At 44.0% G+C, this 144179-nt stretch overlaps 1 protein-coding gene and 1 long non-coding RNA gene across 4 annotated transcripts; one reads left to right on the top strand and one right to left on the bottom strand.

Annotated features, from left to right (window-relative positions):
• Positions 1 to 35595: 35595 nt before the first annotated feature.
• Positions 35596 to 134495, top strand: LOC117508230 (centrosomal protein of 164 kDa-like). Of its 3 annotated transcripts, XM_034167898.1 has the most exons (32): positions 35596 to 35737; positions 45891 to 45974; positions 50451 to 50562; positions 54225 to 54453; positions 54943 to 55107; positions 55444 to 55566; positions 55674 to 55745; positions 70364 to 70477; positions 71592 to 71684; positions 72670 to 72783; positions 72901 to 72981; positions 82950 to 83042; positions 96619 to 97701; positions 98288 to 98341; positions 98521 to 98648; positions 101316 to 101762; positions 103273 to 103404; positions 106634 to 106829; positions 117313 to 117381; positions 117558 to 117680; positions 120506 to 120649; positions 121428 to 121511; positions 121602 to 121670; positions 121748 to 122007; positions 123842 to 124003; positions 124146 to 124284; positions 124392 to 124499; positions 129323 to 129425; positions 131427 to 131804; positions 131921 to 131990; positions 132097 to 132201; positions 134206 to 134495. In XM_034167898.1, exons 2-32 carry the CDS (start codon positions 45896 to 45898, stop codon positions 134300 to 134302), a joined length of 5226 nt encoding a protein of 1741 aa, XP_034023789.1. In that variant the 5' UTR covers positions 35596 to 35737; positions 45891 to 45895; the 3' UTR covers positions 134303 to 134495. The 3 variants fall into 3 exon arrangements, with proteins under 3 accessions (XP_034023789.1, XP_034023790.1, XP_034023791.1); XM_034167899.1 differs by lacking the exon at positions 71592 to 71684; XM_034167900.1 differs by lacking the exons at positions 71592 to 71684; positions 72670 to 72783.
• On the bottom strand, positions 49697 to 57017 carry LOC117508231. Its single transcript, XR_004560020.1, has 3 exons — positions 56925 to 57017; positions 56562 to 56564; positions 49697 to 49707 (listed from the first exon to the last, which is right to left on the bottom strand). It is a non-coding gene; the product is annotated as an uncharacterized LOC117508231 (long non-coding RNA).
• Positions 134496 to 144179: the final 9684 nt, after the last annotated feature.

The following is a 144179-nucleotide window of genomic DNA, read 5'->3' as shown; positions in this document are numbered from 1 at the left end:
GCTAAGGCTAAGCGTAAATTTGGTAAGATTGTAATTCACGTCGGCAGTAATGACACCCGGTTACGCCAATCGGAGGTCACTAAAATTAACATTGAATCGGTGTGTAACTTTGCAAAAACAATGTCGGACTCTGTAGTTTTCTCTGGGCCCCTCCACAATCGGACCGGGAGTGACATGTTTAGCCGCATGTTCTCCTTGAATTGCTGGCTGTCTGAGTGGTGTCCAAAAAATGAGGTGGGCTTCATAGATAATTGGCAAAGCTTCTGGGGAAAACCTGGTCTTGTTAGGAGAGACGGCATCCATCCCACTTTGGATGGAGCAGCTCTCATTTCTAGAAATCTGGCCAATTTTCATAAATCCTCCAAACCGTGACTATCCAGGGTTGGGACCAGGAAGCAGAGTTGTAGTCTTAGACACCTCTCTGCAGCTTCTCTCCCCCTGCCATCCCCTCATTACCCCATCCCCATAGAGACGGTGCCTGCTCCCAGACCACCAATAACCAGTAAAAATCTATTTAAGCATAAAAATTCAAAAAGAAAAAAAATAGCACCTTCAACTGCACCACAGACTAAAACAGTTAAATGTGGTCTATTAAACATTAGGTCTCTCTCTTCTAAGTCCCTGTTAGTAAATGATATAATAATTGATCAACATACTGATTTATTCTGCCTTACAGAAACCTGGTTACAGCAGGATGAATATGTTAGTTTAAATGAGTCAACACCCCAGAGTCACACTAACTGCCAGAATGCTCGTAGCACGGGCCGAGGCGGAGGATTAGCAGCAATCTTCCATTCCAGCTTATTAATTAATCAAAAACCCAGACAGAGCTTTAATTCATTTGAAAGCTTGACTCTTAGTCTTGTCCATCCAAATTGGAAGTCCCAAAAACCAGTTTTATTTGTTGTTATCTATCATCCTCCTGGTCGTTACTGTGAGTTTCTCTGTGAATTTTCAGAACTTTTGTCTGACTTAGTGCTTAGCTCAGATAAGATAATTATAGTGGGCGATTTTAACATCCACACAGATGCTGAGAATGACAGCCTCAACACTGCATTTAATCTGTTATTAGACTCAATTGGCTTTGCTCAAAATGTAAATGAGTCCACCTACCACTTTAATCATATCTTAGATCTTGTTCTGACTTATGGTATGGAAATTGAAGACTTAACTGTCTGATCATTTCTTAATAACATTTACATTTACTCTGATGGACTACCCAGCAGTGGGGAATAAGTTTCATTACACTAGAAGTCTTTCAGAAAGCGCTGTAACTAGGTTTAAGGATATGATTCCTTCTTTATGTTCTCTAATGCCATATACCAACACAGTGCAGAGTAGCTACCTAAACTCTGTAAGTGAGATAGAGTATCTCGTCAATAGTTTTACATCCTCATTGAAGACAACTTTGGATGCTGTAGCTCCTCTGAAAAAGAGAGCTTTAAATCAGAAGTGCCTGAGTCCGTGGTATAACTCACAAACTCGCAGCTTAAAGCAGATAACCCGTAAGTTGGAGAGGAAATGGCGTCTCACTAATTTAGAAGATCTTTACTTAGCCTGGAAAAAGAGTCTATTGCTCTATAAAAAAAGCCCTCCGTAAAGCTAGGATATCTTACTACTCATCACTAATTGAAGAAAATAAGAACAACCCCAGGTTTCTTTCCAGCACTGTAGCCAGGCTGACAAAGAGTCAGAGCTCTGTTCAATCAATCAATCAATCAATTTTTTTATTTAGCGCCAAATCACAACAAACAGTTGCCCCAAGGCGCTTTATATTGTAAGGCAAGGCCATACAATAATTATGTAAAACCCCAACGGTCAAAACGACCCCCTGTGAGCAAGCACTTGGCTACAGTGGGAAGGAAAAACTCCCTTTTAACAGGAAGAAACCTCCAGCAGAACCAGGCTCAGGGAGGGGCAGTCTTCTGCTGGGACTGGTTGGGGCTGAGGGAGAGAACCAGGAAAAAGACATGCTGTGGAGGGGAGCAGAGATCGATCACTAATGATTAAATGCAGAGTGGTGCATACAGAGCAAAAAGAGAAAGAAACAGTGCATCATGGGAACCCCCCAGCAGTCTACGTCTATAGCAGCATAACTAAGGGATGGTTCAGGGTCACCTGATCCAGCCCTAACTATAAGCTTTAGCAAAAAGGAAAGTTTTAAGCCTAATCTTAAAAGTAGAGAGGGTGTCTGTCTCCCTGATCTGAATTGGGAGCTGGTTCCACAGGAGAGGAGCCTGAAAGCTGAAGGCTCTGCCTCCCATTCTACTCTTACAAACCCTAGGAACTACAAGTAAGCCTGCAGTCTGAGAGCGAAGCGCTCTATTGGGGTGATATGGTACTACGAGGTCCCTAAGATAAGATGGGACCTGATTATTCAAAACCTTATAAGTAAGAAGAAGAATTTTAAATTCTATTCTAGAATTAACAGGAAGCCAATGAAGAGAGGCCAATATGCTCTGTTGAGCCGAGTATTCCTTTAACTTTAACTAGTAATGACTTCATGACTTTCTTTGCTAATAAAATTTTAATTATTAGAGAAAAAATTACTCATAACCATCCCAAAGACGTATCGTTATCTTTGGCTGCTTTCAGTGATGCCGGTATTTGGTTAGACTCTTTCTCTCAGATTGTTCTGTCTGAGTTACTTTCATTAGTTCATTAGTTACTTCATCCAAACCATCAACATGTCTATTAGACCCCATTCCTACCAGGCTGCTCAAGGAAGCCCTACCATTATTTAATGCTTCAATCTTAAATATGATCAATCTATCTTTATTAGTTGGCTATGTACCACAGGCTTTTAAGGTGGCAGTAATTAAACCATTACTTAAAAAGCCATCACTTGACCCAGCTATCTTAACTAATTATAGGCCAATCTCCAACCTTCCTTTTCTCTCAAAAATTCTTGAAAGGGTAGTTGTAAAACAGCTAACTGATCATCTGCAGAGGAATGGTCTATTTGAAGAGTTTCAGTCAGGTTTTAGAATTCATCATAGTACAGAAACAGCATTAGTGAAGGTTACAAATGATCTTCTTATGGCCTCGGACAGTGGGCTCATCTCTGTGCTTGTTCTGTTAGACCTCAGTGCTGCTTTTGATACTGTTGACCATAAAAATTTATTACAGAGATTAGAGCATGCCATAGGTATTAAAGGCACTGCGCTGCGGTGGTTTGAATCATATTTATCTAATAGATTACAATTTGTTCATGTAAATGGGGAATCTTCTTCACAGACTAAGGTTAATTATGGAGTTCCACAAGGTTCTGTGCTAGGACCAATTTTATTCATTTTATACATGCTTCCCTTAGGCAGTATTATTAGACGGCATTGCTTAAATTTTCATTGTTAAGCAGATGATACCCAGCTTTATCTATCCATGAAGCCAGAGGACACACACCAATTAGCTAAACTGCAGGATTGCCTTACAGACATAAAGACATGGATGACCTCTAATTTCCTGCTTTTAAACTCAGATAAAACTGAAGTTATTGTACTTGGCCCCACAAATCTTAGAAACATGGTGTCTAACCAGATCCTTACTCTGGATGGCATTACCCTGACCTCTAGTAATACTGTGAGAAATCTTGGAGTCATTTTTGATCAGGATATGTCATTCAAAGCGCATATTAAACAAATATGTAGGACTGCTTTTTTGCATTTACGCAATATCTCTAAAATTAGAAAGGTCTTGTCTCAGAGTGATGCTGAAAAACTAATTCATGCATTTATTTCCTCTAGGCTGGACTATTGTAATTCATTATTATCAGGTTGTCCTAAAAGTTCCCTGAAAAGCCTTCAGTTAATTCAAAATGCTGCAGCTAGAGTACTAACGGGGACTAGAAGGAGAGAGCATATCTCACCCATATTGGCCTCTCTTCATTGGCTTCCTGTTCATTCTAGAATAGAATTTAAAATTCTTCTTCTTACTTATAAGGTTTTGAATAATCAGGTCCCATCTTATCTTAGGGACCTCATAGTACCATATCACCCCAATAGAGCGCTTCGCTCTCAGACTGCAGGCTTACTTGTAGTTCCTAGGGTTTGTAAGAGTAGAATGGGAGGCAGAGCCTTCAGCTTTCAGGCTCCTCTCCTGTGGAACCAGCTCCCAATTCGGATCAGGGAGACAGACACCCTCTCTACTTTTAAGATTAGGCTTAAAACCTTCCTTTTTGCTAAAGTTTATAGTTAGGGCTGGATCAGGTGACCCTGAACCATCCCTTAGTTATGCTGCTATAGACTTAGACTGCTGGGGGGTTCTCATGATGCACTGAGTGTTTCTTTCTCTTTTTGCTCTGTATGCACCACTCTGCATTTAATCATTAGTGATTGATCTCTGCTCCCCTCCACAGCATGTCTTTTTCTTGGTTCTCTCCCTCAGCCCCAACCAGTCCCAGCAGAAGACTGCCCCTCCCTGAGCCTGGTTCTGCTGGAGGTTTCTTCCTGTTAAAAGGGAGTTTTTCCTTCCCACTGTCGCCAAGTGCTTGCTCACAGGGGGTCGTTTTGACCATTGGGGTTTTTACATAATTATTGTATGGCCTTGCCTTACAATATAAAGCGCCTTGGGGCAACTGTTTGTTGTGATTTGGCGTTATATAAATAAAATTGATTGATTGATAGAAGTACTGTATTTTGGTGTATTACTGATATTTTCCCTTTTTATTTTTATTGCACTTGGCCAGATGAATTTTGCATATGTATCAAATGAATGTACACATTGGATATCATAAAAAAAAAAAAAATATATATATATATATATATATATATATATATATATATATATATATATATTGCATTTAATGGGGTATGATGATATGACAACTGAATCAAATGAAGTGCTTGAACAGCATTGCTTTGAAAATATAAATTGCAAGAGGGCTTCACCTGAAAATGTACAAGTGTTTAATAAATATTCTTTCTCAATATTACATCTTAATACTAGAAGCTTAGTTAAACATCACGATGACTTACTTACTTTGTTAGCCAGCCTTAATCATAAATTTAATATTATAGGATGCAGTGAAACATGGTTAAATGAAAGAACATATCTGGATACACTTAAACTTGATGGTTATGTATTATACATTAGAAACAGAATAAATAGACAGGGTGGGGGTGTCTGTGTATATGTTAATGTACATGACTCTGTAATAGTCAGAGAAGACTTAACTATAGATGATGGATTTTCGGATTCCCTGTTTATTGAGCTAGATATAAAAAATAATAAAAATGTTATTGTTGGAGTAATATATCGGCCTCCAGATTCAGATTTAAATCTATTCTTAAATAGCTTGGCAGAACTCCTCAATACATTAAATAATTGTAACAAAAATTGCTTTCTTCTAGGAGATTATAACATCAATCTTGCCATAGAAAATGTGGCAAAAATAGATTTTTTAAATTGTATCTATGCTTCATCATTTTTTCCTACTATTAATCTGTATACAAGGGAAACCGAATCCAGTAAATCAATCATTGATAATGTCATTACAAATATACAGAACAATCGCTTTGACTCGGGTGTTATACTGTCGGATATCTCTGATCATTTTCCTATTGTACTTTTTGTTGATATTACAAGACACCTAAATGAACCACTTCAAAAGACAAAAGTTAAAGTATTATCTGAAAAAAATTTAAGCTCACTCAAAGATCATCTTAAAGCAAAAGTATGGAATTCGGTTTACCATTGTAATACTCCAGATGATGCTTATAATACACTTCTACAAGAGATATCTGACAGTATAAGCAAAACTATACCTGAAAAAGTAAACAAAATACTGTCTGGTAAACAGGAAAAATGGATCACCAAGGGCATCCTGAAATCCATTAAAACAAAAAATAAGCTTTTTAAACTTTCTATTAAGAAGCCAACTGATGAAAACAAAGACAGGTATTGTAAATATAAAAATAAACTAACTTGATAAGAATAAGTCAGAGAAATTAAAATTCACAAGATTTGAAGGCTGCCCTTGGTGACCAAAAGCAATGCTGGAAAGTACTAAATAAAGTTCTCAGTCGGGGTAAAAAAAAACAACTGTTCTTCCTGACACCAAAAGCAAACAGGCAAATGAAGAACTTGCCAATAGTTTCAACAATTATTTTAACTCCATAGGAGAATCGCTATCTAAGATTTCGAGGCCACCAGGGGGTGCTACATATCACTTGTATCTAAAAGGTAACTATTCTAAATCATTTTTCCTGAAGCCAGCTGATGAAGCTGAAGTCCTTAAAATCATAATGGGACTGAAACGTTCGTGCACTGAAGGGATGGATGGTATTTGTAGTAAAATTATAAAATATGTGGCTCATGAAATTATTGAACCACTTGTCTATTGTATAAATTTGTCCTTAATACGTGGTGTTGTACCTAAAAAAATCAAAATAGCAAAAGTCATCCCAGTATATAAAATTGGGGACAAAAATAATATGCATAATTATCGTCCAATATCTGTATTGCCTACTTTCTCTAAAGTATTTGAGATAATTGTTTACAATAGATTAAGTGAATATTTGGACAAATTGCACATACTCACTACATCTCAGTATGGCTTCAGGAAAAAGAGATCAACATGTATGGCTATTCTTGATCTTATAGAGCAAATATATGATGCTATAGATAGAGGTGAATGTGGAGTGGGAATATTTCTTGATTTATCAAAAGCATTTGACACTATAGATTTTAACATCTTATTGGGGAAACTTGAGCATTATGGTGTCAGAGGTATTGCACTTAGTTGGTTCAGAAGTTATTTGTCTGAAAGGGAGCATTATGTACAGATACATACCAGTAAAGGGCCATGAAAAACTGTCAGAACCCCTTAAACATCCAAGAGACAGGTGACCATATGGCGGTGGACCCCCAGCAAAAACAAGGGAGGCCAGAGACGCAGGCCCAAACGGTCGACAAAAAGCATGAAGCCCACCAGACGGGTGACCGTACGGCAACCTCAGGGATAACGGAACCCCAGGGGGCTGGTTTGGGGTCCAAATGCGGCCCCTAGGAGAGTCAGGGGGACGACCACTAGGCCCATTGTGGTGCAACGGCCTATCCGGGGGCCTACCAGTAACATGAGCATGAACTTGGAGAGAACCAGGGTTAGATGTAGGACATGATACCGAAACACAACCAACATCCTCTGGGGAAACAGATGTATGGAATAGCAAAGAGCACAATGACCTGAGGAACCTAACAACAATCCTGAGGAAATGAAAAATCTTCTCGGGACGGGTGACTATCAAAACCTGAAGTAACACAAACTGTTGTATGGCTGGGGGGGCCTGGCTGCCGGTTTGTTTGTCATTTGGTTTCCTCCCAGGTGGCATGCATTTGGGACTGAGTGGCTGTGTTGCTGAGGCTGTTAGGACTTCACCCTGATCACCTGCGACTCGTCAGGACTCACAGCTGAGGTGCATCTGGAGGGATTGGAGTATGTTGGCATTTAAGACTGAGGTGCCCAGTGTGCATTTGCCAGAGACTCGACCTTGTGACCAGACGGGTGAGATCGTCGTCTTGGGAGCCATCTCATCAGCAGCGGACGCTGAGAATGTCCAGGTTTGATGCACGGTCTGTGAAAGAGGAGAGGGTGAGGTCTCACGCTCGTCAGCACACTTCCTGAGGTACGTTGGATTTTGTGACTAACAGTTATACAGTCAGTAAATGTGGTGTCCCTCACACCTTTATGATATTGAGCTGTATGTTAGTCATGTATCAGCTTCCACTGCAGTGGTGATTTGTGAACGAGATGTTCCATGCCTGCAGGTTGGAAGCTGATCAGTAATCAAGCCAGGAAGTGTTTGCTGTTTGTACACCTTTAAGTGTTCTGTGTGTAGAGTGTGGACTCACATAATGGTTCCTTCTTTCACAGACTCGGTTGTTGCGGCCACCTGGGGGGTGTCGGCGGGGTCCTTGGGTCCGAAACAGCTTCTGGCTCCGGACCATTAGCGCTGCTGGGAGCGCACCACGCCAGACCGCACTTTTTATTATTATTATGGTCACTGTTATGTATTAAATTCAGTTAGCCTTTGTACCGTGCTCTGCTTATTTCATACTGGGTCCTTCAAACGCTGGTCGGTTCTCCGAGCTGCGTCCGACACATAACACAAACTGAACCAAAGGAAACCAAGCCACCCACAAAAGCAACCGGGGAACGACAGACTTGATGATTCCAACAGGAAACCTGACCCAAGTACATCTCAAACAAACTAAATGCAAGAACCAAACAGAGGGCCAATTCTGAAGACAACTAACAAAGAAATAATAGACCAATGAGCAGAGAAAGAAACAAACTGTGAAATAATCATGCTTAGTCAAGGAATGGAAAAACGAAATAAACCCAACAAGTGCATGGTAAAACGAGTCAAAAAATGATTTAGTAACTTGGCCCTGAGGGGAGCACAGCTGAGTGGCAACAGACCGAATGAAACAAAAAAAAAAAAACCCAAAATGGACAGATGAAGTTGTCAAAACAGAACAAACCAACAAAAGAACCAAAATGAAAAACCATCTGTTTCACCCACAGTTGCAAACCGTGAAAAAAACAGCAGGACATATTCAGGAAATAACCAAAAGTAAAGGATTTCAAAAAGGACTTAGGCAGGAATTGAGCCAACTGAAAAAAATGGGAGGTGGATCTGTTTCAAGTCAAAATGTGAACACTGCATGGTACTGAAAAGCAAAATAAAAGAAATAACTATCAACCCATTCGTGACCACAAGCTGAGAAAACTCAAACGGACATTGACTAAATTGATTTCCAGGCAGACATGATGTGAGAAAAGCTACATACTGAATCATAATCAAGCACACAATCAACCAAACAGTCCTACCAGCGGTGTCTTCTGAGTTCCCCTTCTGGAACGATGTTGTCATTCGGGTGGTTTGAGCAAGTCCCGGTGACTCGGAAAACGAGTGCGAACTGGAGGTTTCCGGTGGCATGCGCGCTGTCAAGTGCTGGGATGTGGAGATTTTCTCCGGTTCAGGAGGTGGAAGCGAAGCCGAGGATTATTCCTGGGATATGAGTCCAGCTGTGTGTCGAGGAGCGGTGAACGTCTTTAGAGTTCCGGCTGATGGTTCGGTCGATATGGGTCCTGTTGATGAGCCGGCAGGAAGCGCTGGTGAAAACAGTTGCTCTGCGGCTTGTGGCGGATGTGCAGCGAGATGTATGGTGAAAGACTCTGGTGGCGAGAGATCCGCTACAGCATGCTGTGGTGGCGTGATGATCTCTGCAGGTGCTTCATCGTGAGTATCAGAAATGCAAGCCAGTGTCGGATGCTGTGCTTGAGGTGTGCGGATCATCCGCGGGGCAGGAACTGGGGTGCGACGAGGCATAGGCGGGGTCGGAGTTGCGTCCGGCTGACGAGCCTGTCCTTCCGACAGATGCGGCCCGACTGGCGTTCGCGGAAATATGCATTGTGGTGCCGGAATAGGTGGCTGGCCGGGCGTAGGTGGAGCTACTACAGGTGACAGCTGAGATTCAGATGCTGACAAACCAGGAAGTAAGACGGCTGCATCTGAGAGGGTGATGAAAGGAGGCTGCGTTGAGCATGCCTCACGTAAATCAGATTCAAACAAAAAATCCATTGGATCTTCAATATATGGAGGGATTTGACCTTGCAAAAACTGGGATTTAATGTTTAATAACTCTGGATAGTCAGACACAATTTCTGGCTCGGCCTGCAGAATGTGCTCTAAAGCCTCAAAAATTTGCTGTCTGTGCCCCTCATCAGAACAGTCCAAAAATTAAAAAAAAATAGGTCCTGAATACTGAAAAACACTCTGGCAGTGGACTGGAGCACCTGTGCTTCAGTTTCTGATGACGTGTCCTCGTCATCATCCTCATTAATATCTTCCCACTCAGAGTCGCTGTCTGACAGCAGGAGGCTGGATGGCAGGTGTTGGTTGGGTTCGTCGATCCAGGCTGGGAGTTTCACCGCAGAAAACCAATTATCCAAATCTTCCAGTCCAGGAAAAAATTGGTATAGCCACGAATTTTCCTCAACAAGGTTCCAGGCTTGATCCAGATAATCAAACTTCCTCTTCGGTGTGAAACAGGAGTGAAAATTGTTGTGGAGGGATTTGATATCAGAAAAAATGTCTATAATGGTGACACAATCTGCGGCTGTGACAGCAGGAAGAGAATTTGCTGTGTCCATGTATGGCCAGATTGTTCTGTCAGGCATGGTGGCGGCGTGGCTCATAACAGGTGGACACAAATGCAAATTCTCACCAGGGATGGAGAAAGTACAAGGTTTAATCATCAAAGCAAGCAGGGAGTCGGTACACAGGTGATCTGGCAGTGAGGCAACGGTAACAGACAGGCGAAAGGCTGAGGCGTGGTTCAACAGACAGGCACAGGTCAAAATACACAGCGAGGAGGCAATCAGAGACAAAGGCAAACTCAGGGTCGAGAACAAAGCAAGGTCAAAAATCCGGCAGGCAAAAAACAAGGCAAAGGAGTACTTGAAACTATGGCTGGAGAGTGACATGAAATCAACAATCTGGCAGTGAGTAGTGAGAATGTGAGGGCTTAAATAACTTGTGGTGTAATTCGAGGAGAAATGAGAAGCAGGTGTGCAGAAGGTGTTGGAAGGGGGTGTGACTGGGAAAGACAAAAGTAAGTGCAAGAGAGAGCAGTGAGGCAAAAGCAAAGTGAACTAGGGCAAGATAACTAAGTGGCTGAAAAACCAATGGTGCAAAGCAAGTAAAGTAAGTGGCAAAACACTGTGTATAACGTGACTTGTTCCAGACAAGCAATGCGTGAGCAAAACAAAAGGGGAACCAAACTAGGAAATAACGTGACTAATCCAAATAGCAGGAAACATGAAGATCTATGATTATAACAGAAACTAGAACAGTGGCAGATACAGATTATAAACTGAGCAGAAAATAACTGACATGAAACAAAACCAGTAACCACAAAATACAACACAAAATAGATGATAAACCAAGAATAAACAAACAGTGACTACAGAATGATGCAATAAATAAAAGATAACTGATAAACAGAAAATGGAATAAATAACAAATGGAACATGATATGACAAGAAACACTGAAGGTGAACAATAACCAAAACCTGTGACTAAAGCATAATACAAGAAATGTGATAACCAGAACTAGACTTATAGGACCAGGAGTGAACAACCAATAACCAACTACAGAATAAAAGAAAACCAAGGAAGAATCTGTGATGAAAGTGTAACATAAAGAAAAGCAATGAATAACTGAATGACTGCAAACAAAATAAGGTAACGAAAGAAATGAGTGACTAAATAGTAAACAAAGCAATAAACAGAATCAGACAGACTAACATGGTAAAGTATAAACTAATGAAAGGTAAAACCAGAGACTCAAAGAGGAAACAAGGCAATGAACGAAAATCTAGCCCCTGTGCCGGGACTGGGCATGACAGTATTTTTCAAATCAGATCAGAAAATTCAATATGGCTGCCAAAGCCGTTGCTTTACTATAGTAAATGGTCTCGGACTTGCTCTCAAGCTGATGTAGCAATAATTTGTGATCAAGGGGCATAGTTTGGTAAATTCATATTTTCAACTCAATTTAAGGGTTCTCATCCCGTTTCTGAGTATTAGATTGGCGGGAAAGCTTGTTATCTCTGATTTGCAAAATCGACACTCCTGGTATATGTTAGTTTTTAGTCAACTAAAATCATCGAAATATCATTTACGAATCTATTATCCAGTTCACAAAATTTTATGACTAATTTACTGGTATACAATAACCTAAAGTTTTTTTTATAAACAAAACGTATTTTGACCAAGCATTTCATGATTTTGTCTGAGGTGGCCGATTTGCAATAGTAACATTTTATAATTGTGTGTCTTTGATTGATTGATAAGATTTCTTTGCAGATTGTGTGATGCTGTGATTTTATCAGAGAATGTTGGCGTGGACAAGAAATAGACTTTTGTGGAAGTTATGGCAATGGCAGCAAAACTGTTCTTGAGCCAGGGAGACAGTGAGGGAGAACTGTGCATTCTTTGCAACAGTTGCATTAAAGCAAATGATAATTTTTCTAAGGTGGTTAAAGAGTTAGCAGACAGGTGGTCAAGAGTAGAGAGCAGTTTGTTGGTATGCTCAAAGACTCCCTATGCTGAATTTCTTCTAACTGCACCTCGCCTGTCCGCAGTAAACAGTGACATTATCATTCATAACATCTGTCGCATCAATTTTCAAACTAGACTGATACGTATTGAAGGTCAGTGCAGCAAACTTCAGCCATCTGGAGCTGTGAACAGTTCAGACTCGGAAAGTGTGGATAATGTTACTGGCACTATACCTTACAGAATGCGCAACCTGCTTTGTAGTAAAACAATGGCTTTGGCAGCCATATTGAATTTTCTGATAGACTACATGATCCAATTTGAAAAATACTGGTGGAAATGGATTCCTTGACCATAAAAAACTATGGATAGACACCAGAAGTGTGGCCGTAGTCCTTCTACAACCCCTGGCAAAAATTATGGAATCACTGGCCTCAGAGGATGTTCATTCAGTTGTTTAATTTTGTAGAAAAAAAGCAGATCACAGACATGACACAAAACTAAAGTCATTTCAAATGGCAACTTTCTGGCTTTAAGAAATACTATAAGAAATCAAGAAAAAAATTGTGGCAGTCAGTAACGGTTACTTTTTTAGACCAAGCAGAGGGAAACAAAATATGGACTCACTCAATTCTGAGGAATAAATTATGGAATCACCCTGTAAATTTTCATCCCCAAAACTAATACCTGCATCAAATCAGATCTGCTCGTTAGTCTGCATCTAAAAAGGAGTGATCACACCTTGGAGAGCTGTTGCACCAAGTGGACTGACATGAATCATGGCTCCAACACGAGAGATGTCAGTTGAAACAAAGGAGAGGATTATCAAACTCTTAAAAGAGGGTAAATCATCACGCAGTGTTGCAAAAGATGTTGGTAGTTCACAGTCAGCTGTGTCTAAACTCTGGACGAAATACAAACAACATGGGAAGGTTGTTAAAGGCAAACATACTGGTAGACCAAGGAAGACATCAAAGCGTCAAGACAGAAAACTTAAAGCAATATGTCTCAAACATCGAAGCCGAGCCCCCCCCCGGGCTCGGCAAAATGCTCAAATTCGGGCAGATGGGCTAGGAAATTTGGGCATGGGCCATGTTAAGGAAAATATGTTTATGTCTAAAAAATATTCCAAAGGCCATTAAAAAAAAAATTGATGATGAAATTTTACTTTAAAGTGTGATGACCATCATCAGTGTAGAAGTAGAACAGATGTCTTCAACTCTATAGAGTCTAGTGCCAGGGTCTAGTGTTGTGTGGGCCGCCAGAAGAGGAGGTACTGCTGGCCCACCACCAGAGGGCGCCCTGCCTGAAGTGCGGGCTTCAGGCACGAGAGGGCGCTGCCGCCTCCAGGAACAGCCGAGGTGACAGCTGTCACCCATCAACCATGACAGCTGTCACCGATCATCTGCATCACACCAGGAATAAAAGCAGGAAGACACCTCCACCACATCGCCGAGATATCAACTTCAGTGAGAGGTAATATCCTCAGCCATTTGTGGTAATCTAATAATCTGTCTGTTGTGAGTGTTTGCAGGAGTACCGGTCCTTAGTTTTGTGGAGGCTGAGTGAGTGCAGGACGGCACTCTTTTCCTCTGAGGGATCACTGCATACACATATTGAGTGAGAGGTGGAGGTGGAATTCCCACCATTATTGTTACTGGGTGTACACACACCCACACTTGACTGTCTTTGTTTTCCGCCAGCAGTACCAGATCCGACACGCCGAGACGGTGGCCACCTGGGGACTTCGGGACTTGGCGGCTTCAGTATCCCTCGGGTTCGGTGGCGGTGGAAATCGTGTGGTTCCGGTTCGTCTCCAGATGATTGACTTGTATCCATTCTGTAATCTGCTGTGTTTGGTTGTGGCATTCACAACAGTAAAGTGTTCTAATTTGACTCCTTCTATTGTCCGTTCAGTTACGCCCCCTGTTGTGGGTCCGTGTCACTACACTTTCCCAACAGGATATCTCGGCCAGCGTCATGGACTCCGAGGGGCGTCACCCGGCTGTTGAACGACCAATGGGAGAGCAGGGAGCGCAGGCGTCTGCAGGAGGCGTGATTGGTGAGCTGCAGCACATTCTCACCGCCTTTACGGCTCGGTTGGATCAAATGACCGAGCAAAACATCCTCCTGAACCGCAGGGTGGAGGCTCTCTCCGCGCAGGTGGCGGCGAGCGCTCAGGGTGCTGCTGCAGCTCCTCCTCCTGCCGACCCTGTGCAGGATATGAATGTTCCAGTGGTGGTTCAACAACCCCTCCCACCATCCCCTGAAGCATACATAAGCCCTCCTGAGCTGTACGGAGGTTGTGTGGAGACGTGCGCGGACTTTCTCATGCAGTGTTCGCTCGTCTTCGCACAACGTCCCGTCATGTACGCGTCAGACGCTAGCAAAATAGCTTATGTGATTACTCTGCTTCGGGGAGAGGCACGCGCTTGGGCTACGGCGCTTTGGGAGCAAAATTCACGGCTCCTTCACACGTACACTGGGTTTGTGAGGGAGTTCAGAACAGTGTTTGATCACCCTAACAGGGGAGAGACCGCTTCAACTGTGCTGCTGTCAATGAGACAGGGACGCCGGAGCGCAGCCGCTTATGCAGTCGACTTCCGCATCGCGGCTGCGAGGTCCGGCTGGAATAACGCTGCGCTCCGCGCCGCCTTCGTAAACGGACTGTCATCGGTCCTGAAGGAGCACCTGGTGGCCAAGGATGAACCGCGGGAATTAGATGGGCTTATCGATCTTGTTATACGGTTAGACAATCGGTTGGCAGAACGCCGTCGGGAACGAGACGAAGGGCGTGGCCGGGCACACGCCGTCCCTCTTCCTTCCGGGTCCGAAAAAGGTCCGCCCTTCCCACGCTCCCTGGCCTCTACGTCCCGTGGGGCGACAGCTCCCCCTGCTGATGAAGCTATGGACATGAGCAGGGCCACATTCAGACCACCGAATAGACAGAGGAGGCTTCCCCGCGGGGCGTGTTTTGTTTGCGGCTCAATTGAGCACCAATTGAGTAATTGCCCCGAACGGTTAAACACCAACGCCCGCCCCTAGAAACTGGGCTTAGGGTGGGCCAAGAAATTCACGTGGGACACACACACATTTCCACACGGCTCCCAGTTACAATCCTTAGCGGGGATTTAACCCTTCAGGCCCCAGCACTGGTAGACACAGGGTCAGAAGGGAATCTGCTAGACAGCAGATGGGCCAGGGAGGTAGGGCTCCCTCTGGTGGCGCTTCCTTCACCATTGCAGGTGCGAGCACTAGATGGCACCCTACTCCCTTTAATCACACACAGGACACTACCAGTAACTCTGGTAGTGTCAGGGAATCATAGGGAGGAGATTGAGTTTTTTGTGACTCCTTCTACCTCCCGTGTGATTCTGGGGTTCCCCTGGATGCTAAAACACAATCCCCGGATTGATTGGCCGTCCGGGGTGGTGGTACAGTGGAGCGAGACCTGCCATCGGGTGTGTTTGGGATCCTCAGTTCCTCCTGGTTCCCAGGCTAAGGAGCAGGTCAAAGTTCCCCCCAATCTGGTTGAGTACCACGATCTTGCGGACGTTTTTAGCAAGGATCGGGCACTCACCCTTCCCCCGCACCGTCCGTACGATTGTGCCATCGATTTGTTGCCAGGCGTGGAGTTCCCGTCCAGCAGGCTGTACAACCTCTCCCGACCTGAGCACGAATCGATGGAGACCTACATCCGGGACTCTTTAGCTGCCAGGCTGATCCGTAACTCCACCTCTCCGATGGGAGCAGGTTTCTTTTTTGTGGGCAAAAAAGATGGCGTCTTCGTCCATGCATTGATTACCGGGGGCTGAACGAGATCACGGTTCGCAACCGATACCCGTTGCCTTTGTTGGATTCGGTGTTCACCCCCCTGCATGGAGCCAAAATCTTCACAAAGTTGGATCTTAGGAACGCATACCACCTAGTTCGGGTCCGGAAGGGAGACGAATGGAAGACGGCATTCAACACCCCGTTAGGTCATTTTGAGTACCTGGTCATGCCGTTCGGCCTCACAAACGCCCCCGTGACGTTCCAAGCTTTGGTTAATGACGTCTTGCGGGACTTCCTGCACCGATTCGTCTTCGTATATCTGGACGATATACTCATCTTTTCTCCGGATCCTGAGACCCATGTACGGCATGTACGTCAGGTCCTGCAGCGGTTGTTGGAGAACCGGCTGTTTGTGAAGGGTGAGAAGTGTGAGTTTCACCGCACCTCTTTGTCCTTCCTGGGGTTTATCATCTCCTCCAACTCTGTCGCTCCGGATCCGGCCAAGGTCGCAGCGGTGAGAGACTGGCCCCAACCTAGGAGCCGTAGGAAGCTGCAACAGTTCCTCGGCTTCGCAAATTTTTACAGGAGGTTCATTAAGGGGTATAGTCAGGTAGTTAGCCCCCTGACAGCCCTGACCTCACCAAAAGTTCCCTTCACCTGGTTGGATCGGTGCGATGCCGTGTTCAGGGAGTTGAAACAGCGCTTCTCGACTGCACCTGTCTTGGTGCAGCCCGATCCTAGTCGCCAGTTTGTGGTCGAAGTGGACGCCTCTGACTCAGGGATAGGAGCCGTGCTATCCCAGAGCGGAGATACCGATAAGGTTCTTCACCCGTGTGCCTATTTTTCCCGCAGGTTGACCCCAGCAGAGCGGAACTATGATGTGGGCAATTGAGAGCTCCTTGTGGTGAAAGAGGCCCTTGAGGAGTGGAGACACCTGCTGGAGGGAGCGTCAGTGCCTTTCACGGTTTTTACTGACCACCAGAACCTGGAGTATATCAGGACCGCCAAGCGACTGAACCCCAGGCAAGCCCGCTGGTCACTGTTTTTCGGCCGTTTTGACTTCCGGATCACCTACCGCCCCGGGACCAAAAACCAGAGGTCGGATGCCCTGTCCCGGGTGCACGAACAGGAAGTCAAGACCGAGCTGTCGGATCCACCGGAACCCATCTTACCGGAGTCCACTGTCGTGGCTACCCTAACCTGGGACGTGGAGAAGACCGTCCGGGAGTCCCTGGCACGGAGCCCGGAACAGGACCGAAAAACAGACTGTACGTCCCACCAGAGGCCAGAGCTGCCGTCCTGGACTTCTGTCATGGGTCCAAACTCTCCTGGGTGCGTAGGACCGTGGCAGTGGTCCGGCAGCGCTTCTGGTGGGCGTCCCTGGAGGCTGATGTCCGGGCTTACATCCATGCCTGCACCACCTGCGCCAGGGGCAAGGCGGACCACCAGAAGGCACAGGGACTCCTGCAGCCACTTCCTGTGCCTCATCGCCCCTGGTCCGATATCGGTCTGGATTTTGTCACGGGCCTCCCGCCGTCCCGGGGGCACACCACCATCCTCACGATAGTGGACCGGTTCTCCAAGGCGGCCCACTTCGTGGCCCTCCCGAAGCTCCCATCGGCCCAGGAGATGGCGGATCTCCTGGTCCACCATGTCGTCCGGCTGCATGGGATACCTACAGACATCGTTTCGGATCGCGGTCCCCAGTTCTCCTCGCAGGTGTGGAGAAGTTTCTGCCGGGAACTGGGGGCCACCGTGAGCCTCTTGTCTGGGTATCACCCTCAGACTAACGGACAGGCCGAACGGGCCAATCAAGAGTTGGAGCAAGCCCTACGTTGTACTACCTCCGCACACCCGACGGCTTGGAGTGAACACCTGGCCTGGATCGAGTACGCGCATAACAGCCAAGTGTCCTCTGCCACTGGCCTCTCCCCGTTTGAGGTGTGTCTAGGGTACCAACCCCCTTTGTTTCCTGTGGTGGAGGGAGAGGTCGGTGTGCCCTCGGTCCAGGCCCACCTGCGGAGATGCCGTCGGGGGGCGCACCGCCCGTTCGGCCTTGTTGAGGGCCCAGACGACGGCAAAAGCCCATGCAGACCGTCGACGGTCCCTGGCCCCCACATACCAGCCCGGGCAGGAGGTATGGCTGTCAACCAAGGACATACCGCTCCAGGTCGAGTCACCGAAATTGAAAGACCGCTACATCGGACCGTTCACCATCCTCAAGGTCCTCAGTCCTTCCGCAGTGAGGCTCCGACTCCCGGCCTCACTGCGGATCCATCCGGTCTTTCACGTCTCCAGGGTAAAACCACATCACACCTCACCCCTCTGTGCACCCGGTCCGGCGCCGCCTCCTGCCCGTATTATCGACGGGGAGCCGGCTCTTGGACGTCCGTCGAATGGGCCGGGGCTTTCAATATTTGGTGGACTGGGAAGGGTATGGACCCGAAGAACGCTCCTGGGTGAAGAGGAGCTTCATCCTGGACCCGGCCCTCCTGGCCGATTTCTACCGTCGCCACCCGAACAAGCCTGGTCGGGCGCCAGGAGGCGCCCATTGAGGGGGGGGTCCTGTTGTGTGGGCCGCCAGAAGAGGAGGTACTGCTGGCCCACCACCAGAGGGCGCCCTGCCTGAAGTGCGGGCTTCAGGCACGAGAGGGCGCTGCCGCCTCCAGGAACAGCCGAGGTGACAGCTGTCACCCATCAACCATGACAGCTGTCACCGATCATCTGCATCACACCAGGAATAAAAGCAGGAAGACACCTCCACCACATCGCCAAGATATCAACTTCAGTGAGAGGTAATATCCTCAGCCATTTGTGGTAATCTAATAATCTGTCTATTGTGAGTGTTTGCAGGAGTACCGGTCCTTAGTTTTGTGGAGGCTGAGTGAGTGCAGGACGGCACTCTTTTCCTCTGAGGGATCACTGCATACACATATTGAGTGAGAGGTGGAGGTGGAATTCCCACCATTATTGTTACTGGGTGTACACACACCCACACTTGACTGTCTTTGTTTTCTGCCAGCAGTACCAGATCTGACACGCCGAGACGGTGGCCACCTGGGGACTTCGGGACTTGGCGGCTCCAGTATCCCTCGGGTTCGGTGGCGGTGTAAATCGTGTGGTTCCGGTTCGTCTCCAGACGGGCATCTCCTATCGTCGAGCCTGCCCACACGACACCTTTATTGATTGACTTGTATCCATTCTGTAATCTGCTGTGTTTGGTTGTGGCATTCACAACAGTAAAGTGTTCTAATTTAACTCCTTCTATTGTCCGTTCATTTACCTGTTGTGGGTCCGTGTCACTACACTTTCCCAACAGTCTAGGGTTGTAAATGCCAGCATGAAGCCCACTCCTTCCAGTCCAAAGCCCAAGCAGTGCTGCCTCCTGGTGTAGAGTAAGAGAACTAAAGGCCACCTGTGGACCAACCAAAGAGGTTATATACAGTGGGGAAAATAAGTATTTGACCCCCTGTCAGTTTTGCAGGTTTTCCCACCTACAAAGAATCGAGAGGTCTGTAATTTTTATTGTAGGTACACTTCAACTGTGAGAGACAGAACCTAAAAAAAAATCCAGAAAATCACATTGTATGATTTTTAAATAATTAATTTGCAATTTATTGCATAAAATAAGTATTTGACCCCCTACCAACCAGCAAGAATTCTGGCTCACACAGACCTGTTAATTTTTCTTTAAGAAGCCCTCTTATTCTGCACTCTTTACCTGTATTAATTGCACCTGTTTGAACTTGTTACCTGTATAAAAGACACCTGTTCACACACTCAATCAATCACACTCCAACCTGTCCACCATAGCCAAGACCAAAGAGCTGTCTAAGGACACCAGGGACAAAACTGTAGATCTGCACAAGGCTGGGATGGACTACAGGACAACAGGCAAGCAGCTTGGTAGAAGACAACAACTGTTATGATTATTTATTAGAAAATGGAAGAAACACAAGATGACTGTCAATCTCCCTCAGTCTGGGATTCCATGCAAGATCTCACTTTGTGGGGTAAGGATGATTCTGAGAAAGCTCGGAACTACCAGATGACCAGAAGAGAGCTGGGACCACAGTCACAAAGATTACATTAGTAACACATGATGCTGTCATGGTTTAAAATCCTGCAGGGCAGCAAGGTCCTCCTGCTCAAGCCAGCACATGTCCAGGCCCGTTTGACGTTCACCAGTGACCATCTGGATGATCCAGAGGAGGCATGGGAGACGGTCATGTGGTCAGATGAGACCAGAATAGAGCTTTTTGGAAACAGCTCCACTTACCATGTTTAGAGGATGAGAACAACCCCAAGAAAACCATCCCAACCGTGAAGCATGGGGGTGGAAACATCATACTCTGGGGGTGCTCTTCTGCAAAGGGGACAGGATGACTGCACCGTATTGAAGGGAGGATGGATGGGGTCATGTATTGAGAGATTTTGGCAAACAACCTCCTTCCCTCAGTAAGAGCATTGTAGATGGGTCATGGCTGGATCTTACAGCATGACAATGACCCCAAACACACAGCCAGGGCAACTAAGAAGGGGACTCCGTAAGAAGCATTTCAAGGTCCTGGAGTGGCCTGGCCAGTCTCCAGACCTGAACTCAATAGAAAATCTTTGGAGGGAGCTGAAACTCCAAACCTGAAAGATCTGGAGAAGATCTGAATGTGTGAAAGATCTGCAGTGTGTGAAAACTTGGTCAAGAACTACAGGAAACGTCTGACCTCTGTAATGGCAGACAAATGTTTAGTACCAATTGTTAAGCTCTGTTTTTCTAGTGGGTCAAATACTTATTTTATGCAATAAAATGCAAATTAATTATTTAAAAGTCATACAATGTGATTTTCTGGATTTTTTTTTTTTTTTTTAGATTCTGTCTCTCAGTTATGAAGCCCGTTTGCGCCACTTGGGCTTCCATACACAGTTGAAGTGTACCTACGATAAAAATTACAGACCTCTCCATTCTTTGTAGGTGGGAAAACCTACAAAACTGACAGGGGGTCAAGGAGGCGTGGTTGCTATTTTAATTCCGGGCAAGTCAGGAGGCAGCACGCATAGAAGTTCAATTAGTCTCATCAAGAAACAGGTGGAATATGCTGGAAAGCTGCGCATGTTGGCAATCCCACAAACGGAGGAACAATTGAGACAATATTTCTTTCCATAAGTGAGTGGTTTTGGTTATTCTTGTAATTTTGTCCGTGGCATTTGGTTGATAAACAGGTGTATGTTTCCTGCCTGTGCCTGTGTCGTCCAAGGACATGGACCATTAACTCTTCACTTACACACACCACTGACTTCATGAATGAAACTCATTCAATAAAGGATAATTGTGTAAAAATATAATATATAAAATGTGTTGTAATGGTTTTAGGAGCCGCGAATTTCAGAAATGCGCTGGGGGTTTCTGAAATTCAGGCAAATTTGGTGTCGCCCCCCCATATAGACCCCACCTCCTACGCCTGTGGTCTGAAGTACCAGAATCCATTGAGAAAACCTTGACAGGAAAAAATGGCAGTTTTTACCTGGCTTGATTTTATATAGTACCAAGAATTGCACGCAAAAAAAGAAACTATTGCACGGGAAATGAAACAATGGCAGATGATACGAGTAATCCATGTTGTGTGCAGTGGTGGGCACAGCTAACTGAAAAGTTAGCTTCGATAATCCGCTAACTGAAAAGTTAACTTTTATAATGCCAAACGGATAAACGTGTAAAAAATTTAGCGGACGTTACTGCTAACCATCACGGCCACATCGGATTACACTGTTGGCTACAGATAACCCAGCATGCAGGGGCTGCTGGGTAAATTCCCAGGATCACAAACACAAAACAAACACACAAAAAAATAAAAAAAATTAAAACCCCGAACAGTGTCATCAACTTTATTAAAAGCAGTAAATTGCAGCATTAGAAGTCACAGTTATCTCTATATTATATATTTATACCGTTAACGGAGCTGCGTTCACAAACACTAAACAAATGCACGAAAAGTAAATAAATAAAAAATCCCATCATCTGTAAAATTGTCTTTATAAAAAGCAGTAAATCGCAGTATTAATAGTCACAGTTTATCTCTGTATTATATTAATAAACACAGGAATGGCTCACCCATGTTTTTGTCCGTGAATACATCGCCAAGCTCAATTACAAATACATGTAATTTGGTCACTTTTCAAAGGGGCCAGACTCATCAATAAAGTCAGTTTATTTTTTTGAAATTATCTTTTTATTTGGAGATACATGTTATAAAACATCCAAATACAAATACAACCACATTTTTTTAACTGTTATGTTATAGTTGTAGTGGAATTTTTTTTTTTCCATTACCAGTAAAAGATCAAGGACCGTGACGTCGCCCGGTATGGCGGAGCCGGGGTCCCACCCTGGAGCCAGGCCTGGGGTTGGGGCTCGCGTGCGAGCGCCTGGTGGTTGGGCCTTAGCCCATGGGGCCCGGCCGGGCTCAGCCCGAAAGAGTGACGTGGGCCCCCCCTCCTGTGGGTTCACCACCTGCAGAGGGGGCCATGGGGGTCGGGTGCAGAGAGGATTGGGTGGCGGTCGAGGGCGAGTGCCCTGCGGCCCGGTCCATGCTCACAGCCCCTGGCTGTTGGGACGTGGAATTTCACCTCGCTAGGGGGGAAGGAGCCTGAGCTTGTGCGGGAGGTTGAGAGATACCGACTAGAGATAGTCGGGCTCACTTCCATGCACAGCTTGGGCTCTGGTACCCAACTCCTGGAGAGGGGCTGGACGCTTCATTTTTCTGGCGTTGCCCATGGGGAGAGGCGGAGAGCTGGGGTCGCATTGCTTATTGCTCCCCAGCTCAGTCGCCAAGTGTTGGAGTTCACTCCGGTGAATGAGAGGGTCGCGTCCCTACGCCTTCGGGTCGGGGACAGGTCTCTCACCGTTGTCTCGGCCTACGGGCCGAGCAGCAGTGCAGAGTACCCGACCTTCCTGGAATCCCTGGGTGGGGTACTAGATAGCGCTCCGACTGGGGACTCCATTGTTCTCCTGGGGGATTTCAACGCCCACGTGGGCGGCGACAGTGAGACCTGGAGGGGGGTGATCGGGAAGCATGGTCTTCCCGATCTCCCCGATCTGAACCCGAGTGGTGTTCAGTTGTTGGACTTCTGTGCTAGTCACAGTTTGTCCATCACGAACACCATGTTCGAGCATAAGGGTGTCCATAAGTGCACGTGGCACCAGGACACCCTGAGCCGGAGGTCGATGTTCGACTTTGTAGTTGTATCATCTGACCTTCGGCCACGTGTCTCGGACACTCGAGTGAAGAGAGGGGCAGAGCTGTCGACTGATCACCACCTGGTGGTTAGTTGGATCCGCTGGGAGGGGAGGAAGCCGGTAAGACCTGGCAGGCCCAAACGTATCGTGAGAGTCTGCTGGGAATGACTGGCGTAACCCTCTGTCAGCGAGGTCTTCAACTCCCACCTCCGGGAGAGCTTCTCCCAGATCCTGGGGGAGGTTGGAGACATGGAGTCCGCGTGGACCATGTTCTCCACCTCCATTGTCGATGCGGCTGCTCGTAGCTGTGGTCGCAAGGTCTCTGGTGCGTGTCGCGGCGGCAATCCCTGAACCCGGTGGTGGACACCGGAAGTAAGGGATGCCATCAAGCTGAAGAAGGAGTCCTACTTATCTTTGTTGGTAGGTGGGACCCCAGAGGCAGCTGACAGGTGCCGGCAGGCCAAGCGTGCCACAGCCCGTGCGGTCGCAGAGGCAAAAACTCGGGTCTGGGAGTAGTTCGGGGAGGCTATGGAGGAGGACTATCGGTCGGCCTCGAAGAGATTCTGGCAAACCGTCTGACGCCTCAGGAGGCGGAAGCAGCTCTCCACCAGCACTGTTTATGGTGCGGGTGGGGAGCTGTTGACCCTGACTGGGGATGTTGTCGGGCGGTGGAAGGAGTACTTCGAGGATCTCCTCAATCCCATCATCACGTCTTCCGAAGAGGAAGCAGAGACTGGGGACTCGGAGGCAGACTCATCCATTACCCAGGCCGAAGTCACCGTGATGGTTAGAAAGCTCCTCGGTGGCAAGGCTCCTGGGGTGGATGAAATCCGTCCTGAGTACCTTAAGTCTCTGGATGTTGTGGGGCTGTCTTGGCTGACACGCCTCTGCAACATCGCGTGGTGATCGGGGACAGTGCCTCTGGATTGGCAGACCGGGGTGGTGGTCCCTCTGTTTAAGAAGGGGGACCGGAGGGTGTGTTCCAACTATAGGGGGATCACACTCCTCAGCCTCCCCGGTAAGGTCTAAGGTCTATTCCAGAGTACTGGAGAGGAGAATTCGACCGATGGTCGAACCTCGGATTCAGGAGGAGCAGTGTGGTTTTCGTCCTGGTTGCGGCACACTGGACCAGCTCTACACGCTCCATCGGGTGCTCGAGGGTTCATGGGAGTTTGCCCAACCAGTCCACATGTGCTTTGTGGATCTGGAGAAGGCATTCGACTGTGTCCCTCTGGGCACCCTGTGGGGAGTGCTCCGGGAGTACGGGGTCCAGGGTCCTTTGCTAAGGCCTATCCGGTCCCTGTACGACCGCAGCAGGAGCTTGGTTCGCATTGCCGGTAGTAAGTCAAACCTGTTTCCAGTGCACGTTGGCCTCCGCCAGGGCTGCCTTTTGTCACCGGTTCTGTTCATTATTTTTATGGACAGAATTTCTAGGTGCAGCCAGGGTGTAGAGGGGGTCTGGTTTGGGAACCACAGAATCTCGTCTCTGCTGTTTGTGGACGATGTGGTTCTGTTGGCTTCGATAAATCAGGACCTTCAGCGTGCACTGGGGCGGTTTGCAGCCGAGTGTGAAGCGTCCGGGATGAAAATCAGCACCTCCAAATCCGAGGCCATGGTTCTTGACCGGAAAAAGGTGCTTTGCCCTCTTCAGGTCGGTGGAGTGTCCTTGCCTCAAGTGGAGGAGTTTAAGTATCTCGGGGTCTTGTTCACAAGTGAGGGACGGATGGAGCGTGAGATCAATAGACGGATCGGTGCAGCATCTGCAGTGATGCGGTCGCTGTATCGGACCGTCGTGGTGAAGAGAGAGCTGAGTAGGGGGGCAAAGCTCTCAATTTACCGATCGATCTACGTTCCGATCCTCACCTATGGTCTTGAGATTTGGCTCATGACCGAAAGAACGAGATCGTGAGTACAAGCGGCCGAGATGAGTTTCCTCCGCAGGGTGGCTGGGCGCTCCCTTAGAGATAGGGTGAGGAGCTCGGTCACTCGGGAGGAGCTCGGAGTCGAGCCGCTGCTCCTCCACGTCGAAAGGAGTCAGTTGAGGTGGCTCGGGCATCTTTTCCGGATGCCCCCTGGACGCTTCGCTGGAGAGGTGTTCCGGGCACGTCCCACTGGGAGGAGGCCCCGGGGAAGACCCAGGACACGCTGGAGGGACTACATCTCTCGGCTAGCTTGGGAATGCCTTGGGGTTCCCCCGGAGGAGCTGGAGGAGGTGTGTGTGGATCGGGAGGTCTGGTTGGCTTTGCTTGAGCTGCTGCCCCCGCGACCCGAAGAAAAAATGGATGGATGGAATTTTTTTTTTTTCCAAAGGTTTATAACGGCCGTATGGCTGGTCCATTTCCTTTTGTTTTAACACCGTAGAGGGTGAAAGGAAGAAAAGGGGGGGAGAAACAGGACATGTTCAGTTGAACTATTTACATCCAGAGGGGTTATAAAACAACAGTCAAAAACACATAAAATACTTTTAAAAAGAGTGTCTGCAGTATTTTAGTTTCATTCAGTTATCTTAGTTATTGAGATACTGTTGAAGACTTGAAGACAAACAAACAAACAAACAAAAAAAAAACACACCCTGTGTAATGGATGAGAGGTTGCCGTTCCCTTAGTTCACTATCGTGACGAATTCTGGTCTTTGAGGTCTAATAAAATGCACCCATCCTTTCCAGTTTTTCATAAAAATGTCCATCTTTAGATTCAAAGAAAAGGTAACCTTTTCCAAAATGTATATTTCCATTGTCACATCTATCCAATTATTAAGTGTAGGTTCGGTTTGCAGCCTCCATCTCTTAGTTAAATCCTTTTTCCCTGCTGCCAGCAACACCCCTATCAGATACTTATCTTTAGCCATCAGTCTTGGTGGGATAAGTCCTAAGTACATGGTTTTGAAGTCGAATGGTATCCATGTATTGAGGACTTCCTGTATTGCATTATGTACATCTTTCCAGTAATTTTGTATTTTTGGACAATCCCAAAAAACATGATAGTGATTCGCAGTCTGACATCCACAGCCTCGCCAGCAGAGAGCATTATTATTGTTTTGGTGCACCTTCATGACTGGGGTGATGCAGTATCGGGTTATATTTTTCCAACAGAATTCCTTCCATGCATGGGATTTTGTAATTTTCCATTGAAGTGTGCAAATATCTTCCCATTCTTTATCTGTTATTGTTATGTTTCCTTCCCTTTCCCATTTAACTTGTATATATTTTGTTGAGTTAGTTTCTAAGCTCTGTAGACTCTTATACAGTCGGGAGATAATCCCTCTCTCTATGTTCGATTTGTATGCATGAATAAATAATTGAACAAATGGTTTACTGGCCTCTCTACCATCCCTATTTTTTATTTTTTGATTATAATAATGTCGTAATTGGAGGTATCTATAGAAATCTTGTCTTTGTAATGAGAAATTATCCTTTAGACTTTGAAAACTCATAAGAGTATCCTTCTGTATAATACTGCACATTGATGTGATGCCTTTTTCAGTCCAAGCTTTGAATCTATCATCAAATTTGTTTGGTATGAAATCCGAATCAAAAGCACACCAACTTAAAATTCTAACCTCCTCATTCAGTTTATATTTTCTAATTAATGATTTCCATGTTTTGAGAGTGGAGTTCACCCATGGATTTTCGAGTCTATCTATATATTGTTGTAAGTTTTTATCCGGTAGTACGGCCTGTATATGTAGGTCAGGTATCAGACTGCACGCAATATCTTTCCATTGTGCCTTGTAGGAGGGGTTGCACCATCAGAGCAACGCTCTCATTTGTGCTGAGACATAATATTTTTCCAAGCATGGTAGGCCCCATCCCCCCTTCTGTTTAGGTAGCTGTAACGTTTTATATTGGGTTCTGGGGTTTTTTCCCTTGCCATATAAATCTTGATATTATTTTATCCCATTGTCCAGTGTTGTGTGGGCCGCCAGAAGAGGAGGTACTGCTGGCCCACCACCAGAGGGCGCCCTGCCTGGAGTGCGGGCTCCAGGCACCAGAGGGCGCAGCCGCCTCACAGGAGCAGCTAGGGTGACAGCTGTCACGCATCACCTGCAACAGCTGTTACCAATCAGCAGGGGTACATCAGCAGGACGACGTCTCCACCTCTTTGCCGAGATATCGTTCTACCTGGAAGGTAATATTCTCAGCTGACTGCTTGACAGTAACCTTTTGTGATTTTTGTGAGTGATAACAGACCTTTTTTCCAACGAGAGGTGGAGGTAGCTTTCCTGCCGTGCGGATTACTGGGTGCAAACGCGCCCACCTTTAATTGTGTTTTTGTTCCTCGCCAGCAGTACCAGGTCCGACACGCGGAGGCAGTGGCCACCTGGGAGTTCGGGACTTGGCGGCTCCAGTATTCCCGGGGTCTGGTGGCGGAGGAAATCGTGTGGTTCCGGTTCTGCTTTGGACAGGTGTCTCCTATCTTCGAGCCTGCCCACACGACACCTTTGTGAATTGATTCTGATCTATTGTTGTAATCTGTTGTATTTGTTGTGCACATTCACAACAGTAAAGTGTTGTTATTTGACCTACTCCATTTTCCGTTCCTTTGCGCCCCCTGTTGTGGGTCCGTGTACCGACACTTTCCCAACAGGATATCTCGGCCAGCGTCATGGATCCCGAGGGGCGTCAACCGGCTGTTGAACGGCCAATGGAAGAACAGGGCGCACAGGCGTCCGCAGGAGGAATGATCGGTGAGTTGCAGCGGATCCTCACCGCTTTCACGGCTCGGTTGGATTTAATGACCGAGCAGAACGTCCTTCTTAACGGCAGGGTGGAGGCTCTCGCCGCGCAGGTGGAAGCGTGCCCTCAGGGCGCTGCTGCGGCTCTCCCTCCTGTCGACCCTGTGCGTAACAGTGACGTTCCACAGGTCGTTCAACGACCCCTCCCACCTTCCCCGGAAGCATACATAAGCCCTCCAGAGCCGTACGGAGGTTGTGTGGAGACATGCGCGGACTTTCTTATGCAGTGTTCGCTCGTCTTCGCACAACGTCCTGTCATGTACGCGACTGATGCTAGTAAGATAGCTTATGTCATTAATCTGCTTCGCGGCAAGGCACGCGCTTGGGCTACAGCGCTTTGAGAGCAAAATTCACGGCTCCTTCTGATATATGATGGGTTTGTGAGGGAGTTCAGAACAGTGTTCGATCACCCAAATAGAGGAGAGACCGCTTCAGCCGTGCTGCTGTCAATGAGACAGGGGCGCCGGAGCGCAGCTGTTTATGCAGTCGACTTCCGCATCGCGGCTGCGAGGTCCGGCTGGAATAACACTGCCCTCCGCGCCGCCTTCGTAAACGGACTGTCATTGGTCCTGAAGGAGCTCCTGGTGACCAAGGACGAACCGCGGGATTTAGACGGGCTTATTGATCTCGTTATACGATTAGACAATCGGTTAGAGGAACGCCGTCGGGAGCGAGGCGAAGGACGTGACCGGATACGCGCTGCCCCTCTCCCTTCCGGGTTCGAAAAGGGGCCGCCCTCCCCACGCTCCACAGCCGCAGCGCTTTGTAGGGCAACAGCTCCCCCTGGTGACGTTGTTAGGGAAACGCACAGGGCCAAAATGGGGAGGCTGATCCGTGGAGAGTGTTTTCTCTGCAGCTCAACAGAGCACACACAGAGAGACTGCCCCAAACGGCCAAAACGTCAACACTCACCCTTAGAGACTGGGCTAAGGGGGGGTCAAGACATTCAAGTGAGACACACACAAATTGCCACACGACTCCCAGTCACAATCCTGAGCGGGGATTTAACCCTTCAAGCCCGAGCACTGGTGGACACGGGGTCAGAAGGGAATCTGCTAGACAGCAGATGGGCAAAGGAGGTAGGGCTCCCTCTGGTGGCGCTTCCTTCGCCATTGCAGGTGCGGGCACTAGATGGCACCCTCCTCCCTTTACTCACACACAAGACACAACCAGTAACTCTGGTGTGTCTGGAAACCACCGGGAGGAGATTGAGTTTTTTGTAACTTCTTCTACCTCCCGTGTGATTTTGGGCATCCCATGGATGTTAAAGCACAATCCCCGGATCGATTGGCCGTCTGGGGTGGTGGTTCAGTGGAGCGAAACCTGCCATCGGGTGTGTTTAGGATCCTCGGTTCCTCCCGGTTCCCAGGCTAAGGAGGAGGTCAAAGTCCCTCCCAATCTGACGGCAGTGCCGGTTGAGTACCACGATCTTGCTGGATGTCTTCAGCAAGGATCTGGCACTCACCCTTCCCCCGCACCGTCCGTACGATTGTGCCATTGATTTGGTTCCAGGCGCTGAGTTCCCGTCCAGCAGGCTGTACAACCTCTCACGACCTGAGCGTGAATCAATGGAGCCCTACATCCGGGACTCATTAGCTGCCGGGCTGATCCGGAACTCCACCTCCCCGATGGGGGCAGGTTTCTTTTTTGTGGGCAAGAAAGATGGCGGACTTCGTCCATGTATTGATTACAGGGGGCTGAATGAGATTACGGTTCGCAACTGATACCCATTGCCATTATTAGATTCCGTGTTCACCCCCCTGCATGGAGCCAAAATCTTTACTAAGCTGGATCTTAGAAATGCGTATCACCTGGTTCGGATCCGGAAGGGAGACGAATGGAAGACGGCATTCAACACCCCATTAGGTCACTTTGAGTACCTGGTCATGCCGTTCGGCCTCACAAACGCCCCCGCGACGTTCCAAGCATTGGTTAATGATGTCTTGCGGGATTTCCTGCACCGATTCGTCTTCGTATATCTAGACGATATACTCATCTTTTCTCCGGATCCTGAGACTCATGTCCGTCATGTACGTCAGGTCCTGCAGCGGTTGTTGGAGAACCGGCTGTTTGTGAAGGGCGAGAAGTGTGAGTTTCACCGCACATCTTTGTCCTTCCTGGGGTTTATCATCTCCCCCAACTTCGTCGCTCCTGATCCGGCCAAGGTTGCGGCGGTGAGAGACTGGCCCCAACCCACTAGCCGTAGGAAGCTGCAACAGTTCCTCGGCTTTGCAAATTTCTACAGGAGGTTCATTAAGGGCTACAGTCAGGTAGTTAGCCCCCTGACAGCCCTGACCTCACCAAAAGTCCCCTTCACCTGGTCGGATCGTTGCGATGCCGCGTTCAAGGAGTTGAAACGGCGCTTCTCGTCTGCACCCGTTCTGGTGCAGCCCGATCCTAGTCGCCAGTTAGTGGTTGAAGTGGACGCCTCGGACTCAGGGATAGGAGCCGTGCTTTCCCAGAGCGGGAAGACTGATAAGGTCCTTCACCCGTGTGCCTATTTTTCCCGCAGGTTGACCCCGGCCGAACGGAACTATGACGTCGGCAATCGAGAACTCCTTGCGGTGAAAGAGGCTCTTGAAGAGTGGAGACATCTGTTGGAGGGAACGTCCGTGCCATTCACGGTTTTCACTGACCACCGGAACCTGGAGTATATCAGGACCGCCAAGCGGCTGAACCCCAGGCAAGCCCGCTGGTCACTGTTCTTCGGCCGTTTTGACTTCCGGATCACCTACCGTCCCGGGACCAAGAACCAGAGATCGGATGCCTTGTCCCGGGTACATGAAGATGAAGTCAATGCGGAGTTGTCGGATCCACCGGAACCCATCATCCCGGAGTCCACTATCGTGGCCACCCTCACCTGGGACGTAGAGAGAACCGTCCGGGAGGCCCTGGTACGAAGCCCGGACCCCGGAACTGGGCCGAAGAACAAACTATACGTCCCACCAGAAGCTAGGGCTGCAGTCCTGGACTTCTGTCACGGCTCCAAGCTCTCCTGTCATCCAGGGGTGCGAAGAACCGTGGCAGTTGTCCGGCAGCGCTTCTGGTGGGCGTCCCTAGAGGCCGACGTCCGGGATTATATCCAGGCCTGCACCACCTGCGCCAGGGGCAAGGCTGACCATCGCCGGGCATCAGGTTACTCCAGCCGCTGCCCGTGCCTCATCGCCCCTGGTCCCACATCGGCCTGGATTTTGTCACGGGCCTCCCGCCGTCCCAGGGTAACACCACCATCCTCACGATAGTGGACCGATTCTCCAAGGCGGCCCACTTCGTGGCCCTCCCGAAGCTCCCAACAGCCCAGGAGACAGCGGACCTCCTGGTCCACCACGTCGTCCGGCTGCATGGGATTCCAACAGACATCGTCTCCGATCGCGGTCCCCAGTTCTCCTCGCAAGTCTGGAGGAGCTTCTGCCGGGAACTGGGGGCCACGGTGAGTCTCTCGTCCTGGTACCACCCTCAGACCAACGGGCAAGCAGAACGGGTAAACCAGGAGGTGGAGCAGGCCTTGCGCTGCGTGACTGCCACACACCCGGCGGCCTGGAGTACCCATTTGGCCTGGATCGAGTATGCCCATAACAGCCAGGTGTCTTCAGCCACCAGCCTCTCCCCTTTTGAGGTATGTCTGGGGTATCAGCCCCCGTTGTTTCCGGTGGTTGAGGGAGAGGTTGGTGTGCCCTCGGTCCAGGCCCACCTGCGGAAGTGTCGTCGGGTGTGGCGTGCCGCCCGTTCTGCTTTGCTAAAGGCCCGGACGAGGGCAAAAGCCCATGCAGACCGTCGGCGGACCCCGGCCCCTGCGTATCGGCCTGGGCAGGAGGTGTGGTTATCCACAAAGGACATCCCCCTCCAAGTGGACTCCCCCAAGTTACAGGACCGTTACATCGGCCCATTCAAGATCCTGAAGGTCCTCAGTCCAGCCGCAGTGATGCTTCGGCTGCCGGCCTCACTGCGGATCCATCCTGTGTTTCATGTGTCCCGGATTAAACCTCATCACTCCTCACCCCTCTGTACTCCGGGTCCGGCGCCGCCTCCTGCCCGGATCATCGATGGCGAGCCGGCTTGGACTGTACGCCGGCTTTTGGATGTCCGTAGGATGGGCCGGGGCTTCCAGTATTTGGTGGACTGGGAGGGGTACGGCCCCGAAGAACGCTCCTGGGTGAAGAGGAGCTTCATCCTAGACCCGGCCCTCCTGGCCGATTTCTACCGCCGCCACCCGGACAAGCCTGGTCGGGCGCCAGGAGGCGCCCGTTGAGGGGGGGGTCCTGTTGTGTGGGCCGCCAGAAGAGGAGGTACTGCTGGCCCACCACCAGAGGGCGCCCTGCCTGGAGTGCGGGCTCCAGGCACCAGAGGGCGCAGCCGCCTCACAGGAGCAGCTAGGGTGACAGCTGTCACGCATCACCTGCAACAGCTGTTACCAATCAGCAGGGGTACATCAGCAGGACGACGTCTCCACCTCTTTGCCGAGATATCGTTCTACCTGGAAGGTAATATTCTCAGCTGACTGCTTGACAGTAACCTTTTGTGATTTTGTGAGTGATAACAGACCTTTTTTCCAACGAGAGGTGGAGGTAGCTTTCCTGCCATGCGGATTACTGGGTGCAAACGCGCCCACCTTTAATTGTGTTTTTGTTCCTCGCCAGCAGTACCAGGTCCGACACGCGGAGGCAGTGGCCACCTGGGAGTTCGGGACTTGGCGGCTCCAGTATTCCCGGGGTCTGGTGGCGGAGGAAATCGTGTGGTTCCGGTTCTGCTTTGGACAAGTGTCTCCTATCTTCGAGCCTGCCCACACGACACCTTTGTGAATTGATTCTGATCTATTGTTGTAATCTGTTGTATTTGTTGTGCACATTCACAACAGTAAAGTGTTGTTATTTGACCTACTCCATTGTCCGTTCCTTTGTGCCCCCTGTTGTGGGTCCGTGTACCGACACTTTCCCAACACTCCAGTTTGTTTTCTTGTAATTAAGATTGGTAACGTTTGAAATAGGTAAAAGAACCTTGGTAATATATTAATTTTTATTGTTTCAATTGCGCTCAGACTCAGAATGGGTATAAGATTCCACCTCCTAAGATCCTCCTTAATCTTACAAAGCAGAGGTTCATAATTTTTCTCATAAAGTTTTGTCAAATCGTTAGGTAGGTTTCCTCCCAGGTATTTAAAGGATTCTGTTTTCCATCTTAGAGGGTATTTTTCTTTTAATTTTTCACATGGACTGAAGTTGTATGCTAGAGTTTCAGTTTTATTGACATTTAGTTTATACCCTGACATAGAACCTAAGTTATTTAAGAAAGTCAAAGCCTCTGGCAAGGATGTCTCAGGGTTTTTAAGATACAGGAGGACATCATCTGCATAGCATGCTATTTTATGTTCAGTTTTGTTAATATAAATTCCCTTAATTTTAACATTCTGTCTAATGTGTTGGGCTAGCGGTTCTAGGAATAGGGCAAAAAGGAGTGGAGACCAGGCACATCCCTGCCTCACTCCTCTCTCTAAGGTGAGTGGTTTGGATAGGTAGCCATTTATTTTAATTCTTGCCGTAGGATTGTTATAAATAGCTTTGATGGTGTTTACCATCATTTCATTAAAACCAAATTTAATTAGGACCTTAAAGAGGTATTGCCAGCTGACAGAGTCAAAGGCTTTTTCTGCATCTAGAGTTAGGATTAAGGCCTTTATCTTATGTTGTTTAATGTGGTCCATAATGTGCAGGGTGCGTCTTATGTTTTGTGTGAGTCGTGCGTGTATAAAACCTGTCTGATCATTGTGAATTAGGGTGGGCAGCATTTTTTCCATTCTTCCGGGCCATTATCGATGTGTATATGCGGTAATCAACATTGAGTATCGAAATTGGTCTGTATGATCCGCACTCGAGTTTATCTTTCCCCTCTTTATGTATGAGGGAAATAATGGCTTCTTTCCAAGATGGCGGGGTCTCTGCTTTTTTCAGTGCCCAGTTACATGCAGTTAGCAATATAGGCATAACTAATAAAGTCAGTTTAATGTACAATGGTTTATTTCAGCTCAGCTTGGTGTATAAATCTCATTGGTCCAGGTAATGAGAGCTGTTAGCTGGTTGATAGAAGCAAGTTAGAGACAAAAAGCTGACTTCAGTAGAACAGCAACCCGAGAGTGCCTTCACCGAGCAGTCAGTCCTAGAAGTACAAATCTTTGCCTTCAGATTGGCCACATCGCCAGAAGTGATGTGTCGGTGACCTCTAGATTAGCATATTTAGCAGATATTCATATTGCGCTGGTGGCCATATTGGATTTTTAGGTTTTACAGAAATTGTTCAAGGGTGAGCACTCCACACCCATCTGAATGTCACTCTGGGGGTTCCAAGTAGGTAATCAACAAAGAGAAAAAAAAAAAAAAAAACTACACCAAACAAAACAAATTCAAGCAAAATTTGGCTGCTGAAATATTAGTGTTTAGAATAAAGATATGATGTTTTTTTTTTTCTTTTTAAACCATGAGGCCTATCTTTTATGCTACCATGTGTCCAAATGAATTGTGCTTGGTATATTTCTATTCAGAATACATTCTATGGGTTAAAAGACTTATGGACCATTGTCTTTTTTTTTGTGACCATTGCTGTGGATGTGACCAGTGCTGTGTGATGCCTCATCCACCATACCACAGAACAGCCTTAGGTACTAGATGGCAACCACCCAGGCATGCAACCACTCCATATCCACCTCTCACAAGTATCCACTCTGTCTGCTTCAGCCATGTAAAATGTGGGTGTCTCCTCATCCTTCTCCAGCTACTGGGTTCCTCAACACTGAGACCCACATTGTGGATCACGCCCAGAGAAACACACCACATAGAAATGCAAAGAATCATCCACTGCACAGTGGTGGATTCCAGCGCATGTAGGGAAATGAGAAAGCTGATGAGAGATCATCGAGAGGATTTCAACCGGAAAAGGGAAAACCAGATCTAAAATAAAATTTGAAGTAATGCAGAGATGGCAAAAAAAAGAAGCAAAAAACAAGAGTCTGGACCCAAGGCAAGACACTTGGACACAGTTATGGCATTATTTATCTTTCTCAGACACTCTGGGACAATCAATATATTTTTTAAATTTTATAATCTCCTGTGGAACCAGCTCCCAATTCAGATCAGGGAGACAGACACCCTCTCTACTTTTAAGATTAGGCTTAAAACTTTCCTTTTTGCTAAAGCTTATAGTTAGGGCTGGATCAGGTGACCCTGAACCATCCCTTAGTTATGCTGCTATAGACGTAGACTGCTGGGGGTTCCCATGATGCACTGTTTCTTTCTCTTTTTGCTCTGTATGCACCACTCTGCATTTAATCATTAGTGATCGATCTCTGCTCCCCTCCACAGCATGTCTTTTTCCTGGTTCTCTCCCTCAGCCCCAACCAGTCCCAGCAGAAGACTGCCCCTCCCTGAGCCTGGTTCTGCTGGAGGTTTCTTCCTGTTAAAAGGGAGTTTTTCCTTCCCACTGTAGCCAAGTGCTTGCTCACAGGGGGTCGTTTTGACCGTTGGGGTTTTACATAATTATTGTATGGCCTTGCCTTAAAATATAAAGCGCCTTGGGGCAACTGTTTGTTGTGATTTGGCGCTATATAAAAAATTGATTGATTGATTGATAATAATTAATCAATAATAAATAAATACATAAAATTTATTTATTTATTTATTTTTGCTTTTTTTGTTTTTTAATTCCTAACAGATACTCGACTTTTAAAGGGCATAACGCACTAATGGACTAGTCCAAAGGATGGCAGCATTGCAACAGTTTGGATGCTGACTGCCGATAAACCTCAGAAAAGAAGAAGAAGAAGACTTCAGCAGCGGATAGCAAACTGATTCGAAGATGTTAGCCTTGTAAACTGACCTTTTCCCCTTATTTATGTCCTTAATTCCATTGTGACTATAATTTTTACGCTTCGAGGTTACATTCCAGGTTTGCAAGTAGTTTTGCATTTCTTTTTTCTCAATTAGTTGGAATCGTTTTTTAGTTGTATACAATTTATTATTCAGTGCTATTAGTTGATCAAGCTCTCATATTGATATCTTAGTGTGTTTTGATTTAATTTAGAAAAAGTGGTTGCTAAGCAACTTCGTATGTATTTGATGTTGAGCCTTTGCAGTCGACCTTTAGAACACATTATTCCACAGTAATAATGCTGCCTTCACGCGCTAAACTCACTAAAGTGTTAAACGATTCGTTAGTTTTCACATCGCTGCTGCTTTTAGTCGATCTAATGTAGCATTTGATCCAGTTAATGTCTTGTGTTCTCCCTTTGCTGGCAACAGTGTAGGCCAGCGAAAATGTAGATGAGTGAGTGAGTCCGTGTTTTAAATCTCCAAATTAAAACACAGTGGTTATTGTTACCAGCCGTTATGCCCAGGCTGTTCTTATTATTGCTATTTACATGATTTATGCTTTAACATACCAAACCACAAATGTCAAAACAAACATGCATTTGTAATGAACATTCTGTCAGAGAAGTATGCATTAGAGTTTAAAGTAAACGCTGCAAAACAACAAATAAATGTTACATCAGGATTTGAACCTGCATTGTCTGAATGAGAATGTATTGCTGTGACCACAACGCACATAACTGCTGGAAATGTTGGTCGTCTGTATGCAAACCGAAAGTCGTAATGAATCACAAATTGATTAAAGACCATGTCACCCTTTGACGATGTAACCAGTGTATGCCGACCATACGTGGGTGTACGTCTAGTAAGTTATGGGTAAGTTTTTATATATATATATATATATATATATATACGATGGCTGTCCATAAAGTATAGGTCCTTTTTATTTTTTTTTCAAAACTATATGGATTTCATTCATATGTTTTTACGTCAGACATGCTTGAACCCTCGTGCGCTTGCGTGAGTTTTTCCACGCCTGTCGGTGATGTCATTCGCCTGTGAGCACTCCTTGTGGGAGGAGTCGTCCAGCCCCTCGTCGGAATTCCTTTGTCTGAGAAGTTGCTGAGAGACTGGTGCTTTGTTTGATCAAAATTTTTTCTAAACCTGTGAGACACATCGAAGTGGACACGGTTCGAAAAATTAAGCTGGTTTTCGGTGAAAATGTTAACGGCTGATGAGAGATTTTGAGGTGATACTGTTGCTTTAAGGACTTCCTACGGAGCGAGATGTCGTGCAGCACTCCCAGGCGCCGTCGTCAGCCTGTTTCAAGCTGAAAACCTCCACATTTCAGGCTCTATTGATCCAGGACGTCGTGAGAGAACAGAGAAGTTTCAGAAGAAGTCGGTTTCAGCATTTTATCCGGATATTCCACTGTTAAAGGAGATTTTTTTAATGAAAGACGTGCGGACGGGTCTGCGCGTCAGGACGCAGCTGGCGCGGTGCGGCGGCACAGGAAAAACACCTCCGTGTTGATAACCATTTGTAAAATCCAGGCGGCTTTTGATGGCTTTCAGTGGAGTGAGTATATGAGAAATTGTTTAACAGCTGGACATGTTCCAACTTGTCCTTAAGGCTTCCAACAGAGGTGTTTTTCCTGTGGCGGAGCGTCGCGGCGGCTGCGAACCGACGCTGCAATCCGCCCGCATGTCTTTCATTAAAAAAATCTTTAACAGTGGAATATCCGGATAAAATGCTGAAACCGACTTCTTGTGAAACTTCTCTGTTCTCTCACGACGTCCTGGATCAATAGAGCCTGAAATGTGGAGGTTTTCAGCTTGAAACAGGCTGACGACGGCGCCTGGGAGTGCTGCACGACGTCTCGCTCCGTGGGAAGTCCTTAAAGCAACAGTATCACCTCAAAATCTCTCATCAGCCATTAAAACCTTCACCGAAAACCAGCTTAATTTTTCGAACCGTGTCCACTTCGATGTGTCTCACAGGCTTAGAAAAAATTTTGATCAAACAAAGCGCCAGTCTCTCAGCAACTTCTCAGACAAAGGAATTCCGACGAGGGGTTGGATGACTCCTCCCACAAGGAGTGCTCACAGGCGAATGACGTCACCGACAGGCATGGAAAAACTCACGCATGCACACGAGGGTTCAAGCATGTCCGATGTAAAAACATATGAATGAAATCCATATAGTTTTTGAAAAAAATAAAAAGGACCTATACTTTATGGACAGCCCTCGTGTGTGTGTGTGTGTATATGTATATGTATATATATATATATATATATATATATATGTATATATATATATATATATATGTTAAGAGCACGTTGAAGCATGCTTATATATGTCCTAATAGGCTGAGCACCTTGAAAAATTTTGGGCATGTTGAAAATTTTCAATGTATGCCAGCATATGACTCGTATGTCCCGCGATTGTTGTCACACGTTTCTTGTAATTTACTCTTAGTTGAAGTGCGTCCATTAATGCTGTGCATTGATTGACTGAAAGCTGCATCTTCATGTGAATAGACTTTAAAATATTGAACCATTCAGACACCGAGTAAATATCAAGTCTTCCCTGTTTGTTTCAACATCACAGTCAAGCTAAAAGGTATATCCACATAAAGCCTCCTTGGAAAACAATGTCTGAAAATACTTGAATTCCTTGCCGTGTCTGATGAAGTGTCTGTGACACCGGCACTTTGCTTACTTGGTTACATCAGGTCATGGTTTTGACACCGGCACTTTGCACACTTGGCTCCATCAGATCATGGTTGTGTGCCTGAGGTTGTTCATCAAGTTGTTAAGTTGCAGCGCCTGGTGTAGCTGGGCTGATAAGGGACCGGTGTCCCGTCTGCTACAGCTGCTGCAGGTGAATCTGTTGCTGTCTGCTGTCAGCGGAGCCTCGATTTTCCCCCCTGCTGTGTTGTTTCGATGAAAGCTGGCTATTTGTTTAGTTGTGTCACTAACCCCGTTAACTACGTGGTAGTGTGTGTATAAGAACCAGTATAGTGTACTGTGTTGGGCTTGCCGTGAGTGTTTTCCACTCCTTGAAGTACTTCGTCTGTGCTGCCGCCATTTTGCTAAGTTTAACAGCTCCGCTAGCAGCTATTGTTGTCGTCGTTGCTCTACGTGACTTAGCACTTGGGCTGTGAGTTTTTCGGCTGTGTGCATCGTGTAATTACTTTGGCTGTGAGTGTTTCACGCTCAGTGCCTCGTGCCAAGTCTGCGGCTGAAGTGCTTCACGCACCATGCCTCGTGTCGAGTCTGCAGCTGGAGTGCTTCACGCTCCATGCCTCGTGTCGAGTCTGCAGCTGGAGTGCTTCACGCTCCGTGCCTCGCGTCGAGTCTGCGGCAGTGAGTGCATCACGCTCCGTGCCTCGTGTCAAGTCGACGGCTGTGAGTGCATCACGCTCCGTGCCTCGTGTCAAGTCGACGGCTGTGAGTGCATCACGCTCCGTGCCTCGTGTCAAGTCGACGGCTGTGAGTGCATCACGCTCCGTGCCTCGTGTCAAGTTGACGGCTGTGAGTGCGTCACGCTCCGTGCCTCGTGTCAAGTCGACGGCTGTGAGTGCGTCACGCTCCGTGCCTCGTGTCAAGTCGACGGCTGTGAGTGCGTCACGCTCCGTGCCTCGTGTCAAGTCGACGGCTGTGAGTGCGTCACGCTCCGTGCCTCGTGTCAAGTCGACGGCTGTGAGTGCGTCACGCTCCGTGCCTCGTGTCAAGTCGACGGCTGTGAGTGCGTCACGCTCCGTGCCTCGTGTCAAGTCGACGGCTGTGAGTGCGTCACGCTCCATGCTTCGTGTTACTATTTACACTGCGTGTGATTCATGCTTTGTCTTTCCATCTGTAACAGTCAGGGCTTGCATTAGTCATCTGCACGCAGTCCGCAATGTTGACAGGGCCTTTGTTGCATGGCTGTACTACCTGTTTGGCTCCCTTGAGCCCAGATGATGGACATATGTTTTGCCCCTCGTGTCTTGGGATCGGACACCTGAGGGAAGCCCTGACTGGCGATGCCTGCCTTAATTGTGCCAGCATGCCACTGCTAGAGAGATCTGCTAGACTTGCGGCATTGGAAAGTGGAATCTCTAGTGCGACTTTGGCCTCCAGCCCCAGGAAGGAACCAAAGCGCCGTAAACGCCTACATGCAGGAGCCCCTTCTGCTAAGAAGGCTACTCATGACCATGCTTTGGCTGAAAAGGTCGAAACGTTGACTTCTGAGTTTGATCAGACTAAGTCCTTGCTTCTGAATCTACAGCCTAGGGATGCAGTGACAGTTCCTGTTGTCCCTAATGAGGCTGATCAGACCAATGTAGTTACTCAGCAGGAGGAAGATGTCGTGTCTATTGCTGCGACTGATTCCTTGTACATGAGAAGTGATATAAACTGTGTGGAGGATGAGGATGAGAGGGGTCTTTCTCCAAGCCATTCATTAGTGGGCTCTCACACCTCTGAGGCAGAGTCCCTGCCGCAAACCGGACCTGGGCTATCCTTTGTAAAGCAAGCTGTTCAGTTGGCTTTATCCAGGCTTGGGATCGACAATCTCCATGCGGAAACCACTGCCTCAAGTGCCTTTGTCAAAGTCACTCAGAAGCCTGAGTTCAACGTTCCAGTTTCACAACCATATATCAAGGAGCTCCACCGATGCTGGGCGGACCCCAAATCATTGCCCCATCTATCGCAAGACTGCAGAGCCCTTAGCTCTATGTGTGATTCGGCGCAGTATGGTCTGAACCGTATGCCCGCCGTTGACAGCTTTATTGCGAACCTGGTTGCGGCTCCAGCTGATGCTGCTCGGTCGGATGCCCGCTGCCCATGACCTCAGTGTAGGGTCACTGATGACCTCCTCACCAAAAACTATGACATAGCTGCTCGCATCGGTCGCCTAGGCAACTCACTGTCCCATTTAGCCCTTGCCCTCCAGAGAGCTTGGCAGACTGATGTCAACCCTTACCATCACTAGACGTCAGGTGTGGCCTGCGCAGTCCCCCCTGTCCGAATCCTGCAGAGGCACACTCCGTTCGCTGCCGGTTCTTCCAGGCCAGGTATTTGGACCTGCGGCCCAACAAACTTTGGAGCGTGCTGTTGAGGCTAGTAAATCTCGGCAGCAGTTTGTTGACTTACACCGGTCTTCCAGATCTCACCCAGTGAAGTTGGGACAAGCCCAGCTCTCCACAATTTCTCTTATACTCACTCGACTCGTAAGCACTGAAAGCCGAGATAGGCATGTCCCAACTTGTCCTCTAACACTCCGAAACGGAGGTGTTCCTTTGTCTCGCTTCATCAGCGAATCGGTCGTGAAGCGCGAAGCCTCCGCGTGGCTTTCCATGACAAAATCTCTTGTTAAAAGTGAAATCTGCCAGAAAATGGCTGATGTCCAGCTCTTGTGAAAACCAGAGAAATTGCACACGACGGTCCCGGCTCCACACAGCGATCCGTTTAGAAATGATGTGGTGGTTTCTGCCTCTCGATGGCGGCTCGGAGTGCGGTGCGCCGTGCGCCATTGTGGGCCGTCCTTAAAGCTGTAGTAACACTCCTTATTCTCTGTGAAGCCCGTAAAATTTTCACCGAAAGCCAGATAAATTTTTCAAATGGTTTCCAGCTGCCTGTCTCTAACAGTTTCTGAAAAAATTCTGATGGAAAAAAAGCTCAAATCATGCCGCCATTTCCTCGCAATGAAACGATGAGAGGGGTGGAGCAGTGCTCACTCAAAGCCTGCCCACAGGCGAATGACGCAACCGACAGGAGTGGAAAAACTCACGCATGCGCACGAAGGTTCAAGCTTGGCTGACATAAAAACATATGAATCAAATCCATATAGTTTTTGAAAAAAATAAAAAGGTACGATACTTTTCTAACAGACCTCGTATAAGGTTGTCATTCCACTAAACACGGCAGCGAAACTGTAAACTTACTTACTTTTATACGAACATTAAAATCACCAATTAGAGACCAGTTAGAGATGAATGCACCAAATTCATCTAAGAATTCAGAATATGGGCCAGGAGGCCTATATACAGTGACAAAGTAGACTTTGGCAATGCATACTATCCTGAGCAGAGCGGAGAATCAGATGCTCAAACGAGTTATATTTTTGACCTCCAACAGCTAATAAGCTAAACTTAGTTTTACATATAAGCGCAACACCCTTGCTTCGCATCATGAGGGATGTGACTAAATGTATATGCTGGTGGGCAGGCCTCATTTAAGAGGAGGACAGCTGTAGGCTTAAGCCAGGTTTCACATAACCCAATCATATCTAAGTGATGATCAATATTTAGATCATTAATCAACAATGATTTTGAGGATAGTGATCTTAGATTAATGAGAACCAGACTAAGGACCTCAGTGGTGTTGACAGTTGGTCTGTCTGGGTTTAGGGGTGGTTCCAGAGTAGCATATATAAGATGCCTAGAAGTAGGTTTAGGTTTGAGACATTCCATGTGAGTTATAGGTAGCAGACACGAAATCTTTGATATTGCTGGAACAACTTTGGGCCATCCTCAATTTCAACATCATCCAATGTACTAATGGTTATTAAGTTTGGAAAGCATATCCCTCTATGATTTTTATGGACACATTTACGGAAGCAGGCCACAGTCTCAACTTGTTGAATTTCCCTCCCTGGCTGATAAAACTGCACTGCCACCATAGTGGATTTTCTGTACTAATTTCCCCACTAAGCTAATGGATTCCACATCCATATTTGTCATAAGCCTTGCAGGGTCTCTAATCACCTACTCCCTGGCCTGCTGTAAATTCCTAATGTTACCCTCCCTGTAGAGCTCTATCTATGTTCGCAGACAAGATGGCGGCGCCTTCCCCAGTAGGGTGGAGGCCGTCCGGCATCAGCAAGTCACGGCGGCCCCAGAATGAAGGCCAGTTATCAATAAAGCTAAAGCCTTGCTGTTTACAAAATTACACCACCCACCTATATAACAATGTCAGCCTGCTCTGTTACAACACAATACATAAACCATGTCATGTCATGTTCATTAGTCTGTCTTCCCTTCTGCAGTGTCAGCACCCTAAGATGGGATGCAGTATCTGGAGCTCTGGCCCCAGGAATACATTTAACGTCAGCCGGCATCTGCAACCTGACTTTGTGGGTGATAGAATCCCCTATCGCTAAAGTCCGGCGTTTTGGCCTGGAGACAGGAGTGGAAGTCACTCGTGGGCTCAGAGAATTCACATCAGGCAAATCCAAGGAGGAGAACCGATTCACAGTTCGCAGTGGCGAGTGTGATCGGGGTACCACAACCGGGCACCAAGCCCTACGGGGCTTCCTCTGCCTCGCCACAATCCAAAAGCTGTCCTCCACAGCCGGCATTTCTAGGCTGATGCTAATGGGCATGCTAGCTAGCCCAGCAATAACTTCATCTGGAGTGCCCATAACATCTAACTCCACTGACCTAAGAAGCTGTTCTAACTTACGGACAACGCTCTCTAAAAGAGCCACCCTATCTTCCAACATCATGCAGGATTTACAGAGGGTGTAAAGTAGTGTACTTTATGCACTAGGAAATTCAAGAGTATAGCCAAAAAAGCACAAGCTAAACAATAATGAATAAGCTAACCACTCCTAAGGCTCGCACAGGATTCACACAGAAGTAAATAAATTAGTTAAAATTCACAGCAGTTACACTGAAAAAATAGAAGTATTAGACTCGTAGGAACAGTAAAAAAAAACCCTCCTACGAGTAAACCACTCCTAAGATTAACTCAAGAGTAAAGTGCTAAGCTAAAATTCACAACAGTTACACTAAAAATCAAACAGAAGTATTAAAGAAATGGGGGGGTCGAAATAGCTAATGAAAGCTAACCGCTAGCGAAAATGCTATCCATTCCTAAGATTTACACAGGAGTAAAGTAATGACCTAAAATTCACAGCAGTTACACTGAAAAAATAAAATAAGTATTAAACACGTAAAAAACAGCTATAAAAGTAACAGTCAACCTAGCTAGCGAAAGGTAACCACTAGGGAAAGCTAACCGCTAGCGATTCACAACAGGGCTGTAGTTAAATAAGATTCAGAGTAGATACACTTAACAACCAGAAGAGTGCTAAACAGAAGTAAAAGAAACGTATACAACCGTGTAAAATTCGTAAGAGCGTCACAGCAGCAAACAATCCACTGGAAGCCACTGGTACGGTGCCCAGTGCCTTCTGGTGCAATAAGCGTGATGTTTCATCACCATCTTGATTTCCCATACCTACCAGGTGGATGGATTATCTTGGCAAAGGTGAAGCACTCACTCCTACAGATTTTAAGAAATTTGAAAGAACTAAGCCTTTTTTGTGCATAGACGAAATCTTAGATCTTTTGCGTCACTGCATTTAAAAGCAATAATGAAAACAAAAGTGTTGCATTTGTTTTTGTTGAGTATAAATTTGGTTGGAGTCCTGTTGAAACATTTAAATCTAATTTTAAAACATACCTCATTAGTGGCATTTATAAATTAATCTACATTTGAACTAGGTTTATATAAACATTTTAAATTTAGAGTATGTATATGCAGTACTGAGGATTTGCTGGGCAGTGTGTTGGCCAAGTGGCTTGTGCAGTTGCTTCCAAAAGAAGGTTCCTAGTTCAAGACCATCCGTCTATTCTCCATGTAATGTGGAGTTGTGTCAATAAGGGTGTTTAGTGTAAAACGTGTCTGATGCAGATACATATCAGATTTGCTATGGCAACCCCGACAAAAAACAAAACAAAACAAAAATTAGTTGCTATATACAGTAAAAGTCGCATATACTGGATTCAGGTGGACTAGTGAATTTTGTCCATTATAATCAAAATCTGTTATGTATAAAACAGACAAAATCCATTACATGTGTGCAACAGATTAGTTACAGCCACGAGGCACTAAATGATCTACAGGGAATCCTGAATCGGAACCTGCCTCATTTAATGGCGGGTTCAAATCTTCATCTGAAAAATAAACGCCTGCCTTAAATAAGCGGGGGACATTATGTGCATTAAAAAGATTACATTTGGTCATGTCACTCTTTTTTTCTAAGTTGGCTGTGGAGTGGTACCTTAAAATCCTAAAGCCTAATTTATGCTTCTCCAGCTCTGTGGCCATGCAATGATGTTGACGTGCGTGTGACCCTTTTAAACATCTCCATTGCGTCCTAATGCAATTTATCACGGAAACAGTGGCCTTTTCTGGATTAATTTGTCCCTCAACGAGCTCCACTTCTATATGCAATCATCAACCTCGAAACCAATGGTAAGGTACGTACAATTTTCCCCAATGAATTGTGGGTCATTTGCGTGTGTTTTTTCTGACTTTGTGTTGTGAAGTTAATCATATTCACAAACCTTTCTGCCAAATGTGTTTGATCCATGATCGAAACGTAATCGGCGTGTGCACTGCAAAAACCTTTAAAATATGACGGGAGAGGAAGGAGTGAAGTAGAAAAGTGAAAAATTACAGCCTTTTTTGTGGTGTCCATCATTTAGCAGGTGTGCAGATTTGCAGCTCTGCAGAGGGCTCTGATCTAAAGAGGTTTGGTTTGTCACACCCAGGGATACACACCATATTACAGTGCAGGCAACAAGCAGCATTTTGTTAATAATCGCCAACCTTGAATTACGCCGTCTCATTTAGGTCTTATGGCTGAGTATTGTTTGAAAAAATAAACGGCCGGTCTTTTAATCAAGGAAATAACGGTGCCCACTTTCCTTTAATCGGCGAGTGTCGGTACTGAACTTCATTTCATACCTCTGTTACTGGACACGTCCAGACTGCTCTGTCCGGTATGTGCGAGGGGGTTTTTTATGAAAATGCATTGCTATCGGACGGGACATTTTGTCCGATGTGAGCGAAAATCTGTTATACAAAATCCAGTATATATGGTGTTTATTACATGGAAAACCATACAAAAGCATTGGGACTTTTGCTTTTGTCCGGTGATTGCGAATATCTGCTTCATATGATGACGGTTTAGGCGAGTTTTGCTGTTTTGAGTGTTAGTCTATTTTATTAGTAAAGTTTAACTTGCGGTGCTTTGAGTCAAATTTATTGATGTGACACACTTTGGAATGTACAGCTAGAAATAAAGTATTACTTTTAAAAAGCTGATTGGCTCCAGCCCACCCCTGTGACCCTCAATTGGAGTAAGAGGGTATACAGAATGGATGGATCGGATATTAAAAGCTGTGGCTGCTTCTGTGTTATATGTGTACCTTATTTTCTGTTTGTGTTTTGCAGTGACAATGACTGAAGATGTTTACATGGGAGACCAGCTGATCCTTGAAGAGGACTATGATGAGAACTACTTGCCCAGTGAACAAGGTACTAAATGTTTTTTGAGAGCCACTGGGGTATTTTAACGAGTTGTTTTGTGGTTGACTCTGAAAGCATCTTGGTCTCAAGATAAAAACCAACATGTCACTTAAATGCCTCATTGCTTTGTAGGAATGGTTGCTTTAGTTTACAGGGGTCAGGTTGGGCTTCGTAGCACACACCAATGTTCTCACCCAGATATACAACCTGGGTCATATTGTTGTGCAAAATCTGTTTACTTGATGTGAAAGTTCATGCTAAACATCCCCAAAGTGTCATAATTTTAAATAATTCTGTGCGTGCTGAAAATTTGCTGTTATAAATGTAGGCTTAAAAGACGTAATGGTTTCTGTGCCATGAATAAAGAAAGTCCATATCTGAGCTCTTGCTGGGTTTATGAGCCACACCCCTGTAAGCTAGGCTGTGCGATATGCCCACCTTGTGCAGCTGATATCATTAGATCATCTGATTGTGGGTAAGGCCCCCTTCACACATAACATGAAAGACGCAGAAACCAGAAGCAAACGCAAACGAAAAATAAAATGGGAAAACGCGAAACATTCCACCTGCTGTCTTGAGGGATGGGTGGTCAGACAGGTGTGCACGATACCTTGGCAACGGTTTTGTGCACACTCGTGTTCGCATGCACAAACACAGGGGTGAGCATATGGAAAGTCGCGCACACAGCAGTGGAGGGAAAAATTAATAAAACACCACAATTTATAATACTTAATTCCTGTTATAAAGAGCGGATTTAGCCCAGCTTTTTTGAAACGTGTTGCAGGCATCCATTTCAAAATGAGCAAATATTTGCACAAAAACAATAAAATTTATCAGTTTGAACATTAAATATCTTGTCTTTGTGGTGTATTCAATTGGATATAGGTTGAAGAGGATTTGCATATCATTGTATTCTGTTTTTATTCACATTTTACACAACGTCCCAACTTCATTGGCATCGGGGTTGTATAATAGCCAAGTGGCCTGTGTGTGTGTGTGTGTGCGTGTGCGTGCGCGTGTGGTTTTGATCACGGAGAAAATGGGAAGAGTTGGCATTTGCTGTTTGGTGTTCTTGTGCATTTTGGATCAAGGATGAATGATACAAAAAGAATAAGGAAAAGTTGATAGGCCTAATATTTTGGGAAAAATTAGGGATGTTAGCTAACAACAGTGAACAATGGACGTTGTGCTGCGATGCACCATGGGGTTTGAGGTTTTGGGGTTTAAAATTTTTTTGATTGTGGTTCATGTTAGTTTAACAGTGTTGTTATGATTATTGATTTATTGTCTTTTTGTAGTTCAAATGGTTTAATCAATTTAGTTGTGTTATTTTGCCATTGCCATGGCTGGGCAGTGTAGTGTGTTTGATGTCTTCCACCACCATCTCTGTTTGTGGGTGCGTAAAAATAAAAGCGTGCGTTTGTGCAATTTTGACCACGGAAAAACTGGCAAGAGCTTATACTTTGTTTAGTGTACTTATGTGTTTTGGGTCAAGGATGAACGCCGCCAAAATGTAATGTTGATAGGACTAATATTTTTAGAGAAACTATGGATATTAGCTAACAACACTGAACAATGGATGTTGATATTTGCATTCAAGACTCACACGCCAATCCAGCAGGGGGCGGTAAATCATCCATATATTGAAAGAGTGCATAAGTGCATGATTTTTTTATTTGGTAAGTTCAGTGTAAATACATAATTTGATTGTAAATATATTAAAACTACATGGATGATACAAGAAACTGAAAACACTGATTTCCATTGCTGTCCATTTAAAAATTAAATGACAGAATAGAAGTAATTATACGAGCGAAGCGCCACTGCGCAGCGCGAAGCTTGCTCTATGGTCGACGGAGGCACAAACCGGAAAAGGGCACAAAAATTTAGCCCCAGTGGAGAAAAAGCCACAAACCAGACAACAGTGTTGTAAAAACCCACAAACCGATGGTAGACAAACATCGACATAATAAAGAGGAGTAGATGCTGCATTGGTTGCTGAGGCGCAAGAAATGCGGCCGCCATCTTGGAGTGGTCATAGTAGTGATTCTATCACAACGCACAGTGAAGGTTTGATTTGGTATCTTATTTTCTTTTTTAATCTTTCTAACACAATAGTGTGAAATAGCAAGTGTTCCAGTACTTTGGAGGACACTGTATCCTAAGCTTATGATGAGTGCAAAATGAGTGTGGTATTATTACTGTTTGTTTAACAATATTTAATTTTCACTGTTGCTGCACTTTGTGTGAAATCCTATTCATCTTGTATGTCCATATTGATATGACAATATTGCAATATGATAATTTGGCCATATGTAGGCAAAAAAGAAAATGCCTTTAAAAGGTGGGGGGCCCCAAGAAGCTGAAAGGAGAAAATATATATGTTATATATTAAAAGGCGGGGGTCTTGGGGGAGCGGGGCCCCCCAAAAGCTGAAAGGTTTTAGCCATGCTCATGTTTCCACTGAAACATTTACTCAAAAAAGAAGTATGAAGGACCTAAATGACATGGTGAGATGCTGAAGAGCTTCGCTCATCATGTCTGCAACATATACATAATAAAGTAATAATAATAATAATAATAGTGCATATATGATAACAAAAACCTAAACAATTTATAAATACATTAAGAAGGTAAATTAACATTAAAGAATTATGTAATTAACACGAAATAAAAGGGTTGAGTTCTTGTTCTAAAAACTGTTGAGGTCTAAGGTTCTAAAAACATTCTGGACTCACAGGCCATTCCAACTCATTATAGAAACTGCATAACTATTACCCACCCTTGGAAAACGTCTTGAAAAATATCAGCTACCTATTTTATAAACACTATCCAATCTGGAGCCCGTGGATACCCACGGCAATGTGCTAATTATTTATACTTTGTCTGACCATTGCTTTGGTGGTTGACCTGTGATATTTTCAGACAAAATGTATGGGGATTTTTTTTTTTTTTTTTTACATGGGAGACCTGCTGATTATGGAGAGGATTATGATGAAGCTTTGACTATTCATTGCCTGGTACCTGCGAAAAGTCTGAACCCAGAAATGGCAGTTGGGACAGCCCGAGTATCAAATCATGTAGACACTGTCCTTAGGTCAGTGGTTAGCATACAAGACTCACCAGGACACCAGGACCCTGAAAACCTGGGAGTTTATTCTCCTGCAAACATATCAGCATTGTCAAACAACTCTGTCCAGCAATGTCATAACTCCACAAACTCTTCCCAGGCATCCCTTGGTGTCAAAGGCTGAGGACCCTGAGACATGAATGTCACTACAAAAATATGTAAATGACTACTAATTCAACACTTTCACTCCATTCAGATACTTTTTTTATTGCCAATCCCAAGAAGTCATTTAAGACTGGATATAAAATCTTGATCCAGGACAATCACAAATCCTGATTCCTCACTCAGGGTTGTGATCCCTGGTTCAGGGTATCCATTGATTCAGAACCTGTTGCTGTTCTTTTAATCTCAGCTGTTAATTAATGTGGTGTGCATTCATGCATCCACACTTGGTTTTGTTTTGGTCCACTGCATTTGAAATAGGTTCATTTGGCAATGAGCTGTTTGGCACACGTGGTGATAAGTTGAGTTAAACCTGTTTTCTTGATACTGTGTACTTTGCAGCAGAAAAGACATCATTTAAATTACCCAGGAAGATTGTATAGATCTGGTACTCATTCCTGAGTCACGCTATCTCAGTGTTCAGTGTATTTAGAGAGAGGAAGACTTCTGCTTGTGTTTTGTATTCTGACTGCAGTTGGCCTACATGAGAGCTGAGCGAGTGAGTCAGGTGACCTCACAGCGTCTATAGGGGACAGCAGTCCTGATGTCATTTCTGCTCTAAGCCTCAATCGGTACAAACAAACCAGCAAGATTGCATGGATTAGTTTAGTTCGGGATGGTGTGCAGCATGGTGGATTAGTGGTTAGCACTGTTGTCTCGGAGCAGAAGGGTTATGGGTTTGATTCCCCCTGTGGACCTTCTGTGTGGCGTTTGTGTGTTCTCCCCATGTTTGTGTGGGTTCCCTCCGAGTGCTCCAGCTTCCTCCCACATCCAAAAACATGCAGGTTAGGTGGTTCAGAAAGTTTAAATTGTCTGTAGGTGTGCGTGCGGGTGTGAATGTGTTTGTCAATATGAGTCCCTGCAACAGACTGGCGTTCTGTCCAGGGTGTACCCCATCTCATGCCCTATGACTGCTGGGATAGGCTCTGGCCCCCCGTGACCCTTAATTGGAGTAAGCGGTTGAAGATGAATGAGTGAATTTGGGATGGTGCCCTTCTTTTCTAAGGAGCCCCGCCTCATCAAGGAAGGGGAGAACTGCTGCCACATAGCATATATTCATGACATTTAAATGTAATCTTTGAACATTATTGTTGTGTTCCGGTGTTTCTCTGTAGTTTTTTTTATTTATCCACTATGGTGGATATATCTTTATCTCTTATGTTTTTATTTTTTTTATTAATTCTGATCAACAGAGTTACATGAATATGCAAGAGAGATTGGCATTGATCCCGACACTGAGCCGGAGCTGTTGTGGCTGGCAAGGGAGGGTATAGTGGCCCCTCTGCCCCCCGAATGGAAGCCCTGGTAAGCAGAAGCAAAGATGCACTGAAAACAAAACATCAGCAGAGATAACGTTATTTTTATACTTTTATGCTATGCTATATTAATGAACAACACTTAAAATTGTAAACATGGAGGGAGAGAGAGTTTGATCCTGTCTTTGCAGTTTTATTCTGGATGTCTTTGTTTTATGATGAATTTGAAAGAGTATTGGTCTTATAAAAGAATATTGGTCAATTTTGAATGATGCACCAAAGACAAAAGCTGATAAAGATTCAGTAAGTCTTTGCCACATGTTTCATTTATATGTGGTTTTATCTTTGTGGAAACAGTTAACAGTGAACGTCTGTTTTTGACATCTGAAGGTGAAGGAGCAGGGTTGTTTCTTTTGACATCACCATGGAGATGGTGGAGGAAGTGAAAGTTTGGGACACATGCCTCTGACAGATGGAAACAAACAACTAAAACACAAATATTCTAACTGGAGATAAATAACTGATCATTTTTCCTTGGCCAAAATATGACCATCGGGTATTGCAAAGGCCTTGCATCCGTCCGTCTGTCAGTCTGTCTGTACTCAGCATAAGTCCAGTCCTATTACTGCCAGGGTCTTCAAATTCACAGGGAACATTTTTTGGGACACAGATTTTGGTCAAGTTCAAAGATGGCTAACCTTGACCTATTTTAAGAGGTCAAATGGTATCTTAGCATTGCATTATATTTATTGCCATTAAAGTGACTGCATTTTGACTTTCAAACATGCAGCTGCTTTACCACAAGGTTACTTCACAGCTCAGTTCATATGCGTGAACTTTAACACAAATACGATGGTTGCACAATGTTTGCCATTGCCCAGAGGCATGTATTTTAAATATGAAACCAATGGAGACATTTCAAGATTCTGGAGTGTCTAAGCATTTTATCCACTGTAGAATGTTGACCAAAAGGTAGTGTTTGTGTTTATCAGTGAGTCAGCAGGAACACAAATTTGAAGTGTTCAGATCTTCCTGACAATCACAATCAAATGTGAGATCATGGAAGAAACTAATCAACACCCATCTCTTTCTTTCACTATCCATCTCAATCTCTATCTCTCTGTCTCTGTCTTTCTGTGTGTCTCTTTTCTCTCCCTATATCTTTTTTTTTTTTTTTCTGTGCCCAGATTCATTTTACCTTGCACCAAATGATAACACAAGTCATTGAAAGTGCTACACACAAGTAAGGTCTCGGCTTTACCCATCTCGTGACCAAGCATATTGGCAACAGTGTGAGGGCGGGAAATAATCTCAAATTTTTTTAAAGTTTATTTTACAGGAAGAAATCTTAAGTAACCTCATTCCATCAGATAGCCATTCTGTCAAGACACAACTTTAGCCACAGACTGACAAGATTGACAGAACATGCATTTACTTATAATAGGAAAGTTGCAACGAAGACGTATTGCTCATTATAGTCAATAGTGTGATGACGTCCTTTAATACAAAACAACAAGTTGTAGATCAGAGTCCCAAAGAACACAATGTGTGTGGGGTCTGTGTGTATGTTGACACAGGATCGGTGTCATTCAGAGCAGAGAGTTCTCCAAATGTACACAAAGTGGATATCTTACAGGATTTCCAGCCATATTTGCTATTCATCCAAAAGGCTTCATCAGTTCTAAAATAGTTCAGCTATAGTCTGTATATGTTGAAACAAGATCTCACTAGGGCTGCACGACATGACCTAAAATTCATATCACGGCATAAAGTGAATCCCTTCACGGTAACCGTATATATTGCGATATAAACCTAAGTGTAAAAATTATGTGTTTCTGAATGGGTCCCTTAGCAGAGGTAAATTGATCAAAATAAATAAATAAAAATGACAACAACAACAACAAAAAACAGATATAATGTAATTTTGAAAACATTTATTGTCCAGATCTCACAACTACTGGTACAATTTGCCAGAAGATACATCTAAGATGCAAGCCTAGATTTGATGTTTTGGTGAAAGAATTAAATAAATTTATGGTCAGCAGCTAAATTTTCATCTCTTGAACACTAGATTGCACACCTGCTCTGAATACATGAAGCGCTTTCAGGACGGTCATTTCCTCATTTACAAAACTCAACATGAAACCACCAAAAGATTTTATAAAAAGTACTTAATTTACTCATATCTGAAGTCAGTCTGGGTAAATTGACGTTACCTGGCTGATTTTGTCTTTCTGCTCTGGTTAAAAATAAATAAAACTGTCAGGATGACAGAAAAACAGCCTACTTTACTAGACTACTGTGTGTCATTTTTGAAGAAGAGACTAAATGCTGTGTCCATTAAATATTGTGTTTTTAACATGTTCAGTGTTATTTAATTTATTAACGTAGACTTTGACAGAAACATACAAAAAATAACTTTGATCTTACATATATTACAACATAAATCAAATTTTTTGTTTATTATTCTTGCTTTCAGTGTGTCTAAAACCACCGACAATTCATTAAAATAAGGCTTGCCAAGAATGTTTTAATGGTATAAAACCATATAGCTTTGGGGGGCCATGGATCCAGGGGCCTCGGCATCCAAAGCTATGATTGCGATGACATAATTTACCCGGCACTAAAATGGTCCTAGCTAGAATCCTGCACATGATCATCCTTTCCTTTCCAGAGTGAGATGTCAAGTCCTTTCCTCCAGTCTGTGACACCAGTCTGGCAGGCACAAATCTGCTAGATTGTAACAATTTCTTGCCATGACAGAAGAACTACATTTTCATTTGCCTGGAGAAGTTAAACTCCAGTACCATGTATCTCTGGATCTTTCTCAGTTGTTTCAATACATTTGTGTTCTCACTAACATTTGGTGGTTTGCACTTGACTGCAGAATCAGCCATAACAACTCTGGTACTGCAGATGTCCAGCTTATCAGCAGGAGGCTCAACATAATACAACTGTTCAACGTAGTTAGCGCAAACCGGACAATACAGTCGAAACTGTCAGGACCAACTCCTTGCTTACCTGCCCCTGTGGACACTGACACCTTCCTGCAGTCATGGTTTGCATAAGAAAATCTAAAGTTGCAATTACATGTTGTTTGCCTTTTGGCTGCTCCCATTTGTTCAGGGTTGCCACAGCGGACCTAGCACAGAACCACATGGGGATTTGGTACAGGTTTTACACCGGATGCCCTTCCTGGCATAACTTCAATTTTACTTGGAGAAACACACTCAGCCCCTGGTTTTCCAAAGAGGACCTTCATCCAAATACTCTGCTTAACTTTGGAAATTTGGCAGGATCAGGCATACACAAAGTAGACTGTCTGCTAAAGTTTTGATAACACAATTTATGGGAATTATTTCTAACATAATGTTGCCAGTGTGCTTTCTCAGCGGGTGGCTAAAGTTAGACCTTACTCTTGTGAAGCACCTTGAGGTGATTATGTGATTTGGTACCGTATTAATAAACTGAATTGACTTGATTATTGTGACAGGCCTAATGAAAACTGTAGCCTGGTTGAAACTACAATTCTCAATGTGTAGTATTACCATTTGGAGTCTCTTCTGAGTTGGGGTTAGTAAGAGTCCACAATTCCAGGAGATTGAATGTACTGTTGAAACAACACTGATATCTGCCATCAGCCCCCTTTCCTTCATTGGGTCTTCTTCGGGGTGCTACAATAATTTTTGTTGTGGTTTTATTCTCTGACAGCCGAGATGTGACATCGAGTGGCGATATCTACTATTTCAACTTTGCCACAGGCGAGTCCACTTGGGATCATCCCTGTGACTTGCACTATCGCCGTCTGGTGGAGCAGGAGCATAAGCATGCCAAGTTGCGGGCTACAGCAGAAGGCCCAGGCCTCAAGAATGATAAAGACAAAAAGAATAATAAGAAGAAGAAAGAGAAGGTGAAAAACAAGCCACTCAAAGTTCCTGGGGTGAGTTCTTTTTATTCTTTCCCTACATCATTTAATCTTTAACGTTGCTTTTTTACGTCTTCTTTTTCTTTTTTTGTTGAAGAGATGAAACATTCTTTATGCTTAACATCTGTCATCTATTTTACTGCATGCAGAATATGGGTGACTTCATAATTTAGATACAGCCCATTTATTTATTGGGTATGTCTATGTAATATAATGCAATCCAATACAAAATCCCTGCCATAAATCATTTGTAAATCTTGTACTGTTAAATTTGTTGACAAAGCTGGATTGGGTTCCCTGGCAGTGAAAATGAGGCATTGATGTGTAAAGCGCTTTGAGCGTCTGATGCAGATCAAAAAGTGCTATTTAAATGCAGTCCATTTACCATTTTATTTATTTAAACATTGTTTCAGTATCTGCAGCATGGATTCCAAATTATGTGGAATATTCAAAGTTGTGTTACCTTGTGTGCAGATTTAACTGACTGTGTGTTGTTTTGTTTAGGCACCAAGTTCAGCATTGAATCCTTTACCATTATCAGTGGGCAAACTGCCTCCCCTTAGAGGTTCTGCTGCTTCTGGACTCAGCCCACTTCTTGGACCTGCTTCTGCTGTCCTGGGGTTGCATGGTAGCTCATTGGGGTTACAGCCTCTCAAGGAGTCTCTTGGGGTAAAATTCAAGTGTTCCAATTTTATACTAGTGTTTCTCCTATAAGAGGAAATGCAGATTTCACTTTATCTAAAAGATGTTTTCATTGTGAGCAGCTGTTTTGGGTGAGTTATCTGGTTTGTATCAGTCATAAATGACAGGTCAGTCTTGAATTTGATTATAGGCTTGCTGACTATATGTGTAATACTACTCTAATGTCCACAGTAATATAGCTTTTCTTAGAAGTATGATCATGGCAGAGGTGAACCATAAGTTACAGCATATTGATTTAGCGTGAATAAAAGACAGACCATTTCAGCACTTGCCGTATCTACTGTACTTCCTTTCCTCTTTCAGTATACTCTGAGTACTGGAGCGTCTAGCATTGTAGGCAGCCGGGAAAAGGACAAGGTGTCTCCACCTAAATCTATAGATAATGATGATGATGGTGATGATGATGATATAATCTCAGAAAATGAGGTACAAAAGAACATAATGTTAAAATCAACAAGAGGAAAATATCCATCTTGTAGCATGTGACTCTGAATATGTTCTTTATGTGTTGTGCCTGTGTATGTGATTTAAAGTCAAGTCGTCGTGGTTCAGACAAATTATTGGAGCTCAATCCAGATACCACTGGAGGACGCCTAAAACATGAGGTAACATTATTATCTGCACACTCACGGCACTGCTCTTGTGCCACAGCATCAACAGACATTAACTCAACTCTTTCTCAAGCTACAAGTTGCTGTGTGTCAGCATCCAAATAAGTCTCCTCTGGAAAACGTTTATTCCCGTCTTGCCTATTGCTCGAGTCAGATCAAGAAGTAGTTTGACTGTGACACAGTTTTTGGAATTCTTCCTCTAAATATTAACACAATTGTGCTGAAATGAAACTATCAAGATGCGCTTGTAGTGTGGACCTTGAATTTTGATTCAAGGGGGTTTAACGAACATAACACATGAACCATTTAGGAACTGCAGTTATTTGTGTACATAGTGTCTCCATTTCAGACACAAGTACTTACACAAACTAAATTTGAGGATTATTTTAGATAGAATTTGCAGTTTTACAGCCAGTTTTCTTTAGAGAATTTGGGGGATGGATGCACAAACATTTTCAACTCACTGAAACTGCCTTGGACTTCATTTACATCATCATCTTTTCATTTTTCTACCCATACTTATTCCAGTTAAGGGTCATGGGGGAGCTGGAGCCTGTCTCTGCAGTCGCTGAGTGAGAGGTGGTGTACACTCTGATCAGGCCGCCAGTCTATTGGATTAGATTAGATAGAACTTTATTAATCACTTGGGAAGACTCCATCAGGGAAATTGAGGTTCCAGCAGCATTGTCTAGCAGCACACAGGATAAGAAGCACACAGAGTATCAAAAGTGAAAGTAAAAAAAAAATTTGCTAATATAAATATAAATACACAAATATAAATACCAGAAATACTGCTTGCTACTGGCTTACTGGCTACCACTGTTACTCTCCTGCATGGTCGTATATAGACAACAAGCCCATTCAATTTGAAGTTTCCACGTAACCTAACCTACATGTCTTTGGAAGTGGGAGGAAGCTGGATCACCAGTAGGGAAGGCACCCAAATTCCACACAGAAAGGACCAGCTCAGACCACCTTCTCGCTGTGAGGCAACAGTGCTAACCACTAGGCCAATGTTCCACAGTTAATCATTAAAAAATTCCCTGCAGAATTATACTGTCGGGTAAATCTTTTTGGCGTAGGCAATCGTGAAAGAGTGATCATGCAAGAATGGAGACCAGTGAGGGAAGCCAACAAAACATCCATAATGACTGTGAAGGTGTTACATGTTACATGTGATTGGAGAAAGTATGCATCGTGCAACTTTGGTGTGTTGCATCATCAGTTATACAGATTCATGGTGGAGTGGAACAATAAAGGATTTTCTTAAAATTAAGATGTGAAATTTTATCTACATTTGGTTAGAAGGTACATGGGAGAACTGAGCCTAGATTGGATGTGTTTTCTTGTATGAATAATCCTTCTCTGTGCACGTTCCGCACACTTCAGTACATTTTGATGTAATATCTTGGTCATGGCCGTATTGCTCCTTTGTTCCATTGTGTGATGGAAGAGAGGCATGGAGCTGGGGCTAGATGGAGAACAGCTTGATATCTGTCACGATCACTTTCAGAGCATTTAATATTAACCTCACAGTCCCTTGGAACATGCTTGGTAGATGCACGACACATAGCAGATAGATTCGGGATGTTCTTCTTGTTTTCTCTGAAATTCCTTCATTTCTTTAGCGGTTGGTGTTTCTGAGACATTTTCATTGTCCAACCTGCCCCTGAAAGGGTAAAACCTGGATGAAAAACTTTCTGAATCATAGTTTTTCACACTTCTTCACTAAGTTAGGCAGTGTGCTGATGATTGTTTATGATATAATTACTCCGCTGCATTTAGCGCTAAAGTCCACTGTTCACACAAACGATCATGCGATTATTTCTAAACAGTTCCATGAAAACAATTAAGTTTTGTTTACATGTAAAAATGACTACCCCCCCCCCCCCCCCCCCCCCGTTATCACTGACCCTCTCCTTGTTTAGCTTAAAAGAAAACCAGACTTTTTGAGAAAACACAGAACTTTAATTTGTAAAACAAACCACTAATTTCAGAATGTAGCAGTGGCTACAGACACAGGAGGAACTGTGGATTATTTAATGAAGGATTTTGATGAAGTTGCTTCTTTCTCCATCTCTGAATGGAAAAACTTGACGCTAGGTCCTGCGTTGCTGGATTTCTTTCAGGAGAGAGATGCTGGTTTCAGATGTGCGGTGCAGCGGAGAGCTGCTGTACACTGTGTTTAGAACACTCAAGTTGTTGACTGGTCATCTCCTTTTAATAAGTGTATGCATGAAGGTGAAATTTGGTGACCAGTGGGCCCCTACTTCCAGCATTGTAAAACTAAACGGGCATATCAGCCATTATAAATGGCCGATACTGATATCCGCAAAAATGCTGAACATCAGTGCGGATAATTGGTCAACCTCTAATGTAGGTCCCTGATAGCATTGAGGAACAATAATTTCCAAGCCAAATAATAATAATAATAATATAGCCTTTATTGTCATTGTACATATATACATACATGCAGTGAAATTTGTCCTCTGCATTTAACCCATCCTAATTACAGTTAGACACAATCCAACCACTATGAGCAGTGGGCAGCCAAAGTCTGAAGCCTAGGGACCTACTCCAGATGTAGAGACACTGCCTTGGTCAGGGACAGAGAAAGGAGCAGACCCTAGAACCCCCCCCCCCCCCCCCCCCCCGCAGCAGTTATCACTTCATCACCATCAAAACCCCCAGCAGATCAGCCCTCACCCTCACCATCATCATCATCACCGTCAGCACCAAAACCCACAGTGGATCAGCCATCGTCCTCACCCTCACCATCCTCACCACCATCATCATCATCGTCGCAGTCAGCCGGAACAAGCACCCACTCTCACCGTCCTCCCTCCTTCACGGCAGACCAGGTCAGGAGAGCGCTAAGGAGACTCCACCCCAGGAAGGCAGCAGGCCCGGATAAAGTGTGTCCCAGAATGCTTAAGGCCTGCGCCAACCAACTGGGGGAGCCCCTCCAGCATGTTTTCAACCTGAGCCTGCGTCTCAGAAAGGCCCCAGTCACATGGAAGACATCCTGTGTCATTCCAGTTCCTAAGAAGGCACACCCGAAGGAGCTGAATGACTACAGGCCAGTCGCTTTGACATCCCACGTGATGAAGACCATGGAGCGACTGCTGCTGAGCGTCCTCAGACCTCAGGTCAGACATGCTGAGGACCCACTGCAGTTTGCATACAGGGAGAAGGTGGGAGTGGAGGACGCCATCGTCTACCTCCTTCACAGGGCCCACTCTCATCTGGACAGGGGTAACAGCGCTGTGAGGGTCATGTTTTTTGACTTCTCCAGTGCCTTCAACACCATCCAGCCCCTGCTACTGAGAGACAAGCTCATGGAGATGGAGGTGGACACTCATCTGGTCACCTGGATCACTGATTATCTAACTGGAAGACCACAATACATCAGACTCAATAACTGCACCTCGGACACAGTGATCAGCAGCACTGGAGCACCACAAGGAGCCATGCTCTCTCCAGTTCTGTTCACTCTGTACACATCAGACTTCAATTACAACTCGGAGTTGTGCCACATGCAGAAGTTTTCAGACGACACTGCTATTGTGGGATGTGTGCGAGAGGGACAGGAAAGAGAGTACAGGGACCTGATACAGGACTTTGTGGAGTGGTGCAAATCAAACCACCTGCAGCTGAACATTGCCAAAACAAAGGAGATGGTAGTGGACTTCAGAAGGTCCGGGCCCACTCTGCAGCCAGTCTCCATTGAGGGGGTCGATGTGGAGGTGGTCCAGACTTACAAATATCTGGGGACACTTATGGACGATAGGTTGGATTGGTCAGCCAATACTGACACCCTCTACAGGAAGGGACAGAGCAGACTGTACTTCCTGAGGAGGTTAGGGTCCTTCAGGATCTGCCATAAACTCCTGCGAATGTTCTACCAGTCTGTGGTAGCCAGTGTCCTCTGTGGTGGTCTGCTGGGGGAGCAGCATGAAGAGGAGGGACGCCGGGCGACTGGACAGGCTGGTGAGGAAAGCTGGTTTAGTGCTGGGAACAGAGCTGGAGACACTAACATCAGTGGCAGAGAGAAGGACCCTCTGTAAACTGCTGGCCATCATGGACAATGTTGAGCACCCTGCACAGCGCCATCATTAGGCAGAGGAGCTCATTCAGCGGCAGACTGCTGTCCCAGTCCTGCCACACGGACAGATTCAGGAAGTCTTTTGTCCCTCAGGCCATCAGACTGTTCAATTCTTCCCATCTCAGTAAGAAATAATCCTGTGACACATCTGTTTGACCTTTTATTGCTTTCTTTTGCACTACCAACACTGTTTACACTGCTTACTTCTTTGCACAACCTACACTGTTCACATTGTGTACTGTTTACATCTGTGCTATCTCCTCACTACTGCGCTACTACATTTACTCCTCCGCCATATTCTCTGAGACTGGATGCTGCACTTGCACACAAATTTATTTTATTTTTAGTTAGTAGCTTTTATTGATTAGTCCATTTTTCTTTTATTTACTTAACCCTATTTTGTGTGCCTGGTGCAATGTGTGTGTCTTGTCTAATGTGTAAGCTGCTGGATGCCTTGAATTTCCCTCTGGGATCAATAAAGTATCTATCTATCTATCTAAATAAGGATGTCTTTTTTTATTTTGGGGAAAAAAAAAAATCTAAGTGCCCAGAGGAAACCCACACAGACATGGGGAGCACATGCAAACCCCACACAGAAAGGGCGGGAAGCAATCCCACAACCTTCAGTGCTAACCACTAAGCCAATATGCTGCCCGCCGCAGTGGGTGATCATAGACGCCATTTATATAATGCTTGTCCATCTGAATCGGAAGCTCGGCACTTTACAATAATGCCTCACGTTCACCTATTTACACACATTCTCATACTGATGGTGTCTGGGGTGTGTGTTTCTGCTATATCTATATGTGGACATAGGCTTCAGCTTTCCTGTGACCCTAATCGGATAATGTAGCAGATAACTGAAACAATCTTTCAGATGGTGACACAAGCACCAAATCTGGCACAAATACTCCTTAGATGTTACACTTTTTAAAAGGCAGACTATCCACTTGAATTTTCAGTAAGCAGCCAGGTATGGATCAGTGAAAAATTGCACAGGATTCAAAATATAAAAATGCTCCAATCATATTGAAAAGTATACCACATTATTTGTCTGATGATAAGGATTCCAAAAAGGTATAGTTTGGATTATCTATGACTAGGGATGGGTATTGATAAGATTTTATCTATCGATGCCATTATCGATTCTGCTTATCGATCCGATTCCTTATCAATTCCCTTATCAATACCTCTTGTGAATTTTGTACTAAAAGTAGGCTTTACAGGTTTTCTATGTATTTCATTGAGTCTTAAAGTAAATAAATATGAAATTGGTCACTGTATCCTTGATCTCTGGACATAAATAAAAATAAACAAAACGGTGTTTCCCTTTGAAGTTATTAATTCCGACTGGATTCTATCGTTCTAACTTGACTCGGCAGAGAGCCGTGCAGCGTTTGGAGCTGTGTGAACAGAACGGAGGACGATTCTCTTTTCTTTCTCGCAACAAGACAGGAGTCCCAGTTAATAACTTTAATCCGCACAAAAGTGACTCACGATTTCACATATTCAGGGATGAAAGTGGTGAAAAACAAAAAAAGCTGAAACCCAAAATTACCCCCCAACACCACGTGCATGAAATTGTTTGAATTCTAGAAGCTCTGAAATGCATTCTGGGGCTGTTCCAGACAATAAACTGCAGTGAGTGCAGCATCCATTTTGGTGAGAAAAAAACGCAACTTTCCTTATTCAAATTCATTCCAGTCGTATTCTGCTCTTACTAGGATGCAGCAGTTTTCTAGCTTGGCAGATAGTTCTGGAGGAAATCACTGAAGAAATTAACACATTGAAAATATGGTTTGACCGAAACAAACGAGAGTTATGAATGTAACTACGGCTCTATGAATTCCGGATGACCGCCAGAGGGTGGTGCTTTAGCACCTGGATAACTACATGTGCACAGCACAGAGGTCGAGAATATATACCAACAAAGTCACGCCATTGGATGTGACCTGGGTGAAGTCACTGGTTGTCTTTATATACCAGACGCACCCAGCACTCACTTCTTTTCAGAATGAACTCGCAAGACTCTGAGTGACAAGCAACTCTAGCTGTCATCCGGAATTCATAGAACCGTAGTTACATTTGTAACTCTTGTTCTATTTCATTCCTCCTGACCGCCAGAGGGCGGTGCTTTAGCACCTGGATGACTTAATACCAAGAAGGTCACGAAGAGTCACACTCACCTCGCATCAGCAGTGGGTAGTGGAGGCAGATAGCACCGCCGAAGTCACCGCAGGAGGAGCAGCCACATTCAGCCTGTAATAGCGGGTGAAGGTACAGGACGAAGCCCACGTAGCAGCAGCACAAATATCACTCAAAGGGACACCTCTCAGTGCAGCCCAGGAGGTGGACACCCCTCTGGTGGAATGGCACGTAACCTTAGGAGGCTGAAGACCCTGGGCCTGTATACTCGTAAAATGGCATCCATGACCCAATGCGAGAGTCGCTGCTTTGAGACAGCACAGCCTCTTTTGTGATCACCGTAACACACAAACAGGGCATCTGTTTTTCAGATCCCGGCAATCGCACTAATGTACTGCTTCAACATTCAGACAGGACACGGGAACCTGAAACAGATAATCCTGGATCAGAATGCGGGGCATACACAGCCAAGGAAACTGGCTGGTTAACATGAAAGGTTGAAATTCTCTTGGGTAAAAAGGACGGATTAGGCCACAGCGTAACCCCAGATCTGTCAGAATTCCATCGCAAACAGTCCCCAGCGACTGATAGGGCATGGAGCTCTCCCACCCGCTTAGCCGAAGACAGTGCAAGTAGAAAGGCAGTCTTCACTGACACCCATTTAAGATCAGCACTTTCAACTGGTTCGAAAGGGGATAAGCTTAAACCCTCCAGGACTAGAGGAAGGTCCCATGAGGGTACACGTGCAAGCCTTGGAGGCCGCAAATGTAGAGCACCTTTCAAAAAATGACACATTAAGTGATGTGAACCCACTGACCGGCCATCAACGTAGACGTGCCGGGCAGAGATTGCAGCAACATAAACCTTCAAGGTAGCGACAGAAAGTCCTTTCTCCAGCAGTTCTTGTAAATATTTGAGGAGAATAGGCAAAGGGCAATGCTCCGGGTCTAACTTTTGGTTCTCACACCACTGTGCAAACAGCTTCCATCTGTTGTCATACAAAGCCCTGGTAGAAGCAGCACGTGAATTAAGGAGTTAGTCTGAACAACAGCCTGGTCACAAGAACTTAACACGGAGTCCGGCCCCTCAACGGCCACACATACAGTTGAAGGCGTTCTGGGTGAGGGTGTCAAATCCTCCTCTGTAGCTGTGACAACAAATCCTTCCTCTCCGGGAGAGCCCAAGGTTCCCCCTCGAGGAGTTTGTAACTCATGGGAAACCAAATCCTCCCCGGCCAGACCGGAGCAACCAGCAGCACCCTGTGGCTGCTCTGGTCTATCCTTTGCAGTGTCAACATTAGCAGCGGGAGAGGAGGGAAGTCATAAAGGAGGCAATCCAGCCACGGGTGGGCCAATGCATCCTGCCCCAGCGGGCTGTCTGGTTCCGAGAAGGAGTACCACCGTGGGCAATGTGTCAAGGTGCTTGAAGCGAAAAGGTCCACTTCCGCTACACCATACTTCTGCCAGGTCATTTGGACCACAGTCGGGTTCAGTCCCGGTGGTGGTTTCTGTCTGAAGAGTAAATCCGCAGCGCTGTTCTGTATGCTGGGCAGATGAACTGCTCTGATACTTTGAAGGCGAGGCAACGCCCATAAGAGAAGCCTCCCAGTTTCTGCCAATGAGTGATTGGACCTGGTGCTCCCCTGATGGTTTATGTGATAGACTGTTGACGTGTTGTCCGACCGGACAAGAGCATGTCTTCCTCTCAGGGGCGGGAGGAAAGGCTTGAGAGCCAGTTGCACAGCGTGAAGCTCCAGCACGTTTATGTGTTGGAGTCTCTCCTGAGGACTCCAGACACCCCTTACCATCCTGTGATTCCACACGGCCCCCCAACCTTTGAGTGATGCATCTGTAACAACCACCTCTCGGCGAGAAGGGACAGAGCCTAGAGCATGGGTGGCCAAGTTCGGTCCTCGAGAGCCATCTTCCTGACACTCTTAGTTGTCTCCCTGCTCCAACACACCTGAATCCAAAGAAAGGCTCATTAAAAGTCTGCTAACGAGTCTTTCATTGGCTTCAGGTGTGTTGGAGCAGGGAGACAACTAAGAGTGTCAGGAAAGTGGCTCTCGAGGACCAAACGTGGCCACCCCTGGCCTAGAGGGACACCCTTGCAGATGAAGTCCACGTTCCCCCAGGGTCTGAGGTGCAGAAGGCACTGGTTGGAGAGTCGTACAAGCCTGTGCTGATGCAACTTCGAGTTGAGGCCTAGTTTGTTGATCCACATCTGTAGGGGACATAAAAACAGAAGTCCCAAAGGTACCACTAGCGACATTGCAGTCAATTTACCCATCAACCGGAGCAGCAAACCAAAGGGCAGCGTCACAGCCTGTTGAATGTGTGAGACGAGACAAATGACATCATCCACTCTCTGCGGGGATGGCGATGCAGTCATAGTCAGGAAGTTGATGGCAATAGCGATGAAAGTCGTTTGTTGACTGGGAACAAGAGAACTCTTTGCAAAGTTCACTGTGAGTCCTAACTGAGAGACATGGTTCAGTAGGAGAGCTCTGTCGTTGTGCGCCTGCTCCTGAGTCGGAGCGCAGACAAGCCAATCGTCTAAGTAGGGTAGGATTCTTAATCCAAGAGTTTGCAGTGGGGCTAGTGCTGCAGCCATACATCTGGTAAATGTACGAGGGGCGAGAGAGAGGCAGAAAGGAAGCACCCTGAACTGGTATGCCTGACCTTTGAAAGCAAAGCAGAGAAACTGCCTGTGATGAGGCGCCACTGGCACATGGAAATAGGCATCCTTTAAATCGACACTTGTGAACCAGTCTCCTTGTGTGATAATTTGAAGGACGTCTACTGTGCGGAGCATGTGAAACTGCAGCACTTTGATATAATGATTCAGACGTCAGAGATCGAGGATTGGACGAAAGCCGCCATCTTTCTTTGGAACAAGGAAGTAAATTGAGTAGAACCCCCTGAGAACTGGCTCTATAGCCCCCTTCTCCAGGAGTTCCAAAATCTCCCATTGTAGGGCGGCAGACTGCACCGAGTCGAAAACAACAGTCATCCTCACCCCATTGAACTTTGGAGGATGACATCTGAACTGAATTCTGTAACCCTCGAACAAGGTTGAAATAACCCATGTGTCTTGAACTTGAGATGATTTCATGAAAAACGGCTGGGGGCCAAACGTTGGCAGTCAGACCCGACCACCTCTGCCTCGCATCCCTGAGGACCTCTGGGCGCGATTACTGGAAGCACTGTGAAACCGTTCAGTTCTCGGGGCCTGCCCGTAGACTTCCGAAAGGCAGGCCGTTGGGAGAGCTGGCCCTCAACTGCGAAATCACGTGCAGCTCTGGGAGTCGGCGGGAGCCTGGATATAGAGTGAAAAGCTGTAGCACGTCTAACTGGCTGAGGTCTGGAAGACCAGTGTAGGTCAACAAACTGTCGCAGAGATTTACTAGCTTCAACAGCACGCTCCAAAGTTTGTTGGGCCGCAGGTCCAAATACTTGGCCTGGAAGAACTGGCAGTGAACGGAGTGTGCCTCTGCAGGATTCGGACAGGGGGGACTGCGCAAGCCACATCTGATGTCTAGTGATGGTAAGGGTTGACATCAGTCTGCCAAGCTCTCTTCAAAAGATTCAAATTCAAAGATTCAAAAGAATTTTATTGTCATATGCACATAGGAACATGTTCCTTGCACAATGAAATGTGTCTACTGCATTTAACCCATCCTAATTGCCAGTTAGGAGCAGAAGTCGCCTTTAGGCGTCCGGGGACCAGCTCCAGATGTACTTCCCTGCCTAGGTCAACAGCAGGGCTGCGCAAACCATGACCGGCTCTTTACATACAACACACACAACACACATGAGCCGGCCCGGTACATGAACACATATAAAAGCACACACAAGGTAAAAACGTGGGATAGAAAAAACCTTCATAGCTGCTGCATTACACAGCAGTAATGCAGGAAAAAAAAAACCCATCAGCACAAAAAACAATGATCACACACAGACAGGAGACGAAAGACGACAACCGAGATTTGAAAGTCCAGTTTATCAGAACACCCGGAGGCAGCCTTTAGGCACTGTCAACGGCCTTGTTCATCCATCTGGAAGGAGGAGGGGCTCAGCCCTGAACAGTTCACTGTCCACCTGTCAACGTCAGAGCTGGAGAAGCTGAGGGAGGGAGAGACTGGGGAGCGAGGCTTAAGTGTTGTCCTTCCTTCAGGAGGTTTTTATCGCAGCGGCCTTGAAGTGCAGCTGTGTTTTTGGGAAGCCAAATTAATATCCAGATTAGCAGACACCTGAAAGATTCCACAGTCTGAGAACAGAGTGGCTCTAAATACATCTGAGTGTAGAAAGGATGCGGTCTTACTGACGGTCAAAGCGGTTTTCCAGCACCGCTATCTTTCCGGAGATGGTATCCAACGTGTGGTTAACACCTGCCGATTGAGCTGACACTGCCCTTCCAATCGAATCAATCATGTGGGGCAGCCTGGACGGGCCAATTATAGCTGCTTCAACCTTCTTGAGTTTCCGGTAAACCAGCGCTATGCCCGCTCCACACAGCAGAAAGCCGGTCACCACTGAGCCAAATATATACACATCTTCGACGTCCTCTACAGACAGTGTGTAAAGGCACATGACCTGCCATCTCCTCCACGAGTCCATCACGTTACCCATCACATGCGTCCCGGCAGGACAGGTCGGGTCCTCCGCCCCCGAATGTCTTGTAGAAAAAATAGTGTCAATTGCGTTCAGAGACCACTTTAACAGATCCATTTTTGTCATTTTCCAGAAGAGCAAAGCTGCAGCCTCACAGACAACACGCCACATAAGCCGGAAAGATAAGGAGGGAGGGAGAAGAGAAAAATGAGTCCGTCTCGGCTGGGTGCAAGCTGGCAAAAAAAAAACATATAAGCAAAGGTTTGGAGTGAGGCATCACTAAGACTTTGCGTAGCATCATCAGCCTTTGCCTCCCTCAAAGACTTTGAGAGGGCAAGGGCTAAATGGGACAGTGAGTTGCCTAGGCGACCGATGCGAGCAGCTATGTCATAGCTTTTGGTGAGGAGGTCATCAGTGACCCTACACTGAGGTCGTGGGCAGCAGGCATCTGGCCGAGCAGCATCAGCCGGAGCCAGGTACTACAGTCATGCAACATAGGCCGTGTCAACATTGTGGACTGTGTGCAGATGGCTAACGCAATCCCTGACGGTTACAGATAGAATGACAAAGCGTGAATCACACGCAGTGTAAATAGTAACGCAAGGCACGGAGCGTAAATCACTCGCAGTGTAAATAGTAACACAAGGCATGGAGCGTGAAGCACTCACAGCCGTCGACTTGACACGAGGCACGGAGCGTGAAGCGCTCACAGCCGTCGACTTGACACGAGGCACGGAGCGTGAAGCGCTCACAGCCGTCGACTTGACACGAGGCCGGAGCGTGAAGCGCTCACAGCCGTCGACTTGACACGAGGCACGGCCGGTGAAGCGCTCACAGCCGTCGACTTGACACGAGGCACGGCCGGTGAAGCGCTCACAGCCGTCGACTTGAGCGTGAAGCGCTCCCAGTGTAAAAGCTAATACAAGGCCCGGAGTGTGAAGCACCCAGTGTAAAAGTTAATACAAGGCACGGAGCGTGAACACTCACAGCCACAGTAATAACACGATGCACACAGCCGAAAAACTCACAGCCCAAGTGCTAAGTCACTTACAGCAACGACGACAACACTAGCTGCTAGCGGAGCTGTTCAACTTAGCAAAATGGCGGCAGCACCGACGAAGTACTTCAAGGAGTGGAAAACACTCACTGCAAGCCCAACACAGTACTCTATACTGGTTCTGATGCACACACTACCACGTAGTTAACGGGGTTAGTGACACAACTAAACAAATAGCCAGCTTTTGTCGAAACAACACAGCTAATGTGCACAGAAGAAAATACCCAGCAGGGCAGCGGCGAAGGCGCGCACCCGGGGTTTAGGAAGGTGTACTCACGACATGCGTCAGTCAAAGGATACAAAAAACGGTTAAGCCATGTCTTGCAGCCTCTGGAGGACGTGTGCAGTGCACGTAGCTCCAACCGAGGTGGCTGGGAGGCTACAAGTGAGAGCGGCAATCGCAGCTAAATGCGTTCTCGACCTCTAAGAATTCGAGAATGTAGAAAAGAAGCAAGCGCTGGTGCATCTGGTATATAAAGACAACCAGTGATATCACCCACGTCACATCCAATGGCGTGACTTTGTTGGTATATATTCTTGATCTCTGTGCTGCGCACATGTAGTTATCCAGGTGCTAAAGCAATGCCCTCTGGTGGTCAGGATGAATGAAATAGAACCGTCATTAAACTTAAGACAGGGATGAAATGGAGGTGTAAGAGTAAACTAGGTGTTCACAGGAAACATTTATTTCTGTATGTATGTATTTATTTATGTATGTTCATTGTTAGTTGGTTTTATATTGTCTGTTGTGTTTTTTTCAGGTTTTTTTGTCTCTTTCTCTAAAATTGTATATAATCATTAGATTAGTTATCCTTACTGTTATTGTTGTGCTTGCTATTATTATTACTATATAAACAAAATAAATTTAAAAAATATTGCAATTTGTAATTCATTTGACTCTTTTACGACAACAAACGTTTAACACCTACAACTGCTTAATGCTAATTTTAACATTGAAAATGCCATAGACATGCGAACGTGTTAGCATCGGTCCCGTTTTTGTTATAAAATACATCTATCAACTGTTTCAGAAGATCATAACAGGTCGGTTTAACATAAAAAGGGTAAATAGTACTCACAGCCATATGCTCTTTATGGTTTTAGCGGGGGAAAGCGAAAGAAAAAAATTAATCAACGAAGCAATGATCGAAGCACTGCTTTGATCTGCGAATCACTACTTCGATTGGTTCAAGGTTCAAAGCAAAGCCGCGCTGCAGAAAAGTTGATTACAGACGCGCTGCAGGGTCTGTAATCAATGTTGAGAAATTATAATTTTCCTGACAAACACCTCCAAAAACAACGGCCACTCTGAAGGACCGATAAGGGAATTGTTAAGTAAAAAGGTTATTGATGTTGGTGGATCGAATCACTTAACGATACCCGAAAGGAACCGGTTCTCGATACCCATCCCTATCTATCACTGAATTCTATGGCGTTATGGGGTAAAAACAGCAAAAATGGTGACAAAGGTCAGTTTCAGTTTGTACAGGAGTCAAACGTTGCTCCAATGTTGGCAAAAAGTGATGCAAATTATTGATTGATACAATCCTTTTCTATAATTGATTTTGAAGTAATTCAAAAGTATTCAGATTACATTGTAAGTACAGTAATCCAAAAGTATTAAGATTGTATTGTAATTTGTATTCAGTAGCTGATTACATTTCAAAGTAATCTTACCCAAATCTGCCTAAATCCAGACCTAAAACTAAACAGTCTTTCTTGTAAGGATTAAGGCCTAGTCACATTTTGACAGAGCAAAAAGTTTAGTTACATGTTTAAATATTTTGTCCATTGGAAAATTCATCTCCTATCTCCCATGGTTGGAACGCTTATGCACAGAAGGCGTCGCATTTTTGTGGAGTTCTGCGCTGAGTGGAAAGATTTTCCTGGTTTACAGAAAAATATGCTGCATTTGAGTTTGCCACTCTGAAAGCATGATGTCATGTTTCTTCACTTGAACAGCTCTACTGTGTCTCCTTGCTGAGAGAGACCTCTAGAGGAAAAAAAGAGAGACAGAGAGAGCGACAGAAACAGAGAGAGAGAGAGAGAGCGTAAGCGCTCTGTCTATTCAAGACCTGGAGCTGTGCTTACTGTGTTGATCCTTTTTCCAATTGTGCTGGACCTTTAACTAATCAGAATGCCAGAATGAACCATTGAACAGCTGCAGGAATAATAAATGACATGCAGAGTACAAAACATCAAACGTGCAAGCAGTGGAAAAGCACTCTGCCTGATCTCCGCTCAAAGTTTTGAACATGCACAAAAATTTCTGACTAACATGGCAGACATCAGCTGACAAGGACCACATTTTGCAGATGGGAAAAGGACTTTTGTCAGACAAAAACATCAGCTCCTCATCTCATATCAGTTCCTCATATGTTTCATTGATCTGTCACAGTATGACTGGCCCTTTAGCTTTTGAGGATTGTTGCTATAGAATACTGTCTTTTAAATCATCCAAGATCTCTCTTTCACAGATGCCATTCTTTTTATTATGTGTTTTTTTATGTTGCTTATTTTACACTCAGTATCTCCATTATTTTAATGTGACACTACTTGACTTCAAAAATAACAGCTGTTTCGAAGTTAGTTTTTTTTTTTTTCGTTTTTTGGTAGTTCTGTATTCCTTTGTACTTATTTGTTGTACATCACTTGGATAGCAAGGATTTTCCTTTTCCTCCCTCTCTGTCAGGGTCATTGGCGTAGGGAAGCTTCTGGCATTCCAGGCAGCCAACAGGAGAAAAAAGTTCCTCACTCTCTGTCTGGTTCTGATAATGGTGACAAAAACAAAAGCTCAGATGATGAGGTAAAGTCCACCTAGTGACAAATTCACAAAGAGGAAAATACAGAGTTTTCATCCTGTTCTCTCACTGTTATTAAAAAAAACTATATTGTTTATGTATTCATTCATATTTTATTAGTTGAGTCCTCGAGTTTCACATAGGTTTTTTAAAAACCTTCACTTGGATCTGGATGCCATTGGCGGACACCTAAAATATGAGGTAGATTGTCATTTGCTCTTTACAGCGCTGCTCATAAACCACATCATCAAGAGGAATTAAGAGCAACAGACATAGTCTGACCAGTCCTGGTAGAAAAACAGGACTTATTATTCTGCATGCTTATTGCTCAATATAATCGATGCATGTTTTGACTTGTATGGTTATATATTTATTTCTTTTATTTTATCTTAAACTCTTCTAAGTGTACATGATTTTATTCAGAACGCATAATGCTATTCTCACCACAAAAGTACTTTTTCCCCTGTTGCCGATGTCACAGACCGAATGCACCCCCCCCCCCCTCCCCCACCTAAAAATTGGTCCACCCTGCCTTCACTGCGCATGCATCATTTGGGACCACAGCAGCTCGCCTGAGACTGACTCTACACCCAAAGTGATCAAAGGGAATAATGTGATCATTAACCATCATATGACAAGGTAAAACCTCTTAAATCATTCTAAAGTCAGTTTTAAGCAGAAATGAGGTCATTTTAATCTGAAATGAGGCGATAATCTGAGTCGCAACTGATACTTTGAAATGGCGGAGGCGCAGTGAAGGTAGCAGCTGCAGCTCGTCTTGCTGCTGCGCTCTGATCGCTTCCTCTGTCTTTTGTTATGAAATAATGATGAATTTATGTGGAAATGTTCAAAAGTTTCAGATATCTGTCGTTGAGATAGATGATGACTGGAGTGCAGTTTTAAACAGAAAAGAGGTGATAATCGGTAAACCGCAGCTGATGGACAGAAATGACACACATGCAGTGAAGGCAGGGAGGACCGATTTTTAGGGGGGACCATTCGGTCGGCGACACAGGATCATTTATATTTAAAAACAAACTCCTGAACAGGTTTTTGCGAGAATTCCTGTGGATAAATTGTATTTTATTTTAATGCTCTCTGTCTGTGTGTGTGTTCTAGGACAGTGAAGCTTCAGCTGAGAAAGGGACTGAACCAAAGTTAAAGGACTTGTCTCTGTCTGGCAATAACAGCCCAGATCCACCATCAAAGAAGGTACGTTAGGTTTTGTTTTCATCACTGTACGAACTCATGCAGGGTTAGTATTAATTGGTATGCTAGTGTCACTGCAGTGCAATTACTTTGGTATTTTTATGTGCTATTTGGGTCATTCGTGTTGTTATTGGCGTTATTACGATCAGCATTTAGAGTGCCAAATAAGCTAATAATGGCTATAAATTGTTGTTGATTTGTTCATCTGTGGTGGTCTGTGTCCAGTATCTTCACTCTGAGATTTGACTTTGGGCCAGTGGTGTCCATAGTATTCCAGAAGGGACCAAGAGGGTGCAGGTTTTATTTGCAGCCACTGACTCCAGCAGGTGGTTTCACTGATGAACTCATCCCATCTGCTCAAAGTGATGTTAATCAGTGAAATCACCTGTAGGTGTCAGTGGCTGAAAAGAAAACCTCCAGCCTCTTGGGAGATTTTTGTTGTAATATGTGATTAAGAATATTCATTATATATGTATTGCGGCCAATATGGATGAAGCTGCATGATGTCATGATGTGACTTGCATTTGGACTCCAGTGTGATTGCTTGGTTAGTTTTTATGTCGCATTATTTTATAATTGCATAGTCAAGATTTTGGAACTTTCCTTTTAATTTGAACCGTTTATTGATGGATTAACATTTGAGCTGTAAACTATTTTTAGGATTCATCTTTTTACTGCCCATTTAAATGTCAGCCAAAATGTATTATTTTTTGAAATTTACAGTTATCTGTTTATGTGTACATTAGTAAATACATTTTTTAACATATATATATCAGTGCCAGTTTTAATTAAATGCTTTCTATTTCTGCAATAGGGTTCTCATGAGGACCCCGCATGGTTCTCCATACAGGATTCCCATGAATTTAATGTTATACTATGTGATGGCTAATCAGCTGTTCTGAATTAACTTTTTGTGTATAAGTTGTATTGCCGCCGACTTATCTATTGCACATTACTTGGAAAGCAATATATTTTTCTCTTCTGTCAGAATTCGAGGAGCAGGGGTGCTTCTGCTTTTTCAGACAGCCGAAAGGAAAAAAAAGCTCCTCTTCCTCTGCCTGCCACTGATAACGGCAACAAAAACAAAAGCTCAGATGATGAGGTAAAATACAAGCTAATGACAAATACAACAAGAGAAATACATGCACGGTGTCTGTGACTGCTGTTATCAAGCTCCAGTTGTCTTCTTCTTATATTTATTTTTGTTTATTTTGTTTAGTCAAATTCTCCAGGTTCACGTAGATTATTGAAAAACCTCTGTCTGGATCTGGGTTCCCTTGGTGGAGGCCAAAAGTATGAGGTAGGTATGATTATGTCTTCACTACAGCTCGAATCCTCTATTATGTTTTCACTAAAATTTGAGATTGTGTTATAGCTGAGCTGCAATTATACTGATACTGTGCTTCAGTCCACCCCGTCCTTCTAGGACAACTGGTTTCATTCATCATCCCTGTTGTAATCAATCAATCGATATCTTTATTGTCACTATAAAATGAGAGTTGCGAATGTAACTACGGTTCTATGAATTCCGGATGACCGCCACAGGGCGGTGCTTTAGCACCTGGATAACTACATGTGCGCAGCACAGAGGTCGAGAATATATACCAACAAAGTCACGCCATTGAATGTGACCTGGGTGACGTCACTGGTTGTCTTTATATACCAGATGCACCCAGCGCTCGCTTCTTTTCAGAATGAACTCGCAAGACTCTGAGTGACAAGCAACTCTGGCTTTCATCCGGAATTCATAGAACCGTAGTTACATTCGTAACTCTCGTTCTATTTCATTCCTCCTGACCGCCAGAGGGCAGTGCTTTAGAACCTGGATGACTTAATACCTACAAGGTCACGAAGAGTCACACTCACCTCGCATCAGCAGTGGGGAGTGGAGGCAGACAACACCGCCAAAGTCACTGCAGGAGGAGCGGCCACATTCAGTCTGTAATAGCGGGCGAAGGTACAGGACGAAGCCCACGTAGCAGCAGCACAAATATCACTCAAAGGGACACCTCTCAGTGCAGCCCAGGAGGTGGACACCCCTCTGGTGGAATGGCACGTAACCTTAGGAGGCTGAAGACCTCTGGACCTGTATACTTGTAAAATGGCATCCACGACCCAATGCGAGAGTCGCTGCTTTGAGACAGCACAGCCTCTTTTGTGATCACCGTAACACACAAACAGGGCATCCGTTTTCCGGATCCCGGCAGTCGCACTAATATACTGCTTCAACATTCGGACAGGACACAGGGAACCTGAAACAGATAATCCTGGATCAGAATGTGGGACATACACAGCCAAGGAAACTGGCTGGTTAACATGAAAACTTGAAATTCTCTTGGGTAAAAAGGATGGATTAGGCTGGAGCGTAACCCCAGATCTGTCAGAATTCCATCGCAAACAGTCCCCAGCAACTGATAGGGCATGGAGCTCTCCCACCCGCTTAGCGAAAGACAGTGCAAGTAGAAAGGCAGTCTTCACTGACACCCATTTAAGATCAGCACTTTCAACTGGTTCGAAAGGGGATAAGCTTAAACCCTCCAGGACTAAAGGAATGGCCCATGAAGGTACGCGTGCAAGCCTTGGAGGCCGCAAACGTAGAGCACCTTTCAAAAAACGACACACTAAGAGGTGTGAACCCACTGACTGGCCATCAACGTAGACGTGCCGGGCAGAGATTGCAGCAACATAAACCTTCAAGGTAGAGACAGAATGTCCTTTCTCCAACAGTTCTTGTAAGTATTTAAGGAGAATAGGCACAGGGCAATGCTCCGGGTCTAACTTTTGTTTCTCACACCGCGCAAACAGCTTCCATCTGTTGTCATATAAATCCCTGGTAGAAGCAGCACGTGAATTAAGGATAGTCTGAACAACAGCCTGGTCACAAATCCAACAAGACCAAGCATTCATGATATGCACACTCTTAAGGCTATGAAACTGGGCTATTAGCAAAAAAAAAAGTAGAAAAGGGGTGTTCACAATAATAGTAGCATCTGCTGCTGACATTACAAACTCAAAACTATTATGTTCAAACTGCTTTTTTAGCAATCCTATGAATCACTAAACTAGTATTTAGTTGAATAACCACAGTTTTTCATGATTTCTTCACATCTGCGAGGCATTAATTTTGTTGGTTTTGAAGCAAGATTTTGCTCATTTACTAGTGTGCTTGGCGTCATTGTCTTGTTGAAACACCAATTTCAAGGGCATGTCCTCTTCAGCATAAGGCAACATGACCTCTTCAAGTATTTTGACATAATCCAAACTGATCCATGATACCTGGTATGCGATATATAGGCCCAACACCATAGTAGGAGAAACATGCCCATATCATGATGCTTGCACCACCATGCTTCACTGTCTTCACTGTGAACTGTGGCTTAAATTCAGAGTTTGGGGGTTGTCTCACAAACTGTCTGCGGCCCTTGGACCCAAAAAGATAAATTTTACTCTCATCAGTCCACAAAATATTCCTCCATTTCTCTTTAGGCCAGTTGATGTGTTCTTTGACAAATTGTAACCTCTTCTGCACGTCTTTTTTTTTTAACAGAGGGACTTTGCGGGGGATTCTTGCAAATAAATTAGCTTCACACAGGCGTCTTCTAACTGTCACAGCACTTACAGGTAACTCCAGACTGCCTTTGATCATCCTGGAACTGATCAATGGGTGAACCTTTGCCATTCTGGTTATTCTTCTATCCATTTTGATGGTTGTTTTCTGTTTTCTTCCAAGCGTCTCTGTTTTTTTTTGTCCATTTAAAAGCATTGGAGATCGTTGTAGATGAACAGCCTATAATTTTTTGCACCTGCGTATAAGTTTTCCCCTCTCCAATCAACTTTTTAATCAAACTACGCTGTTATTCTGAACAATGTCTTGAACATTTTATTTTCCTCAGGCTTTCAAAGAGAAAAGCATGTTCAACAGGTGCTGGCTTCATCCTTAAATAGGGGACACCTGATTCACACCTGTTTGTTCCACAAAATTGACAAACTCACTGACTGAATGCCACACTACTATGATTGTGAACACCCCCTTTTCTACTTTTTTTTTTTTTACTAATAGCCCAATTTCATAGCCTAAGAGTGTGCATATCATAAATGCTTGGTCTTGTTGGATTTGTGAGAATCTACTGAATCTACTGGTACGTTGTTTCCCATGTAACAGTAAGAAATATACTCAAAACCTGTATTAATCTTTTTAGTCACATAGTACTGCTATTATTCTGAACACTACTGTATATGTCAAAAAATACTGCATTATCATCTATGACCACAAGACTGCATGAGCTGAATGAGGGACTGTCTGATCCACACTCTGGAGCAGAAGGTGCTAGTAATGCATCATTAAGCTAGATGCCAACCACCATAAAGTAAGAAGAAGAAATAATGAAATGAATAGGTCATGCTCTCAAACTGAAAGATCACACTTTTGAATAACCTTCATACTACTTGGCACTTGAGATGTGTGCACTTTGTGGGACCACGAGAAGGATGGCTAGGCTAAGGTAAGGCTAACTACAATGCTATAAAAATGTATAGTTGATTAAAAAGGTTTTCATATTTAGTTAGAAAAACATGTACATTTAGTTCCTTGATGTTTTTGTCTGTTCAGTAAAGGAATCAAATTACATGTATTTGTATTATGACACAGTATGATTATTATGTAATTGTATTGTGACACAGTACAATTACATACACATGCTTATTTGTTTCAGTACGTCAATGGGATTTCATCGAATTTCCACAGACTCTGTCACTCTAGTTTCATGATCTGTACAGGAGGCATGGTCAAACACTCAGGGCAGGAGGCGATATGCCGTCATTGATATGCCGTCATTTCTGCAAAAAAAAAAAAAAAAAAAATTAAAATGGACAAAATATTTAAGGGAGTCTGGCATGATGCATTTGTCATTTATTTTATTTAACACCCCTATTCCACATGACACTGTTCTATTACGTTCCCCACGATCCAGAAAAAGTGCAAAAAACGGGATGAAACGAGAGTTACGAATGTAACTACGGTTCTATGAATTCCGGATGACCGCCAGAGGGCGGTGCTTTAGCACCTGGATAACTACATGTGCGCAGCACAGAAGTCGAGAATATATACCAACAAAGTCACGCCATTGAATGTGACCTGGGTGACATCACTGGCTGTCTATATACCAGACGCACCCAGCGCTCGCTTCTTTTCAGAATGAACTCGCAAGACTCTGAGTGACAAGCAACTCTGGCGGTCATCCGGAATTCATAGAACCGTAGTTACATTCGTAACTCTCGTTCTATTTCATTCCTCCTGACCGCCAGAGGGCGGTGCTTTAGCACCTGGATGACTTAATACCTACAAGGTCACGAAGAGTCACACTCACCTCGCATCAGCAGTGGGGAGTGGAGGTAGACAACACCGCCAAAGTCACTGCAGGAGGAGCGGCCACATTCAGTCTGTAATAGCGGGCGAAGGTACAGGACGAAGCCCACGTAGCAGCAGGCTGAAGACCTCTGGACCTGTATACTTGTAAAATGGCATCCAGGACCCAATGCGAGAGTCGCTGCTTTGAGACAGCACAGCCTCTTTTGTGATCACCGTAACACAAACAGGGCATCCGTTTTCCGGGAAACTGGCTGGTTAACATGAAAAGTTGAAATTCTCTTGGGTAAAAAGGACGGATTAGGCCACAGCGTAACCCCAGATCTGTCAGAATTCCATCGCAAACAGTCTCCAGCGACTGATAGGGCATGGAGCTCTCCCACCCGCTTAGCCGAAGGCAGTGCAAGTAGAAAGGCAGTCTTCACTGGCACCCATTTAAGATCAGCACTTTCAACTGGTTCGAAAGGGGATAAGCTTAAACCCTCCAGGACTAGAGGAAGGTCCATGAAGGTACACGTGCAAGCCTTGGAGGCCGCAAACGTAGAGCACCTTTCAAAAAACGACACACTAAGAGGTGTGAACCCACTGACCGGCCATCAACGTAGACGTGCCGGGCAGAGATTGCAGCAACCTAACCTTCAAGGGTAGAGACAGAAAGTCCTTTCTCCAACAGTTCTTGTAAGTATTTGAGGAGAATAGGCACAGGGCAATGCTCCGGGTCTAACTTTTGTTTCTCATACCGCGCAAACAGCTTCCATCTGTTGTCATATAAAGCCCTGGTAGAAGCAGCACGTGAATTAAGGATAGTCTGAACAACAGCCTGGTCACAATAACTTAACAAGGAGTCTGGCCCCTCAACGGCCACACATACAGTTGAAGGCGTTCTGGGTGAGGGTGCCAAATCCTCCCCTGTAGCTGTGACAACAAATCCTTCCTCTCCGGGAGAGCCCAAGGTTCTCCCTCGAGGAGTTTGTAAAAGTCCCAAAGGTACCACTAGCGACATTGCAGTCAATTTGCCCATCAACCGGAGCAGCAAACCAAAAGGCAGCGTCACAGCCCGTTGAATATGTGAGACGAGACGAATTACTTCGTCCACTCTCTGCGGGGATGGCGATGCAGTCATAGTCAGGGAGTTGATGGCAATGCCGATGAAGGTCGTTTGTTGACTGGGAACAAGAGAACTCTTTGCAAAGTTCACTGTGAGTCCTAAATGAGAGACATGGTTCAGTAGAGCTGTGTCGCTGTGCGCCTGCTCCTGAGTCGGAGCGCAGACAAGCCAATCGTCTAAGTAGGGTAGGATTCTTAATCCAAGAGCTTGCAGTGGGGTTAGTGCTGCAGCCATACATCTGGTAAATGTACGAGGGGCGAGAGAGAGGCCGAAAGGAAGCACCCTGAACCGGTATGCCTGACCTTCGAAAGCAAAGCGGAGAAACTGCCTGTAATGAGGCTCCACTGGCACATGGAAATAGGCGTCTTTTAAGTCGACACTTGTGAACCAGTGTCCTGGTGTGATAGTTTGAAGGACGTCTACTGTGCGGAGCATGTGAAACTGCAGCACTTTGATATAACGATTCAGACGTCGGAGATCGAGGATGGGACGAAAGCCGCCATCCTTCTTTGGAACAAGGAAGTAAATTGAATAGAACCCCCTGAGCTGGTCTGAACTGTGAACTGGCTCTATGGCCCCCTTCTCCAGGAGTTCCAAAATCTCCCGTTGTAGGGCAGCAGACTGACCCGAGTTGGAAACAACAGTCATCCTCACCCCATTGAACTTTGGAGGATGACATCTGAACTGAATTCTGTAACCTTCGAACAAGGTTGAAATGACCCATGGGTCTTGAACTTGAGCCTCCCAGTTGCTGAGTTGATTTCGTAAAAAACGGCTGGGGGCCAAACATTGGCAGTCAGACCCGACCACCTCTGCCTCGCGTCCCTGAGGACCTCCGGGGGCGATTACTGGAAGCTCTGCGAAACCGTTCAGTTCTCTGGGGTCTGCCCGTAGGCTCACGAAAGGCAGGCTGCTGGGAGAGCTGGCCCTCAACTGCAAAAGCATGTGCAGCTCTGGGAGTCGGCGGAAGCCTGGATGTAGAGTGAAAAGCTGTAGCACGTCTGACTGGCTGAGGTCTGGAAGACCGGTGTAGGTCAACAAACTGTTGCCGAGATTTACTAGCCTCAACAGCACGCTCCAAAGCTTGTTGGGCCGCAGGTCCAAATACTTGGCCTGGAAGAACCGGCAGCGAACAGAGTGTGCCTCTGCAGGATTCGGATAGGGGGGACTGCGCAAGCCATACCTGACGTCTAGTGATGGTAAGGGTTGACATCAGTCTGCCAAGCTCTCTGGACATATAAGCAAAGGTTTGGAGTGAGGCATCACTAAGACTTTGCGTAGCATCATCAACCTCTGCCTCCCTCAAAGACTGAGAGGGCAAGGGCTAAATGGGACAGTGAGTTGCCTAGGCGACCAATGTGAGCAGCTATGTCATAGCTTTTGGTGAGGAGGTCATCAGTGACCCTACACTGAGGACGTGGGCAGCGGGCATCCGGCCGAGCAGCATCAGCTGGAGCCACAACCAGGTTCGCAATAATGCTGTCAACGGCGGGCATACGGTTCAGACCATACTGCACCGAATCACACATAGAGCTAAGGGCTCTGCAGACCTGTGATAGATTGGTCAATGATTTGGGGTCCGCCCAACATCGGTGGAGCTCCTCGATATATGGTTGTGAAACTGGAACGTTGAACTCAGGCTTCTGAGTGACTTTCAAAAAGGCACTTGAAGCGGTGGTTTCCGCAGGGGGATTGTCGACCCCAAGCCTGGATAAAGCCAACTGAACAGCTTGCTTGACAAAGGATAGTCCAGGTCCGGTTTGCGGCATGGACTCTGCCTCAGAGGTATGAGAGCCCACTAATGAATGGCTTGGAGAAAGACCCCTCTCATCCTCATCCTCCACAGTTTATATCACTTGTCATGTACAAGGAATCAGTTGCAGCAATAGACACGACATCTTCCTCCTGTTGAGTAACTACATTTGTCTGATCAGCCTCATTAGGGACAACAGAAATTATCACTGCATCCCTAGGCTGTAGATTCAGAAGCAAGGACTTAATCTGAGCAAACTCAGAAGTCAAAGTTTCGACCTTTTCAGCCAAAGCATGGTCATGAGTAACCTTCTTAGCAGAAGGGGCTCCTGCATGTGGGCATTTACGGTGCTTTGGTTCCTTCCTGGGGCTGGAGGCCAAAGTCCAATGCTGCAAGTCTAGCAGATCTCTCTGCCAGTGGCATGCTGGCACAATTAAGGCAGGCATCGCCAGTCAGGGCTTCCCTCAGGTGTCCGATCCCAAGACAAGAGGGGCAAAACATATGTCCATCATCTGGGCTCAAGGGAACCAAACAGGTACTACAGCCATGCAACAAAGGCCCTGTCAACATTATGGACTGCGTGCAGATGGCTAACGCAAGCCCTGATGGTTACAAATGGAAAGACAGCGTGAATCACACGCAGTGTAAATAATAACATGAGGCACGGAGCGTGAAGCACTCACAGCCGCAGACTCGACACGAGGCACGGAGCGTGAAGCACTCACAGCCGCAGACTCGACACGAGGCACGGAGTGTGAAGCACTCCAGCCGCAGACTCGGCACGGAGCGTGAAACACTCACAGTGTAAAAGCTAATACAAGGCCCGGAGCGTTGAACACTCACAGCCACAGTAATAACACGATGCACACAGCCGAAAAACTCACAGCCCAAGTGCTAAGTCACTTAGAGCAACGACGACAACACCAGCTGCTAGCGGAGCTGTTGAACTTAGCAAATGGCGGCAGTGCAGACGAAGTACTTCAAGGAGTGGAAAACACTCACGCCAAGCCCAACACAGTGCACTATACTGGTTCTGATACACACACTACCACGTAGTTAACGGGGTTAGTGACACAACTAAACAAATAGCCAGCTTTCATCGAAACAACACAGCTAATGTGCACAGAGGAAAATACCCAGCTGGGCAGCGGCAAAGGCGCGCACCCGGCATTTAGGAAGGTGTACTCATGACAGGCGTCAAAGAATACAAAAAGCGGTGAAGCCGTGTCTCGCAGCCTCTGGAGGATGTGTGCAGTGCACGTAGCTCCAACCGAAGGTGGGTTGCGAGGCTACAAGCGAGAGCGGCAATCGCAGCTAAATGCGTTCTCAACCTCTAAGAATGCAAGAATGTAGAAAAGAAGCGAGCGCTGTTACAAATGTAACTACGGTTCTATAAATTCCGGATGACAGCTAGAGTTGCTTGTCACTCAGAGTCTTGCGAGTTCATTCTGAAAAGAAGTGAGTGCTGGGTGCATCTGGTATATAAAGACAACCAGTGACGTCACCCAGTTCACATTCAATGTCGTGACTTTGTTGGTATACGAGGTCTATTAGAAAAGTATCCGACCTTATTTTTTTCAAAAACCATATGGATTTGAATCACGTGTGATTACATCAGACATGCTTGAACCCTCCCCTTGAACCCTTGTGTGGGCATGCGAGAGTTTTTTTCATGCCTGTCGGTTACGTCTTTCGCCTCTGGGCAGTCTTTGAGTGAGGAGTGGCCCACCCTCTCGTCGATTTTTTTTTTTTTCATTGTTTTATGAATGGCTCAGAGACTGCTGCTTTGTTTGATCAAAATTTTTTCAAAACTCTAAGGCACAACTGAGTGGACACCATTCGATAAATTCAGATGGTTTTCAGTAAAAATTTTAACGGCTGATGAGAGGTTTTGGGCTGGTAGTGTCGCCGTAAGGACGGCCCACGGCGCCTGACTGCGATCTGCGCTTCTAGGCGGCAGCGTCTCGCTGTTTCAAGTTGAAAACTTCCACATTTCAGGCTCTGTTGACCCAGTAAGTCGTCAGAAAACAGAGAACGGAAACGACTCGGCGAATTTGCGCGCACGTCTTTCATTAAAAAATGTCCTTAAACAGTGGAATGTCCGCATAAAGTCCTCATGCCAGCCGCTTCTGAATCTTCTCTGTTCTCTCACGATGTCCTGGGTGAATTAAGCCTTAAATTAGGATGTTTTCCGGTCGAAACAGGCCGACGACGGCGCCTGGAAGCGCTGCAGGACATCCAGCTCTGTGGGAAGTCCTTACAGCGACAGAAACACCCCATAATCTCTCATCAGCTGTTAAACTTTTCACCGAAAACCAGCTTAATTTCTCGAATAGTGTCCACTCGGATATTCCTCACAGGTCCAGAAAAAATTTTGATAAAGCAACGCGCGCCGTCTCGAGCAGCGTGTGAAACAAAGGAATTCAGCCGAGAGGGCGGGACCACATCTCACTCAAGGACTGCCCACAGGGAAATGACGTCACCGACACGCGTGAATAAACTCATGCATGCGCACGAGGGTTCAAGCATGATTGGTGGAATCGCACGTCATTCAAATCCATATAGTTAAAAAAAAAATAAAAGGGTCGGTTTATTGTCTAATAGACCTTGTATATTCTCGACCTCTGTGCTGCGCACATGTAGTTATCCAGGTGCTAAAGCACTGCCCTCTGGCGGTCAGGAGGAATGACATAGAAACAAAGTTCATACAGTGAAATGCAGTTTAGCATCCTCTCCTCTGTGGCAGCAAAGAAAGTAAACTTATTAAAATATAAATAAATAAACACATACTTTTAAAAATATCTAATGTAAAAAAAAGTGCATGTGTGTATACAACAGAGCTGAAAAGTGGCTTGTGCAAATATATCATCGTCATATCATAATGTCTGTTTGAGGCATTATTCTCCAACTCTTTTCATGCATTTAAGTGTCTGAGAACGTTTAGTATGTATGCTAGCATATTATTATTGCATGAGTGAGATTTATTAGGTTTTTACATGTTTTTGTAGTTTTAACAGTTTTAGTTGTTTGTGTGTATCCCAGGGCAGTGAAGCTCCAGCTGACATGACACCTGAATCAGAATTGCAGGACTTGGCTCAGTCTGAAAACAACAGCCCAGATCCTCCATTCCATCAGGTATAAAAACACACATATGTACATGCAGGCGCGCGCGCACACACACGTGTAGACAGCCTGTTTCTGAAGTGACTGTTTTTTGATAATTGAAAAAGTAGATTTTTTTGTGTGTGTGTGTGCTCTGTATGTAATTTAGGGCTGTGACAAATTATTCTTTATCGTAGGTGATTTAATTTGTAGAATGTGTAAAACAATGAAAAATTTGTAACACAATTTTTCCAGAGCCAAATGTAGCATCAAAAATGTCTAGTTTTTTTGTGGTTATCATTCTAAAACTGAAGTAATTACAGTAGTTCACTTATGAACTAGAAAAGCACAAAGTTGTCACATTTTGTAAATCTAGAACCAAAGAATATAATTTTTTTTTTTTTTTTTTTTTTTTTTACATGATCACTGATTAATCAGATATTCAGCTGAAACAGCTGTCCAACAATTTGTCTTTCTTGAAAACCTGTGAAATTATAAATAGTGGACACAATCTTAATTTATTAAAATACAAATCTCAACTTCACTGATTTATTTTTATTTGAGAGGGAAGTTCTGCTTTTCTCAGTATTTGTATGTCTTCTCCAATGTTTGATTTCTGTATTATCCTTTTCTTGTCTCATGCACTGCAACTGTGAATCAGAAGTATATCATTCATTCTTTTGAATCTCTCTCTGCTTTGGCCTTTTTTGACACTGACTATTAAATGTTTGACCTTTACGCCACGACCTGGTTTATATTTATGTAGCTGCTGTGTTGTTGGGATCTGTCCTATGGGCATGGCTGTCATTGTGTCTTCCTCATTGTCCTGCTGTCCACCTTCTGTCATTGTTACTGTTTTGCTGTTTGAACTTTGATACCACGAGCACTGTCTGTAATGAACCTTTGAATATCAGTCTTTCCTTTTCATCAGAATGTTTCTGTCCTGCAACCTGTGATTATTTCTATTATGGGTTGTTTTGTTGATGTTGGTAAATTCATTTGTCTACATAATATCAGGGAAAAAAAAACAAAAAACGGAAACCACAATTTTTCAGAGTCAAAATCTATGTCACCATGTTTTGGTGTGTGTGCACAACATTTCAAAACCCAAAGATAATCAATTTACAATAACAGAAATATGAAAGCACCAAAACCTACACATTTTATAAGCTGGAGCCACAAAATATTTGAATTTTTAGCTTGAAAAATGGCTTCAAGGATAAATCAATTACTGTATTTTCCAGACCATGTCTCCCACTGGAGTATCAATCAATCAATTTTTTTTATATAGCGCCAAATCACAACAAACAGTTGCCCCAAGGCACTTTATATTGTAAGGCAAGGCCATACAATAATTATGTAAAACCCCAACGGTCAAAACGACCCCCTGTGAGCAAGCACTTGGCTACAGTGGGAAGGAAAAACTCCCTTTTAACAGGAAGAAACCTCCAGCAGAACCAGGCTCAGGGAGGGGCAGTCTTCTGCTGGGACTGGTTGGGGCTGAGGGAGAGAACCAGGAAAAAGACATGCTGTGGAGGGGAGCAGAGATCGATCACTAATGATTAAATGCAGAGTGGTGCATACAGAGCAAAAAGAGAAAGAAACAGTGCATCATGGGAACCCCCCAGCAGTCTACGTCTATAGCAGCATAACTAAGGGATGGTTCAGGGTCACCTGATCCAGCCCTAACTATAAGCTTTAGCAAAAGGAAAGTTTTTAAGCCTAATCTTAAAAGTAGAGAGGGTGTCTGTCTCCCTGATCTGAATTGGGAGCTGGTTCCACAGGAGAGGAGCCTGAAAGCTGAAGGCTCTGCCTCCCATTCTACTCTTACAAACCCTAGGAACTACAAGTAAGCCTGCAGTCTGAGAGCGAAGCGCTCTATTGGGGTGATATGGTACTACGAGGTCCCTAAGATAAGATGGGACCTGATTATTCAAAACCTTATAAGTAAGAAGAAGAATTTTAAATTCTATTCTAGAATTAACAGGAAGCCAATGAAGAGAGGCCAATATGGGTGAGATATGCTCTCTCCTTCCAGTCCCCGTCAGTACTCTAGCTGCAGCATTTTGAATTAACTGAAGGCTTTTTAGGGAACTTTTAGGACAACCTGATAATAATGAATTACAATAGTCCAGCCTAGAGGAAATAAATGCATGAATTAGTTTTTCAGCATCACTCTGAGACAAGACCTTTCTAATTTTAGAGATATTGCGTAAATGCAAAAAAGCAGTCCTACATATTTGTTTAATATGCGCTTTGAATGACATATCCTGATCAAAAATGACTCCAAGATTTCTCACAGTATTACTAGAGGTCAGGGTAATGCCATCCAGAGTAAGGATCTGGTTAGACACCATGTTTCTAAGATTTGTGGGGCCAAGTACAATAACTTCAGTTTTATCTGAGTTTAAAAGCAGGAAATTAGAGGTCATCCATGTCTTTATGTCTGTAAGACAATCCTGCAGTTTAGCTAATTGGTGTGTGTCCTCTGGCTTCATGGATAGATAAAGCTGGGTATCATCTGCGTAACAATGAAAATTTAAGCAATACCGTCTAATAATACTGCCTAAGGGAAGCATATATAAAGTGAATAAAATTGGTCCTAGCACAGAACCTTGTGGAACTCCATAATTAACTTTAGTCTGTGAAGAAGATTCCCCATTTACATGAACAAATTGTAATCTATTAGACAAATATGATTCAAACCACCGCAGCACAGTGCCTTTAATACCTATGGCATGCTCTAATCTCTGTAATAAAATTTTATGGTCAACAGTATCAAAAGCAGCACTGAGGTCTAACAGAACAAGCACAGAGATGAGTCCACTGTCCGAGGCCATAAGAAGATCATTTGTAACCTTCACTAATGCTGTTTCTGTACTATGATGAATTCTAAAACCTGACTGAAACTCTTCAAATAGACCATTCCTCTGCAGATGATCAGTTAGCTGTTTTACAACTACCCTTTCAAGAATTTTTGAGAGAAAAGGAAGGTTGGAGATTGGCCTATAATTAGCTAAGATAGCTGGGTCAAGTGATGGCTTTTTAAGTAATGGTTTAATTACTGCCACCTTAAAAGCCTGTGGTACATAGCCAACTAACAAAGATAGATTGATCATATTTAAGATCGAAGCATTAAATAATGGTAGGGCTTCCTTGAGCAGCCTGGTAGGAATGGGGTCTAATAAACATGTTGATGGTTTGGATGAAGTAACTAATGAAAATAACTCAGACAGAACAATCGGAGAGAAAGAGTCTAACCAAATACCGGCATCACTGAAAGCAGCCAAAGATAACGATACGTCTTTGGGATGGTTATGAGTAATTTTTTCTCTAATAGTTAAAATTTTGTTAGCAAAGAAAGTCATGAAGTCATTACTAGTTAAAGTTAATGGAATACTCAGCTCAATAGAGCTCTGACTCTTTGTCAGCCTGGCTACAGTGCTGAAAAGAAACCTGGGGTTGTTCTTATTTTCTTCAATTAGTGATGAGTAGAAAGATGTCCTAGCTTTACGGAGGGCTTTTTTTATAGAGCAACAGACTCTTTTTCCAGGCTAAGTGAAGATCTTCTAAATTAGTGAGACGCCATTTCCTCTCCAACTTACGGGTTATCTGCTTTAAGCTACGAGTTTGTGAGTTATACCACGGAGTCAGACACTTCTGATTTAAAGCTCTCTTTTTCAGAGGAGCTACAGCATCCAAAGTTGTCTTCAATGAGGATGTAAAACTATTGACGAGATACTCTATCTCCCTTACAGAGTTTAGGTAGCTACTCTGCACTGTGTTGTTATATGGCATTAGAGAACATAAAGAAGGAATCATATCCTTAAACCTAGTTACAGCGCTTTCTGAAAGACTTCTAGTGTAATGAAACTTATTCCCTACTGCTGGGTAGTCCATCAGAGTAAATGTAAATGTTATTAAGAAATGATCAGACAGAAGGGAGTTTTCAGGGAATACTGTTAAGTCTTCTATTTCCATACCATAAGTCAGAACAAGATCTAAGATATGATTAAAGTGGTGGGTGGACTCATTTACTTTTTGAGCAAAGCCAATAGAGTCTAATAATAGATTAAATGCAGTGTTGAGGCTGTCATTCTCAGCATCTGTGTGGATGTTAAATCGCCCACTATAATTATCTTATCTGAGCTAAGCACTAAGTCAGACAAAAGGTCTGAAAATTCACAGAGAAACTCACAGTAACGACCAGGTGGACGATAGATAATAACAAATAAAACTGGTTTTTGGGACTTCCAATTTGGATGGACAAGACTAAGAGTCAAGCTTTCAAATGAATTAAAACTCTGTCTGGGTTTTTGATTAATTAATAAGCTGGAATGGAAGATTGCTGCTAATCCTCCGCCTCGGCCCGTGCTACGAGCATTCTGACAGTTAGTGTGACTCGGGGGTGTTGACTCATTTAAACTAACAAATTCATCCTGCTGTAACCAGGTTTCTGTTAGGCAGAATAAATCAATATGTTGATCAATTATTATATCATTTACCAACAGGGACTTAGAAGAGAGAGACCTAATGTTTAATAGACCACATTTAACTGTTTTAGTCTGTGGTGCAGTTGAAGGTGCTATATTATTTTTTCTTTTTGAATTTTTATGCTTAAATAGATTTTTGCTGGTTATTGATAGTCTGGGAGCAGGCACCGTCTCTACGGGGATGGGGTAATGAGGGGATGGCAGGGGGAGAGAAGCTGCAGAGAGGTGTGTAAGACTACAACTCTGCTTCCTGGTCCCAACCCTGGATAGTCACGGTTTGGAGGATTTAAGAAAATTGGCCAGATTTCTAGAAATGAGAGCTGCTCCATCCAAAGTGGGATGGATGCCGTCTCTCCTAACAAGACCAGGTTTTCCCCAGAAGCTTTGCCAATTATCTATGAAGCCCACCTCATTTTTTGGACACCACTCAGACAGCCAGCAATTGGCCTCCAAAGCTACGAATAAGCTACACTTATTACAAGTACCGTTACTGCTAAAGGAGGCCGAGGAATAACTAAACATTTCACACCCAGAGCAGAAAAGTACGGGAGAGACAGGAGAAGCCGCCATGCTAAATCGGCTAAGAGCTAGTAGCTACGCTAAGCTAGCGGATTCCTAAAAACACGCAAAGTGAATAATGTGTAAATAATTTAGAGGTGATTCAGCAGAGGGAGTGCTTTAGTTAAGGCACGTAAAGATTACACTGGGAAACAAATCGTAATCTAGATAACTAGATCAATCTAACTGCGCAGATTAAACAGCTAACAGATACAGAAAAACACCGCTGTGCTCCGGAACAGGAAGTGATACAATACCGCAGTGAGAGCCAACCACCAGTATGTGTCACATCTGTCCAAAAATACATCATGAAGATGGAAAAAAAAATGTGTGTCGCATCTGTTAGCCTGTTAGTTCAATTCAGTTTATTTATATAGCGTCAGATCACAACCAAGTCATCTCAAGGTGCTTTGCATGGGTAAGGTCTAACCAACACCATGAGCAAGCACATATACGACAGGGGTAAGAAAGAACTACCCGTGGTGTTTTTTTTTGGGTGGGGGGACCTCAAGCATACCAGAGGGGTGATCCACTGTTTAGGCCATTCTAATAATAACAGAAAATTTGTTAATGTACCTATTCCACACAGCGCCGTTCCTTCCCATTTCATCCTGAATAGCAAATCAGGGTGCCTTTTGAAGCATCACAGTACCTCCTTGCTCCATCTTTTGTCAATCTTGAACAAACCTTGTATACACAGTAGTTACAGCCATCATTGACACCAGTTTTGAAATCAAGGTGAAATTTTCAAGCTGTTCAATGATTTCATCCTGATTTGCCAAATCGGCATCATTTCACGATCACTTCTGGGTGTTTGTAGTCTTAACAGCTTCAGTCATGTTCAAACATCTTTAAATGCAGTAGTCCTACTGAGTATAGCTTGAAACCTGTTTGATTGTGGTCCATCTGGTTAAAAATTGGAAGCAAAAGCAGCGTGTGTTGCGGTTCTGGCTGAGAACGCATCCGGGCTCAGCTTTACTTTCATTTTTGAGTTGTTGCCAGATATGATATATTTGTAAGCCAACCAGTTTCCAGGTCTGCACTTTATAAGCCAGTTTGATAGGAGGCATGCGGAGTAAGCCGTTCTATTTCATTCCTCCTGACCACCACCAGAGGGCGGTGCTTTAGCACCTGGATAACTACATGTGCGCAGCACAGAGGTCGAGACTATATACCAACAAAGTCACGCCATTGAATGTGACCTGGGTGACGTCACTGTTGTCTTTATATACCAGACGCACCCAGCGCTCACTTCTTTTCTACATTCTCGCATTCATAGAGGTTCAGAACGCATTTAGCTGCGATTGCCGCTCTCGCTTGTAGCCTCGCAACCCACCTTCGGTTGGAGCTACGTGCACTGCACACGTCCTTCAGAGGCTGCTAGACACAGCTTCACCGTTTTTTGTATTCTTTGACGCCTGTCATGAGTACACCTTCCTAAACGCCGGGTGCGCGCCTTTGCCGCTGCCCTGCTGGGTATTTTCCTCTGTGCACATTAGCTGTGTTGTTTCGATGAAAGCTGGCTATTTGTTTAGTTGTGTCACTAACCCCGTTAACTACGTGGTAGTGTGTGTATCAGAACCAGTATAGTGTACTGTGTTGGGCTTGCAGCGGGTGTTGTCGTCGTTGCTCTAAGTGACTTAGCACTTGGGCTGTGAGTTTTTCGGCTGTGTGCATTGTGTTATTACTGTGGCTGTGAGTGTTCCACGCTCCGGGCCTTGTATTAGCTTTTACACTGTGAGTGTTTCACGGTCTGTGCCTCGTGCCGAGTCTACGGCTGTGAGTGCTTCACGCTCCGTGCCTCGTGTCAAGTCGACAGCTGTGAGTGCTTCACGCTCTGTGCCTCATGTTATTATTTACACTGGGTGTGATTCACGCTTTGTCTTTCCATTTGTAACCATCAGGGCTTGCGTTAGCCATCTGCACGCAGTCCATAATGTTGACAGGGCCTTTGTTGCATGGTTGTAGTACCTGTTTGGCTCCCTTGAGCCCAGATGATGGACATATGTTTTGCCCCTCGTGTCTTGGGATCGGACACCTGAGGGAAGCCCTGACTGGTGATGCCTGCCTTAATTGTGCCAGCATGCCACTGGCAGAGAGATCTGCTAGACTTGCGGCATTGGAAAGTGGAATATCTAGTGCGACTTTGGCCTCCAGCCCCAGGAAAGAACCAACGCGCCGTAACTGCCCACATGCAGGAGCCCCTTCTGCTAAGAAGGTTACTCATGACCATGCTTTGGCTGAAAAGGTCGAAACGTCGACTTCTGAGTTTGCTCAGAAGTCGATGTTCCTTGCTTCTGAATCTACAGCCTAGGGATGCAGTGACAGTTCCTGTTGTCCCTAATGAGGCTGATCAGACCAATGTAGTTACTCAGCAGGAGGAAGATTTTGTGTCTATTGCTGCAACTGATTCCTTGTACATGACAAGTGATATAAACTGTGTGGAGGATGAGGATGAGAGGGGTCTTTCTCCAAGCCATTCATTAGTGGGCTCTCGTACCTCTGAGGCAGAGTCCATGCTGCAAACCGGACCTGGACTATCCTTTGTCAAGCAAGCTGTTCAGTTGGCTTTATCCAGGCTTGGGGTCGACAATCCCCCTGCGGAAACCACCGCTTCAAGTGCCTTTTTGAAAGTCACTCAGAAGCCTGAGTTCAACGTTCCAGTTTCACAACCATATATCGAGGAGCTCCACCGATGTTGGGCGGACCCCAAATCATTGACCCATCTATCACAGGACTGCAGAGTCCTTAGCTCTATGTGTGATTCGGCGCAGTATGGTCTGAACCGTATGCCCGCCGTTGACAGCATTATTGCGAACCTGGTTGTGGCTCCAGCTGATGCTGCTCGGCCGGATGCCCGCTGCCCACGTCCTCGGTATAGGGTCACTGATGACCTCCTCACCAAAAGCTATGACATAGCTGCTCGCATCAGTCGCCTAGGCAACTCACTGTCCCATTTAGCCCTTGCCCTCTCAGTCTTTGAGGGAGGCAGAGGTTGATGATGCTACGCAAAGTCTTAGTGATGCCTCACTCCAAACCTTTGCTTATATGTCCAGAGAGCTTGGCAGACTGATGTCAACCCTTACCATCACTAGACGTCAGGTGTGGCTTGCACAGTCCCCCCTGTCCGAATCCTGCAGAGGCACACTCCGTTTGCTGCCGGTTCTTCCAGGCTAAGTATTTGGACCTGCAGCCCAACAAACTTTGGAGCATGTTGTTGAGGCCAGTAAATCTTGGCAACAGTTGACCTACATCGGTCTTCCAGACCTCAGCCAGTCAGACGTACTACAGCTTTTCACTCTACATCCAGGCTTCCGCCGACTCCCAGAGCTGCACGTGCTTTTGCAGTTGAGGGCCAGCTCTCCCAGCAGCCTGCCTTTCGTGAGCCTACGGGCAGACCCCCGAGAACTGAACGGTTTCACAGAGCTTCCAGTAATCGCGCCCAGAGGTCCTCAGGGATGCGAGGCAGAGGTGGTCGGGTCTGACTGCCAATGTTTGGCCCCCAGCCGTTTTTCACAAAATCAACTCAGCCACTGGGAGGCTCAAGTTCAAGACCCATGGGTCATTTCAACCTTGTTCAAAGGTTACAGAATTCAGTTCAGATGTCGTCCTCTAAAGTTCAGTGGGGTGAGGATGACTGTTGTTTCCGACTCGGTGCAGTCTGCTGCCCTACAACGGGAGATTTTGGAACTCCTGGAGAAGGGGGCCATAGAGCCAGTTCAGAGTTCAGACCAGCTCAGGGGGTTCTATTCAATTTACTTCCTTGTTCCAAAGAAGGATGGCGGCTTTCATCCTATCCTCGATCTCCGACGTCTGAATCGTTATATAAAAGTGCTGCAGTTTCACATGCTCCGCACAGTAGACGTCCTTCAAACTATCACACAAGGAGACTGGTTCACAAGTGTCGACTTAAAAGACGCCTATTTCCATGTTCCAGTGGCGCCTCATCACAGGCAGTTTCTCTGCTTTGCTTTCGAACGTCAGGCATACCAGTTCAGGGTGCTTCCTTTCGGTCTCTCTCTCGCCCCTCGTACATTTACCAGATGTATGGCTGCAGCACTAGCCCCACTGCAAGCTCTTGGATTAAGAATCCTACCCTACTTATACGATTGGCTTGTCTGCGCTCCGACTCAGGAGCAGGCGCACAACGACACAGCCCTTCTACTGAACCATGTCTCTCATTTAGGACTCACAATGAACTTTGCAAAGAGTTCTCTTGTTCCCAGTCAACAAACAACCTTCATCTGCATTGCCATCAACTCCCTGACTATGACTGCATCCCTGGGGGAATGTGGACTTCATCTGCAAGGGTGTCCCTCTAGGCTCCGTTCCTTCTCGCCGAGAGGTGGTTGCTACAGATGCATCACTCAAAGGTTGGGGGGCCGTGTGGAATCACAGGATGGTGAGGGGTGTCTGGAGTCCCCAGGAGAGACTCCAACACATAAACGTGCTGGAGCTTCGCGCTGTGCACCTGGCTCTCAAGCATTTCCTCCCAGCCCTGAGAGGAAGACATGTTCTTGTCCGGTCGGACAACACGTCAACAGTTTATCACATAAACCATCAGGGGGGCACCAGGTCCAATCACTCATTGGCAGAAACTCGGAAGCTTCTCTTATGGGAGTTGCCTCGCCTTCAAAGTGTCAGAGCAGTTCATCTGCCCAGTGTACAGAACAGCGCAGCGGATTTACTCTCCAGACAGAAACCACCACCGGGAGAGTGGAGACTGAACCCTATTCTGGTCCAAATGATCTGGCAGAAATATGGTGCAGCGGAAGTGGACCTTTTTGCTTCAAGCACCTCGACACATTGCCCACGATGGTACTCCCTCTTGGAACCAGACAGCCCGCTGGGGCAGGATGCATTGGCTCACCCGTGGCCGGATTGCCTCCTTTATGCCTTCCCTCCTCTCCCGCTGCTGATGTTGACACTGCACAGGATAGATCAGAGCAGCCACAGGGTGCTGCTGGTTGCTCCATTCTGGCCTGGGAGGATTTGGTTTCCCATGATTTACAAACTCCTCGAGGGAGAACCTTGGGCTCTCCCGGAGAGGAAGGATTTGTTGTCACAGTTACAGGGGAGGATTTGGCACCCTCACCCAGAACGCCTTCAACTGTATGTGTGGCCGTTGAGGGGCCAGACTCCTTGTTAAGTTATTGTGACCAGGCTGTTGTTCAGACTATCCTTAATTCACGTGCTGCTTCTACCAGGGCTTTATATGACAACAGATGGAAGCTGTTTGCGCGGTGTGAGAAACAAAAGTTAGACCCGGAGCATTGCCCTGTGCCTATACTCCTCAAATACTTACAAGAACTGTTGGAGAAAGGACTTTCTGTCTCTACCTTGAAGGTTTATGTTGCTGCAATCTCTGCCCGGCACGTCTACGTTGATGGCCGGTCAGTGGGTTCACACCTCTTAGTGTGTCGTTTTTTGAAAGGTGCTCTACGTTTGCGGCCTCCAAGGCTTGCACGCGTACCTTCATGGGACCTTCCTCTAGTCCTGGAGGATTTAAGCTTATCCCCTTTCGAACCAGTTGAAAGTGCTGATCTTAAATGGGTGCCAGTGAAGACTGCCTTTCTACTTGCACTGCCTTCGGCTAAGCGGGTGGGAGAGCTCCATGCCCTATCAGTCGCTGGAGACTGTTTGCGATGGAATTCTGACGGATCTGGGGTTACGCTGTGGCCTAATCCGTCCTTTTTACCCAAGAGAATTTCAACTTTTCATCTTAACCAGCCAGTTTCCCGGAAAACGGATGCCCTGTTTGTGTGTTACGGTGATCACAAAAGAGGCTGTGCTGTCTCAAAGCAGCGACTCTCGCATTGGGTCGTGGATGCCATTTTACAAGTATACAGGTCCAGAGGTCTTCAGCCTGCTGCTACGTGGGCTTCGTCCTGTACCTTCGCCCGCTATTACAGACTGAATGTGGCCGCTCCTCCTGCAGTGACTTTGGCGGTGTTGTCTACCTCCACTCCCCACTGCTGATGCGAGGTGAGTGTGACTCTTCGTGACCTTGTAGGTATTAAGTCATCCAGGTGCTAAAGCACCGCCCTCTGGCGGTCAGGAGGAATGAAATAGAACGAGAGTTACGAATGTAACTACGGTTCTATGAATTCCGGATGACCGTCAGAGTTGCTTGTCACTCAGAGTCTTGCGAGTTCATTCTGAAAAGAAGCGAGCGCTGGGTGCGTCTGGTATATAAAGACAGCCAGTGATGTCACCCAGGTCACATTCAATGGCGTGACTTTGTTGGTATATATTCTCGACTTCTGTGCTGCGCACATGTAGTTATCCAGGTGCTAAAGCACCGCCCTCTGGCGGTCATCCGGAATTCATAGAACCGTAGTTACATTCGTAACTCTCGTTTCATCCCGTTTTTGCACTTTTTCTGGATCGTGGGGAACGTAATAGAACAGTGTCATGTGGAATAGGGGTGTTAAATAAAATAAATTACAAATGCATCATGCCAGACTCCCTTAAATATTTTGTCCATTTTAAGTTTTTTTTTTTATTTTTGCAGAAATGACGGCATGTCAATGACGGCATATCGCCTCCTGCCCTGAGTGTTTGACCATGCCTCCTGTACAGATCATGAAACTAGAGTGACAGAGTCTGTGGAAATTCGATGAAATGCCATTGACGTACTGAAACAAATAAGCATGTGTATGTAATTGTACTGTGTCACAATACAATTACATAATAATCATACTGTGTCATAATACAAATACATGTAATTTGATTCCTTTACTGAACAGACAAAAACATCAAGGAACTAAATGTACATGTTTTTCTAACTAAATATGAAAACCTTTTTAATCAACTATACATTTTTATAGCATTGTAGTTAGCCTTACCTTAGCCTAGCCATCCTTCTCGTGGTCCCACAAAGTGCACACATCTCAAGTGCCAAGTAGTATGAAGGTTATTCAAAAGTGTGATCTTTCACTTTGAGAGCATGACCTATTCATTTCATTATTTCTTCTTCTTACTTTATGGTGGTTGGCATCTAGCTTAATGATGCATTACTAGCACCTTCTGCTCCAGAGTGTGGATCAGACAGTCCCTCATTCAGCTCATGCAGTCTTGTGGTCATAGATGATAATGCAGTATTTTTTGACATATACAGTAGTGTTCAGAATAATAGTAGTACTATGTGACTAAAAAGATTAATACAGGTTTTGAGTATATTTCTTACTGTTACATGGGAAACAACGTACCAGTAGATTCAGTAGATTCTCACAAATCCAACAAAACCAAGCATTTATGATATGCACACTCTTAGGCTATGAAATTGGGCTATTAGTAAAAAAAAAAAAAAGTAGAAAAGGGGTGTTCACAATCATAGTAGTGTGGCAGACAGTTTGTGAGACGACCCCCAAACTCTGAATTCAAGCCACAGTTCACAGTGAAGACAGTGAAGCATGGTGGTGCAAGCATCATGATATGGGCATGTTTCTCCTACTATGGTGTTGGGCCTATATATCGCATACCAGGTATCATGGATCAGTTTGGATTATGTCAAAATACTTGAAGAGGTCATGTTGCCTTATGCTGAAGAGGACATGCCCTTGAAATTGGTGTTTCAACAAGACAATGACCCCAAGCACACTAGTAAACGAGCAAAATCTTGCTTCAAAACCAACAAAATTAATGCCTCGCAGATGTGAAGAAATCATGAAAAACTGTGGTTATTCAACTAAATACTAGTTTAGTGATTCATAGGATTGCTAAAAAAGCAGTTTGAACATAATAGTTTTGAGTTTGTAACGTCAGCAGCAGATGCTACTATTATTGTGAACACCCCTTTTCTACTTTTTTTTGCTAATAGCCCAGTTTCATAGCCTTAAGAGTGTGCATATCATGAATGCTTGGTCTTGTTGGATTTGTGAGAATCTACTGAATCTACTGGTACCTTGTTTCCCATGTAACAATAAGAAATATACTCAGAACCTGGATTAATCTTTTTAGTCACATAGCACTACTATTATTCTGAACACTACTGTAAGTCACTTGAAAATATATGTTGAAAGACCAGCCAAACAAGTAAAAAAAAACAAAAACAATAATAATGATAATTAAAAAATGTGAATTATAGTCCAGAAAATTGGTGTTAAAATAGTTACATTGATTTTCTGTTGTTTAATAACTCAATCTGTTCAGCTGTAAATTTTTAAATTAATCCATACAATAAATCGCAGTTTACCATGAGCACAACTATAAATACAAATGTGCACATTTTTATATAGCATACGTTAAAAAATATATTAATAAAAAATTTTGTCACCCCTGCTCTAAAAAGCAAATAATCTACTAATTCTTTATTTTTCCCTGTATGCGATTGTGTTTTGCCCAAAAAAGTAAGGAATGCCTGTGTGTACACCTGCATGTGTTTAATGTTAAAACTAATTTGAGTTTAAGTAGTAAATCGGTTTTAGCATCACATTTCAGAGGAGCCTCAGTCTCTTTGTTCACCTCCTTCCCTCACCTACCCTCCACCATTCTCTCTCTCCTGTATGTCTCTGCATGCTTTCCTCTGTGCTGTCTTCCTCTTCAACTCCATCAAGAACTCTGTGAGAGGATGTCATCTCCTCATGTCTCCTCCAGCAGGCAGCGTAAGTCATGTCAATGAGGAGGGGGCAGATCCTATAAGCTCTCAGTCCCAGTCTGCTGAACAGCCAGGCCAGGAGGCAGGGGAGGAGAGTGATGAAGTAGAGGAGGATGTAGGTGGAATAGCTGCCAGAGGTCAAAATGGAGAGCAAGAGGGAGCTGAGGCAGAGATAAATACCATTGAAGAGAATGACAAAATGTTGGCTGGCAGAAACACAATGGCTGTAGCAGGCAAGAAAGAGGAGGAGGATGAGGAAGAGAGGGACACCATAGAGGAGGAATGCTCTGAAGGGGATGATGGTGAGAGAGAAAGCCTGACACATGGCAAGAAGGAGAATGATGAGAAGGAGGAAGATGGCAGCGACAAGAACGTGCACAGGTACATTGTACGCGATAATGAGATGACAGTCAGAGAAGATGAGAGTGATGAAGGTAGAAAAGAAGTCATGGAAAATGATGCAGTGGTGATGAGAGGGTGCAATGCAAAGAAAATGACAAAGGAGAAAACACTACAAAAGCTTGTTTCCCAAGAGTCAGGAGCATTTGAGGAGGACAATGTTGAAGTTCTTGAGGAGACAATAGGAAGAAAGACTGAGGGGCAGGAAAACCAAAATGACTCTGCAGAAGAGAAAGCTAGGACAGTACTTCAGAGAAGAATAAATAGAGAGGAGAAAGACAGTGAGGCAGAGCAGGCAGAAGGCTGTATAAACCACAAGGAAGGTCAAAGGAATGAAAGGGAGGAGGATGGTGAGAATGAGGAGACTTTGGAGAGGTGCTCTCTCAGTCGAAGGCAACTGACCCAAAGTGACGAGCAACTGTTGGAGAGAGGTCTGCGGAGCGAGGGAGAAGAAACAGAGGGAGGAAAAGAGGACAAAACAGATGTTGAAAAGCTGGAATCCTTGCCAGAGAGTGAAGAGGATGTCTTCAAGGAGTCTGAGGCAAACATGGCTCATGGTCCAACACTAGACAAGCCAAGCAACATGATGATATTGAGCAGCCTGAAGACACTTGATAATAAAAAGAGCCCCCTTCCTGCAGAGGTAGGGTTTGCTGTTGCTTAGGTGCGTGCCCACACTCCCTCCCCCAATTGCTACCAGACCTCGACCCTGCATTCTTAGCATGCACAGTGTCGTGCAGATCCAAAAGTCCAACTCCACTACCTTAGAGGCTGTCTCACTCTCTGATTCTGAGTTTGATATTTGGATGCCATCTTTCCCACATTGAAAGATGCGCTATCAATCAGCCAATCAGGTCTCAGCACATTTGAGCCCCTGAGGACTGGATTGGACAATTCTCTCTCTTTTGGGGATTTTTGTACCTGTATTCCAGTCATAGTGTAGCCTTTTTGTAGTTTTATTAACTGTACAGGATTTGTTTGGTGACTGTTGAAACCTTGGAGATTTTAATATTCACCTTGAACTTTATAGCTTGACACAGAACTCATCTCTTTCCTCTGCAAATCCCAAATTCAGTTTTCCCGCTATGATTGGGTGGTGTCAGCCCGTTTGCTTTGCTTTTGTGTCACTTTTTGTGAAGGCAGCATGTTTGGATATGCTTGGCTGTGTGTGTTAGTGCTTTCATTATTGTGTTAATTTTACTGAAACTGTGTTTGTGTAATTGTTGCAGAAGTCTGATTCCAGTAAGAATGTTGAAGAGGCTTCATCCTCTGCAGATGCCCAGGTACAGTAAAATTCCCTAATACATAATTCTTTGTGTGTGTTTGTGTGTGTGTGTATGTGTGTGTATATATATATATATATATATATATATATATATATATATATATATATATATATATATATATATATATATATATATATATAAAGTTATAGTTATTTATTCTTTTTATGTATTGCCAGCTGTCTGAAGAGGTCCTAGGCGGCCTCTCTGATTACAACAGTCCATCAGAGACAGATTATAAAGGAGGAATGAAAACTGAAGACAGTGAGGATGGTGTGAGGATGAAGAAGACTGAAGCTGCCAACAGGTTTGTTGTAACTCTCAGGAACATATTTGCATGAGGGTCCAGTGAAAGCACAAGCAATGTTATGACAGGTTATTTTCTGTATGATGCTTAATTTTTATGTATGTGTCAGCACAGATCACAAAGATAGGAGAGACAAAACACAGACAAACTAGTTAGCTCTGAGTGGGTTTTTTTTGTTTGTTTTGGTTTTGGTAGAAACCAGATGTTAGATGTTGTGGTAAAATTAAACTTCTCAGAACCACATCTGTTTCTGGTCCAAGTCACTTATGTGTCAAAATGGCGATTCCCTAAATAAACAAATTAAATGTTTTTGTGAATATGCACTAATTTCTGAATGATGCTGAAATAAGCATTCATTCATTCATTCATTTTCTGTGCTTATCTGGGTCAGAGTCACTGTGGCAGCAGACCAAGCAGCTCAAACCACACTTGGTCAAGTCCTCTCACTGTTCCTGAGTCCAGGAAGTCATATAAAGCCTCAATCGTCTGCTTCGTTCAGACTGCCAATTCAAATCTGATTTAAAGCATAGCTGATTCAAATCTGATTTCACTGTTCAATTGTCCACGTTATCTATACCAAGTAACCCGATCCAATTTCAGTGACTGCATTGCAATCTTCATCTGCCATCTAATCCACATCAGTTGCTATAGTGGTGAATGTAAACGGTCACATGACTGTGGCTATGTCTGAACACTGCAACTACAGAGCTCGGACTCACAGGATGTGGATTCTAATCAAAGCTGGTGAGTTCATATATATTTATTTAATTCATAATTTTAAGTTTACATATTATAAAATGGTATGAAGTGTGGGGTCACAGTTTGGTCAGCCATTTATTTTCCATTAGGAAAAAATGTGCACACAAAAAAAAGTCCAAACTAAATATGCACTGGAAAAATGATCACACAAAATGCAGTGTGTAATAAAAGGCTTTAACAAAGACAAACAGCAGCTGAAACGCTGTCATGTAAATATACATGTGCATGAGACTCCTGCGCATGTGATGCACACATGCAGTGTGTTTCAGGCATGAGGGGGTCATCCAAGCATTCTTTTTTGGAGGTGATTTTACAGGTTAGTTTGGGAGTGTGTGTGTGTGTGTGTGTGTGTGTGTGTGTGTGTGTGTGTGTGTGTGTGTGTGTGTGTGTGTGTGTGTGTGTGTGTGTGTGTGTGTGTGTGTGTGTGTGCGCGTGCGTGTGTGTGTGAGAGTTTTTTTTTTTCTTTTTTTACTTCTGTCACCCAGCTGTGAGCAGCAATAGATGAGTCATCACAGATCTCTGTGAAAAGTCAGACGTATCAAAAGGCAACCGGAATCTGATCTGAGTATTCAGACAGAATAGGATTTGCAAAAATGCGATTTGAATCGAATTTCAAACAATTTACGAATCAGGCTTGAAAACTGGATTTCATGCAACTGTTCAGATTTGCAGCATGGAATCAAATTAAAATCGGGTAAGTGTTGTGTGGGCCGCCAGAAGAGGAGGTACTGCTGGCCCACCACCAGAGGGCGCCCTGTCTGGAGTGCGGGCTCCAGGCACGCAGCCGCCTCACAGGAGCAGCCAGGGTGACAGCTGTCACGCATCTCCTGCAACAGCTGTTACCAATCACCTGATCAGCAGGGGTACATCAGCAGGACGACGTCTCCACCTCTTTGCCGAGATATCGTTCTACCTGGAAGGTAACGTTCTCAGCTGACCGTGAGATCTTTTCGACAGTAACCTTTTGTGACTTTTGTGCATTATATAGCAGACTCTCCAACGAGAGGTGGAGGTAGTTTTCCTGCCGTGTGGATTGCTGGGTGCAAACGCGCCCACATTTAATTGTTTTTTTTGTTCCTCGCCAGCAGTACCAGGTCCGACACGCGGAGGCAGTGGCCACCTGGGAGTTCGGGACATGGCGGCTCCAGTATTCCCGGGGTCTGGTGGCGGAGGAAATCGTGTGGTTCTGGTTCTACTTTGGACAGACGTCTTCTATCTTCGAGCCTGCCCACACGACACCTTTTGTGATTTGGCTTGTTGTCTATTGTTGTAATCTGTTGTGTTTGTTGTGCCCATTCACAACAGTAAAGTGTTGTTATTTGACTTCCTCCATTGTCCGTTCATTTGCGCCCCCTGTTGTGGGTCCGTGTACCTACACTTTCCCAACAGTAAGCACATAAACACATTTTTACTGGTGATGATTTTTACTGGCAGCCTGAGCAATGCCTTAATGTTCATTCACGACAGCCATGAACCCAAACACTCTGAATTCATCACGCAACTTCTCATGTGCTGCATTGAAATGATTCTGCAACACAACATCGTCCACAAAGTCTAGATCAGTGGACCTTTCCTCTCTGAAAAAGAGAACTAAGTTGCTGGACTCCAAAACCTTAAACATCACAAAAGTCCATGCAAGTGCTGAACAGAGTGGGAACCAGAACACATCCTTGAGTAATGCCAGAATTCACTGGGAAGTGAGAGACTCTGCATCCACTTTGCACAGCACTCGCATAAATATGTAATTTAAGAAAATCAAGCTGTACTTGGGAGCAGGGTTTAGAATGATGTCTCTGTATTATGCCCTGCCCTAAATGCCCTGCTTCATATTAAGGAAGTAACAATTAATTTCATTGTGATTTTCAGACATTTATCATTAGATCTAGTGTGACACGTCTGTCTATTTAGGCATATACAGGCCGGAGGAGATGGAAACCAGCTTGCAAGCTTCCTGTCTAGCCACTCGGACAAAGAAGTGAAAACCAGTGACTCTTTGAGACTGAAGATAACTGAATCAACCAGAGGCAAGCTGGTCCGTACTTCCAGAACTCAACTGGAAGACTATGAACCCCACACATGTAGCAAAGAGAGTTTACTTGAAGAGGAGCCAAACTTTAGGGTCCAGAAAGACATGGACAAGGAAGAGGTGGAGAAACAGCAGGAAGAAGGGAACAAGGTGGAGACAAAGAATGGAAGGAAAGAGGAAGCGGAGAAGAGGAAGACTGATCAGCAGGTGGGCGAGGAGACGGAGCATCTGAAGAAGGAGAAGAAGATTCATGTCCTCCAGCAGGAACTGAGGAGGAGGGAGGAGGAAGAAGAGGGGAAACTGAAGGCGAAGAGCGATGAAAGACTGAGGTAGGTATCTACAGAAATATTAGTCAAGCATTTTTCAAGCTTCATATCAGTCCACACACAAGTTGATTAAAATCAAGCACTGTGATGTGTTATTTCAAAAATAACCAACAAAAAGCCTTGAAAAGGAAAATGAAATTCTGCAGGTTCATTAGTCTGCAGGTTTGTTGCACCGATATTGGATTCCTGTTGGCAACGGAAACCAATAGACCATTTTGATAGTCTCAGTACTATCAATTTGTGTGTTGGTCCTAGTATTTTTATCTTGTTTTTACTGTTTTCACATTTTCATGCATGAGGCATCAAAGCTATGAATCACAGTAGAGAAAATAATCCTGTCAAACTTGAGATATACAACGGTAATCATTTCTGCTGACAATATCACTCAGATATTTGTTTTGAACTACAGATTTACACTTACAATTCAACATTTTTTTTTCCGTTAGCGAGTTTATACAGTTATGTATTAATATGTTTCTCAAACAAAGGTTTTGATTCAAGCTTTTATTTATGATGGCATGAAAGCTGGTGTTGTAATTGCACACTGCCATAGTATTGCAGGTGGAGCTTAACGGCAGTATTTGGGCATCTTGACCACTTGCAGTCACCACCTTTGAATTATTCAAATAATGAATGTTATTGAGTGCAATGGTAAGAATCTTTCACCGAATGAAATATTCTTTCCATTACACAAATGAAACAACATTCATTATTTGTTTTATATAACGCCAGAGGGACTTACATTTTGGTGTGGGTTGCAGGTCCTTTGAGATCAAGAGGTTCCAAATAGTCCAACACAGTCTTTAAATAGCAATCCAGTCCAATTCAAAATTGTTCTCAGTCAACTTGCAAAAACAGTCAGATAGTTCAAAAACAATCCTGACGATGTAGTCCGTATCTGTCGCTGTCGCTTTGTGTACAAACTGTCGTCTGTTGTCGTCAGTCCAATGAAAAATCATGACAGAAATTTGCCGAGCTTTTCATCCGACAGCAATGGTACTTCAGCTACAGATGTCCCAGCAAATAATGCAAATGCCTCCAGAATGGTTTATGGCATACTGATAAAAATAATAAGCTCGTTCAAATCGTTATTTGTCACCAACACAAACCCCACCATGTTTGTTTTTAAGCTAAGTGCCGTTGCTGCTAGTGTGAGCGTGCCCGGTGGTCAGGGCGTGCAATAGCACAAAACGTATAGCACCACCATTGCACGGTAAACGGAACACAATGGCAAATGGTACGAATAATCCATGTTATGTGACATACAAACTACTAATCAAATCACAAGGATCTATTCAGGCGTTTATCCATATGTATGTATGTGTGTCTATTTTCTCTCTAACTGACTTTTGCATGTGGATATTACCATTCATGGTCATGATGTGATGTCTTCAACTTGAGTTTTGCAAGTTTCCAGTGAAGTTTTGGTTCACCACCCGAGGACAGACATGTTTTACTGGAACAAAGAGGAGCTTCTTAATATGAGTGTTTATGTGCATGCACACATCCTCAGGGCTCTGCAGTTCAGTCTCCAGTTGAAGATGAGCGAGGAGGAGACCAGGCTGAACGAGGAGACTGACAGGATGCTTAAGGAAATTAGGGAGTCTGCACAGAGGGAACGAGAGAACCAGCAGCACAGGATACGGTCAGCCACACACACACAGACAGTGATGCATGAGAAAAGATTTCTGTGTATTTGCGGTGGTAGAGTACTGAAAATCTATAGTCAAGTAAAAGCACAATTACTTAAGTTAAAAAAAAGTTCCATGTAAAAGTGAAAATTTCTTTCACAAATGTATTCAAGTAAAAGTAAAAAGGTCTTGACTCAAAGGCCTGGTCACACAGCACTTAACGAAGGGCAATGAAGCCCAAACGAAACAAGAAATCTGGACTTTTGTTGACTTTCGTTGGCATTGTTTAACCTTGGCGCCGCTTTGTTCCTGCAGCTGGCGCTTCGTCAGGATTTTTAAACTGTCAAAAAATTTGAACGAATGCCACCGAAAACCTCAATTCGTATTTCGTTTTGCTGTTGTCATTGACGTTTTTTTTATCGTATGCTTAGTTTTTGTAACGTTAGCGTTTAGTTCAACTTCATTCGAGCAGCTGAATGTTTTCATACAGTACAGAAGCTGGTTTGTGAGCTCTGCTGCTGCCGCTGCGTTCAAGTACCATCTGTAATTACAGGGCAAACTCAGCCTGTTTGCTTGGATTTTTTTTTATCTGGGTGTGGGGGTCAGCTTTACTGGGCTCAGGCACTTTATATAGGCCAGAATTAATCTTTTGTGTAGATGCAGTGAATTATTTTACCAAAAATAAAATGAAAACCACACTCCTGCCACAAGCAACTGCTCAGTTTGAAACAACAAAAAAGTTGTGTAATTTCCAACGGTACTTGAAGGCAGCGGTGGCAGCAGCGATTGCCTCCTGCGTGCGCTTATTATTTTTTATTAAATATAACAGTATGAGTGTAGGAATGACAACCCAGCCCTTCTGTACATGTGGCAACAGGTAGATGATTCAGGTGATTATAGAAGAGCTGTTCTGGGAGGCAGAATTCATGTTGTGGATCAGCTGCAGCTGGTGTAAATAACTTCAAAATGAGACATCCTGCATTTTTTCTGAATTACATCCCGATGTACAGCCAGTCGGCTGAAGAGCTCAGCTCAGAGTCTATGGAGTTACATTTGTGTCATTAATATCTGAAAGGAAATGGTTTTGACAAAAACTACAGATTTTGTTTATTTCTGTTTCTGGCCAGAGATCAAGGATCCATCATTTACATCAAGGATCCAGTGACCATGTACAGATTTTATTGATTTTTATTTTTGTCCAGAGATCAAGGATCCAGTGACCAATTTTATATTTATGTACTTTAAGACTCAATAAAATGTTCTTGACATAGAAAACCTGTAATGCCTATTTTTAGTACACAGAAAATTCACATATAAGATAAGCGAATCGATAAAGAATCGGATCGATAAGCAGAGTCGATAATGGCATTGATATCAATAAAATCTTATCACTACCCATCATTAATTGTGTCACACCTAATTGTATCATATCGCATTGTGAGGAATTGAATCACCATCAAATACATATCAAATCACATAGAATCTTTCTGTTGATTTGTATTTCACTGTCTTATGGTGGTTGGGTAAACGTTGTCCCTGAATCTTCATGTTTTGCAACTCGGGCTTTGGTACAGTCTACATGAGGGCAGGAGGGGAAACTGAATAAGAAAACAGATTGTTAATCTGGGTTGTCTTCTTCAAAATTCTATAATCTGGAGGGGCTCCAGCTCCCTATCCCCTCGTGCTTTTGCCGCCCATGTAAGCACAGTGTTACAGTATCAGTGCTGTAAGTGAAAACACTTTTGAGATCTTTCATCACAGCACATGTGCACACTAGTTGCACAGATCAGAATGATGCTCTCCCCTAATGAGTTTGTACTTGGTTCATTGAGTTTTTTCAAAATGCTGCTGCTAGACTTTTGACAGGAAGCAGAAAGTTTGACCACATTACACCCATTTTGTCATCTCTTCACTGGCTTCCTGTCCCTGTGAGATCAGATTTTAAGGTTCTGCTACTAACCTATAAAGTTGTTCACGGACTGGCACCTCCCTACTTAGCTGACCTAATTAAACCCTATGTACCGGCCCAGGCTCTGTGTTCTCAGTGTGCAGGACTACTTTGTGTCCCTAGGGTGAATAAAAAGTCTGCAGGTCATAGAGCTTTCTCTTACTGTGCACCTGTTCTGTGGAATGATCTCCCTGCATCAATAAAACAGTCAGATTCTGTAGAGACTTTCAAATCCAGACTTAAGACGCACTTCCCTTTTGTATGGCTAGCATACTGACATAGTATGTTACTATGCTTTTTTACTCTTTTAAATTCATTTTATTAGGAAAGGGAGCGGCTCAACTTTATGTAAACTGTGGGTCTTTTAGTAAATCTTAGCATTAGTGGCTGGCGATCACTTTAGTATTTCTTCTGTTTTCCTTGTTGCTTAATGCTGATAAATTATACTGTGATTGTTGTCTTTCCGATGCCTGATTCTGTTTTTTTCTCTCTGTTTGAGGTGCAGCTCCATCCAGAGATGGGTGTGGTGTCTACTTCTGCAACTCTCCTGTCCTGTGCACCGGCAACATTTCCTGTATATTTGTTTTGTAAATTGTGTCGGTATCACGGCCCAAGCAGAGGGTCACCCCTTTGAATCTGGTCTGCTTGAGGTTTCTTCCTCAAATCTGCTCAAATCTTGCTCTGGGGGTTGGTAATGTTCGACCTTACTTGTGTGAAGTGCCTTGAGGCAACTTTGTTGTGATTTGGCGCTATAAATGAAAATAAATAGAAAATTACTTGTATCAAAATTATTTCAGTATTGTATTACTGGCCAGACTGTTGCGCTGCTTGTGTGCCAACAGTTGTAAAACTGCGGAATGCATCATATGGTACACCTGCTTTTAGCTTGTGCACGTTTCTGTTCTACTTGCAATTTGGGTTCAGTGGCACAGTGCGCTTAAACACCACAGTGTATGTCATTAAAATACTGTGGAGGTGCTACGCGCTGTCTCCCAGTTTACTGCAGGCTGGGCTGGTTGTAATGTAAGCATTATGGCACATGTACTGTAGTAAAACTACTGGCTGAACAAAAACTCAAGCTGAAATAGTTTTGTAAGAAAGAATGTGGGGGAAAAAAAAATAAAAAATTACTTTCTTACTGGTATCCACTGTGTCACTTCCGACCCGTGTTTCAAAGTGAACATTTTGAAAACCTCTGTTCTACGATTTTACTTAGAACCTGAGGGTGAGTTTAGTTTATTCTCCTTGATGTTAATTGCCCATCATCACCCAAATAATGTGCCTCCTCTTCTCAGGGAGGAGGGCGAAGCCATATTGACGGAGTTGCGAGTTACTCTCGAAAAAGAACGAGCTGCAGAATGCAATCGGCTCATGGTTCAGAGGAAGCAGGACAGTGAACACCTCAAGGCCGAATTAGAAGAGGAGCTGGAAGTTGAGAGGAGGCGTCTCCAGGGAGACAGGGAGGACAAAATGAACTCTCTGAAAAAAGAGGTGACTGCTGTCTGTGCTAACCACAGTTCAGATTTATGTTTTCTTTAAATACTTGAATGTTTGTATTTTGTTGTGTGTCATATCTACCACATGTCAACCATATATCATTTGATGTGTGCACCAGTGACGCGTGATCCGATCTGATTTTCAGATCAACGATATTTTGGTCATTTGTGGGCGGGGTCAGTGAAAATAAATTTTAGGCTTATTAGTCATCTATTACATAAAGGCTGTGTTTAAGAGATAATTGTTTTGTGAAACATCACTGGTTAAAATAACTCCAATTGTGAACAGATGCAGCGTGTGCTGATCACAGACACTATGTGAATAAAGAGTGGACATGAAGGCTGTGGGAGAAGCTGAAATCATGACAATTTAAATAAATTTAAGACTGTGGGAAAAGCTGAAATCATGACAATTTAAAATTAAAAAGCACACCTCAAAGAAAAGTAAGATGGGCGAGAAATATTTGGAGAGCTTATTCATGAAGATGACAGCAGCTCCAGTTACGTTCTCTGCACTAATTGTGATGCCATGTTGCAGGTCAGGAATAGATTTTTATTATTGTGGTTTGCGTCACGGTCGAGTTGAATTAAAGCATCAGACCCGTTCAAGTTACTCGTTAATGGACCCACGCACCACTGTTGTGTATGAATGTGTGTACACTAATGCTGTTTTAGCACCCTTGAATGCAGTTATGGTTACACCCACCCAAAGTGCGCCCCCCCATTTCCATTAAAAGCTACTTTGTGACATTGGACTTGAGAAGCATTGATCATTCAGGGCTCGAAATAGTACGTGCATGTGCTAGTTTGTGCACGTATTATTTGAGCGGTGCACATAATTTTGTACTGCACTTGCACTGGTGCAAGTAACTTTATCCAAGTTTTATCAACTATAAGCACCAGTAGAATGAACCAATAAAGGAATAAATAAGGTAAAAAACAATTTTCAGTGTGTTGTCTTCGTCTTCCCTGTGTTTTATGACTCACACACGGAGCGAGTTGCTGTGCTCTATTTGTTGTGGAAAGCTGACAAACGTCGCCAGTGGCGTGCGCACGTGAAAAAAAACCAAACAAAAAACTGGCTGCTGCTGCGGTTCCTTACGGAACCCGGGAGAGGTCACTTAAAGTGATATTTTGTTTTTTTCTGGCCAAGATAATTTGTGCACGTTTTCCTTTAATTGGGTCCACGAATTAATAAAACGTGCTCTCAAATTAATAAAACGTGCGCACGTTTTCCTGGCCATGATAATTCGTGTGCGCGTTTTCCTTTAATGGAGCCCTCGAATTAATAAAATGCGCATGTTTTCTTTTAATTGAGCCCTTGAATTAATAAAACGTGCGCACGTTTTCCTTTTGTTCAAAATAAACTCCATAATATGACCTAAATTGTCATCCTCACAACGGGGAGACGCTTCGCCCTCAGCATCCTTTTTAATGTGCTTAAACTCCAGATGATGCTGTGCTGGGCAGCTGGAGTTCTCTATATGTCCTTGTGCACCCAAACCATGATGATATACCCTGGCCACATCCATTTCTAATAGGGAAATGTATTACACTGTCTGCTGGTTTGTTGACTAATAGTCAACATTTATGTGTCAAGACAATATTGAATAATTGAGTGTACATTTTACAAATTGTGGCCACGTTTAAGTAGATCGTGCCCTTGTTTTACTCAAATGATGCTTAAAATGTGCACACAATATAACAAAATGTGCGCACAATACAATAAAATGTGCGCACAATATAATAAAACGTGCGCACATTCTCTCCACATGCAAAACATTTGCAATGACACTTCAAGGGCTCCGTAGTTCCTCGCGCTCTCTCCCCTGAAACTCAGTCATAATTGTGTTATAAACCAGTCACCACACTGTAAAAATTTCCAAGTAGACTCAACTTAAAATAATTTGTAACCTCGCTGCCTTAAAATTTTGATTAAGGCTAGCAAATTATTTTAGGTCATTTGAACTCACAACTTAGTGTCTCCAACTTTAAAGACCAAGTTCACATGACTTATTGCTTTGTTCTGGGAACTTTCTTTTTTTTTAGTCAAACAAATATTTTGTTCTATCAACAACAATACTCAAGTAATCTCAACTCACTTTTAAATCAGGCTAACAAGTTATGTCAAATAATTTCAACTCACACCTAAGTGTCTCCAACTTTAAAGACCAAGTTCACATGACTTATTGCTTTGTTCAGGGAACTTTCTTTTTTTAGTCAAGTAAACAAATATTTGTTCTATCAACAATGATACTTGAGTAATCTCAACTCACTTTTAAATCAGACTAACCAGCTATATCAAGTAATTTCAACTTAGTTGTGAGTTGAAATTACCTGAAATAATATGCTACCCTTAATCAAAATTTTAAGGCAGCGAGGTTACAAATTATATTAAGTTAAATTTACTTGCGATTTTTTTGTTTTGTTTTGTTTTTTACAGCATGTATCATAAAGGCTTACTCTTAACTGCCGCTGTCGGGGTTTGAATCTGACACAAATCCTGTGTTGAGAAAGGCCATCTTGATCAACTGTTTTGGTTGAAAACAATAGGCTACCAAATAGAACATTGGATTAAAGTAAAACTAATTAATTTGTGAAACAGTTTATTCAGCAAACATTCACTTCAGCAGTTATTTTTAAAACATTTTACACTTTAAAACATCGTTTTAAATCATCAACATAACTAAAAACAGAACAATATGACAGACTGTTTCTTACCACGTGTCAGTGTGTGGGGGTGGGGATATTTGTGTGTGTGTATGCAGAGAGGGACCATCACAAGCAGTGAGAGCACTTGGCTGCCATGCATTCTAAATGGACACTGGCATTATAGAGCTCCTTGGCACCCGATGCCCTACGATGCCAGCGTCCATTGAGAATGAATGGCAGCCAACTGCTCTTGCTGCTCATTACGGTCCCTGTCTGCATGTACAGTTACTGAGGCTATGTATGTGTGCCTGTAACTCTAGCATAAAACAAAAGCTTTGCACAAAACTGAACAATATTTTCTTCCTATGTAAAAACAGGACACTTGAAAGTTCACATTCCTTGTAATTGCTTGAAAATGTACCAGAAACAGGTATGGCTTAACTAATGCAGAAATAGGTGGCTACTTTGTTGTGCAGAACATCCATATGTGTGTGTCTTCCTATGTATAAACAGGACACTTAATACAGTTAACAAATGTGAATTCCTTGATATACAGGAAGCGGTATGTATAGTATTAGAAGAGAAATGACAGGGCAGCTACGTTGTTGTGAAGAACATCGCTACACTATGCGCTGAAGCAATTTGTTGCGAAGTCCATGAACCCGAACAGAGCAAGTGCTTCCCCCAATCTCCATGTTTACCTTCTGAATGATCTCGAAAGTGTACTTCAGTCCCTTAGGACAGTCATTGTTGATGCAGTAAAGTAGTCCAATCAGCATCTCAAAGCTGTTTGGTACATCTCGCAACTCACGCAAAACAATGAGCTCCTCCAGGATTACTGCAACATCCATGATGTTCTGGGCTGTCATCTCCTCATTTTGGTCTGAGATGATCAGTAGGCCAACATCCACTTCTTTTATCACTGGTGCCTCCATGGAGTCAGTGGTATGAAATATAGCAGAACACACAATGTCTGTATTGTATATGCATTCAAAAGGATTCTACTTATTTGTTGATGGTGTAGTTCTGCAGAGTTCCCACCCTCTGAATGTGCCCCTAACTAGGCCTGTCACGATAATAACTATATTGACTTATCGTTCGATATATAAAATGCAACAACAACATGTGAGTTTATTTACATAATTGGACTGACAGGCATCACAAAATAAGGAAAGCAGCCATTCCAGTTGTGTATTCATTATTTATAATATAAAATAATTTAATACGCAATATTAATCTGATTTTATTGTTAAAAGTCAGAGTCAATTTTATTTGTTTGATTGTAGTTTATTAATGTTTTAATTATCAAAGATATTTTAATATTTCTTTTCTACATTTTAATTCCAATGTTTAATATTCTTGAGATTTAAAAGTTCATTGCTGTGAAAAACGATGTACTTAGATTATTATGCTCCAATATCAATACATCAGTGGCATAAAATGGTCCGAACACGGCACCAGCAATACTATTGTTTATCGTGATAGTTTCTGAGAAAATAAAGTTGTATGCAAAGGTTTGGGCACCCCTGATAATTTTCATGAATTTCCTTGATAAATCATTGGTTGTCTGGATCAGAAATTTCAGTTAAATATATCATATAGCAGACGAACACACTAATATTTGAGAAGTGAAATGAAGTTTCTAGTATTTACAGAAACTGTGGAATAATTATTTAAACAAAATCAGGCAGGTGCATAAATTTGGGCACCCTTGTCATTTTATTGATTTGAATACATTTAGCACTAATTAATGGAACACACAATTGGTTTGGTAAGCTCATTGACCCTTGACCTTGTTACTTCTACCCGGTTCTTTTATGTAAAATTCTGCCCCTTACCAAAAACCAAACCACTGTATTCCTCATTTTGGTGTATTCAAGGTCACATTAGAAACCAGGCCTGGGACCCTCACAGACAGTGCCCATCTTGTGAAAGGCCCTAAAATGAGTCATACAACAATTATACCTTGTGGGTGTTAACATGGGTGTGGTTTAGTCTCACATTTCTAATGTTACTGGCTCTCACCAACAGAGGGAGATCTCCCTGTGTCTGAAACTTGGACACATGATAGAGTAAAACTTAACATATTTCTCAGAACTTCCAAACAAATAATACAAATACTTAATAGCTAACATAAAACAAAGAATTAGCACAGATATTATCTAACAACCTCCTTACACAGGTGAATCCAATCATGAGAAAGAGTATTTAGGTGGCCATTTGCAACTGCAAATGTTTCCCCTCTTTGCATCTCTTCTAAATGTGTGGAAACAAGGGAGACTCTAAACAACTCTCAAATGACCTGAAAACAAAGATTGTTCAACATTATGGTTTAGGGGAAGGACACAAAAAGCTGTCTCAGAGATTTCAGCTGTCAGTTTCCACTGTGAGGAACATAGTGAGGAAATGGAAGACCACAGGCACAGTACTAGTTAAGGCCCGAAGTGGCAGGCCAAGAAAAATCTCAGATAAGCTGAAGCGAAGGATGGTGAGAACAGTCATAGTCAACCCACAGACCTGCTCCAAAGACCTACAACATGAGCTTGCTGCAGATAGTGTCTCTGTGCATCGTTCAACTATACAGTGCACTTTGCACAAAGAGATGCTGTAATTCAGAGGAAGCCTTTTCTGCATACACGCACAAACAGTCGCTTGAAGTATGCTAAAGCACATTTGGACAAGCCAGTTTCATTTTGGAATAAGGTGCTGTGGACTGATGAAACTAAAATTGAGTTATTTGGACATAACAAGGGGCGGTATGCATGGCTGAAAAAGAACACAGCATTCCAAAAAAAACACTTGCAACCTACAGTAAAATTTGGAGGTGGTTCCATCATGCTGCGGTTCCATCATGCTGTGTGGCCTGTGCAGGTACTGGGAATCTTGTTAAAGTTGAGGGTCACATGGATTCCAGTCAGTATCAGCAGATTCTTGAGAACAATGTTCATGAATCAGTGACAAAGTTGAAGACTTTCTGAAAACAATGCTTTCTGACTTAGTGCTTAGCTCAGATAAGATAATTATAGTGGGCGATTTTAACATCCACACAGATGCTGAGAATGACAGCCTCAACACTGCATTTAATCTATTATTAGACTCTATTGGCTTTGCTCAAAAAGTAAATGAGTCCACCCACCACTTTAATCATATCTTAGATCTTGTTCTGACTTATGGTATGGAAATAGAAGACTTAACAGTATTCCCTGAAAACTCCCTTCTGTCTGATCATTTCTTAATAACATTTACATTTACTCTGATGGACTACCCAGCAGTAGGGAATAAGTTTCATTACACTAGAAGTCTTTCAGAAAGCGCTGTAACTAGGTTTAAGGATATGATTCCTTCTTTATGTTCTCTAATGCCATATAACAACACAGTGCAGAGTAGCTACCTAAACTCTGTAAGGGAGATAGAGTATCTCGTCAATAGTTTTACATCCTCATTGAAGACAACTTTGGATGCTGTAGCTCCTCTGAAAAAGAGAGCTTTAAATCAGAAGTGTCTGACTCCGTGGTATAACTCACAAACTCGTAGCTTAAAGCAGATAACCCATAAGTTGGAGAGGAAATGGCGTCTCACTAATTTAGAAGATCTTCACTTAGCCTGGAAAAAGAGTCTGTTGCTCTATAAAAAAGCCCTCCGTAAAGCTAGGACATCTTTCTACTCATCACTAATTGAAGAAAATAAGAACAACCCCAGGTTTCTTTTCAGCACTGTAGCCAGGCTGACAGAGTCAGAGCTCTATTGAGCTGAGTATTCCATTAACTTTAACTAGTAATGACTTCATGACTTTTTTTGCTAACAAAATTTTAACTATTAGAGAAAAAATTACTCATAACCATCCCAAAGACGTATTGTTATCTTTGGCTGCTTTCAGTGATGCCGGTATTTGGTTAGACTCTTTCTCTCCGATTGTTCTGTCTGAGTTATTTTCATTAGTTACTTCATCCAAACCATCAACATGTTTATTAGACCCCATTCCTACCAGGCTGCTCAAGGAAGCCCTACCATTATTTAATGCTTCGATCTTAAATATGATCAATCTATCTTTGTTAGTTGGCTATGTACCACAGGCTTTTAAGGTGGCAGTAATTAAACCATTACTTAAAAAGCCATCACTTGACCCAGCTATCTTAGCTAATTATAGGCCAATCTCCAATCTTCCTTTTCTCTCAAAAATTCTTGAAAGGGTAGTTGTAAAACAGCTAACTGATCATTTGCAGAGGAATGGTCTATTTGAAGAGTTTCGGTCAGGTTTTAGAATTCATCATAGTACAGAAACAGCATTAGTGAAGGTTACAAATGATCTTCTTATGGCCTTGGACAGTGGACTCATCTCTGTGCTTGTTCTGTTAGACCTCAGTGCTGCTTTTGATACTGTTGACCATAAAATTTTATTACAGAGATTAGAGCATGCCATAGGTATTAAAGGCACTGCGCTGCGGTGGTTTGAATCATATTTGTCTAATAGATTACAATTTGTTCATGTAAATGGGGAATCTTCTTCACAGACTAAAGTTAATTATGGAGTTCCACAAGGTTCTGTGCTAGGACCAATTTTATTCACTTTATATATGCTTCCCTTAGGCAGTATTATTAGACGGTATTGCTTAAATTTTCATTGTTACGCAGATGATACCCAGCTTTATCTATCCATGAAGCCAGAGGACACACACCAATTAGCTAAACTGCAGGATTGTCTTACAGACATAAAGACATGGATGACCTCTAATTTCCTGCTTTTAAACTCAGATAAAACTGAAGTTATTGTACTTGGCCCCACAAATCTTAGAAACATGGTGTCTAACCAGATCCTTACTCTGGATGGCATTACCCTGACCTCTAGTAATACTGTGAGAAATCTTGGAGTCATTTTTGATCAGGATATGTCATTCAAAGCGCATATTAAACAAATATGTAGGACTGCTTTTTTGCATTTACGCAATATCTCTAAAATCAGAAAGGTCTTGTCTCAGAGTGATGCTGAAAAACTAATTCATGCATTTATTTCCTCTAGGCTGGACTATTGTAATTCATTATTATCAGGTTGTCCTAAAAGTTCCCTAAAAAGCCTTCAGTTAATTCAAAATGCTGCAGCTAGAGTACTGACGGGGACTAGAAGGAGAGAGCATATCTCACCCATATTGGCCTCTCTTCATTGGCTTCCTGTTAATTCTAGAATAGAATTTAAAATTCTTCTTCTTACTTATAAGGTTTTGAATAATCAGGTCCCATCTTATCTTAGGGACCTCGTAGTACCATATCACCCCAATAGAGCGCTTCGCTCTCAGACTGCAGGCTTACTTGTAGTTCCTAGGGTTTGTAAGAGTAGAATGGGAGGCAGAGCCTTCAGCTTTCAGGCTCCTCTCCTGTGGAACCAGCTCCCAATTCAGATCAGGGAGACAGACACCCTCTCTACTTTTAAGATTAGGCTTAAAACTTTCCTTTTTGCTAAAGCTTATAGTTAGGGCTGGATCAGGTGACCCTGAACCATCCCTTAGTTATGCTGCTATAGACGTAGACTGCTGGGGGGTTCCCATGATGCACTGTTTCTTTCTCTTTTTGCTCTGTATGCACCACTCTGCATTTAATCATTAGTGATCGATCTCTGCTCCCCTCCACAGCATGTCTTTTTCCTGGTTCTCTCCCTCAGCCCCAACCAGTCCCAGCAGAAGACTGCCCCTCCCTGAGCCTGGTTCTGCTGGAGGTTTCTTCCTGTTAAAAGGGAGTTTTTCCTTCCCACTGTAGCCAAGTGCTTGCTCACAGGGGGTCGTTTTGACCGTTGGGGTTTTACATAATTATTGTATGGCCTTGCCTTACAATATAAAGCGCCTTGGGGCAACTGTTTGTTGTGATTTGGCGCTATATAAAAAAAATTGATTGATTGAAATTGATTGAATGCTGGCCATCTGCTTTCAGTCTCAGTCACAAGTGGCTCGTTCGCAACGATTTCCTGTCTGCACAATGCAAAGGTCCAGCCCATCAGTGAATCAACAGTCCGGCTTCTTCTTGACTTCATCCAGCAGAGTTTCTCTCTCCTCTTCAAGGCTGTTAGGAGTTCTACCTTGAGGGCCTGCTATAATGTCCATGTTTTAACCTGTAGTCTGTAATTATAACTGCGCTGGTTAGCTGAAAAAAATGTGCAGAACTTACATGTCCACTTCATATGATTACCTATGCAATCGAATTCTCTGTCTTCTTGTGAAAAAAGGAGACATAGTTAAGTTAACATTCATACATAGCCTACAGTCAGACATAAAAGCCCAGGCTCTAGCTGCAGCCTTCAGAGTGTTTACTGCAGTCTGCAGCCAGAACCTTCTCTTGAAAGCTCTGCAAATCAATGTGGCCTACAGGATTAATTGCATTGTGGTTTTTGTCAAACACATTTTTGTTGCAAGTAATCTCAATTCACCTTTAATTAAGAATAGTTTATTATTTCAAGTAATTTCAACTCATAACTCAGTTTCTATTGAAGTAAGTAAATCAAATAATCTTAACTCACCTCTAATTGTAACTAATTATTTTGAGTAATTTCAACTCATAACCAAGTTTCTCCAACTTAAAATACCTCGTTTACATGAATATTTGAAGCAATTAAATAATTATTAGTGAGGCTAAACAGTTTTTTTTTTTGTTTGTTTGTTTCACCGACTTAGCTCAACAGCTAGATTCAGGTATCACAAATTAGCCCTAAGTGTCTCTAATTTCAAATAAATAGTTAAAACTGACAAACAATCCACTGAATGAACTGAAAAGTCAATAGAGTGAGCCTCTGGGTTCACTCCATTCAGCAGAGTTTACATGGTAGATGCCAGATAGAGAACAAACAGCACAAACATTGACAGCATCAGACAGTTTGACCAACATGTTTAACAAGCTAACATGGGGGTTATTCAAAGTATTCAAATAATGGTGTCTAATGTTACACACCAGTAGCAAACATTTTATGCAGCAAACTTCATCAAGATTCTGTACTTGTAATGTATATTTTCCCACCTGCATTGTCTGAATTTACTTTCCAACTAACATTAGCAAGACCTAGCAAATCATTAGCAACATCACTAACATTGGCCAAGAGACTCTTGGTAGCAGAAGATACTCACATGCAGCAAACAAACATTACACTGACTAACAGGCACCCTCTTTAGGTTTAGCCAAACATTACAACACTCATATTGGTAAAAATAAAATTATGAACTCACCTTCTACACTGCTTATCATTAAATATAATTCTCTGCTTTAGTCCACCATGAGGCAAGGAAAATTTGCAATACTGGATTATGGCAGTGGACGCATGGTGTGGATGCACGCACGGGTTGACAAAGGGAACTGTGCAGGGGCGGTGTTCTGAGCATGTGCGAAACCTGCCAACGTATTGGACAAGTTGGCCAAACCCATATTTCTGAGTTGACTGTACTATTTCACACGTTGAATGGATCAAAACTTAACATTTCGAGTTGTCTCAACTTTTTGGCAAAATTTAGTTGGCCTGACTCAAAACAATAAGTTGAAGGAACTAAAAGCAAAAATTATTTTTTACAGTGCAATAATTTTCACGGACAATTCGTTCACGCGCGCATGAAAAAAAAAACTGTCTGCTGCTCTCCCCTCAAATTCTCCCCAGAGAGGAAGAGTCTGACACATCAGAGGAGGAGTTTTAAGGTTGATATAAGACTGACGTTTGGTTGTGCAAGTAACTTTTTTTTTTTTGGTGTAAGTAATTTTTTTGTTACTAGCACCAGTGCAAGTAGGTTAAAAAAATGTATTTTAACCCCTGTCATTGATGTGCATGTGTGTATGTTTGGATTATTTTTGTACGTGTAAAGGTCAAAAAGCAAGAGAGGGAGATGATGAGTTCAAGATCTGAGCAAGAATTAGCAGACTATCGTCGACAGGTTAAAGAACACACACACACAAACAGTTGTAAGCAATCATGTATTTCTTGTTGTATTTGAGGAAAAAATTTCAAGGACTTCATTTTCAGCATGCTGATTTTTAGTTCTGTAAAACCCAAAGAACAGATATGATTTTGTGCTATAACCTATATATGTTTGTTGCTACGACCACCCAGCTGGCTGATGTGCTCCAGGAGGTGCGGGAGGAGGTGCAGCGTGATCACGAGAGAAAGCTGGAGCAGCAGAAGGAAGCTCACAACAGAGAGCTGAACAACATCAGAAAGAAATACCTTGATGAGGTCAGGAAGACTTTATTTAATTTCCCTGAACATCTCTTAAGAAATTACAGCAAGTAAAGAACCAGGAGTGTCTGCACACATGCAAAATAATAATGGAAACATTAAAACAGGGTAATGATGAAGTCACTCGTGTACATGTATAAGATGTGCCAATGACTCCCTCCCCCCAAAAGAAAAAAACACACTGCATTTCAAAGCAAATCCTGTCCATTGGAAAAAAAAATTCTAGAACAAGAAAACAAGTACTGAGCATGTATTGTACAGTGCTACCAAAATGTTTGCGTACCCTTTAGCTTTTACAGGTTTGAATTTTGTAATGACATCAAATAAAAAAAAAAAATAGTAGTAGGAGTAGTAATAATAATACAGACTTCTTTATATTAAAATTTCTAAAATGATGCCCTTTGAACACTTAGTGACAAGTAGTCTGTGCAACATGACATAAATGAAATAAAGATAAAGCCAAAACAATGGCATGAAAGTCAGGGGATGGATACGTGAACATTTCTGCATTGTGCAGCTTGTGTTTTGATGGATATACATAATTCTATTGCTTTGCTCCAGACAAACCAAATTTCGGCAAAAACATTGTTTAAGCTTGCTCCTGTGTGTCAGTTATTATATAAGTTTATGTATACAAGATACTTTAGGCTAGTGGTTCTCGAGCCTGGTGCTCAAGTACCACCTAATGCCTGGTTCACATGACAGGATTTTAAAATTATCTGTAGGTTTCCAAAACCTGAGAGACCACACGTGTGGAGATAAAAAAAAAAAAAAAAAAAAAATTCATAGATCTGACAGGTTTGGTCATACAGTGTGTGGTGTTCAGCCACACGGTAAAAACAACGCACCACACACAAACAGATTTCACACACGAACATTCCCAGGTCAGACAGGAAATCTTGCAAAATCTCTTGAGATTAAATGTGACTGCAGAGTAAACAGATGGAGATACTTTGTGGACTATCACTATTGTGGCTGGTGTGTTGGGCCAAAACTAAAGTACAGAACCTTACCATATGACATGGACCACTCCGGCACGTCAAAGCCATACGGCCGGCCGCAAGCGACGACAGCAATGGGCCCAGGACACGGGGTCCCAGGAAAAACCAGGATAAAAGGGCAGAGGAAGGGCAGCCCCCAGAGCCACCGGGGCAGACGACGAACCAACAGGGGAGCAGCCTGGCGGCGCCAGAACACACCCCAACACCACCCCCCACACAGAGGCACGGGAAGGAGCCCCATACCCAAGTGAAGCACACAGGGCGCTGGCAGAGCCCACCAATAGGGGGGACCCCAGAACCACACCACCAGGGCCACGGCCCCTGAAGGCGGGAGCAAGCAGCGGCAAGGACGGGGGCAAAGGAGCCACGGCAACTGAATCCAAAACATGGGCAGGGACCACCGAGCCATACGAGGGCAGGGCCCGGCCCCCAGACAAGAGGCGAGGCCCAACCCCCAGGGCCAGGAAGCATGAGGCCCCCACGACACCCAAGCCCCCCCCCCCCAGCGCAGCCAGCAGGACCCCTCCAAACTCCCCCCAGCCCCCAACCCACCTCCACCCCAAACACCAAAGCCCAAGACCAGGAGACTGCCCGAGCGAGAGCGGGGCACCATCCCACGGAGACCACGGCCCCCAACCCCCCAGCACATCCCCTGCGCGCCCCCGCCACCACCAACCCCCCCAACGGACCGTGGGACCCCAGGCCTCACAGCTCCAGAGCAGGGCCTGGAGACCATGCCAGAACCAGCAAGGCAGCCCCCCATCCCAGAGCCCCAGACATCCACAGCCATTCATGGCCAACCCCACATGCCACACTCACCCTACCCACCAACCCCACCATAGTTGTTTAATTAATTTGGGGGAGGTCTAGTGGTTAAGGTGTTGGGCTTGAGACCAGAAGATCCTCGGTTCAAATCCCTGCCTGCCTGGAAAATCACTAAGGGCCCTTGGGCAAGGTCCTTAATCCCCTTTTGCTCCCGATGTGTAGTGAGTGCTTTGTATGGCAGCACCCTGACATTGGGGTGAATGTGAGGCATTATTGTAAAGCGCTTTGAGCGTCTGATGCAGATGGAAAGCGCTATATAAATGCAGTCCATTTACCATTACTATTTAAAACGGAGGGGAAAAAAACGACACAAAAAGAAAAGGCGTTCTTTAAAGGAGTGGAGAGACAGCGCGGCCACTGGACTTTCTGGTAAGTCAGAACAGCTGTTTTGATTTTATTTTCAGCTCGGTGTGTCCATCACCTCGCTTTCTGATTGGCTGCACATCACATTCAGCAGGCTGCGTGCTCGTTTGTGGTCGGGGGACATCACATGCTGCGATATCGGGCCAAGACAATCCAACACGTTACTACCCCCAATTTGTGATTGGCGCGCTCCTGATGTCCTTCTGAGCAGATTAGAGCGCTCTTAACACACCACACACAGCAGGAATATCTGATAAGATTATCTTTAGCGTCATCACGATTGTTGGGGCATCCTTAAAATTGTCGGAAGAGGAAGATGGGGCCCGATATCAGCCTAATTATCTTGCCGTGTGAACCAGGTTTTACTTACACATTTTCTATCTTTACCTGCTCTGCCACAAGCTGATTAGATCGTTCAGGTGTGCAGTCAGTCAAGTACTAACAGACACCTGAATGAGCAAATCAGCTTGTGACATAGTAGGGAAAAATAGAAAATGCGTAGGTTAGGTGGTACTTGAGGACTGATTTGAGAACCAGTGCTTTAGGCAATCTTTAAAAAAAGTGCACAAATAAAACATTTAATAAAATTTGAAGTTCATGGAATAATCAGTTAAGACTGTGTCTGTTTTGCAGGAGGGTGCTCAGAGGGAGCGCTTGCGCTTGGCTCTGCAGGAGGACTTGGATCGCCTGCAGTCCACACATGTTGTTGAGCTTGACAAACTCCACCTGCAGCTCAGTGCACAGATACAACAGATACAACTGACACACACACAAAAGGTGAGGGCGACCTATACTCCACCACAATTTGAAAATTGTATTATTGCTCTGTGTGAAATCATCAGTTGTGGAAGATGCATATTTATTTTACGGTGAGATTTTTCCCTGAAAACCTCTTTACGTTTGTTCTGTTTTATTTACTAAAACACAGCTAGTGAAATTTTAAATGACAAAACAAAAGTTTTGGATTGGGTCAAGGGTTTAAGTCACAAATTAGACCACTTTTTCAGGTCTGCAAAAAAAAAAAAAAAAGTGGGGGGAGGCGAGTATAACTGCTTTACATTTTTTTTTTTTTTTTTTTTTTGAATTTAGAAAGCAGTGAAAACAAGGTGCTGTTACCCATGGTCCCAAATGAGAAGTTTAAAGAACATTTTAAAATGCAATTTAATTGTTATATTAATGGCAATATACTCAGTGGTGGGCACAGTTCAGCTAATCCGATAGCAGATAATTATAGAAGCTAATGATTTTTTCTATTTAGCTTTTCAGATAAGTTTTAAAACCACCATCGGACCAATTATCTTCCGATAAATTTAGTTGAGATAACTTTCAGTCCGCTAACATTTTCTTTGCTGGTAAAGTTTAACGGTCAAAAACGTTTGTAAACCCTAAAATCAAACATTTTAGTGCATTTGTTATGTGTTTATAGCCACCGAGCAGACTGGCTGCCTGTCGCTTGCTGATGGCGTCATCATTAAGCGCAAGACGTGACGGGCTGGTCAACGCAGGGAGCATAGTTCAGGTTCACTTTGGGACTTACTATTATTTTGTCTTCTAGGAGTCCGAACTACAGAATCTGGAACACAATTTGGAGCTGCGAGCCAAACAGTTGAAGAGTCAGGAGGCCACGCTCCAAGACAAGGTCACAGATTTATTACTGTCTGAATTTTTAATCCTTCAGTAATCCACAGACCTGAACATGTGGATCAGTGGTTTCTCTTTCATCTCTCAGGAAGCAGATCTGAAGAAAAGGAACAAGCTGCTGGAGGCGGAAGAAGATGAGGTGAACAGAAAGACAGATGTGGGAAACCCTATTGTGACAAACAAATTCATCCACTCACCCATTTCTAAACCTTGTATTTGTTTTCTGATGAACAGTCTCTACCACATCTGAGCCAGCAGAGAGACCAGCTGAAGGAGGACCTGAAAAGAATGCAACAGAAGATCTTTGAAAGCCAAGAGCTCTTTGACAGAATGAGGGAGGAGAGAAATAAGGCAAAGCATGAGGAGGAGAGGCTGAGAGAGGACAGGGACAGAGCCCAGGAGGAGATCAGGAGGTTAAAAGAAGTCAATGAGCGATTGAAGAACAAGGTGTCGCTGCTGCAGGAGAGAAGTGAGCAACTCAGCCAGAGAGTCAGGTAAAGTTTTGCTGAACACATTCCTTAAAAGGAGTGTAGTTTGTAATTACCATTTATAAATGACATGAGGAGCTGAAAACATTTCTGTCTGAAGCAGGCTATTGAGATTTTTCTTTTTTTATTGTGAATACATTTTTCAATTTATTTACTGTTAACAAGGTCAGAAAATTATAATTTAAAATATAGGGCCCATCCACATTTCTCAGAATTTAAAGTGAAGTTTCACATTTGAAGCTATTCAGTTTGTTTTTGACAGATAGTCAAAATGCCACATATTTCTAGTTTATCCCCAGAGCAGACCCAGTGCCCTGTAAGTCCTGTTTACAATATTTTTGCACAGAGTATCCCTTCTCCAGAGCAAAATACACCCGAGTACAGAATTTTTTTTAACATTGAGATCCACCTTTTATTCCAACAAAATCAGAAGATACGTCTAAGGGATAAAAAGGCAGCCTCTTCACTTTTCCAAATATGTCCCGTCTAAAAGGGCTTTAAGTATTAAGGTCCTTCACTACAAGGAGACAGTAGACTGCCCGAGAATTTGATTCTTGGGCTGGTGGCCCCGTCAGATTTTGTGCAGCTGTGGCACCAGGCACAGTCGCCCCTGCATCAAATGAGAAGTGCCTCCATGAGACAGATGTGTAGAAAAAAGTAAAGCTGTAGATATTTTCTTTAAAGCAATGTGTGCATAAAGCTCTGAATTTTCACTTGTTATAGTGATGAATATTATTTTGATCATGACTCGTATTTTGTTCAAAAAATTGTTTTGGCACAAAACATACACCAAATTGAATTTTGATATGTTAATAAATGAGCAAATCTTTGAACTACAAAAAGATTTGGAACAAATTGGTTGTGGTTTGGCACAAAATCAATTAGAATTCCTGAAATAGCCATTTTGAAAACTGTAATAAGTTGTCTAAATATTTACCCCGTGTTTCAGCAAAGCAGGATAGTGTTTTAATGTGTGTGTGTGTGCGGACAAGATAACTCAAAAATGGGTTGATGGATTTCCTTTCAAACTTGGTGGGAATATGACGGATAGATATCTCAAGGTGATTTGAGTTTGGAGTAGTTTAAACAAAGAACATGGAAAACATGGTCCAAAAACACCTTGATCAGCAAAATATTTGTGTTTGGTGAAAATAAGTTGAAGGAAGGGAGTAATACATGATAGTTTATGGTACTGTTATACAAAGTTCAGTGGTACGAATATTACATGAGGTGAAAGCTGGAACAAACCATTCAACTCGGCTTCACCTCGTTGAATGGTTTGTGCGCGTGCATGTGAGAGTGCACCAAACGTGTGCAACCAAATTTGCACTCTAAATGGAACCAAGCCGCACTCTGAATGCAATGCAACACAAATGGGATGAATTAATCCATGTCATGTGACATACAAAGCACCAATCAAATGACAAGAATCCACTCAGCCGTTATATAAAAAGGAATTATGCACAAGGGAGGGGTTTTGGCCAAGCGGTTTAGTGTGCTTATTTGGAGTGCGAGACGTTTCTGGTTCAAGGCCACTGCTGTCTGTTCTCCGTGTAATGTTGAGTGGTGTCAAGAATGGCATTTGGCATAAATCTTGTGCCAAATCAACACATAGATCCATCTCAGATTTGCTGTGGCAGCCCAGTGCAAAACACGAGGGAGAAGCCGAAGGTACTTACTAAAGGAATTAGCACAAATTTTCTGATTTGCTTTGTATATTAATTATCATTGTTTATGGAATTAAAAAAAAAACAAAGCAATGACTGAAAGTAATGTATGATGTTTTAGGTTCGTGCAAATGTGTGTTTGTATTTTCAAGGGTGTGGTTGTCTGTCTCCAGTGAGCTGGAACAAGAATCCAGCCGTCAGCCTAAAGATGCAAAGAGAGAGGAAATGGCAGAGACTACGCTAACTTCCAGTGACCCAAGAGAGCCATCGCTGTACGTTGATGACCTCGAGCTTCAGGGATCTCCTTCAGCTGACAGCCACAACATCCCGAGCAAGTAAGGATCTCATCATGGGATAACAACAATATTATTCAATACTTTTACGGTGGGCTGTTTATTCACTGATGATTGAGGAATCTGTGAGTGTTAATCTGACTTGTCTGTCTAGCTTTCAAGGTTGCGTTTTCTTAAACAACAGATCCATCCAGAAGACAAAGACCTACTTGGAGAGGGAGAGCAAGCGGATGATGGAGAGACAGGCAACTCATGCCACTCCCACTTATGACTCTACCCAAGAAGGATTGGTCACTGAGGAGATGATGAAAACACTGGAGCAGGTAGCAACGTGCAAGCCCCTTCTGTCCTGTAGACTGGAATGAAGATTGTGACAAAATATGGTGTATATAAAATAATTTTACCTTTGTTGTGGCTGTCTTCTGTTCAGGTTGCTCAAAATCTGTCAGAGCTCCCACTGACTCTACAGGGAGGGAGCGCTGTCCTGAGGAGGAGAGAGGAGCAGCTCCAGCAGCAGGACAGCGCTGTAGCTGAAGAGGTGAGGAGATGACCCCTTTTGTGATTGCAAAGTCACAACACATTCCATGGGAAATCACGACACAGTCAAGTCCATAAGTATTTAGTCAGTGGCACAATTTTTTAAATTGTTGCCCTGTACACGCTACATTGGAGTCAAAGTGAAACATTGAAGATTAACCCTCTGGGGTCCAGGGGTATTTGCTCAATTTTTACTAGGGATGTCCCGATCAGGTTTTTGGCCCCGATCCGATTCCAAGTCATCCGATTTTGAGTATCTGCCGATACCAAGTCCCGATCCTGTACTTTAAAAAAACTGAATGAACAGTGAACAAATTTTAAATGTATAATATTTTCATTTTAATCACCTTATTTTATTATTCATCACTTAAACAGTGCACTTCTCCTTGAGGTAGCTTGAACAATCAAGTAATAATCTACCAGACTTAAAAAATGTACAAGTTTCCATGTTATTTTGTTATTTGTCTAAAAATAAATATCCAAGGTTCCTTATGTTAAACAAGAAATTAATCTAATCTGAAATAACAGGTGGTTTTAATTTATAGATGAAAGGTTTCTAAAGAACCATTTATTGATTTAGCTATTTTAATTACAAGTGTTCTAAACTTTTTTTAAACAGTAAACAGAAATTTTGAGGTAACAAACAGCAACAATAAACATTTCCAAGGATTTTTCTTCAGAAAACTGCTCTATAAATGAGCAGTCCTGTGACATGTTTCTGTTTTGTACAGATCATTGGTTTCTGCCACTAGTCTTCCGTATTTTGGCCTGATGCTTTGTTCCTGTTGGACAGCACGAAGCTACGTCACAGCTCAGAGCATCGAAAGTTGGATTGGGTTGAACTGAATGTTTTTTCTTCTGTTCAAAAAAAAAAAAAGATTGGGTTGAACTTTGACCGCGTCAGTCTGCTGACAAGCAGCAATGCACGCTCCCATCAGAAGCGCCGCTTTAGCTCGGCTTTTGACGCGACGTTTCTGACGCGTCTCATTGAAAATAATGCTTCTTGACGCCTCTGACGCTTCCGACGCGTGAAAGGCCCATTAATCTGCAATAATGATCTTGAAATAGCACTGATCAAAATAATGAGGATAAAATCTATATCGGATTCCTGATCGGGATGCAACGTCCGATTTCGATCAAGTCTGAAACCATGTGATCGGGCCCGATTTCCGATCACATGATCGGATCGGGACATCCCTAATTTTTACCATACTTCCAGTAATTCCCCTATTATTAAGGTTCCCTTTTTTTGTATAATGCCCATGGATTTTATATCAAAATATTCACAACAATTCCAGCTTTCAAAATATGCGTCACATTTTTGTCTAGAACACTGTGTAGAAATAAATTGGCTCTGCAGTACACCCGGACAGTATTCACATTTGGTTATGCTACAGCCTTTTTCCAAAATGGATGAAATTATTTTTTTCCTCAAACGTCTACACACAATAATCAGGTCCCATGTTATCTTAGGGACCTCATAGTACCATATCACCCCAATAGAGCGCTTCGCTCTCAGACTGCAGGCTTACTCGTAGTTCCTAGGGTTTTTAAGAGTAGAATGGGAGGCAGAGCCTTCAGCTTTCAGGCTCCTCTCCTCTGGAACCAGCTCCCAATTCGGATCAGGGAGACAGACACCCTCTCTACTTTTAAGATTAGGCTTAAAACTTTCCTTTTTGCTAAAGCTTATAGTTAGGGCTGGATCAGGTGACCCAGAACCATCCCTTAGTTATGCTGCTATAGACGTAGACTGCTGGGGGGTTCCCATGATGCACTGAGTGTTTCTTTCTCTTTTTGCTCTGTATGTACCACTCTACATTTAATCATTAGTGATTGATCTCTGCTCCCCTCCACAGCATGTCTTTTTCCTGATTCTCTCCCTCAGCTCCAACCAGTCCCAGCAGAAGACTGCCCCTCCCTGAGCCTGGTTCTGCTGGAGGTTTCTTCCTGTTAAAAGGGAGTTTTTCCTTCCCACTGTCGCCAAGTGCTTGCTCACAGGGGGTCGTTTTGACCGTTGGGGTTTTTCCGTAATTATTGTATGGCTTTGCCTTACACTATAAAGCGCCTTGGGGCAACTGTTTGTTGTGATTTGGCGCTATATAAATAAAATTGATTTGATTTGATTTTGAATACCCCACAATGACAATGTAAAAAAAAAAATTTTTTTTTTTGCAAATTTATTAAAAATTTTAAAAAATGAAGAAATCACATGTACATGATTATTCACAGCCTTTGCCATGAAGCTCAGAACTGAGCTCAGGTGCATCCTGTTTCCACTTGTTTCATCCTTGAGATGTTTCTAAAGCTTAATTGTAGTCCACTCGGGGTAAATTCAGTTGATTGGACATGATTTGGAAAGACACACACCTGTTTACTTATAGGGTTCCACAGCTGACAGTGCATGTCAGAGCACAAACCAAACATGAAGTCAAAGGAATTGTCTGAAGACCTCAGAGACAGGATTGTCTCGAGGCACAAATTTGGCAAGGGGTACAGAAACATTTCTGCTGCTTTGAAGGTCCCAATGAGCACAGTGGCCTCCATCATCTGAAAATAAAAGAAGTCTGGATCCACCTGGAATCTTTTGAGAGCTGGATGCCCATCTAAACTGAGCGATCAGAGGATAAGGGCCTTAGTCAGGGAGGTGATCAAGAATCTGAAGGTTGGCATGAGTGACGGCGAGCAGTGGCTATTTTTCAATCGCAGCTCTGTCGTGGACTCGGTGTAAACACGTTGTTATGAGTAGAATTTTGAGGGGGAAAAATACTTTACTCCATTTTGGGTAAAGGCTGTAACTTACAAAAATGTGGAAAAGTGAAGTGCTGTGAATACTGTCCAGATACACTGTAATTCTAAAAAATTATTAGATTTTACAAAATTTTAGTTTTAATAAGTTTTTATTAAAAATACACCTTTATTCATGTGGATGAACTTTTTTGGGGGGGAGGGCTAAAAAGAGCTTCACCAAATACCTTTTCTCATAAAAGTAGTGTAATATATGGAAAGGATTTTTAAACACGGGCAGCACGGTGGCTTACTGTTGCCTCACAGCGAGAAGGTCATGGGTTCAATTCCCGTGGCCTTTCTGTGTGGAGTTTGCATGTTCTCCCCGTGTTTGCGTGGGTTTCCTCCGGGTGCTCCGGTTTCCTCCCACATCCAAAGACATGCGGGTTAGGTGGATTGGAATCTTTAAAGTTGTCCGTAGGTGTGCGTGTGGGTGTGTCTGTCTACTTGTGGCCCTGCGACAGACTGGCGTCCTGTCCTGGGTGTACCCCGCCTCACGCCCTATGACTGCTGGGATAGGCTCCAGCCCCCCGCGACCCTTAATTGGACTAAGCGGTAGAAGATGTATGGATGGATGGATGGATGGATTTTTAAACACTGTATAAATAAATCACAAAAAATAAATGCGGTGCAGTGCAGCAGTTCAAACCACTGGGAGCTGTTAGTGTCAGAATCACATTTGAAAAGATGACTCACTCACCAGTTCCAGCTGCTTTGTCTTTATATTCACAGTCCCTTCATTTTAATTGGTCATAAGTAATTGGACAAAGTGAATATAAGGATTAGGTTGTACAAATGATCACTTTTACAGCCAGTATTCTTTGACCAAGTCACCAGATGGATTTGTCACTGAATATAGTAGAGAAGCTTGAATCTTCGACTGGACTGGGTTGCTTGACGCAAGGATGTTTCACTTCAAATCGCAGAAGCTTCCTCAGCTAAAATTCTTGCTCTGGTAGTCTGACTTCTGTCTTGACTCGTGTAGAGAAGAATAAACAGAAGCCACAAAAGCTGGAGTTTTAAACCTAACCAGACCCCTCCTACCGAGAGGCAGACTGCTACAGGCTAGTGACTAAACAATGGCTCTAATTAGCACCTATTGTGCTCTAGCTAGCACCCTCCTAATGACAGGGCAGCTGTCCCTCCTAATGATGGGACGGTTGCCTCTACTGATGGCTCCCCTGACGACTCTCCTGATGACGTGAATGACTCATTACCATGAACAAAAGACTGAAACTGCTTTGACCTGATTACCCCATTGTAAACAGGGGACAAAGCGTGTCTCAGTCCCCCTCCCCGGTTAAGGCTGGGTTTCAGCTGTTTCACATAAAATGCCTCCTTGACCCTTCTTTCAAACCATTTCTTCTCTCTGGCTAAGATTTTAACTTCCTTGTCCTCAAACGTGGTTAGTGTCTTTAAGGTGGAAATGAACTGCAGACTGAGGTCCACTGGCGTCTATTAAGTCATTAAGAAGCACAGGCAATATACTGCTGTATGGCAAATCTGTCTGAAGAAGGCAGCTCTCAAAAAGTGAGTGATTGTGAGGGAAGCCACCCATGATAATTTTAAGAAAGCTTCTAGACTTCTGTTTCTGTGGCTGGAGAAACCGTGCATAGTGCAACTTTTGTCTGTTGCACAACCAGTGATATACCTTCATGATGGAGTGGCACAGAGAACTATTGTCGTCCAATTACTTATGGACTTGAGTGTTATTGAGCAAATGAAGCATATTTGATGAAAGCAGGAATTCAATTACAACACCGGGACAACTAGAACAGAGCTGAAGACAAAAATCTCAGCCACCTTGGACTTAGAATGATGTGCATGTAAAACTAAAGCACAGTTAGTAATAAAAAATCAGGTTGTTACAGTATTAGATTAGATTAGATAGGACATTATTGATCCCTTGGGAAGACTCCCTCAGGGAAATTGATTGTGGTGTGAATCATCATCATGAGGTCTTTACGGAGAACAACTGTAACAGAAATGTAATGCCATACATACGAGTTTGTGCAGTGACTGTAACTGGATTCTTTTCAGCCATTGTTTGAAGAATTATCTCGGCTAGCAGGAGACAGGAAGGTGACCTTTGATGTGACAGAATCTGACTTGAGCAGCCTCTTGGATCCTCTGGATGGAGCAGGTAAAGTATCCTGGACTTTTCCTAAAACATAGGATGGCCTCTGAAAGTACAACATAGAATCAATCACAATACAATGCAGAAATATGTATTTGTCATACTGTTGAGTTGTTGCATTTATAGATATTTTTACAAGATGGTCAGCAGTGGCCATGATGGCCACCAGACCTAGGCTTTGCAAATGAAACAAACTAAAAAAATCAAGCTCATTTTAAACTACATATAAGAGATGGAGAGACAATGAAAAAGTGTCTGCTTCAGCACCATTCATATGAAATCCTTTCTGTAGGGTTGTGTGGCCTTATTACCGTGTTATTTCAGTTTTAGAACATAATCACTGTTGAATAGTCAGAAAATAATGGTTTATCTTTTTTGTTTGTCTGTAAATTTCTGTGTGAAATCTGCTTCTCTCTCCTGGTCCCCATTCACTCCATATCTCCCTCGACCATCTCTCTATCATTCTTTTTCTGTCACAGCTAAAATCATAGAAAATCCATTTCACAGGGTTGTGGGAGGTGTGACCGTGCTACTTGAGTTTTACAGTGTAACCACTGTGAAACAATCATGAAGCAACAGTTTATTTCTTTGATTTTGTGCATTTCTGTGTGGAAACTGTCTGACTGTTTCACTAATAACCATATGTGCTCCTAATCCCTCATCCATTCCACATGCTGTAACCATTCAGCAGGTAGCAGACATATCTTTGGAATATTATATCAGCAGAACAGATTTGCTTTTTAGATTAATCAGGTCCGTCAAAGTTCACCCGATTTGAATGACTGTCATTATTATGTGACCTTTTAATGGTCAATCGTCAGGGTTAGAGAAATATTTTTGAGCCTACTGGTCAGGACCAGTAGCACCAATTTTGTTACTGGTCCTCCTGGTCCAAGGTAGTGGCCCCAGATATTTGGAAGCTCAGCACCTCCAACAGCGAGCCTCAGCATACCATTCATCACATCATGCACATGTATTCAATCAATATTTTATTTGTAAATCTATAGCATGATAGAATGTTTTCATTTTGTGTTGAATGTATGTGAAATAATAAACATTCGCTTACATGGCTCTGCTTACATGTGAATGTGCTGTGCACCGTGTACTTTGCTCTGTAATTCTGGCCTTATGTTTGTCTTAACGAATCCAAACATAGCCTTTTACTCTTGTAAGCTCTATAATATTGCTGAGTTTTTGGCCAACAATAACATCTATTGTTTCTCAGACTAGTATGATCAAAATGTTATGATCATTGAAGAAAATCATGTTAATGTTTCACATCACATTCAGATTTTGTAGCAAAATAAAACAGTTGATCCAAGTTAACTTTTTATGTGTGCCATGTAGGGGCATATGCAGTGTTGCTATGGTAACTCTTGCTGAGTCTGTCTGTGGACCGGCTCTGTGTGCTGCTGTTAAAGACGTTCTATTTATGCTGAAAGTAGTGTGTGGACACCCCATACTTTTACATGATTCTCCTTTGTTGACTGAGCTTCTTTCATGAAATCCGTGGTGTTCTCCCTAGCTTTCAAAATTAGCTAAGTGGTGTATGCCATGGTTTGCTATTTTGTACTGTATTTTTAGATTTGCTATTACTTTCTCCTTGTAAATATTTTAGTTATTGTAATGCTGCTATTATGAAGCACTTTGGTCAACTGCAGTTGTTTTTAAATGTGCTATATAAATAAACTTGAATTGACTGAGTGGCACAGCGCGTCATTGTAATCTGCAAACGCTGTGCATGCTGACATGACACATGTAATGTTCCCACATTTGTACTACTTCCATCATTATAGTGAACCCCCCACCACCACCAGCTGTATGATGTGTTGGTGTAGCAGGAGCAGTAAAATTCTGATTATTGAATTATGTAAAATCTTAGAAATTCTTACAGTCATGTATTTGTACCATCTTGGTTGAGATCTGACCAGGTTTTGTGGTGAGAGTGCATCAGGTGTTTATGGCCTCATATCTTCTGTCTCTTTTTCTCTGCACATCCTCTCTCAGCAGGAGGCCATCCCACCATGCCAGCCAAAGTGCAAGAGCTAGCAGAATCTCTGCAAAAGATTTCAGGCCAGCTTCATAAAGTTCTTGGTGCACTGAGTTCACTGACCCAGACACAGAGGGCTGTCCACAACAGAGCCTTCCACCAACCTTTATCCCATCCTCTGTCCACTCCGGCTCCGTTTGCTGCATCTCTCGCCTCTCCCCTTGTCGTTCCTCACAATGCCAATCTAGGCCTAAACACCTTAGGTACAGAGCCGTGCTGGAACTGGACGTCCCACAGCAGCTCTGTAAATGCCCCCCTCTTCACCACCCCCATCACTAACAAGCTCAGGACCTCAGAGGACCTCCTCAATAGCCAGTGGGGTCCAGTATTTCCTGGTACTCCAACATCTTTCTGCTGCTTCTGTAGTGAAATCTCATATGTCAAAGTACCCAACTTCAAAATAAACTGTGTAAGTCAGTGCTGTTGAAGTGTTGCTGTTTTTTTTTTCCAGGGGCAGCTGTGGATCCAATCTCCAGTACAATGAGGAGCACCTCATCCTATTCAGCATACACTCCTGCCAGGTAACCCACAATACAACTTTTGTCACATCACAGCAGTCAGTGTTCTCACTGGGCTACATCTGCTTACAATGTGTGCGTGTATATGTGTGTGTGAACATGTCTGTAGCCTGCAGTCCGTACAGAGGTCGGTGAGCAATGATGGGCAGAACCTGCAGGAGATGATTGACAGCACCAGGAAGTGGTTGGAGATTCGCAAGAAAGACACCAGCATGTATCCTTCTATAGGACACACCCATTCACTCATGCAGCCAATAATGCTGTCACATCTAACAACAAAAGAAACAAGTATAATCCTTAAGTTTATTATGAATAGGTGTTGGAGCATTTAGTTCATACTTTTGCAGACTGGGAGTTGAAATCTTTCAGGGCCATTCCGTATCAATTCACTCAGAGGGTCCCAGGTTACTCAGAACTAGGAACGGCTCCAGTGCATATTTGCAGGATCCTAGCCACGTGGCTTGGGAAATCTTGATAATCTACTCATTCCAGCATCCTTGGTCACACACCACAGCATCTGAATGAATGAATGCATTTATTCGGCACACAGATAAACAATAACAAAAACTCATGTAAAGAACAACTTAACAGTGTACCCGTGTGGCCGAAAGGGTTTAGGTCAGGGGTGCCCAAATTCGGTCCTCGAGATCTACCTTCCTCACACTCTTAGTTGTCTCCCTGTTTCAACACACCTGAACCCAATGAAAGCCTGCTAACGAGTCTTTCATTGGATTCAGGTGTGTTGAAACAGGGAGACAACTAAGAGTGTCAGGAAGGTAGATCTCGAGGACCGAACTTGGGCATCCCTGTTTTAGGTAGAAGCAAAGTTTCTCAGCAGGCATCTCAGAAGAGACATCAGGACAGCCAACAGGCAGCAGCTCAGATGGAACATGGAGTCAAAATTTAATGAGACACAACTCCACCTGAACATCAATTTAAGATGTAATTAACATTTAGCATATTTTTCACCAGGAGTCTTGTACTCCACAAATACTTCCCAAGAATTAGTGAGATGAAGCTGAATCGTTCCTCACGGGTGTGACTAAAAGAAACCAATGATGTACCCCAGCTAAATATAAGTTAGAGGGAACAGTTGAGTCTTTAGTCTGAGTTTAAATGACTGAACAGGTTCATACTTATCAAAGTGTGCAGGAAAACCTCTGTGACCTGTTGACTTCTTCTTTACCTTTGGCAGTTAATTTTACATTCTGAAAACACAAGGTTCGGGCAGGCACATAAGGTTTTATAAGCTTTACCAAATAAGAGGGCACTAGCCCAGTTAGAAATTCCAAAATTTTATTTGCAGAAACCTAAAATCTGGCCTCATATGAGCAGGAATCCAGTGAAGTGATGGTGAAAACTGTGGAAATACGGTCAAATATTCTTTTACTGGTTAGAACTCGTGATACCATTCTGAACAATATGAATACTTCTAATAATAGCGTGTGATTTCAGATTTATTTTCAGATTTATTTATGTCATGAAAGCTGGGGTGGAGAAAGGTGGCAGGAGTGATTTGTGAAAGAACAATATCAGCAAGAGTGAAGGGGAAACTCTGCAAGACAGTAGTGGGACCAGCTCCATGTTGTACAACTAAGAGACGGTGGCAGAGCTGAAGATGTTGCGATTCTCTTTCGGAGTGATGAGAATGGACAGGATTAGGAATGAATATATCAGAGGGACAGCTCAGGTGGGATGCTTTGAAGACAAAGTCAGAGGTGAGATTGAGATGGTTTGGACATGTGCAGAGGAAGGACCCAGGGTATATAGGGAGAAGGATGCTGAGGATGGAGTCACCAGGCAGGAGGAGAAGAGGGAGGCCAAAGAGGAGGTTTATAGATGTGGTGAGGGAGGGCATGTAGGTGGTTGGTGTGACAGAGGAAGATACAGAGGACAGGGTGAGATAGAAACAGTTTATCTGCTGTGGCGACCCCTAACGGGAGCAGCTGAAAGAAGTTGTTCTAGGATTCCTTTCCCGATGCAACTCCACATTACATGAACCTGCTGCTCTGGAAACCACTTGGCCACCACGCTGCCCAAATCGTCTTTTCCCTATATGTGGACTTATTTTTTTACAGAAATTTATTTTTAAATGTGTTTTAATGTTTAAATCACATTGAATTATTGAATATGCTCTGTATAGTTATTCATGTACTTATAACTAACCATTGAATAGTGACAGTTTACCAAAACTCTTGTCTTTAACTCTGTTTACTAGACCTCTGCTGACACGCTATCAAGTTCCGCCCAGCAAGCGTGACCTGGTCCAGCTGCACATGGACAGTGACAACCAGATCAGAGTGTGTCATTACTGAGGCCTTTGGAACTTAAAGCACTATTTGTTTAGTGATGTTTACACACCCACACACACAGCCTCAGTTGAGTGTCATGTGCTCTCTTTGAGTCTTTGTTTTTTGTCCAGGTTTCAAGGTTTTTCAGGGTTTTGTCCAAGAGCCAGGAAGTTTAGTTGATACCATCTGAGGGGAATAATGCTCTTAGTGATTTTTGACAAGATATACATCTCTAGAGTTAGATCATATTTGATGGCATTGCACCAGTGGTAGCTTTAATCCATGCTATCATTACTGGGTTATTTATTTTTTTAGCATGACCAATGATGCTGTTCTTCAGATTTTGTTTTAAAATGTAAAAGGTCCAACCAGTGGGACAGTGCAGCTGCAGCAGTAGTCTGTCAGGACAGTGTCACCTGCCATGACTGAAGGCCTGGCATGCAGGTTTGGTAGAGCGTTGTGCTTTGATTCCTCCGTAAGAAAGCTGAGGGTCATAAATGGTGACTGAGCTGATCACAGATTCCTTTTAAACTCCTCCTTGTCTGCCCTCAGAGTCGTCACTGCCCTCTTATTCAGCTCCCTTTACAGCCTACAATTTCCACCAAGCCATGGCGTATGACTCCTCTGGGTGACAGTTAAGCCACCTTGACACTTGCACGAATTTAATCCTCGCACTGGCACGCAATCTTGCGTGCCAAACTGTTGTAAGGTCTGCGAGGCTGCATAAACTTTGTGCCACTTGCATGAACTAGTCATGAACATTGCGCAACCTGTTCGCAAACGCTGCGTGTCACTGCACACAGTGTAATTCTCAGGTAATTCTTGTAGCTCCTTGGGTCTACCTTGTGAAGTTTTGTCAATAACTGATCATAACGTCCAAAGTGATGTCTTCTAGTCAACCATTCCCTCACCCACACTGTTCTTGCTTTCCTTTCTTGAGTTGGGGTTATGTCTTCTTCTTTGACCTATGCTTTCTGCATTTTTTCCTGTTCTTCAAGAAGCAGTGCTGCAGCTGTGAGGTCTTTTCTTGTTTTCAAGAGCTTCTTCTCTGGTGTTCAACATCTTGTAGGGTTGACAACAAATTGAGGAATGAATGGAACAATGTCATACCTGCTATTTTATTTGGTGGGACAAAGCAGGATCAGATAATGCCATGATTGCTTCATGCATTTTCAAAGTTTTTGTGGCAGTGCATGCCTATTCGGGAACAATGTGCGTCGTGCGTACTGTCATACACTATACGTAAACAATGCACTGACATTACTTGAATGGGGTGTAAATCAGTCATGTGATTGCGTGCCGATGTGCATCATTTTGGTCATATGTGGCATGAGCAGTGCGTAACTTGTATGTAAACGTGACGAGCAGTGCACAAAATAGGCTTCAGGCTTTCAAGCATATCATCGAAATGACACGCATTGGAACGACAGATTGTGCGGCAGTGTAGAGCCAAAATTCTTGGAAGTGTCAAGGTGGCTTCAGTGTGCCTGCAGATATGCAACTCCACTTGCTGTGGACATTGGTCAGTATAGTCCTTAGGACATGGTTCAAGTACTAACTCATTTACTGACATAGAAGCCAAAAAATAAACTTTCTTATAACACAATAAAGATACTGTTTGTAGCTGAACAAAATACTTATCAATATATAATCGAAAGAATTAATACAAAATCTTTATCCAAAAAAAAGTTATGTGAACTTAACCGAAGCTATATCTAACCTTGGCAGTAACTAAGTTTTACAGACCTACGAGACAGCGGTTTCACCATAGGTTGTTTAAACTAAATTCATCAAAACATATTAACTCATTTTCTTGAAATTCTACAATATTCTTAACATTTTAGTCCTGTCTCAGCTCAGACAGTGCCATGTGGTAGAGGTGCAATGTATTTTCATTGCGAGAAGCCCTGCTTGCATCAACTCTATTCTCAGCCAGGAGATTAACATTTGAAGACCTAATCCTTCTGAAGGTTCCATTTCCATACCACTGCACAATGACAGTATCATTGGTTGACCTGAGCAGTGTGCTTTTTCTGTAGTGAGCATCATTCCTGGTGACAGATATATCTGTTTGAGAAATAGATCTAAACTCTCATGACGTACACCATGTTTTCAAAAATACCTCTACAGCACCACGGTGAAGGTCTTTGTAAAAAAAAAATAATAATAATCGCAAAAAATACAGAAGATGCAGAAATCTAAATATAATCTCAATAATTGGCATATATTTGGCAATAGAAAGATATGTTTTTCATTGAGCTAGGATGAAAATATTTTGAGATTTTTTTTTTTTTTACACGGCAGTATTTTTTCATGCATTCAACTTCTGATATGGATGGCTGTCTACTTTGTGACATAAGCACGCTGTATTTACCAATAGATAAAAATTTATTATTTTGTGTATTAACATATTATGTTCATAATGTTTGTGTGAAATATCAAAATTTTCCATGAATAATTTGGAGTACACAAGTATTAGAAGTTCCGCTTTTGGCTCCAATGTCTAAATTTTGTTGTGATTTTCAACTTTGCTTGTTTGTCATTTGGCAATGATTATCTTAGACAAATTGTAATGGAATACCTAAAAACTGGAGTTTTGAAATTTCCAATATGTTCAATGCAAACCTTTTGGGTGCCTATATAAATAGAAAATGTATAACAAGGCAAAATAGGTGGCACTGTCTGAAATTTTCAACTAAAAAACCCCCAGCAATTTCATGTGATTTTCACCATATATCAGTACCTTTTTTAACCTCTTAAACCCTAGAGTCCCCAAATTTGGGGACTTGCCCTGTTTTAGAACATTTGAACACTCATAACTAACCACTGCTGACACCAACATACACTTATTATACATCAAAATATCAAGCAACGTCTCCTCTACAAAAGTATCCACTTCAATCACATATCAACTCATTCACTCCTACCAAGTATTATTTACCTTCAATTTTTTTTGCATCCACAACATCTCCTAGGACTTGTCTTTTAGCTGATCCAAACTTTTGCATTTTTGACCTTGTACAAGCTGAGAAATATAATGTATAGGTATGTGATTTTGGTGAAATAGGCTCTAGGGCTTAAGGGGTTAATAACATATTTTCTTGACGACAGAAAGGTTATAGATCGAAAGCCAACTATTTTCTGCTAATAATGCCACAAAAATGAAACAGATATCTAAAAAATTGGTTTCCTGAGATTTTTTCACACCTATGTCAGTAAAATGTAACTCAATGCTTGAAGCTTGTCCTAGCACCTTTCAGGTTCTGGTCATGGAAGACATTCCATTCATGACATTAGTTGTCAGTTTGTGCAGCTCCTTTACCCAGACTGTATGCAAAGGTATACAAGACTGACTGATCTGGAAGTCTATCTAGATTTAATCTTGGGTAGAGAACAGTAATTGAATTGAATAGTAATCACGGGTTTATCACCTGATTCATGAGTTTATAAGCCTTACCCTTACCTATGTGTTTGATTTTTGCCCCCAAAAAAATGACCTTCTGCTGTGACTTCAACCGTTTGGCCCCAAACCTGAATTGTTAATGGGTTCATCCTTGGGTAGGACTTAACTAATGTACAAAATTTGGTTAAAATCCTTTTTAGTTTTTGAGATATTTAAAAAAAATGGTCATCCCTCTGATGAATGTCTACTTATTTCAAAATATCATTTTGAAGATGAATGCTTTATTCTTTGCTGTGCAAAGCTTGAGAAAAATGTTTTGTTATGGGGTTATGTATCAAAACAGCGACCGCCTCTGTGATGCTATCATATTTTCTAAGTGTGTGTGTGTGTGTGTGTGTGTGTGTGTGTGTGTGTGTGTGTGTGTGTGTGTGTGTGTGTGTGTGTGTGTGTGTGTGTGTGTGTGTGTCTTACTGCTGCAAATAAGTATTTGAAGACCAACCAATCAGCAAGAATTTTGGCTCGCACCGACCTGTTCATTTTTCTTTAAGAAGCCCTCTTATTCTGCACTCTTTACCTGTATTAATTACACCTGTTTGAACTTTTTACCTGTATCAAAGACACCTGTTCACACACTCAGTCAACACACTCCAACCTGTCCACCATATCCAAGACCAAAGAGCTGTCTAAGGACACCAGGGACAAAACTGTAGACCTGCACAAGGCTGGGATGGGCTACAGGACAACAGGCAAGCAGTTTGGTAGAAGACAACTGTTTATTAGAAAGTGGAAGAAACACAAGATGGCTGTCAATCTCCCTCGGTCTGGGATTCCATGCAAGATCTCACTTTGTGGGGTAAGGATGATTCTGAGAAAGCTCAGAACTACACAGCAGGACCTGGTCAATGACCCGAAGAGAGCTGGGACCACAGTCACAAAGATTACATTAGTAACACATGATGCTGTCATGGTTTAAAATCCTGCAGGGCAGCAAGGTCCCCCTGCTCAAGCCAACACATGTCCAGGCCCATTTGAAGTTCACCATTGACCATCTGGATGATCCAAAGGAGGCATGGGAGAAGGTCATGTGGTCAGATGAGACCAGAATAGAGCTTTTTGGAATCATCTCCACTTACCATGTTTAGAGGATGTGAACAACCCCAAGAAAACCATCCCAACCGTGAAGCATGGGGGTGGAAACATCATACTCTGGAGGTGCTCTTCTGCAAAGGGGACAGGACGACTACACCGTATTGAAGGGAGGATGGATGGGGTCATGTATTGCGAGATTTTGGCAAACAACCTCCTTCCCTCAGTAGGAGCATTGAAGATGGGTCATGGCTGGGTCTTCCAGCATGACAATGACCCCAAACACAGCCAGGGCAACTAAGGAGGGGCTCCGTAAGAATCATTTCAAGGTCCTGGAGTGGCCTGGCCAGTCTCCAGACCTGAACTCAATAGAAAATCTTTGGAGGGAGCTAAAACTCAAAACCTGAAAGATCTAGAGAAGATCTGTATGGAGGAGTGGACCAAAATCCCTGCTGCAGTGTGTGAAAACCTGGTGAAAAACTACAGGAAACGTTTGACCTCTGTAATTGCAAACAAAGGCTACTGTACCAAATATTAACATTGATTTTCACAGGCGTTCACATACGTATTTGCAGCAGTAACATACAAATAAATTATTAAAAAAATCATACATTGTGACTTCCGGATTTTTTTTTTTGTTTAGATTATGTCTCTCATACTGGACATGCACCTAAGATGAAAATTTCAGACCCTTCCATGATTTCTAATTACAAGTTACCTGTTGAAAAATGTAGTCAGTAACATAATCCAAGTACCATAATATTACAGTAATGTAATTTGATTACTTTCAATTACTTCTGGATTACTCCAATATCAAATATGCTAATACAGACAAAAGAAAGTAAATATAAATAGTCTTGACCACATAGTACAGTTTATTAAGCAAAACTAAAACTGTTTCTTTTACATGGCATGCTCTGTTTTACTTCACATTATGAATTAAGAGCACCCACAATATTGTTTTAAAGACACCCAGTGTTCACCTGCTAAATTTTCAACAAAAAATGCCAAACAAATGAAGGATAATGAAAACTCAGGCCGTGTGCGGATGAATTTGTAATTAAAAGTGGCTTGCAGAACAATATACAAAACAAACAAAAAAAATTCTGCTGCTTGTTCAGTAAACATAAAATTATCTTACTTTAGTCTTTCACATTGCATTCGCACCATGTTTAGTATCAGTCCACTTATTGAACTTTCAAAATAAGAACAAAAGCATAATGAAAACCATTAAGTAAATACTGTCAGTAAGGAGGCGTGGTCGCCATTTTAATTCCAGGCAAGTTAGTGATTTGCGTGCATAGAAGTTAAAGAAACAGGTGGAATATGGCGGAAAGCTGTGCATGTTGGCAAAACCACAAACGGAGGAACAAGGCAGACAATATTTCCTTCCATATGTAAGTGGTTTTGGTTATTCTTGTCACTTTGTCCGTGATATTTGGATGATAAACAGCTGTATGTCTCCTGTCGTACCTGTGTCGCCCGATGACACGGATCAGTAACTATTCACTTATGTCTAGTTGATATTTTTGTTGGGAAAGTGTAGTGACACGGACCCACAACAGGGGGCGTAAATGGACAATAGAAGGAGTTAAATTTGAACACTACTGTTGTGAATGCCACAACCAAACACAGCAGATTACAGAATGAATACAAGTCAATCAATAAAGGTGTCGTGTGGGCAGGCTCGACGATAGGAGAAGCCCGTCTGGAGACGAACCGGAACCACACGATTTCCACCGCCACCGAACCCGAGGGATACTGGAGCCGCCAAGTCCCGAAGTCCCCAGGTGGCCACCGTCTCAGCGTGTCGGATCTGGTACTGCTGACGGAGAACAAAGACAGTCAAGTGTGGGTGTGTGTACACCCCGTAACAATAATGGTGGGAATTCCACCTCCACCTCTGAAAATATGAACACAGTCTTTTACAGAACCTGAACAGTCACTTGTCTCACTGATCGTGAAGGGTGCGATCCGTCACCCTGTCGTTACCGACCAGCTCAGCTTCCCGCTGACACAAACGACTGAAACCTCCTGTACAAAGATCAGAAACACACAGTGCAGTACGGCACAGATTAAGGCTGAGAATATTACCTCTCGCAGAAGTCGATATCTCGGCGATGTGGTGGAGGTGTCATCCTGCTTTTATCCCAGGTGAGATGCAGATGATCGGTGACAGCTGTCATAGTTGATGAGAGACAGCTGTCACCTCGGCTGTTCCTGTAGGCGGCAGCGCCCTCTTGTGCCTGAAGCCCGCACTTCAGGCAGGGCGCCCTCTGGTGGTGGGCCAGCAGTACCTCCTCTTCTGGCGGCCCACACAACAGGACCCCCCCCTCAACGGGCGCCTCCTGGGTGGTGACGGTAGAAATCGGCCAGGAGGGCCGGGTCCAGGATGAAGCTCCTCTTCACCCAGGAGCGTTCTTCGGGTCCATACCCTTCCCACCAAATATTGAAAGCCCCGGCCCATTCGACGGACGTCCAAGAGCCGGCGTACTGTCCAAGCCGGCTCCCCGTCGATAATACGGGCAGGAGGCGGCGCCGGACCGGGTGCACAGAGGGGTGAGGTGTGATGTGGTTTTATCCTGGAGACGTGAAAGACTGGATGGATCCGCAGTGAGGCCGGGAGTTGGAGCCTCACTGCGGTGGGACTGAGGACCTTGAGAATGTGGAATGGCCCTATGTAACGGTCTTTCAACTTTGGGGAAGCCACTTGGAGAGGTATGTCCTTGGTTGATAGCCATACCTCCTGCCCGGGCTGGTATGCGGGGGCCGGGGACCGTCGACGGTCTGCATGGGCTTTTGCCCTCGTCCGGGCCCTCAACAAGGCCGAACGGGCGGTGCGCCACACCTGACGGCATCTCCGCAGGTGGGCCTGGACCGAGGGCACACCGACCTCTCCCTCCACCACAGGAAACAAAGGGGGTTGGTACCCAAGACACACCTCAAACGAGGAGAGGCCGGTGGCAGAGGACACTTGGCTGTTATGCGCATACTCGATCCAGGCCAGGTGTTCACTCCAAGCCGTCGGGTGTGCGGATGTTGTACAACGCAGGGCCTGCTCCAACTCTTGATTGGCCCGTTCGGCCTGTCCGTTAGTCTGAGGGTGATACCCAGACGAGAGGCTCACGGTGGCCCCAGTTCCCGGCAGAAAACTCCTCCACACCTGCGAGGAGAACTGGGGACCGCGATCCGAAACGATGTCTGTAGGTATCCCATGCACCCGGACGACATGGTGGACCAGGAGATCCGCCGTCTCCTGGGCCGATGGGAGCTTCGGGAGGGCCACGAAGTGGGCCGCCTTGGAGGACTGGTCCACTATCGTGAGAATGGTGGTGTGGCCCCGGGACGGCGGGAGGCCCGTGACGAAATCCAGACCGATGTGGGACCAGGGGCGATGAGGCACAGGAAGTGGCTGCAGGGGTCCCTGTGCCTTCTGGTGGTCCGCCTTGCCCCTGGCGCAGGTGGTGCAGGCCTGGATATAAGCCCGGACGTCAGCCTCCAGAGACGCCCACCAGAAGCGCTGCCGGACCACTGCCACGGTCCTACGCACCCATGGGTGGCAGGAGAGCTTGAACCCGTGACAGAAGTCCAGGACGGCAGCTCTGGCTTCTGGTGGGACGTACAGTCTGTTTCTCGGTCCTGTTCCAGGATCCGGGCTCCGTGCCAGGGCCTCCCGGACGGTCTTCTCCACATCCCAGGTTAGGGTAGCCACGATAGTGGACTCCGGTAAGATGGGTTCCGGTGGATCCGACAGCTCGGTCTTGACTTCTTGTTCGTGCACCCGGGACAGGGCATCTGACCTCTGGTTTTTGGTCCCGGGGCGGTAAGTGATCCGGAAGTCAAAACGGCCGAAAAACAGTGACCAGCGTGCCTCTCCCCAAAGCAGAGTAATCACATAAGCTATTTTACTAGCATCTGACGCGTACATGACGGGACGTTGTGCGAAGACGAGCGAACACTGCATGAGAAAGTCCGCGCACGTCTCCACACAATCTCCGTACGGCTCAGGAGGGCTTATGTATGCTTCAGGGGATGGTGGGAGGGGTTGTTGAACCACCACTGGAACACTCATACCCTGCACAGGATCGGCAGGAGGAGGAGCTGCAGCAGCGCCCTGAGCGCTCGCCGCCACCTGCGCGGAGAGAGCCTCCACCCTGCGGTTCAGGAGGATGTTTGCTCGGTCATTTGATCCACCGAGCCGTAAAGGCGGTGAGAATGTGCTGCAGCTCACCAATCACGCCTCCTGCAGACGCCTGCGCTCCCTGCTCTCCCATTGGTCGTTCAACAGCCGGGTGACGCCCCTCGGAGTCCATGACGCTGGCCGAGATATCCTGTTGGGAAAGTGTAGTGACACGGACCCACAACAGGGGGCGTAAATGAACGGACAATAGAAGGAGTTAAATTTGAACACTTTACTGTTGTGAATGCCACAACCAAACACAGCAGATTACAGAATGAATACAAGTCAATCAATAAAGGTGTCGTGTGGGCAGGCTCAACGATAGGAGACGCCCGTCTGGAGACGAACCGGAACCACACGATTTCCACCGCCACCGAACCCGAGGGATACTGGAGCCGCCAAGTCCCGAAGTCCCCAGGTGGCCACCGTCTCAGCGTGTCGGATCTGGTACTGCTGGCAGAGAACAAAGACAGTCAAGTGTGGGTGTGTGTACACCCTGTAACAATAATGGTGGGAATTCCACCTCCACCTCTGAAATATGAACACAGTCTTTTACAGAACCTGAACAGTCACTTGTCTCACTGATCGTGAAGGGTGCGATCCGTCACCCTGTCGTTACCGACCAGCTCAGCTTCCCGCTGACACAAACGACTGAAACCTCCTGTACAAAGATCAGAAACACACAGTGCAGTACGGCACAGATTAAGGCTGAGAATATTACCTCTCGCAGAAGTCGATATCTCGGCGATGTGGTGGAGGTGTCATCCTGCTTTTATCCCAGGTGAGATGCAGATGATCGGTGACAGCTGTCATAGTTGATGAGAGACAGCTGTCACCTCGGCTGTTCCTGTAGGCGGCAGCGCCCTCTTGTGCCTGAAGCCCGCACTTCAGGCAGGGCGCCCTCTGGTGGTGGGCCAGCAGTACCTCCTCTTCTGGCGGCCCACACAACAATTTTCCACTGCTAGACCAATGTCTAGTTAAAATACTTGTTGTTAGTGATTAAAATTGTTTGACAAGACGGGATTTTTTTTTTTTAATTTGCACCTTAAAATAATGAGATTATAATGACCCGCGCTGTGCCGCTCACTGTCACACCCACACATACGTAGCAATGTGTACACACACCACTGACTTTATGAATGAAACTCAGTCAATAAAGGATAATTGTGTAAAAATATAATAAAAATAATAATATTATATATATATATATATATATATATATATATATATAT

The sequence above is a fragment of the Thalassophryne amazonica genome, chromosome 4, assembly GCF_902500255.1.
Source record: "Thalassophryne amazonica chromosome 4, fThaAma1.1, whole genome shotgun sequence".
NCBI classification, from domain to species: domain Eukaryota; kingdom Metazoa; phylum Chordata; class Actinopteri; order Batrachoidiformes; family Batrachoididae; genus Thalassophryne; species Thalassophryne amazonica.
The sequence above is the reverse complement of the archived record's forward strand: the minus strand, read 5'-3'. Positions and strand labels throughout refer to the sequence as shown.

What these genes read in the sequence shown, in the direction of transcription:
- LOC117508230 (XM_034167898.1), top strand. Translation starts at nt 45,896, where the DNA reads ATGACTGAAGATGTTTACATGGGAGACCAGCTGATCCTTGAAGAGGAC. An exon ending in AGAGCCCCCTTCCTGCAGAG is followed by an intron (nt 97,702 to 98,287) that starts GTAGGGTTTGCT and finishes TAATTGTTGCAG; the next exon opens with AAGTCTGATTCCAGTAAGAA. An exon ending in AACTGACACACACACAAAAG is followed by an intron (nt 120,650 to 121,427) that starts GTGAGGGCGACC and finishes TTTGTCTTCTAG; the next exon opens with GAGTCCGAACTACAGAATCT.